The sequence below is a fragment of the Phocoena sinus genome, chromosome 6, assembly GCF_008692025.1.
Source record: "Phocoena sinus isolate mPhoSin1 chromosome 6, mPhoSin1.pri, whole genome shotgun sequence".
Taxonomy (NCBI): domain Eukaryota; kingdom Metazoa; phylum Chordata; class Mammalia; order Artiodactyla; family Phocoenidae; genus Phocoena; species Phocoena sinus.
The window spans coordinates 110,034,073-110,178,251 of record NC_045768.1 but is presented as its reverse complement, the minus strand read 5'-3'; the positions used below and the strand labels follow the sequence as shown (position 1 = coordinate 110,178,251).

Sequence of the window (144,179 nt, the reverse complement as noted above, 5' to 3'; positions counted from 1 at the left end):
TAGAAATACTTATCTGTTGGCAGCATAAACCAAATCTAATGTTTTGTTCAACTTATTTATTACCTACCCCCTTAGTTTTGATGTAATTTACAAAGATACTAAAGTACAAAAAGAAAACAGTAATTGAGAAAATTCAGGATATAAGAAAAATATGAATGAGAAAATTAAGGCTATGACAGGCATCAAAACCAAGAATCACACACACAAAAAAAGTGATCTTGGAGCCAGATCTCTGACTCTGTATTACTACGATTTGCACCAGAATTGCCAAAATAATGAAGCTTATTAAGTCACATTATTCTCCCTAAAAATTCTTCTTCATAATATAATACTTAAGAGAAAGAGAGAGAGAAGTTCACAATGTAGTCAAATTTTCTAATCTTTTCCTTCGCGATTTGCGATTTTTGTATTTTAATGAAGAAATTCTTCCAAGGTCATAAGGATAATCTCCATCTGCTTCCAAAATGCTTAAGGTTCTGCCTTTCACACATAAGCCCTTGATTCACTCGGGTTTCTGTTTTTGTTTTTAATATTGTGAAACAGAGATTCACTTTCATTCTTTTTCTACATGGAAAAATCAATTATCCCTAGTCATTCTAATTGAGGGAAAATGAGTGGGAAAGTAAAAAGACCACTGTGACCAGATTGAGACAATTCAGTACCAATACCTGGATTCCAACCTCAGTGAAGCATGGAGAACGCTGGTGCTGTAACCCTGGCAGAGACACCTGGCAGAGACAACCCTGGCAGAGACACCTGGCAGAGACAACCCTGGCTGCTCAGAATGATCGCCTTGACTCAGAACTTGGGGTTTTAGCCTTTCCAGCACCCTCACACATAATAAAGCTTCTTTATTTGGAGCTTCACTAATTCAGAACTGTTAGCATTCAGTTACTCTGTTGAAGTAACTCTACCAAGAATAATGACAGAGATTGCAAACAATCTTAGGAGTATAAAGGGGGATGTTCACAAGAAAGAAAACTATCTTCAAGGACTTCAAAAGAACTTGTTTGTTTAGAATGTTATGCTTAAATATATGTTTAAGTCAGTCCACCTCACAGGAACTTCTACTAAGCAATCATCATGTTTTTACACATTGATAGAAAGAAATAATAGTTTTTAGGCTAATTTGAAGTAGCTTTTTTCCCAGAGTCATATCATGTTTTTAAAGAGAAGCAAATACACTGCAATACTGTTTAATAAGTTTAATAAAATGGAAAATAATCCTTTAGTTACACTGGTAATCACATGTTTTACTCAAAGGAATTAATTTTGAGGAAGACAAGATGAAACAGAAGTGTCAAAACTTGTCAAATCGTGTACTTTACTAATCATTGACCCATATTAGTTTTATTGATTTTATTTTATGTGCTATGTGGTTGAATTATCTAATGTGTAACAAATTACCCCAAAACTTGTCAGAGTAGCACAAAGCAACAAACATTCGTTGTCTCGCACGGTTCCTGAGATTTAGGACTCTGGATGGCACGCTTGGGTACTGGCTCAACTGCCACTTGAACTGCCTTCCAAGCTCACTTACCTGTTCATTGTTAGGCCTGGGTTCTTGCTGGCTGTGGGTCTCAGTTCCTTGTCACAGGGGCCCCTCCAGAGCTGCCTGAGTGTCCTCTCGCGAGACGACCTACTTCCCCATAACGAGGGAGCCAAAAGAGGAGTGTGAGCTAAATCCCGAGGACCTGCCATCCCTCCTGCTGTTCTAGGGCCACACAGACCAACCCTGCTACAAAGTAAGAGGGGATTACATGGTGCGGGGTGAACTAGGAGGCGGGAAAGATTGGAAGCCATTCTGGTGGCTTTGCTGTTACACTGTGTTGTTTTAAAAAGGAATATAGAGGGCTTCCCTGGTGGCGCAGTGGTTGAGAGTCCGCCTGCCGATGCAGGGGACACGGGTTCGTGCCCCGGTCTGGGAAGATCCCACGTGCCGCGGAGCGGCTGGGCCCGTGAGCCATGGCCGCTGAGCCTGTGCATCCAGAGCCTGTGCTCCGCAACGGGAGAGGCCACAACAGTGAGAGGCCCGCGTACGGCAAAAAAAAAAAAAAAAGTACACACAAGAGTGGCATTTATAGGGACTTCCCTGGGCTAGTGGTTAGGATTCCGGGCTTTCACTGCAGTGGCCCAGGTTCAACCCCTAGTCGGGAAAGATGCTGCAAGGCGCGTGGTACGGCCCAAAAAAATCTCCGAGGAAAAGAGCGGCATTTATATATACTTCTGGGTATTCTATTATGCTTCTTACATGCTTTGGGGTCTTCTATTTCAATCCATTGGTCTATTGTGGCATCATCATTATTCTGGTTTTGATTACCAGACCATTATCACATATTGCAATATCTGGTAGGGAAAAAAAAACACAAAAGAAAATATTAAACAAGAACAAAATTACAATTTTTTAAAAACTGGCTTTTATTTTTATGCTGAAATAATTGAGCTTATCTTCCTCCCCTTACAGATTCATTAATATCAAAGAAGTGGCTATCAACAATTTATGAAAAACAGAAAATAATTTTAACAACTTGGGAAAGGAATGCAGGATAATGAAGCTACATAATCATAGGGGCAATGTGGAGGGGACATGTGAACAATTGGTTCCCAAGGGGAAGGCAGCAGCTACATGTCTGGGGAAAGGTGACACAGATATGTAGACCTTAGAAGAAAAAAACGGATGATCACCAAGGTATTCAACTGTAGCTGAACCTTAATATATTGGCTTAGTAACTTTTTGTTTATGTTGTGTGGGTTTTTTTTTTTTTTTAATATTTATATATTTGGCTGTGCTGGGTCTTAGTTGTGGCACGCGGGATCTAGTTCCCTGACCGGGGATCCAACCTGGACCCCTGAGCAGTGAAAGCGTGGAGTCCTAACCACAGGACCACCAGGGAAGTCCCCTGTCTGTGGTTCTGATTTTGCTATTTTCATGTCCACACAGAGTAATGTGGCATGAGCGGCCAACTGTAAATCAAGGATACTTGCTTTCTTATTCTCCTGGCCACCATCTCGCTTTACACCTGTGTTATTCATCGTGTAATAACTTCTATGACAACCCCAAGCTTCGGGGGTGTAATGCAGTGAAGGCTAAGTTCTTGCTTGGTCACAGTCCAGTACGAGTGCAGTAGGAAGAAGCGGGGGACTCTTCCACACATGCCCTCAGAGGGACTCTACCAGCCCGTTGACCTTGTCTTCCCCTGAATTCCGTTCATCTGATGACGGGCAGAGGAAAAGACAGAGCTTGGAGGACTGTGTACGCTGATGATCAGGGGCCAGGCCTGCAAGTGGTGTACGTAATTTCCATTGGCCAGAACGCAGTCACGTGACCCCTGTACGAGGGTCTGGGAAACGCACTAACGCTGTGCTTCCGGAAGAACCGGGAGGTGTTTGGGGAACACACAGTGGGCCCTGCGTAGCATACCTACTGCCCTCCCGGGGGATGAGGCTGTGCGCTCTGCTGAAAGCCCGCCTGCAAAACTCTAGCATTCAGTCCTTCAGTCTTTCATTTTCTTGTACTTTATGCTTTGAAACAGCTATTCTTCGAATTTGTAGAAATAAGAAGGAACTTTACTACCCGATGAGTTTTTTGGTTTTTTTTTAATTTAATTAATTTATTTTGCTGTGTTGGGTCTTGGTTTCTGTGCGAGGGCTTTCTCTACTTGTGGCAAGAGGGGGCCACTCTTCATCTTGGTGCGCAGACCTCTCACTATCGCGGCCTCTCCTGTTGCGGAGCACAGGCTCCAAACGCGCAGGCTCAGTAGTTGTGGCTCACGGGCCTAGTTGCTCTGCGACGTGTGGGATCCTCCCAGACCAGGGCTCGAACCCGTGTCCCCTGCATTAGCAGGCAGACTCCCAACCGCTGCGCCACCAGGGAAGCCCCCCAATGAGTTTTTTAAAATTCGTATTGGAGTATAGTTGCTATACAATGTTGTGTTAGTTTCTGCTGTACAGTAAAGTAAATCAGCTAAACGTATACATCTATCCCCTCTTTTTTGGATTTCCTTCCCATTTAGGTAGAGCTCCCTGTGCTATACAGCAGGTTCTCATTAGTTATCTATTTTATACATAGTAGTGTATATATGTCAATCCCAATCTCCCAATTCCTCCCACCCCCTCTTCCCCCCTTGGTTTGAGCTGGGTGGTAGACGGTAGGTCTAAATGAAGACGGGGGACTAGTCTGGAACTGCTGTGCGTGGTTGGGTGAGGTTGTGCTGCTCTGAAACCACAGGGCTCATACTGCAGGGGATCAGTAAATGCAGGTTGATGGAAACTCCGGTAAAGTTCCTCTTTTAACTCACTGATGCTAAAGCATGAGAATGCAGATTTTAAATGATGGACAGTTGTTTTAAATGCCTGCTGTATGCAGGTGTGAATTCTTATTCCCAGCACCTTCTCTCTGTGCAATCAACATTTTAAAAAACCTTTGAAGTAAAACAATCTGCATTTTAAAATTTCCATATATAATACAATGAATTCAATAAACGGTCACTTAAGAAAAGAGAAAGGTAATGAAAAATTCTGATTTCTAATGCTGAGATTTCAAAATTAAAGAAGCAAAATAAAATTTAAAACCTCAGATGCAACAGATTTGAACTATTGATATTTTCCCCCTTGACTGATTTGCTTTTGTTATTAAGCATTAAATGACTCATGAAATCAGACATCATCATATACTCCTTTGCAATCATTTATTTAACTGACCTATTTCTAGGCAAGAGACACAGTTCAAGTCGCTTGGTAGACTTCACAAGAGGAACTGGTGATTGAAATTTTATTTAATGTTGAATTAAAGAACTGTAATAATTTATTTCCTCTTGCTAACACATCTGATTTAAGATTTTCTCAATCCTTAGCTTAAGCAATTGAGGATTTTCCTTAGATTGCATTCATGGATTATTAACCTCCTGTTTTCTCAAGTTTGGTTAAAAATAATTCTAGGGCTTCCCTGGTGGCGCAGTGGTTGAGAGTCTGCCTGCCGATGCAGGGGACATGGGTTCGTGCCCCGGTCCGGGAAGATCCCACGTGCCGCAGAGCGGCTGGGCCCGTGAGCCATGGCCGCTGAGCCTGCGTGTCCGGAGCCTGTGCTCCGCAAAGGGAGAGGCCACAGCAGTGAGAGGCCCGCATACCGCAAAATAAAATAAAATAAAATAAATAATAATAATTCTAATATGTTGCACAATTCTAGTTCTAGTTTACTTTTTCTCTTTTCTGTGCTCCCAGATTTCTGCTCCCCAAATTTTTTGTTTCAATTTTTTTCTTTTCTTATCATACATTATCCGTAAAGAGCTTCACGGGTAGCAATGCTCATTAGCATCCCCTTCCTTCTTCCTTCCTTCCTTCCTCCCTCCCTCCCTCCTTCCCTCTCTCTCTCTTTCCTTTCCTTTCCTTTCCTTTCTTTCCTTTTGAACATAAGGCATCAACTAGAGTGAATCATGGCAGTGAAACTCTTGATAAGTTCATGATGTCAGCCATTATGGCATAACACTGAATGACAGGTACCCAGAAAAAGACTGTTTTCACACAATTCTAATAGTAAAAAGGGATATTTGGAAATCGTTATAAAATAGAGTGTTACATTTTTAATTAGAGGTACTAGTGAGAAGAACGGCCAAGCAAAAGAAACACTTTCTAAAACCATTAATCATTCCATTTGGATTTCCCAGGCTGTGAGCTCCATAAGAGCAGGACATTGTGTCCTCAGTCTGGCACAGTCACTCAACATGTGTTGCATGAATGTATCAGTGAAATCATATGTGAACGGTGAGGCTTATTACATACCCTCGAACCTTTCAAATGCAACCAGGATCCTTTCCGTGTTGAGATATGAAAATTTGTGCATAGTGTGTTAGAAGAAAGTTATACAAATGCTTTTAATACTGTGAATTGTTTGTCTTTTTTTAAAAAAGAAAGCAAACTGGACAGTCATAAATATTTTTAGGGCCTAGTCCACTGGTTGATGTTCTTTGATCCGTGCTGATGGAAAACTGTCAAATCACACTGAAAATGTCTCCTTGTGATGAAAACAGTTTCATTTCTGGAGTCAACTTACTACCTGCTCCTTTTGTGTGTGTGTGTGTGTGTGGTATGCGGGCCTCTCACTGCTGTGGCCTCTCCCGTTGCGGAGCGCAGGCTCAGCGGCCATGGCTCACGGGCCCAGCCGCTCCGCGGCATGTGGGATCTTCCCGGACCAGGGCACGAACCCGTGTCCCCCCCCTGCATCGGCAGGCAGACTCTCAATCACTGCGCCACCAGGGAAGCCCCTACCTGCTCCTTTTTTTTTTTTTTTTTTTTTCCTTTTTTGATTTAGAAAATTTTAAAAGAAAACAAAAATATGTTGGATTTCAACCATCTTATTAAAAATTGTGTCAACAAAAGAACAATGAAGGAACAGCATTGCTCTCGTTCACCTTCCACAGGTTCACGAAGTCATCCCTGTTACTGTAGTTCCTTTCCTAGAGCACAACCCACCGTGATGTCTTGTCCCAATATCTGTAGCTCCCGCCCATTTGTAAGCTCCCCAGAGGCCAGGAGCAAGGTCCTCAACTCGAGTTCCTGGTGTAATACCTGGCACATGGTATGCACTCATATATATATATATATATATATTTTGGTGGTAAACGGGCCTCTCACTGTTGCGGCCTCTCCCGTTGCGGAGCACAGGCTCCGGACGCGCAGGCTCAGCGGCCATGGCTCACGGGCCTAGCCGCTCCGCGGCATGTGGGATCTTCCCGGACCGGGGCCCGAACCCATGTCCCCTGCATCGGCAGGTGGACTCTCAACCACTGTGCCACCAGGGAAGCCCTGCACTCATATTTTTAAGCAAAAAGTAATTTGGTGGCATAAAATTGAAATTTGTTCTTAATATTTTTAAAAAAATAAAACTCCCAAATTCTCTTACTCTCGGAGGTAATCCTGAGATCAACTTGGTTATTTGTTAAAATGTTAAGCAGTCTGCCTAATAGCTGTTTGCAGACGGGCCCAGCTGTTGCATTTTGTTTTGTCCTGTCTTCCCATCAGATTGCTGTCAGTGAGGTGCTCGTAAGCACTGCTCTGAATGTAATGGGTAAGCAGACACCAGGACATAGTTACTTGCTCCTTGAGTCTGAATGGCGCCTAGTACAGGTATTACATGCCCTAGAATGCAGCAGCTATTTAGCAGACAGAAATTGTCTGAACTGAGGAAGAGCGCTGGTTTCTCTTCCTTCAGTCTTTTAGGAAAATAAATATTTGTGCATTCTTAACATTATCTGGTAATGGGAGGCGAGGGACTCTAAGCTGAACCATGTGGACTCCAGGCTCTCTGTTGCTCTCAATCCACACCCACTGTGGTCTGGTTTCCTCCCTTTCCTGTTGTCCTTAAGATTATTTCTAAAATCCTTGGTTTAGCCATCGCGCTCCGTGGATCACTCACACCAGCCGTAGGACCGCTTTCTGTTCTTTTATCTCCCTCAGCCACCTTCTTGGCTGGGTAACACCTACTCCTGCATCAGTCTGCTCTTCACGGAGCCCCTCTGTGATCCACCGGATTCAGGTGGCATGAGGCGCCCCCGTTGCATCGTGTACTGAATCTGAAGTGGGTCTCATCATAACACACCTTACATAACTTACTGTCCACCTTCCTGCTGGGCCTCTAAGCTCTGTGAGAGCAGGGGATTTTCCCGGCTCATCCAGCGCTGTGTCTCCAGTGCCCATGCTCAGTTTACGAACACTTAATTAAATTGAACAAATGATTCGTGTCTTCAACTTGATAGAGGAGTTTCCACCGAGTAAAGGAAACCTTAGACTGGGAGTTTATAGAAATGGGTTCAAATCTTATTCGCAGCACGGTGTGTTCTAAGGCCAGTTTCTTTGACCTTGGTCCCCCTCTTCCAACAAAGCAAGTAAAACAGCTTAGGGGCTTCCCTGGTGGCGCAGTGGTTGAGAGTCCGCCTGCCAATGCAGGGGACGCGGGTTCGTGCCCCGGTCCGGGAAGATCCCACATGCCGCGGAGCGGCTGGGCCCGTGAGCCATGGCCGCTGAGCCTGCGCGTCCGGAGCCTGTGCTCCGCAACGGGAGAGGCCACAACAGTGAGAGGCCCGCGTACCACAAAAAAAAGAGCTTACTTTAGGTTGCCCCATCACAGTTTGTGAAGCTGAGACACTCTTGCACTATGATAAACTCAGCAGAGGTACTTTGGTCCCCTGAAGATGACGGTTACGCATGAAACGTGGCTGTAAAGACCAGCAATTAAACAACAGTCCTCCCATCGGGGCAGGGCAAGGGCTGTCCTCGAGGCACAGCAGGGACTGTCCTGTAGCTCTGCCTCTGGGGCCACACAGCCCGGACTCCTCCAGCTACTGACCAGAGGGGATATCTGTCTGCTGTTTCCCCAGAGTCCACGCAAGACAGAATCATTTCTATTATTTTATTTGTGAACTCTACCCATTAGTGCTCGGTGCCAGGACAACCGCAATGTACCTTTGTGGGTCTCTGTGATTCCCATTTAAAGCCTAATGAGGTCAGTCAAAAGTGAGGCCAAATTCACCACTTATTATTTATCATTTGTATCCAACGTCCAAAAAAGAGGAGAACAGGCTGTTTAAATCATACCCTAAGAACAGGAAAGATCAGGGTAACTGGAGTGGTGGACAGTAGGGGTTAGGGCTCAAGCAGGTGACACATGGGGTAAATGGGACATTGACTACAGGCCCTTGATCGGGAGTGTTTCATCCCTCTGTTTTCTTGCTCTTTCTCTTGGAGATGTAAGAATATTTCTTTTTAGACGTCAAAAGAAAAAACAAAAGACCTCCTAGTTCCTGACCTGTATAGGTCAATGCAGAAGAACTGGTGTTTCTTCTTAGGTTTCCTCCTTTCCAATTACTCACGTCTTGGTTCAATAATTAAAATACACCCGCTGGATGAATCACGTGGTGGGACAATATATGTAATGGAATCTCAGCCACACCCCATTGGTAAGCATAACAAACGGCTCAGCCAACGTGTCTATGGTCCTCGGTACTCAGGAAAAGGCTTGTTCTCAAAGTCCGGGCCCCACAATGAGCGTGAATGTTCATCAGTCAGCTCCTGTCCTCCGAGACCCTCCGGTCTCTGTAGATGGGATCTGTGCTGAAGATTTTTGTTTTCTTTTTAAAACGCAGGAAAAGAAAATCTTGTAGGTTTTTTTACCATAACCTACCTAATGTGACCTATTAAGTCATCCCCTTGGCTGTGGATCTCCGTTTTATTTCGCTGACTTCACCCTGTTTTCCTGGTTCCCACCTCTTTCTTAACACTTGGTTTTTAAAAAGTGAAAAACTTAATAACCACAAAGCCAGGAACAACCAAGAAACCACAGCCTTATTTTTAGACAACACATAAATCATCCCAGAAAAGGTCTCTATCCTAAGGATTTCCCCAGATGTACATTCTACAATTCCCTCTGTATTTTTAGTTCAAGAGTCACAAAACCGAAAGTTTGTATTCTTTGTCATTCAAAAAAGAAATCTGCACCCAAAGCGTGAAATTAATGGCCAGCTTTTGCTGTTGTTGTCATTTATCATCTCTGGGAGCAGGATTATGATCTTGAGAAACAGTAGCTACCTCTCTATTTTATTCACGTGAGCTACGTGCAAACCAAATTCTGGTCTTTAAAAAATGTTCCAGGGCTTCCCTGGTGGCGCAGTGGTTGAGAGTCCGCCTGCCGATGCAGGGGACACGGGTTCGTGCCCTGGTCTGGGAAGATCCCACATGCCGTGGAGCGGCTGGGCCCGTGAGCCACAACTACTGAGCCTGCGCCTCTGGAGCCTGTGCTCCACAACGGGAGAGGCCACAACAGTGAGGGGCCCGCGTACCGCAAAAAAAAAAAAAAAAAAAAGTTCCATATATTAACTGACTTATTTTGTTTTGCCTTAGAAACATTCTGTATCGTATCAGTGGGATTCCATTAATGGGATGGGTGTGGGGAAGATGGAGTATTCATCGTTTAAAAACAAATTGTTAAAAAAGTAAGTTAACTTATTTATAGTACCTATTAAACATTCACTTTATGTTCACCTATACATGAACATAAATCACAAAATTAGAGTATAATTCATAAAACTAGATATTCTGTCAGGTGGGCAAAACCTGTATTGTTCATGGAAGCTTGAACCTAAACATTATAGAAGCCTGAACCTAAAACATTAAGCAGATAAATGTGAAATATAATAGGTCAGTTATTTCTAAAGTGTAGTAAAGTTGGGGTTAAAAGGGATGATTAAGTAGAATGTGAATTTTTAAAATTTTGATAATTATGCATTAATTTTAATAAGTGTTGAAAAATTAATACCACAGTCCTGTGATTTTACTAGTATCATTGTTTAGTACAAAGCTAAACTTAACTTTATAAAAGTATATAATTTTAATGGAAAATATTAAGCAATAATATGTATACTACTCTAGGTATGACTAAAAATGGCATAAACAGTACCAAGATGAATAAAGTTCAGGAAACACTAACACAGGTAACTCGCTAGTATTGGTACCACATCTACCATATGACTTAAGTGTTACAAAACTGAAATCAGATTATCATAGAAAGTGTGGTGATTTGGCTCACCTGTTACCACATTTACATAGCATCATTAGGGAAATAACTATTCCTTAACATTTAGTTCTTAGGCTTTTTCCATTTAATTACTCTATTCAGTCAATGAATATGGTGAATCTTTGAAAACGTATTAAGCATCTACTATGTACAAGGCCTCTGATGGGTAATTTCCAGGAATATAGAAATCTTTTAAAGACACACCACTTTTTTCTTTAAAATTTTTTTGATAAGGTTTATTTTGAAAAGTAACACTTTCATAATCAATAATTTAGATAAGAAAGAATAATATTGAGAAGATTCCCAACAATCCCACTATTTAGACACAGATCAAAATGTTAGTGGGTTATTTCCTTATAGGCTTTTTAAAATGAAAATATTTATTTTATTAACGAGTTAGAACCAGAATGCACTTACTTTTTTTTTTTTTTTTTTTTGTGGTACGCGGGCCTCTCACTGTTGCGGCCTCTCCCATTGAGGAGCACAGGCTCCAGACGCGCAGGCTCAGCGGCCATGGCTCACGGGCCCAGCCGCTCCACGGCATGTGGGATCTTCCCGGACCGGGGCACGAACCTGTGTCCCCTGCATCGGCAGGCGGACTCTCAACCACTGTGCCACCAGGGAAGCCCTGCACTTACTTTTGTATCATATTTTCCCCCACTTACTGTTTCCATTTTCCCATCCTACTAAATATTTTCTAAAACATGATTTGAAGGACCAAATACACCATTTAACTATTCACCTACCAGTACATGTGGCTGAGTTCTAGCCAATAAAAGTTATCAGAAGGAATGTTCACTGCTCCAGGCCTGGCTCTTAAAACACGTCATAGGGGATCCTGCACCTGCTCTTTTTTTCCCTAAATTGCCAGCTAGATGCAAAGAATCCAGTGGAGGGCTTGGGTTCCTCAGGGGATGGGAGATCCACTGAACGGGAAAAGCCTGGATCCCTAACGGGCTGGGCGGGGCGGAGTCCCTTCCCTCCCCGCAACCTGCAAAGAGGATGGGACTGTGATGTGATACATTTTCATTGTATGAAGCCCCTGAAGTTGTGGGGTTGCTTGTCATAGCAATCAGTCTACCCTCATTCATTGATGTTCTTCCTCAAAGTCTTAAAATCTTCCAAACTCCTGTTCCCTGGTTTGGAAGCACCTTTTCTATGGGCCTTAGTTTGACTTTTTCAGTTTGCTTAATCTCAGCTGAAGTCATTTATCTGGTCGTCAACTGGATGCGCAAATGTACTTTATTTCACTTACTGCCACTTCTCAAACCTAAGCAGAACGGGTTGCTGCACATGATTTTGCCCTAGAAGACAAATGTTCTACCGAGAACTTATTTAAGAAGGTCCTGCAGATCTTCTCCTTCTCAACCATCCATCTCGTTTTCTAACACTCTGTACCAAAAAGTTCACGGAACCTACAATCTTTAGGATGTACTTAGCCTAAGTATGCTTCAGTATCTCATTTGAGGCCATTATACTTCCAGGACACAATGTAAGGTGAACCACTAGAGGTTTTTGCTCCAGGGGTGATATCGTTGAACTTATATTTTAGAAAAATAATAGTAGTGGTAGGTCGAATGGTTTTAAGAAATAGGAGATTAAACAATGCAAAGAAAGATTAAACTGCAAAGAAATGTGAATCATAGCAGTGGGAAGAGATGCAAAAGGAAACATCAGTGATGGGGTGGTCCTGACTTGTTAATGATGAAATCTGGAAGGAAAAGTGGAAGAAACTATGAAAGATGTCTTAGAAATTTCTTTTTTAAGTGTCAATGGCTAAATCAGGAGCCTAGGAAGAATAGATGATTTGGAGGGAAAACAAATGAATTCCACTTAACGGAACTGAAACCTTGTGAATGGGTCAATCCACACACAGATTCAAAACTGAGGAAAAGAAAAAGAACTAGAACTGAATTCTAAACAATGCTGTCTTTTTAGATAGCGGAATTTGTGATGAGACTGACAGTGAGTGGCCCAAGAGACAGGAAAACAACCAAGCGCCCAGAAGCCAAGGGATGAGAACATTTCAGTAACAGTTCTACTGCACTGTTTAACCCGTCCATTAACTTAGTATTTTTTTATTTCTGGAAATTAGGTCTTTTCTCAATTTTACTCATATTTTCAGAGCTCTCTTTTCACTTCTTGAAGTGTATTAAATGTGATTATATTCTGTGTCTGGTCATTCTAACTGCTAAGTTTTCCAGGCAGCCTATCTTGTAGAATATTATTTCCTACCCAGGGCTTTGGGAGTTTAGTGATTTTCAACTGTGAGTGACTCATCTTTTAAGGGACACAGGAACAGGACATTTTTCAAAGCCTGAGGCGAAGAGAGTTCTTTCAAAAAGGATTCACATTTGCAGTTCAGATGCCTTGTGACACCATTAGTCTGGGATCACTTTAAGTTCTTGGTCTGAGGTTTTTCTAGGCATCCAGGTTATATGAATTCTGACTGCAAACCAGGGTCAGGGCTACATTATGATGACTAGTTTCCTAGTTGGATGGTGTGGGCTATGTGTGGAGGGATGTTTCTCTTCAGGGTGAGGGGAATGGGTTCACTCAGTTCTCTCACCTTGGGGATGGAACCCTTCAGGGATCCTAGTTTTTGAGGTCCTATTAGGCTTTCCACTTTGGGATGGACCCTGAATTTGTTTTCTGTTCCTAAATCCTTGAACTCAGGATGTAAAAGATACTCAGGCACCCTAGGTTTGGCCAAAGCCCTAAGGCAAAAGCCAGCTTCCATACTCAGCTTACCTGTCTGTTCAGTCTTTTACCTTAGTATTTATTTTCTTGTTACCCATGCATGGACGCATTTAGAAAGATTGCAGCGGTATTTCACCTGACACTTCCAGTTGTTTTCATCAATTCAGTTGGCCCCGCACCTTAACTGCCACTGTTACTTGGGAGATTCTATCTCCAAGTACAGGTAGTTTCACTTGAGAATATACTGTACACATGAAAATCTAAACCAAATTGCCGAGTAATCACTTACACAGTTTCTTTAAATAACGTGTGCTGCCAGAGCCTTTAAAGAGTTTGTTTTACAGGTTATTAATTTAACTACTTACAAAGAGCCTGGAAGCAGCACAACTTCAGTGATTTGGAACCATAATAGTTGAAGAGTAATCAAAATATGCCCATATTCTGACCTATTCTAACCACCTCCACGGTCAGAATCCTCGTCCAGGCTACCACGAACCCCTGTCTGGATTATGAAAATAGCCTCCTAACTGGCCCTTGCTTTTATCGTTGTTCCTTTCCTTAACAAACCCAGAAGCCAGAGGCTGTGGTCCTACTTGGATGTGAGTTACATCGGGCCACCCCACCCACACTTTCTCAGCCAAAGCTCTCCTCCCGTCCTTGCTTTTCCTCAAACAAGCAGGAATGTTCTTGCCTCAGGGCCTTTGTATCTGCTGCCCTTTCGGCCTGAAGCCACCTCCGCTCAGGTAGCCATTCGTCCTGTTCCCTCAGCCCTTCAGGTCTTGTCCAGATGTTATCCCCTCAATGCGGCTGTCTCAGACTCTTTAAAATTGAAACCTTCCCTCACTCCCATCCGCATTCCAAGTCCCACTTCCCTCCTTGATTTCTTTCCACAGTATTTGTCTTCTACTACACCACCTAAGTAAATGAGTTATTCTTGTAAGCTCTTAGGATAATTCTTGGCACATAAGTGATATACCAGCATCGATAACAATACATAATCATTTACATACCTTGTTTATTGTCTGACTCCATGACCACAAGGATTTCTGCTCCTCTAGTTTCCTGTTGTTTCCCATCATTTAAAACGATGGCTAGCACATGATACGTGCTCCAAACACTGCTGAATAAATAGAAATATCTATAAATATACAATAAAAGGTCATAACAAGGGATTGTTAAAAATCTTTTTACATAGTTTGAGAAATAGAAGCCATCCCATAAGACCAAGACCTCAAAGACCATTCTCCAAAAAAATAAAAGGGAATTCAAATTCAAATTTCAAAACTCTTTGCCATATGCCAAAAGGTACATTTATCTAAACGACAGTATTTTTTTATGCAAAAAGATCTATTTCGCATTGCCTTGACCAGTAGCTCTAAGAATACCATACTTCACTAAGTCTCGATTTGCATACAGGTACCACAATAACACCCATGCATATCATATGCCCTCACAAGTGAAAAGTCACAAACCAAAGTTTTAAATGACAAGTGTTTTGAGCTCCCGTGAAGATCACCACTCTAGGCCCACATCTCCCAGGTGTGGCCCTCCAAGTCGTCGTTAACATAGAGCCACGTGTTCAAATAAAGAGAAAATGTACTGTTCATCGTTCAGTCTAAAAAGATGAAATTTCTGGGCATCAGCCAGGTGGGGAATGACGTCGTTGGAAAACGTAAGGCTTAGAATTACCAGATATCTGCTCCCAGGCCAGCCTCTAATTCCTGGATCATTTAGGATAATCTCCCTGCGTAGACCCAGCATACACCTCAGTTTCATTCGTATGCAACTTTGCTTATCTCCTTTGAAGCGTCAGAAAAGGCTTCTAGGCATAGTCAATTACTAAAAATAACCCAATCTTATTATAACTAGTCAAAACGATTCAGAAGATGGTGCAAAGCTCTTCTTTGTCGTTCCCATCATGTGCCTTTTGGGCTGCAGGCTGCCTCGGACAAGCAGGACAATGTTCCTTCGTCCTTGGCCCCTTTCTTCTGCTCCACACCACTTCACCTCCCTGCAGAGAGCCTGCTCATCCAGCTACACCTATTGTGGTCCGGCCAGAGAGATTTGGCAAAATGCATCACCTAGAATCTCACATTCTTTAACATGGGAACCTGACACCTTCAAGAGAAACCAGCCTCTGTTTTGCTAATACAGTTGGCAGTCTGCTGACAGTGGGTTCTACGTCCTGAAACTATTTGGAAAAAAGAAAATTCCAGAAAGTTTCAAAAAGCGAAACTTGAGGGGTTTCCCTGGTGGCGCAGTGGTTGAGGGTCCGCCTGCCGATGCAGGGGACACGGGTTCGTGCCCCGGTCCGGGAAGATCCCACATGCCGTGGAGCGGCTGGGCCCGTGAGCCATAGCCGCTGAGCCTGCGCGTCCGGAGCCTATGCTCCGCAACGGGAGAGGCCACGGCAGGGAGGGGCCCGCGTACTGCAAAAAAAAAAAAAACACACACACACACACAAAAAGCAAAACTTGAATTTGTCACACTAATGGGAACTATTTAAATAGCATTTACATTGTACTTAACAACTATTTACATAGTATTTACATTGTATTAGGTATTATAAGCAACCTAGACATGATTTAAAGTATAAAGAAAGATACGCATAAGTTATATGTGAATATATATCATTTTACACAAGGGACTTGAGCATCTTCGGATTTTGGTCCGAGGGGTCCTGGAACCAATCCCCCTCAGATAACGGGGGACAACTGTACTGATCATCTCTCAGAGCATAACTTTGATGCAACAGAGGTGGAACAGAAAGAAGCTCTTTCAGTAAGAGGCACCAAGAACCCACCTATCTTACATAAAATGAGAGTTGGCTAGACTCTCATTTCTAATTTCCCTTCAAGTATTAAAGTTTCATGAAATTAGAGTATGAAATTCACTGAAGAAAGACTCAAGTTCTCAGCAGAGTGTGGTTAAATGACATGAAAAAAGTCTTCAAAACTGAAATTTGTCAAGGTATTACTGTAAGTCCTAGGACGGTTTGTGCACATAAACTTCCACATCAGTGGGCAGATAGGTAGTTTCAGTTTATTATCTAGGAATTACAGCACTCATTTTGGTCAGATAAAAATGTAGAACGGTGCACCCTCCTTCCCCAGCCCCTAAATGAGGGCAAAGCCACCTACTTCTAAAATACTTTTGCAAAACATTTAGATATTATCGCCTTTTAAGACCTTTTAATCATTCAAAATGATTAAAGCATGGGGAAGAAAAGTACCTCAACCTCTATACCCATTATCAAGTCGTACAAAGACACTGAAACTCTTAAAGATTAGGGAAAACTGAGATAAAGAATTTTATAGCTGAGGTGAAGTGGGGAGAGTGACTAGCTTCGGTTTCTAAGATTTTTATTTTTTAGTGACAGAAGTACCTGATATAATTTTTATTAGCTATAAAAATGATTGGGTTATTTTTAGTAATGGACTATGCCTAGAAACCTTTTCAGACAACTCAAAAGAGAAACAACAGAATTGCATACAAAGCAACTGAGGTATAGACTGCAGAGATCTTATGCAGAGAGATTACCCTAAATGATCTGAGAATCAGAGGCTGAACAGGAAGCAGATATCTGGTAATTCCAAATCTTTTATTTTCCAACTATGCCATACTGCATCTTGCTAATGCCTGGAAAGTTCACCATTTTTTTAATTTGCTTTTTTAAAATTAATTTTTATCGGAGAGTAATTGCTTTACAATGTTGTTAGTTTCTGCTGTACAACAAAGTGAATCAGCCATATGTATACATCTATCCCCTCTTTTTTGGATTTCCTTCCCATTTAGGTCACCACAGAGCACTGAGTAGAGTTCCCTGTGCTATATAGTAGGTTCTCATTGGTTATCTATTTTATACATGGTAGTGTGATTATGTCAGTCCCAATCTCCCAATTCATGCCCCACCCCCCGGCATTGTCTGTTGTCTTTGTCTGTGTCTCTATTTCTGCTTTGCAAATAAGTTCCTCTGTATCATTTTTCTAGATTCCACACCGGAAGGTTCATCTTTTCTTCAGTTATCTTCTAACAACTGAGCAAAGAACAAGAACATTTTCTCTTCCTGTACATATATGCAGTATATCTTCTATCACACAGTTTCCAAACCTGCTTAAAACATAGAGTGAGCATGTGAAACACAGCACATGTCAACTATGCCTTCACTCCTTCTCCCCCAACACAGCAGGTCCTGTGTGCTAGGCACTGTGAACGTCTGGGAAGATGACACCAAATGAGGACATGGCCTGATGGGGGTGACAGACCACTGAGTAAGCAATGACAAAGCTGAGCCCTACATGCCATGACCAAGCGTGAACAGGGGGCTCGGACAGCATAGGGCAGGGCTGGGGTCTGAAGAGAACGGAGGAATCTGGAGGAACTGATGTATAAACTGATTCTGAAGGATGATGGGAGTTTGGTGGGAAGCAGTTGGTGCTGAAACTAAGAGAGTGTTCTGGGTAAGGGAATAACCTGTGTGAAGGCCTAGAAGGGAGAGAGAACTTGGCCCATTCCAGAAATGGAGAGAAGGTCAACGTAGCTGCAGTTTAGGTTGGAAAAGAGGACTCGTGGCCCAGCTGAGCCTGTGGAGGTAGCAGAGGCTGGCTCGCAAAGGTCTTTGGAATAAATTGAGAGGTTTGGGCTTAATTCTGAGAGCAATGGGAAGTTGCTGAAGGGGTTCCAAACAAGACTGTTAGGAGACAGAATGTGGTTCAGTTGCCGCTTAAATAAATGGTCAAGTCAGAAGAGCACTTCTGAAATATGGGAGTCTGAAAACAGTACAGACTCCTGGAGAGGTAGTGTTCTACAGCGTTCAATCTAAAAGAGCTTTGTTTTAAAAAAATAAATTTATGTATTTATTTTTGGCTGCGTTGGGTCTTCGTTGCTGCTTGCCGGCTTTCTCTAGTTGCGGTGCACGGGGGCTACTCTTCATTGTGGTGCGTGGGCTTCTCACTGTGGTGACTTCTCTTGTTGCGGAGCACAGGCTCTAGGTGTGTGGGCTTCAGTAGTTGTGGCGCGAGGGCTTCAGTAGTTGTGGCACGCGGGCTTCAGTAGTTGTGGTGCACGGGCTCAGTAGTTGTGGCTCGTGGGCTCTAGAGCACAGACTCAGTAGCTGTTAAAAGGGTTTTAAAATAAGCATTTCTTCCTTCACAACAGTGAAGGAGACCATTAACCTCATCAAATGGAAGCCCTAGTGACAACAGTCTTTATTCCAGATGAGCACAACTCAGGAATTATCCATCTCTTTAAGTTTATTACAGAAATAGTAATACATGCCAGAAAAAAAAAAAGGATAGAGGCAGAATTTGACTTGGTTGTATTCTACACAAGAGTGTAAATTGAAAAGTCTCAACCATCTATTAACATCACAGGACAATCAGAATTTCAGAATGGAAAGGGGTGTTCAAGATTCTTTGGCCCAACACCTTCGTTTTAGAGTTGAAGACAGTATACAGAGTATTTCTTTGCAAGATAATCAGAAATGAGCAATTATTTAAGATCTGAATTCTCTTTGAAAGACTTCAGCATATCATAATGGTAAGTGAAATACTACAAATAATAAATGGAATAACGAGTATTCTGATTTCCAGTGTTGTTCTTAAGCCTCCAAAGACCCTGACCTCCTAGGATTCAAAGCCTTGTGTGGTCCCCTTCCACACGGCACCAGACCACAGCTTCTGGACCCCTGTCTCTCTCTCTTTCTCTCTCTCCCTCCCACCCTCTCCCAGATCTTTCCCTGCAGGAAGCCAGCTGCCTTGTCCTGAGCAGCTCTGTGACAAGGAACTGAAGTGTCCCTCAGTAGCCCGTGAGGCCTGCCTGTTGGCCTTGGGAGCGAACTTGGAAGCAGGTTCCTCCAGGCCCACCTGACAGCCCGGCAACAACCTCAGGAGAGACCCTGGGCCAGAGCCACCTAGCTGGGCCACTCCTGGATTCCCGACCCTCAGAACTGCATGAAACAGTAAAAGTTTGTTGCTTTAAAATGCTACATTTGGGGGTAATTTGTTATGCAGTAAGAGATAACTAATAAACACTGTCCAAAATTAATATATTCTTAACAAACTTAAGAATATATTCTTAAGTAAAAAAAAATATTTTTTAAAGTATATTTTTTATACTTAAAAAAATTTAAATAACAATTATTTTCTAAACAATATAATACTTTTTTTTTTTTTTTTGGCCGCGTGGCTTTCGGAATCTTAGTTCCCTGACCAGGGATCGAACCTGGGCCCCAGGCAGTGAAAGCACCGAGTCCTAACCACTGGACCACCAGGGAATTCCCTATAATACATTCTTAACTTAAAAATACTATCACAGATGTTCTTCTTTGAAAAGAGGTGATCAAACGGTTTACAGAATAGGCACTAGGATATTTAACCAGTAGTTTATAGGTCACTGAGACTAATTTAACCTGAGCTCTTAACAATGACATATAGTTAAAATTGAACTTTGGTTGCTAATAGTACTTGCCTACGGCTATGTGTTCCCATTTCAATACAATTTAATTCTTTCCTTCCTTTCTTTCTTCCTTTTTTGGAAACCTCAGTAGACACAATGATCTGAATTTAAATTAAAATCATCACTTCCTTCTTAGTCCTGAGTAACCCTAGTAGGATTCAAAGTGAGGGGAAATAACAGTCTACCAGCTGATGGTGATAACCACGATAACTAAAATAATCACTTTTCTAATTAAATAAAACCCACAAAGTTTTATCCTTGGAAGGAGAAGCTCCAGGTACGGAGGACCAGCAGTTGATATAGTCCTGGCGTTTCTTCTAAGTTTCATCTTCTGTTTATATTCTCAATCCAATTATTCATTATTTCACCAAAAAATATTTATTGAACCCTTTCTACAAACGGGATACAAGGATGAACTGGACAGACAGGGCTCCGTCCTCACATACCTTATGTAATTATCAGAGAGGGAGAGGTAGAGCACCCAGCAGGGTACCGGTCCCAGTGTGTTGGTGGGGAGGGCCCTGGGGGATGGGAGGGATTCGGGAGGAAGCATGGGAAAGCTTTTGTGTCACTTCAAGCAAAAAGAATCCCCCCCCCCCACCCCACCGCCCAGAAGCAAAGGGAGTTCAAGACACACTTAGCAACTCAGATGTTCAGCTTGGCTGCACGATAAAGAAGGAAGGAAGGAGTGGTTAGACCCCCGGAGCGGGCATCTCACCTCTAAACAGCAGCCCCGGCAAGGGCGCAGCTCCTCATGGTGGGTTCCCCTCGGACAGAGCAGGCAGGGGAAGAATTTAAAAGCAACAAATCTTGAGGCCCTGACCTTTTGCATCCTAAGAACACATTTATATTCTGGGCCCAGAAGGCTAGCTCAGCTTGGCAAAGGAGTATGGACGCAGCCACACGAATTCTGAGACTAGAAATCTAATCTCTAAAAATCTGATTTCTCTAGAAATCTAGTCTGCTTTGAATCCCAGCTTGAGAACAATGGTGACGCCAGCCCCACTCAAGTGGCGTAAAGACTGAATGCAGTAACACGTGTGAAGCATCCTGCAAACACCAGGCCTTCAAAAGAATTATCTTTCCCCCATTACTGTGGAGCCCCCAGCTGAAGACACCACGTCACCACCTGCCACACGAGCCACCATAACCTGACAGAGGACAAGGCTCTCTTGGCCGTCCCGTGTCCCACCAATTAAGTTCTGGTCTCAACCCTCTTTCCCAGCGAACGCCGGGTTAGACAAACCATAAGTATTCCCCTACAACAATCCCTGTCATATGGTAACTGTAGTATACATTAAGAAAAAACGAATTACACCCAGACACACTGAGACTTGCCCCATTATTCTATCTGTACTTTATATTTGCATATGTACATGACCTCCATTATTCCTTTTGATGATATTGTGAGGTGAGTATTGCAATCACTGTCCGGCAGACAAGAGCCCAAGGTTCAGAGAGGTTAAGTGACTTACCATGAACTAAGCTTTGGATGCGTGTAGCTCCTCATTTTCTAAAGAGTTGGGTCAACTCTGCTGAGGCTGCCTCCTTGCAAATGCTGCAACAGGCTTATATTTTATACTTTGAGTTTCTTTTAAACATTGCTAGGGGCTTCCCTGGTGGTTGAGAGTCCGCCTGCAGATGCAGGGGACACGGGTTCGTACCCCGGTCCGGGAAGATCCCACATGCCGCGGAGCGGCTGGGCCCATGAGCCATGGCCGCTGAGCCTGCGCGTCCGGAGCCTGTGCTCCGCAACGGGAGAGGCCACAGCAGTGAGAGGCCTGCGTACCGCCAAAAAAAAAAAAAAAAAAAAAAACACATTGCTAGGACTCAGAGGAGCCTGGACTTTTACAACCATATACCCACTGGTCAATTTCTTATTTGTGTCCTTTCACATGTATTTTAAGTTCTCTGTGCAAAACTTAAAGGGGGTGGCAGGGTCATCTCTGAATACCATTTCTGCCCAAGAATCCTTCCGATTGCTTTAGGGAGTGATAAGGACCACTTTCAATTTGCACACCTGCCCGACTATGCTCATAAGAGTAAAAATAAAGCTTCCTATTTTCTTAATAATCAAAAGCTGTCTCCTCTGACTGCGCAAATCAGAGCACGAACAGAAGGTTTCATTACTCCTGGAGGACTTCAGCTGCTGACTTCAAATGGAATTATCCCCTCATGTGATAGGAGTAAGATCCCTTGAAGGTCACCTCCTCCAAGCCCAGTCTCTAAGGACGTCTGCTTTGCAAAGGAGCCCTCCCCACTGTGAACAGCCCAAGTTGGGTCCACAGATGATCTTGTTCCTGCTTTCCCCAGTTATCTAAATAAACCTTTCCCCAAGCACCCCTTCCTTTCACTGTTTCTCTGAAGGTGGTGCACAGATGAGCTGGGTCAGAATCACCTGGGTACAGGTGATGCCTGGGTCCCCACATAGACCTGAATTGACCCAGGAGTGGGGCAGTAGCTTTCTACATTACCCAGCCGGTTCATACTTTATCAATCAAATTAAAGTCCAGGTCTTTTTCATCAAAAAAAAAAAAAAGGTCTTCAGCAGTCTCCCTCCTCCTATATGAAAAGCAACTGGTTTTGATTCAAGTAGTTGATAAAAATGCTGAGTCAGACAGTGACTTGTATTCAACCCATGACAGCCCTCCAGGTGCTGTATGTATTGGGCTTACATGCATTACTCTGCACAATTATCCAGCCAAGAACAGACCTGACCATATCGTCAGCCATTCTACATTTCCCCCTATTGTTCACTGCAAATATTTCGTGGGAATTCTGAAATGATTGGCATCTACAGAAATCCCCAATATCCTAGGTAGTGTAACCCAAACCATTAAGCACACGGAGTTGGTCTGGTACAATTCTTTATCTATCCTGAATGAAATTCTCTATTAGATTCTAGAAATTTAAATAACCGGGTTTCACTTGTTTTAAAGTACCTGCAGATAGGAGACAATATTAAGGAAGAAGGATCAACTTTTACCATCCTAAAACTTAGGAGAAGATATTAAACATTCTGTTCAACTTGAATTAGATACGAGGTCACACTGATAACATAATCACGTGCATCTGGCAATAGAGGCGACTGATATCTTTGTTGGGAGATACAGGCACAAAAATTATTTCCTCCGGCCGGGGCATCTGGCTAAACATTTGTCAATACCCTTTCCTGTGTAATGTAAGTCTCAGGCTTCTGAAAGGCTTTTGAAAAACAGAAATCAAGGAACCTCCATCAAGCGGCAAAAATCGGGTCTGAAGGAGACGACGAGGGTGGAGTATTTTTTTTTTTTTTAGTATTGTTTTACAAACCCCGAAATCCTCGGTCCTAGGAATAGAAACTTAGCCCTTGAACAAGATTGGTATTGCTTATTCCCACTAGGTTGGCTTTCTTCTAATTAGCTCAAGAGACAGCGACGTACTACCCGCTTTCCAAGTAGAGCTCCTGGGGTCCGGTGATATTTGCACATCACACCTGGGCCTTTCTGATACAAATCCGGCTCCTTAAGGAGCCGTGTGAAGAAGCGAGCACAATCAATAAGGAAAAATCCTCCCAGCTATAAATCAGCCACGTGGAGCTGCGGCAACGGCCGCCGCGACTTCCTGGTTTCCTTCCCGCCCGCCCCGCGGCGGGGGCCGGGGGGCCGGCGTTAAGGCCGGAGTTACAGCCCGAAAGGACAATAAAAGTTGGGGACCCGGGCAGCTTTTAGGGCTGAGCGGTGGGGCCGAGGCTGAGGACAGACCTGGGGAGAGTGTAAGTTAGTCGCATGGTAGCAGGACCTGGGGGGGTCGGGTGGACAGCAGCGGTGAAGGGGCTGCGGACCGGCCGGGGGCCGCCCAGCGAGGGCGTGGGGGCGGGAGCGGCCGGGGGAGGGAGGGGAGAGCGGGGGTGGGGCGGCCCGCCAGGCGAGGGGAGTTCCGGATCGGAGGCGGGGAGGCGGCCGCCGGGCGGCGGGGGCGGGGGCGGGAGGAGGAGGCGGCGAGCGCGGAGGGGGAAGGAGGGAGGGGAGCGCGGTGGCGGCGGCTGCGCCCGGCTGTGCGCCTCTCGCCGCCGGAGGAAGATGAGGCTGAAGATCGGGCTCCTCTTACGCAGTTTGCTGGTGGTGGGCAGCTTCCTGGTGCTGGTGGTCCTCTGGTCCTCCCTATCCCCGCGGCCGGACGAGCCGAGCCCGCTGAGCAGGATGAGGGTGAGTGACCCGCCCGCCCCCTCCGGCGGCGGCGACCTGCAACTTGTTTTGTTCGCGCGCCTGGCGGGAGTGGGGTCGGCGGGTCGAGCGCGGGCTCCGCAGGTGGCGCGACGGGCGGGTGGGGGCCCCGAACCCCGCGTCCGGTCCCAGCCCCCACCGCATCTCCCCGCGCCACCCCGCCCCGCGCTGCGGGGGGGGGCTCGGCGGCCGCCCTCCGCACCTGGAACGCGGGCTGGAGGAGAGAAGGGCCGGGCCAGGACCGCCGCGGCAGCGGCCGGGGACGCGGGGCTGGTCCGGGCTGCGGCCTGTGGCGCGCGCATGCCTGACGGAGGCGAGGGGCCGCGGCCGCCGCCACCGCCAGTGCGGACCAGGCCCCTGGGTCCGGCCGCCCCCGCGCGTCCGGGGCGTCCCCCTCCCGGTCTCCGGCGCCCCCGGCTGCCAGCCCGGGTGGGAACGCGCGGCCCCGCCTCCGGCTCCGCGGAGAGCGCCGCCCCCTCGGCTTCGGCGCCGAGACTGGCGATGCGCGGCCGAGGCCTCGCCCAGGACCGGCCTCCCTCCGCCTCCCGCTCCCCCGCTCCCCCCCTCCCCTCCCGGCGGCCGCTCTCGCCCGCCTGCGGACCCCCGCCCCGGAGCCCCCTCCACCGGCCGCCCCGTCGGGCCGAAGCCCGCCTCTCCTCCCCTCTCCCCTCCCCCGGTTGCGGCCGGGCCGCGGGGCCGCCAAACTAACTTGTGCGGTTGCCGCCCGCGCCGAGGGCTCCTCCGGACGCGCTGTCCGCCGCCCGACTCTCCCGGTCTGTGGGGCTCCGTCGGCGCCCCGGGACGTGGGTGACCGGACCCCGGGCTGCGGCCCCGCTGACCCGGCCGCGCCCCCGGCCCGACCTGCCCGCCTTTACGGCCGCGCCCCTCCTTCCCCTGGGACGCGGGAGGCGGGAGCCGGGGGCTCGGGGGCTGGGCAGCTGTGCTGCTTCCAGCGCCTTGTGCAGACAGCGTCTGCATTGCGTCCGAGGGGTCGCCTTTATTAACTTTGCTTTTGGAAAGTTAGCGTCTGGAAGTAGAGGGAGAAGGCGTCCTTTCAACACTAAGAATCGTAGGAAGAGATTTCCTTATCTGCTCCTGCCCCTGTGATAAGGGAAGGTTTACTCTTGAGATTTACTCTTAAGTTTTAGTGTGTATTTGAAGACACAACGGCACTGGAATCGCTTTATAACGTCTGGGGTGGATTCCCTTCTAAGTCATCTAAGTTAATGGTAATAAAAAGTACCCAGTTTTCCTTTTGAATGTGTTTGTGGTTTTAAGTCCCTCAGCTCTCACGGAGTGATGGTGACCTCTTTATGATTTTGCTTCAAAGTGACTTATTGAGAAAGGACGACTGAATATTGCAGTTGTTTGAAAGCATTTGTGATCAAATGGCCTTTTACCGAGAGCTAATAAAGACGTAAAGATGCCATTTCCTGGGGGAAGAAATTGAGGAAAGAGTGACAGAACTAGCCATATTCAGAATGTTCTGCAGTTCAGATAACAAGTCTTCTAAAGGGGTGATGGAGCGTCAGCCCCAATGCCTATTTCCTCTGAAATATTATATTAGTGCTGGTACAGGTACTAAGCCACGAGCTCATTTACTAGCTGTAGGAGGTGGTTATAACTTGATTTTTGGTCCAATTTATTGGATAAAGTTTGTCGGTGGGTCCAGGGTAATTTCTGTCATTTGCCAAAGACTGAAGCTAGCTTTTTAAGACCTTCAGACAATTAACATTAAGAAGAATGCTTTATGTATGTGAAGAGCCAAACGCTTTTATTAAGTTTGCGGGTAAATATTAACTAAGCAAGTTAAGGTACAGCTTATAAATCATAAAAGCATAAATAAGGGATTATTGCCTCCCTTTAATAAAAGCTAACCTAAATGTTTCTGAAATACAACAGTAGAAGGACATCTTTCGGGAAAATTCTGACTCTGATTATGATTACACATACTCCACTCACTGTGAAACACCTGCCTCTCCTTAACACTAATCCATGTATAGGGCTTTTTTGGATTCTGGTAAATGGCCTGAGATAGTCTAGGACAATCCCATTTACCAAATACAGGTTATGCTTCTATTCGAGCAAGCTGGTCCTGGTGGGTCCACCCTGTGCAGGTTTTTGCCTCATACTTTCAGTGTTCCAGGCACAAAAGTCTGCTGTAGCCTGGTGCTTTTTTTTCCCCTGGACTACTTCCTCCTTTAGATCTGCCCAGCAAAATGCGTCACCTGTGGTCAAGACAAGAGGAACACATTTATTTTCGCTTTCCCAGCTCCGGGCCTCTTGCTGTTTCTCTGATGTGAATGATGTGAAAAGTGATCTTACCGTTCAAATTGTACTCTGTTGTATACGATTTGATTTATTCAACAAACATTTTTGAGTACCTCCCATGTCCTGGTGCTAGTTGTTAAGAAAGTACTCCTTGCTCCTAAACTCATGGATCTTGAAGGCTAGTGGGTCAAAAATCACATTAATCAAGATTTCACAAATCTGTAAATAAAAATTGTGCCACCACATGCTATGAAAAAAAAAAAAAAACCCACAGGCGGTAAGAAAATGGAGGAACTTGGTCATATAAAACCTTACCTGAAGAAATGGCTTTTGAGTTGAAATCTGCAGATTTGAAGAAGAGTCATTGTTGATCTGGGTATGGGAGGGGGACACCCCTGAGAGGGAGAAGTATGTGCAAAGGTCCTGAGGTAGGAGGTAGCATGGTGAGCTGAGGAAATGGAAGAAGGCCAGCGTAATTACAAGATGGAGGGCGAGGGTTCAGAGAGACCATGCCAGGAATCAGGTCTTTAGAGCAGCCATTAACTCCAAGGATGGAGCTCGTCGAAGGATTTTTAAATAGGGGAGAGGTGGGCTGAGATTTGTGCTTTGAAAAGACCACTCTAGCTGAATTGGTTTAGAGCAGATAGGAATCCTGTTGGAGGTTATGATAGCCCAGGTGAAACGTGATGTTGATGGCATTGGCAGGGTGACGGTGGAAGGAGAGAAAAGTCAGTTGATTCAAGAGCTATTAAACGAAGCTGCAGAGGCACCAGGACTAGGTGTCTGCATGTGGGAGTGAAGGAGAAGGAAGGTGTCCAGAGGCACCCGATAGGCGGTAGAAGGATGACAGATTGTTTATTACATGGGCGGTTCTGAAGACAAAATCCATACGTTCTGATGTTTTGTTTTATGGTTATAATGGGAAGGCTTATCATCTTAGGCTTTGTCCTCTGAATATTTTAAGGTCAGCGTTTATTAAAGCCATCTGTTTAGCACTTGCAAAGCGTAGACAGTACCTTTAATTAATAAATTATAGTATCTCCCAGACCATTTCTCCCGGGTTTCGGCGCTGAGTGTTTAACGTTGAGTCATTAGTCTCTGAAAATAAAGGTCTGGAATGGAGATGTTGAAAGACCTTCAGTGGCTCTTTAACAGCAAATTCAGTACTTGTGAGAAGCTGCATGTAAACCGGCAGCTCTCTGTATGTGCAAATGTTACTTGACTCAAACTATTAATGCCACGTAGGCACAGAGCATCCATAGTGGGACTAATTCAAGAACCATTGCTAGATGGAGAGGTTTTATGTGATAAGCTAAGACCAGTGGGAAGGAACATTGCTTAATGAGGCTGTGACTGAATTGATCACCCAGTCAGGTTGTACCTTAACAAAGCCTTTTATCTCAGCGATGATGATCCGTTGCAACCAGAAAAGCTCTGCCCTTGACCATGAGATTTCTGTTTCAAATGGAAGCTTGCTTATTAGGGATAGAGCTATCACTTAGAAGAAATGTAGCGTCTTAAGAGGTCACTGTTGTTTCACTTCCCCAAGTGAAATGCCCTGGGATTAGTTTTCATTTCATTTTGCTGTCCTCCCCCACCCTTGCAGTTAAAAACTCCCTGATTACCAAGTCTAAGAAATTTAGGCTCCATAGGCCTCCTGAAATTAATGCTGAGTTTTGCATACACGTGCGTTCTTCTGGGCGGCTGAGAATCAGAAGCTTTCAGGTTTCTTAAAGGTACCTGCAAAGCACTGAGTCCTTGGGAGGCGGAATGCCTGTTTCCTGCCCATGGAATTTCTCCCTCATCTTCCACCGTGCTGAAGCACTCATTACACCCTGGAAATGCAAACATTCCTGAGAATTGCTGTATCTGCCGATTCTGTGGAAGTGTTTCCCGTCCAGTGCTGGAAGGTCAGGCATCAATCCTGTTACTACCACCCCCCTTCCCCCACTGAGAATACCAAGACAGTCTCAAGGAAAAGCCCCTGTTCTAAAGGGATCACATCCTAGTTGAAAAAAAGGATGCAGCACCCACATGGCCTGGGCTCCTTCTCCATCCTTACTCTGGTAGCTGGGTAAGGAAACCTCGCTATGGGAACTGTCACAGGACGTTTCCTTAGCGGGTGGTGAAGGCTTAGAATAGCCATTCGGGGAGTGCACGGTTATTAGTAAAAAAAAAAAAAAGAATGGAAACTGTTGAGCTGCTGAATTTGGGTAACTATTTTGTGATGGGGCCGGCTGCATGGAATGGGAGATAAGGTGTGGGCTTCGATTTGTTAATAGTGAATTAGAGGCGGGGAGAAAGAAAGGAATGCGTCATGAACGAACATCACAATTCTGAGCTTGGGCCATTTGTAAACAGAATATTTGTAACTTCTAACTTGATTTGTTAAAAAGAGGTTGGTCAGGAAGACTTGAACAGCTGGTGAATATTGGAACATGGTTGTGATTATTCAGCTCCAACCTCGACTGTTGCCTTTGTTCATATTTTATTTATTTTTATTTATTTATTTTTTTTCATATTTTAGATTCTAATTTTCATCCCTGAAGAATGAATGTACAATCTGACAGAAGAAGAAAAGCAGTGAAATCAAGAATTTAAAATTTCTAGAGTAGAACGGACACAGCCTGAGGCTATGAAAGGAATGATTTTATGGTTGGAGTTTGTGTGGTGGAAGAGGGAAGGGTGAGAACGTAGAATATGTGTTAACAATGTGGACAGAATTCTTTGAGAATTGGGAGATGTGTTTGCACTGTAAACATGGCCGTCATTCGCTCAACAGACATTTCGAATATCCGTTGAGTGTTTACTAAGCACCATCCATGGCTCTAGGCCTCGGAGAGGCTATGCAATAGAGGAAGTAGAAAGCTTTGGCGTAAGGAAGATGCTACTCAGGTCATGACCTACTAACCACACAGAAGGTGTGGGTCCATAAGAACAGTCATTCTCTTTCCATTCAGGAATCAGGCCTTGTTACCACACCTCCCAGCCTCCAGCCTTCCACCTGCTCTAAACAGTGAATTGAGGAAACTGGAGGTACCGGGCTGGCGCCAGGGATGCAGGGGTGTTGAGGACACAGGCTCCGTCTCCTCTCACACGCGAGGGTGTCACCGCCACCCAGAGGTTCCTCCCCAGCTGCAGGAGGTGGATGCTCGGAGGCCAGAGCCCGACATTCAGCTCCACCTGGAGCGTCGGTAGGGTTCCGACAGGGTTCCAGACGGTAGGAATATGGTGAGACCAGAGGGAAGGCCGACAAGTGGTGGAACTGGAGGTTGGAAAGGTAAGTTGAGGCCCTGTTTTGAAGGTATTGAATGGCAGGCTGAGGAACTGGGTTGGGGTTTTACTGATTCAGCAGTAAGAGCAGCTTTTGGGAAGCTTTTGAAATGGAGTTGGGGAGTGGCGACGTTCAGCTGCTGATTCCCTGAGTCAAGGATTCAAACACCTGTTGTCTATGCAGTACCATCTACTGCTCTAGACATTGGAGGTACTATAAAGTAGTAAAAAAACGCTGTCATAACAGATCACATCTGTGAGTCCTTTGTGCCAGGTCAGCATTCTGCATGTGTGGTGTTAATTGTAGCAATAACCCTCCCATGCAGTCTGACGTAATCCTCACTGAGTTACAGAGCCTTGAACCCTGCCCAAGGTCATTTACACAGTCAATCTCAGCACAGTCCTGACTTCTGCTGTGCCCTCTGACCTCCCGCAGATTTTAACAACACAGATGAGCTCCTGTGGACACCATTGAAGGGGCCCGCAGAGATGCTGTCGAGGTCATCTCCCATGGAGAGAAGCATGTGAGGCGCTCCGGGATGAGCGGAGGGGAAGGGCCCAGGACCCCGCGGGGTAGGCGGGGAAGGAGATGGCTGAGCTGAGTCCCGGATGTAGCTCTCCGGAAAGAGCCTCTCCAGCCGAGGGGACAGGCGGGGCTGCCCTGAGGGTGGAGGAGGCCGGAATGCAGGAGAAGTAGAAAGAAGGCCAGCGCAGCGGTGGGTGGTGGGAGCTGGGTGCTGGTGGGAGCTGGGTGCGTCGATGTTCTGGGCTGGGTGATGAATTACGTGGTCATCGCACCAGGCATTGTCCTAGATAAACAACACGAGTAATTACCTTTCTGCCACAGGTCTGTGGGCCAGACGCACGAGTAACATTTGCAGGGGGTGAGAGGAGGGCTGTACTAGCTACTGGGTCCCCGGGTCACAGGGAAAGCAGCATCCGGCCACGGGGTGGGGTGCAGTCAGAGCGGTCCCCGGGAGGGCAGGTCGGACGGTGAGCGCGGGGACAGGGCCTGGGCACGCAGAAGCAGGAAAGATCGCGGCAGACCCTGGGGAATGGTGGCTAGAAGAGTGGGTCGGGGCCCGGAGGGATGGAAGAGAGCTTGGCGAGAGAAACGGAGTCTGAGCCCTGAAACACTGAGTACTGTGAATGGTTCCGGCTGGCTCCGAGGAGTGATCTGGGAGCAGTGCCTAGGCCAGATTTCCGTGAGGAGAGAAATGTCCCTGTAGCTCATGCTGAGCCTAAACCGGGAGGGGGACCAAGGAAATGAATATGTGGGGAGAGAGATGATGATGACGGTAGAGTTAGCGGTGTGGCTGGTGGGAGGAGGGGCTGTGCTGGCGGAACGGGCAGGGAGGATGCTGATGCCTCAGAAGGAACAGAACCGACTGAAGCGGCAGTTCTCAACCTTGAGCAGGAATCAGAGTCGCCCAGAGAGTGTCTTAAAACCCGGGTCATCAGAAAACTACTAGAGCTAATCAATGAATTTGGTAAAGTAGCAGGATACAAAATTAATGCACAGAAATCTCTGGCATTCCTATATACTAATGATGAAAAATCTGAAAGTGAAATCAAGAAAACACTCCCATTTACCATTGCAACAAAAAGAATAAAATATCTAGGAATAAACCTACCTAAGGATACGAAAGACCTGTATGCAGAAAATTATAAGACACTGATGAAAGAAATTAAAGATGATACAAATAGATGGAGAGATATACCATGTTCTTGGATGGGAAGAATCAACATTGTGAAAATGACTCTACTACCCAAAGCAATCTACAGATTCAATGCAATCCCTATCAAACTACCACTGGCATTTTTCACAGAACTAGAACAAAAAATTTCGCAATTTGTATGGAAACACAAAAGACCCCGAATAGCCAAAGCAATCTTTAGAACGAAAAAAGGAGCTGGAGGAATCAGGCTCCCTGACTTCAGACTATATTACAAAGCAACAGTAATCAAGACAGTATGGTACTGGCACAAAAACAGAAAGATAGATCAGTGGAACAGGATAGAAAGCCCAGAGATAAACCCACGCACATATGGACACCTTATCTTTGATAAAGGAGGCAGGAATGTACAGTGGAGAAAGGACAGCCTCTTCAATAAATGGTGCTGGGAAAACTGGACAGGTACATGTAAAAGTATGAGATTAGATCACTCCCTAACACCATACACAAAAATAAGCTCAAAATGGATTAAAGACCTAAATGTAAGGCCAGAAACTATCAAACTCTTAGAAGAAAACATAGGAAGAACACTCTATGACATAAATCACAGCAAGATCCTTTCTGACCCACCTCCTAGAGTAATGGAAATAAAAACAAAAATAAACAAATGGGACCTAATGAAACTTCAAAGCTTTTGCACAGCAAAGGAAACCATAACCAAGACCAAAAGACAACCCTCAGAATGGGAGAAAACATTTGCAAATGAAGCAACTGACAAAGGATTAATCTCCAAAATTTACAAGCAGCTCATGCAGCTCAATAACAAAAAAACAAACAACCCCATCCAAAAATGGGCAGAAGACCTAAATAGACATTTCTCCAAAGAAGATATACAGACTGCCAACAAACACATGAAAGAATGCTCAACATCATTAATCATTAGAGAAATGCAAATCAAAACTACAATGAGATATCATCTCACACCAGTCAGAATGGCCATCATCAAAAAATCTAGAAACAATAAATGCTGGAGAGGGTGTGGAGAAAAGGGGACACTCTTGCACTGCTGGTGGGAATGTGAATTGGTTCAGCCACTGTGGAGAACAGTATGGAGGTTCCTTAAAAAACTACAAATAGAATTACCATATGACCCAGCAATCCCACTACTTGGAATATACCCTGAGAAAACCAAAATTCAAAGAGAGTCATGTACCAAAATGTTCATTGCAGCTCTATTTACAATAGCCAGGACATGGAAACAACCTAAGCGCCCATCATCGGATGAATGGATAAAGAAGATGTGGCACATATACACAATGGAATATTACTCAGCCTTAAAAAGAAATGAAATTGAGGTATTTGTAATGAGATGGATAGACCTAGAATCTGTCATACAGAGTGAAGTAAGTCAGAAAGAAAAAGACAAATACCGTATGCTAACACATATATATGGAATTTAAGGGAAAAAAATGTCACGAAGAACCTAGGGGTAAGATAGGAATAGAGACGCAGACCTACTGGAGAACGGACTTAAGGATATGGGGAGGGGGAAGGGTGAGTTTTGACAGGGCGAGAGAGAGTCATGGACATATACACACTAACAAACGTAGTAAGGTAGATAGCTGGGGGGAAGCAGCCGCAAGGCACAGGGATATTAGCTCGGTGCTTTGTGACAGCCTGGAAGGGTGGGATGGGGAGAGTGGGAGGGAGGGAGACGCAAGAGTGAAGACATATGGGAACATATGTATATGTATAGCTGATTCACTTTGTTGTAAAGCAGAAACTAACACACCATTGTAAAGCAATTATACCCCAATAAAGATGTTTAAAAAAAAAAAAAAAAAAAAAAAAAAAAAACCCGGGTCATCTGGCGTCCTGCCCGCGCTTTCTGATTCAGGAGGTCTGGGGCGGGGCAGAGAATTTGCGCTGCTAACTGTTCCCAGGTGATGCTGCTGCTGGCCCAGGGACCAGACTTGGCGAAGTGCTGGTCTAGAGCACAAGTAGAGTTGGGGGTCCGTAAGACAGAACATTTGTGCGGTTTGGGCATAAAGTGCTTACAGGCCACAGGTCAGTGGTGTGGAAGTGTCTGCTGGGTAGATGGAGCCCAGAACGGGCATCAGAGCTGGATGCAAAGTGTGAGCTCCTGGGTAGGAGCCCAGCTCCAGTCTGGGGCCTGGGTACTGGAGTGGTAGCTTAGGGCGTGGACGGAGGAGAAAAACGTGGGCATGAAAGAGGAACGGGGGAAATGCCGGGAGCAGGAAAGATGCAAGAGGGCTCAGGCAGAAGTCAGATGACTTGGAGAGTCTTGCCCGACCACCAGCAATTCCAAGTGCCGCAGCATTTGACCAAGAACTGACGAGAACGAAGGATGTAGTGAGCGGCAGTGGAAGCAGGAACACCTGCCACTGCGCCCCCCCCCTCCCCCCGGCACCTGGGGTAGAGGAGGGCCTGCAGCACATCTCGGTAAATGCGATGCCCAGGAACATTGGCTCAGGTAAAAAAAGAAGTTCAAGTGGTGAACACTCATCTTCCCTAGGGGAAAACTACAAATCGAGAAAGGGTTTTACTACAGAGCCGTGGGTACCGAAGAGGACTTCCCCCACATTTGGGGTTATCTCTGTTCTGCCTTAATTAGGCCTCTCACCCCCACCTCGTGTGTGTATAGAGACACAGGTGTCCATATGTTTTAAGCTGAACCACAGTCACGTAATTTTGATAACGTAGACTATATATACACATTGTATTAAAATATAATACATAATAGGCATTTGGGGCATTCTTTTAGTCTGAAATCCAGGTAACTTGGAAAGCTGTGATTAGAACAACATTTTAATATTTGAAGTTGGGAAAGGAATTTTATCCTGAGAATATTAGGCAATTTTTAGTTTGTAATAATACATTAATTTGGCTGATGTGTAACTAAAGGAAGAAACAATAGCAAAACTGGAGGCTCAGCATTTCAGTGATGTTAGTTTTTTGAAATGAGGTCTACGGTTTAATTCTGGTTCAGTGCTATGATCCCAAAAGCAACCCTGAGACAAGTTGAACTGCACTTACCCAGGGCCTCGGTCTTTTTTGGAGAGGGGAGAAGTAACTTGCAGTTGCTTCATTTGGTAAAAATCCTGAATATTTTCAAAATGAGAAATGTTCTCATTTTTGCTCCATTATAAATTCCCTTCTGGGCTCCCCGGCCTTTGTAGTGTTTTAAAGTGTGGCTCCCGAGAAGCATTTAAACATGCCAGTAGGGATGCCTGATCCAGCTCACTGAGTGTAAGAACGGCTCCAGTGAAACTTGAGGAAAACCTTAACTTTGCATTATCTAATTAGGTTTGTAGAATTGCTGTAGAACAGCCTGGTTTCCGAAGTTTAGAAGGTACAGTTAGCTGCAGTATTATATCAATACCAACGAGCCTGCCAAGAGGCTTCCATGCCAAGCAATTGGAATATGTTATTACCAAGGATGTTTTAAACTGGATGAATTAAATTTAAATCACATACTATTGGGAGCAGTTCTGTATGAGACTAGAATAGCTGCGATGACCTCATCTCTTTTTTCTTCCCAAACCCAGGACTTTTATTGAGTCCCTGGGTTTAAGAATACATTTGGGCCTCAGGAGAATGCTGGTCTCCTCAGTAGTAAACTACATGTTCAGTGATTATCCGGCTTAATTTTAGCATCTGTAGTTCTTATCTTTATAAACTATTTCATAAGGTGCTTTAAGATTGAGGTATTCACTGGTCATGTGTACACCTTATAAAAAGAGTTGGTATTTAAAGAGTAAGTATGTCTTAAAGAAACATTAAGTGAGACATTGCCAAAACTTTTTTGTCACTCTTATGAGAGGGTGGGTGTGCCAGCACTTTTATTTCTGAGATTGTCTGTAATTATCCTTTGACTCTTGATTTTCCCTTTTGATAAAAATACCAGAAGGAGGAGAAAACCCTGTGAAAAGATGCTTTGATGAGTGTGAGCAAGGCTTGCAGGTAGCTTCACAAGCGTGTGAATGTCTGACTCTTCCAGCTGGAACCCTTCATTGCGAACCAGCCCAGCTACTGAGTCCAGCTACTGAAGTGAAACAGTAGACTCAGGTTCTTAGTGCAGGATAAGATACGCTTCTGAACAGTTTTACAGAATTTTAAGAATTACACTTGTTGAGAAGTGATATCGTAACATGAACGCAATATCTTTATGCTTCTGTGAGAACTTTTTTGATAAATTCTTTAGAAAGGCTAAACAGAAAAAAAAATAGAATAAGTTACAATAGTATGTTAACAGAGTCCCTGGTCATGCTATTTGAATGTGCTCTAGAGGTTCTTTACTTGTCAGCATTTACTATAGTACTTCAAATAATTTTATTCTGCTGAATTTAAAGTAAATATTTCATATACATACTATTAACGTCTCTTATTGGAAAAATAGTCCCCTTATAACCCCAGCAGAAACCAAAGTGATCCATATACTTCAGTGAGTCATGTGAGCCTCATTTTGCCAGAATATATCAAAGATACCTGGATAAAGATGTCCAGATACAGAAAATCAGAAGGGAGATTCTGCTGCTACTTAGATTTATAAATGGTTCATTAGGCACTTGTATAAACGTTTCAAAAATGACTTAGGAAAGTGGGGTTAAGTCAATTAAGATATTTTTGTTTGCTTGATTGTTTAATGCTGCTAAGAAAAATATGTTTGTGATGGGAAATATTTGCCTAGAAAAATTTACCCTGCAATATATTATACTGGACTGGAGTTGTTGGTCAGTAATGGCCCGTGTACCTGAGAAATCAAAGGTTGACTTTATACAGCCGTTTGAAAACTTGTCTTAGACATTTTCTACAATTCTTAGGTATAGGTTTTAATTCTGCTTACTTGGGGTGATTTAAATCCAACCCCTTTCTCCCAGCATTTCATCATGCAATTTAATATTTTACCATGCAATTCTTATTAGACAATTTGATCATCACACTTCTTAATATTTAATCTGACAGAATTAGCCTTTTAGTCTCTAGTACAGCAAGGTGTCCCATATAAGTCTTAGTATTTGTTACCTTGACAATGTGTAGGATTTTACATCCTTTCTTTTAAAAGAAAGTGTTTTAAACCCCCTATTCAAAAGTCTGCTAACTCTTGCCAGGGTGTTTAAAATGAATTAAAAAATCCATTAGAGTTTTTGGCAAATAAGCTCTCAATTATATAGAACAAATGAGTACAAAGTGCTTTTCAGAGTAATGGAATGGAAATGACTGAAATCTCATTAAGTTACACATGCAGATTTTTCTACTCTGGTAGAGGGTTTAGTTTTTTAAGCTAAAAGATCACTGTCAAGATTGGAAGTTTTGATCACTTAAAATATATAATTACATTTTAGCATTTAAGCAAAGGATTGATAGAATGGGGAAATATAGGCATGCAGTTTCATTAACTTGCTCTGCGTGATGGACTCGGGGAAATTCGAAGTCCAGTATTTATAAAAGAATCCTGTGGGGGACTTCCCTGGTGGCGCAGTGGTTAAGAATCTGCCTGCTAATGCAGGGGACACAGGTTCGAGCCCTGGTCCGGGAAGATCCCACATGCTGCGGAGCAACTAAGCCCGTGTGCCACAACTACTGAGCCTGCGCTCTAGAGCCTGTGAGCCACAACAACTACTGAAACCCGCGTGCCGCAACTATTGAGCCCGCATGCTGCAACTACTGAAGCCTACACACCTAGAGCCCGCAATGAGAGAAGCCACCGCAATGAAAAGCCCACGCACCGCAACGAAGAGTAGCCCCCGCTCGCCGCAACTAGAGAAAGCCTGCACACAGCAACGAAGACCCAGTGCATCCAAACAAAATAAAAGTTAAATTAAAAAAAAAAAAAAGTTTGCGGGAGAGCGTTTCCATTGTGGTGGCCAATTAAAATAAATTTGCTTACAGTCCAGGGAGATCTTAGTGGGTAGTCAAGAGAAAAATACTTTTAGCAAATAGTTTTCTAAAATTCTCTATTCTAAAAATGTGCTAAAAGAGGATGATTTCCAAGTACCTTGGTATTTTAAAGGAATACATTTTCTGTGTGAAATTGAGATAACTCTCACTCTTCTTTTTGTAATTAGCATTTAGACTCCAAACCATGGCACATATAACTTCTATTTTAAAATAAATGTAGAGCACACGTAAGCACAGTTGTTAACCTCGAAAACTTTGAAGAGCGACATCAAACCTGCAAAGATGATAGAGCCCCAAATGCCAGGCTTTCCCCAGGTTCTGCTTGCTTCCCAGCTTGAGTAAAGAGGCACTGGCGTGGCCTGAAGTATGTGTCAGAGGACGTGTGTTCTACATGGGTATTCTCAGATTCTCTCTCCAGTGTCCCCTTTGAAATCTGAGGAAGGCTTTAATGAACGTGGTTTCATTTTCCTTTCCATGAGTTACTGCCGCAGGAAGAGTGCCAGCCTGTACCTGTGACTGAATGGAAGAAAATTGCAGCCAGAGTCTAATAAATAGTTTCACAGTGTACAGTCCTGTTTCCTAAGAGGCAGTTGTCATCCTTGATCTCTGCTCAGTTAACTGGTAACACTAAGAGAAAAATAGACGCTAAAATCTTTGTTGTGTGTTGGCAAAAATCACTTCCTGAAGATAAAGTGAGTGGCTTGTAACCTGTGTTCTGATTTGCATCTCCTTTAACTTAAATAACAGGTACTTGTGTTTGAAAGCAAACATCTCTGTGTAGTGATTTATGGCTTAGAAGGATAGATACAATGCAGAAAGAGTAGCCCAAAGGAAATTGTCGTGACAGTTAAGGAAGAGATGAGTTTTAATATTACAGAAAAGCAAACTTAAGGTAACAGCAAAGGTAATATATTTGTATTTGTTCAGCATTTTTGTTTCCTAGTGAAGTGCCATATCTTTTCTACAGTTTTTTCAGTTCTTCATGAAAACTGAAATCTGTTCAACTACTTTTTCCTCCCTTGGGACAGGGGATTTCCTTCTCTGGCTGTAAGACATTTACGGAGTGGTTGGTCCGTGTCTTTGGGTCCCAGTGGGTGCCAAATGTGAGAAGAATTCCTTCAGGGTTAAAAATGTCAGTCATGGGCTTCCCTGGTGGCGCTGTGGTTGAGAGTCCGCCTGCCGATGCAGGGGACGCGGGTTCATGCCCCGGTCTGGGAGGATCCCACGTGCCGTGGAGCGGCTGGGCCCGTGAGCCATGGCCGCTGGGCCTGCGTGTCCGGAGCCGGTGCTCCGCAACGGGAGAGGCCACAGCTGTGAGAGGCCCGCATACCGCAAAAAAAAAAAAAAAAAAAAAAAAAAAAAAAAAAATGTCAGTCATATATTTTATTGACCACCGAGTAGCTAGAAAAATCCAGCCTGCCATTTGGGCACCCAGCATGTTGCCTCTGAATGGTGAGGCCAGCAGCTTACTCAGAATTTTTTTTTAACACACAGAGGTTGCATTTTCTGAAAATACCCAATTCTTTTAAATTAAAGATAACTGAACCTTCACGGTCATCTGTTCTACCCACAACTCTTGTGATGAGTCAGTGCTAATGATAAAATAAAATTTCATTTTTAAAATTACAGACAATGAAATGAACCTTTTCTCTCTTTTTTTTTAACCTTTTTGCTCTTTCTGTTATGGCTGTGCATCCTCTCCCCACAACTCTTACATGCCTCACTTTTTTTAACAAGATGCTCTAAGAAGCTGTTTCATCTTGTGAACTATTGACTTGGAATGGAAGTAACATTAGAGATTTGCTTTTCTTGTAGGAGATTCCTTTCTGCCAAAGGACTGCAGATTTTCCTTGGTTGGCATGGGCTTAAAATTTTAAATTGCCTCATATATGCAGTGATGAAATTCGAATCAAATTTAAATTACTAAGTGGAGCATGCAACGTTACTTGATGACATTTTTGAAAAATTTTTAAACCATGCTATTGGTACTTTGACATGTTAATACCCTGCAAGTGGAAGTTTCAATCGACTTCTCTCCATTTCCACCATCTCTCATCAGGTGACAAAGTATCCACTTGTCAGAGTCTTTAGGTGGTAAAAAAAAAAAAAAAAAAAAAAATCATAAAATGTGCAGTGCCATATTAAGTCGGGTCCCTGATTTATTTCTCGTGCCTTCCATTTAGATGTATATTTGATTCACTTGCTTCCTAAATCCATGGGCCAGTGCTGCTACTCATAGCTGTTTTTATTTAGGATATCACAGGTGTACGTTTAAAAACATATTTGTAGGGCTTCCCTGGTGGCGCAGTGGTTGAGAGTCCGCCTGCCGATGCAGGGGACGCGGGTTCGTGCCCTGGTCCGGGAGGATCCCACGTGCCGCGAAGCGGCTGGGCCCGTGAGCCATGGCCGCTGAGCCTGCGTTGACTGGTTTGTGGTGAAGCAGAAAGCCAGAGAAATCTGCATTCCGATCTGCTCACCACCACTCGGAATCCCTTTTGCCCGCCCAGAGAATGTCCAGTGTGTTCAGGGAGTGGATGGCGGGTCCATTGGGGGCCGCTGGGGTATTGAAAGGACCCATCTCCTAGATGCCAGACCTACTGCTGCAGTGAAGGTTAGTGAGTCTCAGAAAGAAAGGTGGAAAAACTCAGTTTGGGGAGGGAAAGCTAGCGTCATTTGGGATTTATACGACTACAGTTACTTCTCTGAGAGACTTAACTGAGGTTCTAAGGATACTGGGCCTACATCTGTATGATTTATAAGGCTGCGTAAATGCTTCCTGTCCCGGGTGTTGTAAGGAATTAAAATGTATTGGATATTTGGCCCAAGCGGAAGAGACCTGAAGCCCAGGAATACTCGGCTTAGAATTTCGCCCTGTAGGCCAGTCACCAGGAGGTGGTGGAGGTCACGTCTGTGCTGCGGGGAAGTTTATTTCCTGGTGCAGCCTCAGAGCCTACCCGACTCCTGATCGTAACGTTTCTGTCGTGTAAACTGTGTGCCAGGCAAGTAAGAACAAGCCCTGTTTAGGGTCCAGACATTCGGCAGCCTCGTGGTTTTGAAATAATCTGATACTTCACTGGTGGTTTCTTCTGACTCTCTCACTGAGATTATGAAAAACCCAAATCAGTGCAGAATTAATGAGAAAAGATTCCTAGGGAAGGCGTACTGAAGTGGATTACAGCATTCCTTCCAGGGCTTGGGGCAGGGCAGAGAGTGTGAACCAGGAGAGGTGGGAAGACGCGCCACGGAAAGGGCTCGTTCTGTTGTGGCTCAGGGTCCTGGGGGGAGGGGAAGGATGGGGCCCTCACCCTACGTCCGTGTTGATAACTATGGCTGTTAATCTCCGCGAATACTGAGTATCCTGGGGGAATTCTGCTGATGATTAATTTACCTCCTGGCTCGTAGAGCAGGAAGCTCCGCCAGACAAGCAGGAGATTAAAAGCGAAAGCTGACATCAGGCCGTCAATCACATGGTAAAAGTGGCACGTGGACCCTGGGTTGAAGGTGGTCTTGGCCTGGGGACGGCTTCTCCCAGCCTCCTTACCCTCGTCCGGGAAGTAGACCCAGGATCTGCCCCAGCGCTGCCCTTGGGCTTCCGTCAGGCCTCCCGTGTCGGAGCCCCCGGGGCCGGGTTAACCTGCAGTGTCGCACATTTCGTTTTCTCTTTCTACCGTCCCTTCCTCCTCCTCGGAAGAGCATAATAATTCCTGTGTCGTTGCGAGAGTGCTTAAAAGAATGATAACACTTACATTATGCATATTTGTTATGAATTCCTTATTTTGAATTATCAGTGAAAAGGGGATGAGTATCCTAGACTTTAGACTTCGCCTTAAAAGTTATGCCCTTTGGTGAACTCATATTCTAAAATGGGGAGAGAGGAAAACGCTCTCATTTATTTACTTCTGAGTCACACTTTTCTCCTGAAGTAAATGTATGTTCACATGCCCACATTTTCACCGTAAGCAGCTTCGCTGTAGGCTTCTTTGCCACGTAACAAGTGGCCGTCAGGCAGTTTTACCGTGAATGATAAAATAACTGGTTGGCAGTTTTTGGTTTGACGGTTTGGTTTCAACTGGTCGAAATGTGGTAGCAGTTCTTCCCGTTAGGACCACGTTGGTGGCCTTAAGCCGACGATTTGCCCTGAGAGATGGTTTCTTAGTTTGATGCACACCACGGTTGACATGAGATACAACCAGTTATTTGAGCAGTATTGCCATGGTCTACACACATTTTTAATATACTCAAATATTTTGTATTTCACAATAAAGTCTTTTTAATTTAGTTATTCATTTGTCACGTTTCACTGTCTTTTTTCATGCCCCTCTTGGTTTTTTTTTGCTATTTTTGTTTTTTGTTATTTTATGTTCTACTGCAAAATGGCCAATTAGTTATGAGACAAAAATGTTTGCGGCAAAAGTACCTAGAACCATGCGTTCACTGTAGAAAATATAAAAATGTGAAAGAAAATAGGAAACTAAAAATCCCCTGTAATCCATCTTACTCAAAGCTAATTATTATGATCTGTCTGGTGTATTCCTTGCTCAAATTTAAGCATTTATAGACAAAGACCTTATATGTACTACTTTGTGGATTGCCTTTTTTATTTTACTGTAGAAATATTTTAATTTGTGTATTGTTTTTAGGATATATACTGTTTTGTAAGGTAATCTTTTAGCACTTGGTCATTTTAGTGTGGAGGTGATTTAAGGAAAGAGGACATGAGGGAAATATGCTGGAAACTGCAGACCCTACACTGTCGTGTGCATCACATTTGCAAAGTTGTTTTTCCACCTGCCCCTTCCAAAAAAAAAAAAAAGGCATCGATATGATTCTGAGTTGTGTTGGGTGGTTTATAAAAGTTGCTGTTTAAACTCATTTTGGGTGCGTCTTGGCTAAGCCAGCGGTTAAATGGAGCTGGACGAGCAGCTGGTCTGTGCAGGACGCTTATCCCAGTGTCTCTCATACTCTTCCCCAGCACCATCCACACTAGTTTTGAGTTATGGCTGCTAAACACTCTGAGCTTTCAAACCTCTACTTAGTGAATGAGTAGTAAGAAATCTAAGTCACTGCCCTGGGGTTAATTATGAGGCTTAGTAAAGACGTTGTTAGCTTTACTAACCCTGATCCTATTGTCTCTGAGCTGTGAAGACTAATTTTTCTTTTTACTGATTCAGCTCTGCCACTTCTGGATTTTTCTCAGATACTCTTCTCTATATTAGGAACATTTAAAAATGAGAATTATGCTCTTTTAATCCTTGCATAGTTGGACTACGCCTTTCACTGTGCAGTGATAAGGCTTTTCTTTCCTATGACCTTGAATCTTATTTTAAGCACACACATAAATTTTGTTTATTTATTTGTGTGTGTGTGTGTGTGTGTGTGTGTGTGTACATATATATAAAATAATAGGTCAGCACTGTCTCTCCTCACCCAGAATTCTAGTCTGAAAATGGATTGGTGAGCATCAAATACTAATCAGGAACTTTTATTGAATTCTTACTATGCCCCCCTCTAGGCTTGTCCACATTCTCAATTTAATCTTCTGACATTTTACAGATGAGGAAAGTTGTGGCTTAGAGAAATTAAACGCCTTGCCCGAGGTCACTGGCCTCGTAAGTAGTGGAACCAGAGTTGAAACCCAGCCCACCCTCTCCGGTGGGATCCAGTACCACCCAGTGGCACTTCCTGAACTGTGTACTGTGAACCAAGATGTACTAGCAGGAGTTACTTCCAAGATTTCTTGGGCCAATAAGGCTGAGAACTGTTTCATGTTATATCAGCCCCTTAGAGGCTCACAGTGTACATTGGATTGTTAAAAGCTCTGAAGAGTCCCATAGGAAGTAAACTTAGAGATTTCATCTCGTCTTTCACAAAGGGACCTGGTCACTGACTCAGTCTCTAGAGAATGCTGGCATCCGGAGAGTACAGGCTGCTGGAGCTGGATCAAAGTGACAGAGCTCCCGGGGGACCAGAGGGCCAGTGCCCTTCCTCCAGGGAGGACCCTTCCTCCAGGGAGGACCCCTCCTCCAGGGGGCACTCGGCACCCGGGCTTGCCCCTGTGTTGCTTTCCAGCGGGACGCAACTCCCTGGTCTTGCTGCATTATTCATCCAACATGACTTCAGTTCTGTTGTAAATTCTCATACACAGCACGTATTTCACAATTACAGAAAAATCCTACCGATCAGTTCAAAGAGGTTTCTTAGAACAGCCATGCTTGGCCGTCACCGACGTCTTGCCCCATTGCCTGAGCAGCCCAATGAGTCTAAGTATTTATATTTAAGAATTTCTTTTATCCTGGGAATCCCAGCATAAGTGGTTCTTTGACTTGGGTTGTGAGACAAATGGTTTTAAGTATAACCCATATTAGATTGCTATTCATGTGGAATTAGATGTCCAGTGTATAAATTATGTTTCAGCTACTGGAAACTCATTTCATATCATGAAAATATCAAACCACGTCCCCTAAACCAAATAAACTGCTTTTACAGACATTTTACAGGCACAGAAAATCAAAGATGCATCATATTTGTTTTGTGGATAAATTTTTCTGCACAGGCAAGGTTGAGTGAAGCTTCTGATTTTAAAATATGAGTCTAATAAGGTTCACACTGAAAGTACTACCTTTTCTTTTGGAAACTGCCTGCAGTAATCATGGGTAGTCTTCCTTTGCTCCAGGGAACTTCTGTGTACAAAATTACCATCATCTGTCTTGAGCGTTTTCACTGCGTATTCAGTGTGCGTAATGCCTCTGGATGTCTTTGAGACAGAGGATTCCTGCCACCATCTCAGCCTTCCCTGGGGAAATGGGGGAGGCAGATCAGAGGTTCAGGTGTCAGTGGGCCCCCCTGGTTCCACGTGAATGTGAAGGCATGGCGATTAGATATTTGGGGTCTGTATCAAAATACAGATTTGACTACTGTAACAGAAATCTAAAAATTTAGGGGTTCTCCTCCTACATAAATACCCAGACTGACCGGCCATCCTCCGCGGTCCTGTGTGACATCATCGGGATCTATGCCCCTTCTGCCTCGTCGCTCTGTCATTCCCTCGTGTCTAGAATGCATCCCTGCGGTGGGAAGGATGGAAGCAGAAAGGGGTTGCTGCTCCATCTGTAGTATCACCTTCAGCTACATTCCACTGGCCTAATATCCTCACTCTGAGGGATGTTGGAAATGTATCTTTATTCTGGGTGGCCACATGCATGGATAGAGCTCCGAGGTTAGGAGGTGGTTAATTCTGAGAGGGAAGAGGAGAAAGGAAATTGGAAATAGTGGTCTTTGCCACAGAGTAATAGCATGTAAGTTTTTTAAGGATAAAGTTGTAAATCGGGGGTCAAAAGCCCCTTGTCACTCAACCTTTGGCTTCTACCTAACTTCCCCTTCCCTGGAAAGATCACCTTGGTTTTGGTATCTGGTGTATGTTTGATCTTCTTACCCAAACTTAAAATCTGTGACTTTTTGTATCACTTGATTAACGGTTGGTTCTGAGACCCTCAGGCTTGTCTGCTAAGCTCACAGCAATAGGAGAAAGTTTTAAGTTCCTCTTATACACCTGTAACCACCAAGCAGCACTTTTAGCATAGTGTTATCACATTGAATTACTGTGGTAATTAATTTTATCACATTAAAATCCTGTTCTTTTGTTTGTTAGATTGTTAATACATTAAATGGTTTCTTGGTCTTTTTTTTCTGCTAACTGGATCAGTCCCTCCTCCCTGCATCGGGAGGGACACTTTATCCACTGTCAGAAACGTGGGGAGGATGAAAGGGAGAGGTGGGAGTATCAGAATTTAGCAGCTCACAGGAGGGGAGGGCCCAGCTAGTTGGGGTTCAGATCTCAGGGGTGGCCTGGTGAGGACCCTGGCCTGTTGTATCTCTAGAACGTCATGAGGCTGTTTTGGGGGTCAGGGCTGGGTGGGATAAATGCTGGAATCTGGAACCACAGCAGCTGCTGTGGTGAAGGGCTTTTACTTGGAGAGCAAGCAAAGTAGGGATCTCTTGTGCCAGCCTTCCTGCCGCCCTCGAGCGCTTCCTGTTGCCAAGGCCTAAAGGGAGAAGAGTTTGTAGAGGTCCTGATGCCAGGGTGGAATAGAGAAGGGAGGGTTGGGGCCGAGAAGACAGTGGTTTAATGACCAGCACGGTACTTCCTGAATATAAAGTCTTCCTTTGGGACCTTCCTCCTGGAAGGGTTTGGGCCAAACAGCACCGAGAGAGAAATCAGGGAGTAGGTCTGGACTGGCCCCGAGGTGGATCTGACTTCCCAGTGAGACAAGAATAGGCTTTCTTTTCCAGGTGCCCTACCTGCATGCACAGGTCTCGCGCTGTCTCACACCTGGACCCCGGTGTGTTCACGCAAGAGAGCTCACCTCCATCCTCACAGCCTCCGAGTTAAGGACGCAGCTTGGATTTTCCTTTTTTTCCTTTCGAAACCTGTTATGAAGCTACTATTTATACATCTCCTTGAGTCTTTCTTGAGTTTATTTCCAGGGTCTGTGGCTCATTTAAAAACGACTTAAACTTTGTCGGTGTCTTGCATTTTGATGGGCCTTGAAACAAAGATGGTGAGGCTGCACGCTCCGTCCCCGGGGAGGTAACAGCCTAGTTTGTGGAACAAGGTGAATGTGCAGAAACGAATATTACACATTCAGTATTAAAATAGAATGAACTGTGCCTGGAAAGTGGAAACGAGAGGCTCGTGGAGGAGAGTTGACTTTGGGGCTCATCCGCAGAGGTGGGACTTGGGTGGGGGTGGGGGGGGTGGGGAGGGGGGAAGGGCAGCAGGCAGAGACTCGGACTTGGGAGGAGAAGGAAGTAGTTACGAAGGTGGTGTGTGCCCTGTACGTACTTTATGTTACGGAGAAGCGTTACTCAGTTGTCCTAAAAACATCCTCATTTCGGCTTTAAGGGGATCTTCGTGTTTCAGAATTTTGAATTTGACGGGCCTCCTTCCCTCCCACCCTGTCCGTTAAGATTTTCTGTCCTTCAGCCATATTCTTGCTGAGATGTTCACTTTTATAAGCAAAAGAGTCCTATTATTTTTTCCTTATCTTCAAGCTGAAGCTGTCTCATCCCATTTTCATATTAGTTTCCCGCCCCTCCCCCAGAACAGTTTCTAGTTTCTGTATGTGGGACCTGTCTTGAGGGGTATCAGAATCGCCAGACACTGAAAGCTGCCCCAGCTGCCATGCCTCGGGGGGAGGGGGCACTTCTGTAGGTGCAGGTGAGCTCCTGTGTTGTCGTCATTGCCTTGAAAGGCAACAGAATTAAATTGTGTGTGGGGGGGGAATCAAAGGGCATCTGCCTAAACCTTTCTCCCTCCGTGTTCCTCTTTGTGACGGTGTTGAATGTTATACTCTGCGTAACATTCTGTTTCTAAGGGACCTGAAACCACATCCTGGTCTCTGTCCCTGTCCACGGTTTGGAAGGCGTAGCCCTGTCCCACGGACACAGCTGATGGGAACAGAGGTATCTAAGCTAGATCACTTACAGTCTTGGTCCTGGGACCTTTGAGTCACGTGGCATTGTCCACAAGAGGTGGTCTGTAGACACAGCACCACGGTCAGCTCCTTAAACATCAAACATACAGGGCAGAGTTTGGGGAGGAAAACCTGGAAGTCTTTCTGAGGAAACCAGTCATCAGAGAAAGGAATGGGGTGGACTTTCTCCCCAGAAGCAGAGGTGAAAGATGTTACAGAGAAGGACAAGCACAGGAGACAATTCTACTTCTGCCTGAGAACCTTCTGATTTACCCGAGACCTACCTGTTCTTCCTGCAGATTCGGTTCTGTGACATTTGCCTGCATCCTTATAATAAATGCCGTCTTGCTTAAACTAACTTAAATGGGCTTCTGTGACTTATACACAAATTATACACAAAGAGTAACATGGCGCCCCGTACAGAAATAATCTTCTGCCTGAAGCCAAATGAATTACTGTCATGGCAATTATATATATAAAGCAGAGAAGGTTTCTGGGCAGGGCTCTCAAATCCCAGGCAGGAAGTTGCTTCTCAGCCCCCATGTCTTCTGTCGCTGCCTCTGACTTTTTCTCTCCCCAGACCTGACCTTTGGGTCTGAGGTGTGGCCATCAAGGAAGATGAAGCGTGTTTTTGTACAAGAGTATATAATCTGTTTTCCTATCATTTTTAAAAAGGCCTGTCTGGCTTTCTGTTGATCTTTTTTCACAAAGAATCATTAATGGTATATAGTTTGACTGTATATAATATGAAATTTGTAGAGATTTCTATTTACGTGAGTGATAACCCAGAAGCCAACAAAGTAGAAAAAAGGAATTACCTCCCAAATTGTTGGCAGTTAGTTAATAGTGCTAATGAGTAGTGCATTTGCTTTAACTATAATCTCAAAAATTAAATTTTTTTTTCTGGTTAAGAAAAAGTGTCATATTTACTTGGTTTCTAAAGAATATGCACTTAATGAATTGGGAATAAATCTGTCATTTACTGGGGAGGTGTCCGAGTGGCTTATAAAATCAGATGATTGTACCAAAGCTGTAGACTATTAAGTTTTAAAGACAAGGCTAAACACGTTCAGTTGTTAACAGTATTCATCATTTATTGCTGTATTTACTCTGAGTTTTTGGCTAATGTATAAGTTTTGTTCACAGGCTATGTAGTTACGGAATTTTATAGTGAAAGCAGTTAGACTTAGTTTTCAGCTTTCTTATTCGTAAATGGATTTAAGGTCTTTTTGATAGTCTAGGAACCAATTAAATATTTTTTTTAACGGTTCAACTAATTGCTTCATGACTTTATTATTTATTTTACTGTATTTGTTTAGGGTACAGAGTATTAAAAGCCTTAAGAGCTAATAGAAGGTTAAGGAAGCTAATGATGTAAGCTAATTGGAGTCCTTATTGTCAGATTTAATATTATAACTTTCTTTTTTTTTTTAGAAGACGTTGGGGGTAGGAGTTTATTAATTAATTAATTTATTTTTGCTGTGTTGGGTCTTCGTTTCTGTGCGGGGGCTTTCTCTAGTTGTGGCAAGCAGGGACACTCTTCATCGCGGTGCGCGGGCCTCTCACTATCGTGACCTGTCTTGTTGCGGAGCACAGGCTCCAGACGCGCAGACTCAGTAGTTGTGGCTCACCGGCCTAGTTGCTCCGCGGCATGTGGATCTTCCCAGACCAGGGCTCAAACCCGTGTCCCCTGCATTGGCAGGCAGATTCTTAATCACTGCGCCACCAGGGAAGCCCCTAATATAACTTTTTAATACACAGTATGTATAGAGACATGTTTTGTACGTGCCTTGAGTTTAGTTCACTTATCAAGTTGGAAAGTCTGTCTTACTACCCAGGGTTGGTAAATACCATACTGCAAGTTTTAGAAAATATTTGCAAAGTTTGGGGAACTTTTTGTTCTCAGTACTTTCATAATCACCGTAATCGTCTGTGGCTTTGAGTGTAAATTTAAGGATTCGTTATGGTTAGAAACAAGGGAGAGATGATGTTTGCTGACAATAAAATGAAACTAATACTAGGTTTTGAATCTAAGCACTTTTTTGGAGGTAGTTTCATGTGAGCCTTAGATTAGGATTTTATCTTATAAAAGATACATGTAATCTGGCTTTTAGCCATGGGTGCGTCCAGACCCAATCTTGACAATGTCCTCTCTATCTTTTGTTGCTGCTGACGAGACCAGTGAAAGGTTGTGTGAAACCGAGAACTTCCGACTTAGATTTCCTCGGCTAAATTTCAGCCCAGAATCGGTGGTTAAGGTGCAGGTGCGAATTTTCAGTGCCCATTTAATACTAAAAACTCAATTCATTCATAAGATTCGGTTTCACATACACATGAAGCATTTATAAAGCCCTTTCTTTAATTGCAAGACCAAAATACAAAGTGTGCCTCTGGGATTTGGCATTATGTGTTGGGCTTGATGAAGTGTCATTAAACAAGTCTGCCATACCTCTTATACTTTATTTTTACTTGTTCAGCCTCTTCCCTAAGTATTTGTGACCAACTTTAGTTATTTCTTAAAGGGCATTTAAAACCGTCTGTCAGACGGGCAAGCAGAGCAGTCTTCCACGGATTGAAGGGGGTCTGAGTGACCGGCTCAAGTTCTGGGCTAACCTTGCAGTGAGTTTTGTATTTGGACCAGTTCTCTGGATCTAATGCAATTCCACTCACTGCAGAGTTTAAATTTACACGCTTGAGTCGGTTCTCCTTCTTAGGATCATTCTACAGAGGAACAGAAGTAGCGTAGAGTACCCCTCACTTCCCAGGGCCTCCAGCATCTATGAGTGTAAGCCAGAAACATATTTTCTTCTCTAGGGACACTGGGTCTGAAGGTAAATGATTTCTCAGTGTAGAAGCAGAGCTGTCCTTACCCCGATTAATCTCTGGACAGTCTGATAACCATTACCAAGTTTGTTCCATTCCGTGCCTACTATGAGTGTGGTTAGTGAGGTAGGGAAGGGGACTTGGGCTTGCCGTACTCAGATGTATCTTAGACAGTAGACAGACACGAGATCTGGTGTGGAGTTCAAAGAAGCTTTCAGAAATGTCATGTGGTGTTTAAGAATGTCATATGGAAAAAATACATATCACCATGTGGCTTCTATTGACATTTTAATTTAAACCTGAAAACTAAAATGTGCCTCTTATTGATGTTATACATTCAAAAGTGTAGCTGCCTTCAAGTTATATGGAAATGAGTAATCACCCTAACTGCTCACTTTACTTGCTTTCAGATATGAATGAATACTTACAGTTATTTGATAGTTCCCTAATTAATAAGAAAAAAATTAACCTTTGCACAATGCATGACATTAAGTTATATATAATTACATTGCAGTTTCCTAGTTCATATTTTAATAATGGAGGGAGCCTGGAGTTGGAATGTATTTAACTAAGGCATTTGAAGTATTCCACAAGATCTAAAAAGAGCTTGGAGTTTGGAGCAGGCCTAGACACTATTAGTTGATAATACGAGGATTGTTGTTTGGTTGTCATGAAAACAAATTAATTTAGCAGTTAGGGTGCTGTAGTGTAATAAACCTAACCTCAGAGCTGTTTCCATATTTGGACTTTGCTTTTTGAACATTATCTTCATTTCTATTGTTTAAATATCAGATTGGTGCATATCCAAGTTGGGTTCTTTGCCCAGCATCCAGAGGTAGAGGTAAATTTGAGAGGTATGCGTATTTCAGAGAAAGTGAAATTTTTAGATTCTCTTTTATTTTTTTTTTGCAGGGAAACAGAAGGAACTATATCATTTGAGATTGTCAAGATATGGGTAGTAGGGATCTGATTCCACGACTTCCTTCTTTTTACAAGTTCTGTAAAGTAACCCCAGAGTCTCAGATTCTTATCACTGAAATCATATTCCTGTCTTAAACACAACAATTCTGCTATGCAGGATTTCTGTAACCTGAGCTTTTATAAATTTATACTGCCTCTGGAGTCTATCATAACATGCTGTCTTAGAACAGGAAAGAAATTTCATGCATATAGCAAGAGAAGGCGTTGGGATGGCTTTGATAAACCCTGGACCAGCTTCTATGAAAAAAGCAATTCATTTCCTAATCAACTTAATTCCAGAATGTGAAAAAGACCTTTCTCTTCTTTCTGAAATCTTATCCTTTCAAGGGATAGAAAATGGTACTACTTGTCAGCAGAGATATTCCTATTTTGTTTCAAGCTTAGATGCCATAGTACCTAATGTGATCTAATATTAAAAAAAAAAAAAAAAAAAAGAGTCTCGCCACCGTTCCTTTTCGTCCGGGGATTAATTGTGCCATCACAGTGTCCACACACATGGGGGTGGTGGGAGCTGGGCTGTCCTCCCCCTCTGGGGCATCCTGGCCACCACACCTCACCAGGCACCCTGCGCCCAGACCCAGGAGCGCGGGGACGTGCAGTCGGAGTGGAGGGAGGACAGGAGACAGAGGGAGGGGCAGGGCTTTGGAGCCGCAGGTTCTGCCTGGGAGCCCTCAGCCACCCTCCCGGTTGCCAGGTAATTGGGGCAAATTACATAACCTTTCAGAGCCTCACCCTCCTGATCTGTGAGATGGGGATCCTACCACCCTCAGCAGGCTGCCCAGAGGGTTAACTGTCGCTTGATGCACGGTTACCCCTTACGATTCCTGCTTGGGGGAAGGAAGCCCAGGACTCTGTATGGGAGGGAGGAAAGGGGCACAGTAAGGCGTGGTCTCCAGGAATAAACCCTAATTTCCATACCAACAGGGGCCAGGTGACAAGTCCTGTGATGGAAGTAGCATGTTGTAGTGGTTGAGGCCAGAGCCAGGCTGCCTGGGTTCACATGCCAGCTCTGCCGCTTACTTGCTTTAGAACTTCGGGCAAGTTGTTGGACCTCAGTGACTGAATATTCGGGACCCCGGTAGTGCCTCTTTCTGGGAATTGTTAGTATACGCAAGGTTCTTAGGACACTGCCTGGAACGTAGGGATCACCTGCTAAAATAGATGCTGCTGCTGACGATGGTGTGATATTCCTATCCCGTTCATCAGCACGGCCATTGTCCCCGCCATCAGAAGGTGATGGTGGCACCATGGTCATCTTCATCATAGACTCCACCTGGTGCCTTGCACAGCCCAGGTGCCCGATGCCCTTCAGCCCTGGTCGCCCACCACGTAGGCACTGTCGTACACAGGAGATTAAAACCTGCTTCATCTGTTTTCTACCCACGTTTACTTCTAACGAAAAAAAGAAGTTCTTGAGGATGTGTAAGTCTTAAGTTTGGTTGTCTTCCTTCTATTTTGGGCAAGTGGGGAGGTGGTGATAGGGTGGAGGGTAGGATGGAACAGATCAGAATCTGCAATGAGCCACTTGCTGAAAGGGGATGAGAATCATGGCTCTGTAATAATAGCGAATGATCATAAGTGACAGTAAGGCACTAAAAGAGGCATCATGTTGCTTCTGAATCAACAGAAGTTAAAATTTATCTGGAATAGTTTTGGCATTTTATCAAATTCTTGGAAGATTTAACAGTCCAGGTAGAGAATACAAAAGTCTCAGTTGCTGCAAACATTCATAACCCAAAGAACTCTTTCCCTAACAATTTAGATAAATGAGGGGTTTTTATGAAGCTAAGGAAATTATTCAAATTCTATTTGTACATGGAGGAAGTCATTAGCTAACCAGTTATATTTCTAACTTCTGTCGCAGCCCTTTGGAATTAATCATATCACATTCCATTGAAAGGCACTCACCTTTTGCAACATGACAATTTTATGGCAAGGGAAAGAAAGTCTGGCCTTTCCCTTACAGAGAGCCACATTTCTCCTTGATTATTTAAGGCAGAAAGAAAGCCACTCAGATTAATTGTTTTCAAACCATTCTCAGTTATCTGCATGTGTCACCCGTGCTGCCCTGTTCTAAACCGCTTTGTTCTTGGATGCGCTTTCTAAAATCTATAGGTTTCTACACTTTAAGAAAGGGAAAATACGAGTATCTCACTTGACATACCATTGTTTTTTCCTGGGGAATCTTAATTACTACACTAATATCAGAGAGCTGACAACCTCCTACATGTTTTAAGATTCCAAGTGCAAGACCTAGTTATCTGAATAGCGTTTATTCTCTTCTGCTCATTAACAGCAGTTTTAGTTCTTTTTAAATTAATGCTGTCTGGTCTGTAGAGGATGCTAACGGGTGAGAGGTGCATGTGTCCTCATTAAGGATCTTGCAGCAAATTTATTTTGTAGGATATAGTTATTTCCATGTTTTTAGTACAGAGATTCTATAATTCTGAAATTCTATATTATAGAGTGTGTTGAATGTTGCTCTTTATTTCAGTGAGACAAAAGTAATGTTCTCAATGAGAGAGGGATTAGAATAGCATTTCTCAAATATCGCTTTTGAACCTCAGCTTAAAATAGAGAGATGTATCACAAAAGCTTAAGAGGAAGAGAGAATATTTATGGGAACAGCAACTGTGTGCTAGGATTACACTAGGTGTTTCCATAGAGCATTTAATTCTCACGATAAACCTTCAAGATCTGTGATATTATCCATCTCAAATAAATTTGTTCAGATTAAGTATGTTGCCTAATGGCTTTGTAAATTATTGTTTTGACTTTGTTTTAATGTCTTTAAAGTTCAGAGCCAAATTATTTTACTTACGTTTAGCAACTGTATAATACCTTTTAGAATGAAGTTTGCGCTTTACCTTTTTCCCCCTTGATTTTACTGCCTTCATTTCTCTTTTCTGCCTGATATTTTAAGACTTTTTATTTTATTTATTTTTAATTTGGCCGCACTGCACGGCACGTGGGATCTTAGTTCCCCAACCAAGGATCGAACCCAGGCCCTGGCAGTGAAAGCACCGAGTCCTAACCACTGGACTGCCAGGGGACCCCCGCTGCCTGATATTTTAAAAATTGTATTTTTCTGATATGTCTTTAGGTAGACCGCCTCATACCCTTTTCAGTAAAAAGTAGGATTATTAAATTAACTTATTCACTAATTACAAATTTGGCCAAAGTCACATAGGTAGGATATGGAAGAGCCTGGTATTAATATGATTAATTGCAAAATACTTGCTATTCTCGATGCACTTTGCTGCCTTGTGGAATCCAAAGAAAAATCCTTAAGTGCTTTGAATGCATTCACTGCTATTGTAGGACTAGGATACAATCTATTTTGAGCAAAGAGAACTGGGTTAAATTCTATCTCTGTATTGAGCCAAGCTGGGAAGTCATTTTCAGTCTATGGGATTCAGTTCAACATTGCACTAAGTTAATGGAAATGCTTGCTCCCATTCAGAGCAGACGACCAACCGATGGTATCAGAGAGGAAATCTTAGGAAGAGCACCCTTTTCCTTGGTAACTGCAGACTGTGTGCTACAGCCTTCCATGTGAATTGTCCTGCAGGGCCTAGGAATGCTCCAGCCAGGCTGTCGAGACCCCGCAAACATCTTTTCATCAACTCCCACTCTGATGCCGTTTTGCTACTTTACCTAACAGGAAGGCAGAGAACTGCCAGATCTCTCTTAGCGTTTTTTTTTTTTTTTTCTTTATTGAAGTATTTTATTTCCAAGTTGTTGTTGTTTGATGTTTTGTTTTGTTTTTAATTTTTATTGGAGCATAGCTGCTTTACAATGTTGTGTTAGTTCTACTGTACAGCAAAGTGAATCAGCTATATGTATACATATATCCGCTCTTTTTTTGAGTTTTGAGAAGAGTGACAGTCTGCCTGAGTTTATACTTCTGCAGAGAGAAAGAGAGGAGAGAGTCTAAGAGGAGACAGAGCAGATCCTATCGCGGTGAATTGTTAGGAAGTCTGATTCTCAAGTTCATAATATCCATTGATTTTTCTTCTTTCTGACGATTATCGCTGTTCCGTAGCAACCTTGGTAATTGTATGATACCAGTTGTCTTTATTTTGCCAAAGGGCAACAACTCTTCCTTGTTTCTGAGAACCTGAGAAGCAGACTCTCTTTAAGGCTTTTTCCTGGTCTGTCCCCAGTGTGAGGCGTGGGGCTGGCGCTGAGCGGGCCTTGCAGACGTTCTCCAAAAGGCAAGCACAGGTGGGTGGGTGCAGCCCTGTGCCAGACGTTACACAAGGCACACCCACCGCACCTACTTCTCCCGGAGCTTGGTGGGATGCCGAGGAAGGAGAGCCTAGTGTGGGCCTGCACTTCCCGAGGGGCTGGGCCGCCCGCTTTGTGTCCCCCTCCTTCCTGCCCTTCTGCCCCTGGGGACTGAGCCTCCTCTCCTCTGTGGTCTGCACGGACTGGCGTCCATCTCCCCCACGGCCCTTGCAGGCCTCTCGCACCGGCCCCCTGCCTTCCAGAGAGATGCCCTGCCCTCTGCCTTTCTCTTCCCGGTTACGGTTTCCTCCTGGTACCTTGTCTTTGGTTTAAGTGGGTCCTCAGGAGGTGGAAAGGCGAATGTGTCCAGCCTTGCCATCTCAAGCCAAACCTTACTGTGGCTTTGGATGGATAGGATTTCACATTTTTTTCTGTAATCAGACCTACAGATGATTCCTTTTGACTGCTGCCCCTCTGGTACCACGTTTAGAAACTTCTTCCGTTTAAGATCATGTTTTCTTTCAGTGCTTCCATGAATTCTTTCTTACATTTAAATCTTAGTTATTAATTTCCTTATTTATTAACTTATTAAAAATAAGTTATTAAGAACTTATTTTTGTGGGTGGAATAGTTTAGAGATCTACTCTTTGCCCAAATGGTTCACCAGTTGCTCCAGTATCATTTATTAAATACTCCAAAGTTTTGACATACCACCTTTATTAAGTACGAAATTCTTACATACATTTGAGTCTATGTCTGAACTTCGTTTCATTGATCTGTCTCTTGTCTACGCTGGTGCCAAACCTTTAGTTGTTGTGATTTCAGAGTTCATCTTAATATCTACGGGGCAAGCCTCTCCCCACCCAGCAGCATCATTGTTCTTCACAAACACTCTGAGCTGGGGCTGCCTTCCCTCTTCTCTGCTGTAGAATAAACGTTTGCGGCGTCGCACCTTTTGAGCGGGGTTGCCACAGGTCAGCCCATCTCTCAGCTCTTCTGGGTACCTTCCCAGGGGCAGGAGGGAGAGTGGGACTTCTGTGTCACACGCATCCCCTGTCCACCCAGGTTTTGTTCTCACTCACTCCCAGGACTAGGATTGAAAAACCCGAATCCTTTCCGATTCTGTGAACGTTTTTGCGTAGTTACTCGGAGCCAAAAGGAAAATGGTCCCTTAGGCGGACTCGGCACTGCAGGCCTTCCCACCCCCGGCCCGGCGGTCCTTCGTCGCATCCCACCGCCGTCCCATCTCTGGCAGCCTCGCCCTCCTTCACCACTGTGCCCCCCGGGAGGGTGCAGGCGGCCTGAGGCCCCTCGGGTTGGGTGCCTTTCCCACCCCAACCCAACCGCCCATCCTTGGCTTCCCTCCCGGGGCGCAGCACAGAGAGTTCCTGACCTTGTGTGCCTCTGTGCTCAGGCAGGGTCAGGCACCTAGTGATTCAAGAAGTACTTATTTAATTACACTTGTACAGAAACACCACAGCGCAAACATGCCTCATTCCAGCCAGAGGAATGAGTGCTTGCTTCCCGGCAGGAAGGATGCCAGGAAACCTCTGCTTTGGCGTCTCAGTGGGCTTAGCACCTGTGTACGAGGAGGTGGAATTTCAGCATCCAGAGATCATCACGTTCATTGACGGTTTCGTGAACACACTTAGAGCAAAGTGAAACGTGGTCACCCCTGCACAAGTCTCTGTCAGGAGGCAAGGAGAGCAGAAAATCACTTTTACTTTCTTTTTCCTCTTACGTCTGCTATCTTAGTCCCATCCTTCTTTTTGATTCTTCAAAAAGCTAAAATGTTAAAGATGAACCGGTTTCTATGGAAGATACTTGACCGAAACTCTATTCTGGTACTGTCCACCAGAAAAATACATGCGGGTCTCACATATAATGTAGAATTTCTAGCAGCCACAGGAAAAAGTTTTAACCCAGGTGAAATTAATGTTAACATAATTAACTCAGTATATCCAAAGTTATGTCTCAGCATGTAGTCAACATAAAAAAAATATTGAGCTTCTTTACTTTCTTCATTGCCTTTGAAATCTGGTGTGTAATTTATACTTAGAGCACGTCTCACTTTGGACCAGCTGCGTTTCATGTGCTCAGTTGCCACGTGTGAGGTCATCGTCTAAATTTTGAATTATCTTACTTTGTCCTTCGTTTGAAAGTAACTGTTTCTAGGAGTTCTTAACTAGGGGTGCCTCTAGAACCACCTGGAAACTTTCTCAAAATGCACCTTCCTGTCTGTACTCTCCTTAGGATCTGGTGTGATAAAAAACTGTGTGTGAGCCTGGGCATGTGTGTTTTGAAAAAAGGTACATAGGCGATTCTGACAAACACCTTTAATTAAAAACCACTGAGCTAGCCCAGTTTCTTCGTTTTACCTATGACTAAACACATCCAGCATGACCAGCTTTCCCAGGGAGAGTAAGGGTACACACCTGAGTCTTCCAGTAACAAACCTGGCATCCTTGCTGTACCATGCTTCTTGCTATTGCCAACATACATGTAAGGAAGGGTACTGATACTGTACGTAGATCTTTAGTAACAACAGAGGGACTGGCAGCAAAGGGGACCTTCAGATTATTCTTTTGGTTGCCAGGAAATTAAACGTACAATACCATAGTGGTATGTGTTCCAGTGCGCGCACACACACGCACACACACACACACACACACACTGTCTTTGTGCTCTTGTTAATGGAAGTTTCATTGTGATGGACATGACTGGGTGGATTTTATATGACCTTCCATTCTCTTGATGTCTTTTAGACATTAGCATTAGTCTAGAGCATCGTGGCTTGCTGTTTTGAAACTGCTTTTAAAAATCTGTATCAAAATCGCCGTCAGTCTATCGAAATTATTTTAATGCATTTCTAGTCAGCGTGACCTAATATAAAAGTTCTTCAGCCTCTCCGTTTTCAAAGTGTGGAAAACGCTTTCAGCTCGAGTTTTCCAGGCTAAATTTCCGTGTCTTGAAACGAGTGACAGAACCGCCAGCTACCAGCAGAGACCGTATGGCCGCTGCCTGCTCTGTGATTTCATGGAATTCTCTACCAGGTGTGAGTCACTGGCTTTCTTCTCTTTCTTTCACACACAACTGACAAGGGCAGCCCATGTACTCCACGGATAGATAATAAATCTCAGGTCATCCAAAGGTAACGCCAGGATTATTTTAGATGAGTTGAAGATGAGGGAGCAAACTGTTTGCTAAAAAGCAAAATCAGTGTTAAAATAGCACTAATTCTGTATGACGTAACTAAACTTAAAGGATTATCCGACAGTTTTATTTAAGGCAAGTGAGTTTAATAATTAACTATTTTCCTAGTTCTTTAATCGACATCCTTATTAAAAATCAGTATAAGTCTGTCTGCAGAAATTGCAAGTAATTAACAAGGCTTATGAAATAAAATAATGGTATTCTTGGTGCCCTGCAAGTTCCAGAGTGTTTAAGCAGCCTTTTAACAGTAATCAGGATGGTTCTATGGCTCCCAGCTGAAAGAGTCTTGAGTCTAGATTATCCAGACTATCTTCGTAAAAAAAGACTTTTTAAAGAGAGCTTTTGGGTTCACGGTAAAATTGAGAGGAAGGCACAGAGTTTTCTAGTAGACCCCCAGCACCCCTCACCCCACGCACAGCCGCCCCTGCTATCGGCATCCCCACCAGGCGGTACCTCTGCTGTATCCGATGAACCTACCCCGACAGGCCATCACCCCCCCGAGTCCGTAGTTCCCCTTGGGGTTCACTCTTGGTGTCGTACGTTCTGCAGGTTTGCACAAATGCATAATGAATGTCTCCATTGTTACGGTATCATGGGGTTGTTTTCACCGCCCTGAGAGTCCTCTCTGCTCCACTTGTTCAGTCCCTCAGCCTCCTGCCTGGCAACCACTGATCGTTTTACTGTCTCCATAGTTTTGCCTGTAACTTTTTTTTTTTAATTAATTTATTTTATTTTTGGCTGCGTTGGGTCTTTGTTGCTGCGCGCGGACTTTCTCTAGTTGCGGCGAGCGGGGGCTGCTCTTCGTTGCGGTGCATGGGCTTCTCATTGCAGTGGCTTCTCTTGTTGTGGAGCACAGGCTCCAGGTGCACAGGCTTCAGTAGTTGTAGCACATGGGCTCACTAGCTGTGGCTCGCGGGCTCTAGAGCACAGGCTCAGTAGTTGTGGCGCACGGGCTTAGTTGCTCCGGGGCATGTAGGATCTTCCCAGACCGGGGATCAAACCCCTGTCTCCTGCGTTGGCAGGCGGGTTCTTAATCACTGCGCCACCAGGGAAGCCCTGCCTGTAACTCTTTACAAGTGAAAAATTCAGACTGAGTCCTGAAGACATCAAGGGATTAACTCCATGTCGCCCAGGGACTCCTCGTCTGCCCCCGTCTTCTGACTCACCTCCCTTTTTCATGGGCTATGGTGGCCTTCTGTTGTTGGAATGCCGTAGTGATGAAGATGTGCTGATTCGCTCTAACGAAATGATTAAAAACATTGTGAGATCTGACTACTGGACTCAACACACAATAGAGTAAAGATGAGCAGTGTGGCTTCAGTGTTTCAGAGTGCTGTCTGTATGTCCTCCTGTCTGCCTGTCTTTCTGTCTGTCTACTACTGGGCATTAGAGAGTGATTATTTCTTCTTATGACTGAGTACAATAACCAAATTTTAAAAATACCTTTTATGTAAAATACTAAGACCTGGGACCACAACCCTGTTTTCCCTTTTAACATACTTGGTCACTTCAGGAAAAATTCCACTTTGGCAAGTGAATGTAATATAATAAATAATGCACTGGGTTATATATGGGTAGAGTATGGGTTGCTCTTAATTGGCTTCTAATATATTAAATATCTGAGAAAAATGTACATGTTTGTTAATACTTTTAAGTTGACCAAACGATAACCAGAAGACTCCTTATTTGGAATGCTCTGATGTGTTTTTAGTATTCAAGATGTTTAAGTAAGAAGAAATATGATTTCTCTTTTTACATTCTCCACCTGTCTGGCGGCATTTTTCTTTTTATGCTGGGCAGTGTTTTTATTGCACAATTAAAACTGCTACACCCGATCCTAAACTCCGTGTGCTGTTCGGGTGCCCCGAGTGAGGGACTGCTCCCCGTAAACTAGGGGTTTGTTAACCAGTGCCATTTAAGAATGTTAAGGAGAAGCGGGCTGAAAGCCAGCAAGAAAAAGCTACGGCGATGTTTGCAAAACTGATCAGATGGTGTTACAATTGAGCTGTGATGGACAAATAGGAATAATCACCATTGTCTGAGAAGTATCTCGGCTTGATATTTTTATTACACACTATACTTTGCCATCAAATAAAGGAGTCTGTTTGCACACATCCTTAAAACTATAATCTGATAGCTGTATGGCGATTATTTCTTAGTAATTTTTGAAGGTCCGCCAACCAAAAAACTTGTAATAAAACTCAGTCTTATGATATTAAAGATTAAATTAAAAAATACAACTGTCCCGATAAATATTACAGCACTGACGTGCATGCAGCACACCAAATCTAGTTGTTTTTATCAACTTTAGTTTTAAAAAGTCTTTCGTCTCCTTGAATGAATTACATGAACAGCCTTTCCTATTATTATTAAGAAGAATTCTTCATAATTCTTTATAGCAAGTTTGATTTTAGACTAAGGTTTTTAGATAAGCTTAAATGGATTCTTCCACTACACATTTCTGAGATGTTGACCCCTGTGCTTTGCTAATGTTCTGTATTTCACTTCATAAAGTTAATACAGGGGCTTTTCTACCGCTCCAGGCAGATTTGGTAAACCTCAAACAATCTCTGGTTCGCAGAAACGATCAGGATGCCTCTGAAAATAACACACAACCCAACGTTGTTTATATTTTTTTGCAAGACACAGCTAAGATGCAATCATTAGACTGTCTCCTTTAACCTTGATGTTTTAAAAGAAGTTCAAGTGTTGTTCCTTTAAACAATAAAGTTCAGTTCACAAGACAGGATAAATACAAAGCTCTTGAAAACTCCGGAAGAGTCCACATCATGATAAGTATCACAGCCTTTGGATTTTGATAAGCTGAGATGCTTTATGCTGAGAAGTCATTAACTTGTGTTTTGACCCAGATCACTGTGTAAAGGGGGCAGTGGCTTCAGTCTTCTTATCTCTAAGCATCTTGCCCCTGGGACACAGAGTGTACTCCAGGGGAGAGAGCAGGATATCAGCTTGAGGGAGAGGAGTCTGCAGGGGACTGAGGGCCCTGAGAAAACAACCAGATTGTAAGAAACCTTCAAAGGGAAAAGGAACAGGCAGACACTGACCTCCCTAAGGCAGAGGAAAACGCTGGTTACTGCACACGTTTTGTGTGCTCTCCATAGAGTGTTTCCTTGCTCCCAAACTCGCAGCTCTGTGGACTTTTTTCATTCTGTTCTTCCAGCCCCGGTAGTTGTCCAGCATTTTACAGAATGCTACTCCACACCTCTGCCATACCAGAGGCCACACCGGGCACATCCTGGCCCTCAGCCTGAGGCCGTACGTCGGCAACACTCACTGCCTCAGTCGTGGCCACGTGCCAGTGCCCGGAGCCAAGCTGTAGTTTGGACGCTGCACCTGTTCCCTCTGTAACCAAATCGTCACTGCCTGCTGGCTTCTCCTCACCCCCAGACTCAGCTCCTTGAAGGCAGATGCTGTGACCCTGGTCTCTGTTCTCTGCTGGGAACACAGTGGACCCACAAAGAAAGTTAGTTGAAGTTGCAAATCCAGCTTTCCAAGAGGTTCTGAGTTAGCCCCCTCAAATTTCTGTTTCTCTCTTTTTAATCCACTTCAGTCCTAGGGGGACTGGTTAGGTAAGGATCAGAGCTGCTAGCTGGGCAGGGGCCCATCGCTCACCCCAACACCTGAGGACCTCCTGGGCATGGGGCGTCCCTTCCAGGAGCATTCTAACAGTCCCTGGGGCACTCGACCCCCGGACTCCTAGTGAAAGTTCTAGAGTTGGTCCAAGGGCTGGGATTACAGCTCCAGCAGCAGTGATATTGGTGTTTTTCTCTAGCTGTAAAAACTAATTTTATATTTAAAACGACAAGCAAAACAAACAAACCCCCCAAAATAAAATAAAATAAAGCCCGTGTGTGAATCTGTTTCTCTGGATGATCTTACAAAGGCATAAAATTAAAACATGCCAGAGTCTTCGTTGTATGAGAAGGATAAAAGTACGTGAAAATGAAGTTGATACGAAAAATTCAGTAAGTAAGGTCCTTTAATTATAGAAAATTTAATGGTCCTTTAGGTTTAGCTATTGTTGATAGGGTCTCAAGACTTCTCCAGGCATGAGATACTGTAAAACTACCTTTTTGAATTAACTAAGGAGCTCATTTCTGGTAAATGAAATGTTAGAATTATAGAACCATATAAAAACCACAATTCTCTTTGTCAGTTATTTTTGAAACTGTTATTTCGACTGCATCTTCACAAACATTCAGATCCTTGAAACTGGCTTTAATGATTACTGAGAATGATGTCCGTATGTTGTTTCCATGTCAGATGGTTCAGTAGGTTAACTCTTCCCTCCATTAATATTTTTTCAGCCACTGATTTACGTTAGCAAACACTTTCTTCATACAAAGTGCCAGGGTAAACTTAAATCTTGTAGCTGATCAACAATTCCAAGTCAGTACAATCTAAATGCACGAAATGTTTTATACCTCCTCCTTTCGTCAAAATATATTGTCTTTATTTCATGTGGCAATAGTCCATTAATTTGCCCTACTTAGAACTAGTAAATATCTGACATCTTTAAGAATGTAAGGTTGAAGTGAAAAGCATGTTTTACTTTGTGCATTTTAAAACAGTTTTCCACAAAAGAAAAAGCAAATCAAAATTTCTCTGTGCAGCCTTCTTATTTGAATTGGATTTAATATCTGCTTCACCCAGGGCTTCCCTGGTGGCGCAGTGATTGAGAATCTGCCTGCTAATGCAGGGGACACAGGTTCGAGCCCCCTGGTCTGCGAGGATCCCACATGCCGAGGAGCAACTAGACCCGTGAGCCACAACTACTGAGCCTGCGCGTCTGGAGCCTGTGCTCCGCAACAAGAGAGGCCGCGATAGTGAGAGGCCCGCGCACCGCGATGAAGAGTGGCCCCCACTTGCCACAACTAGAGATAGCCCTCGCACAGAAACAAAGACCCAACACAGCAAAAATAACTAAATTAATTAATATCTGCTTCACCCAGAGACTTGAGTGTCAGAGTTATCTACATTTCTTCGCCCTAAGTGATAGGAGGTGGTGGTTTAGCTGTTTGTATTTTTCCTTAAACCTTCATACCCATATTTATCCATATGTTGTACTTAATGACACACAGTGAGGGTGGAATTTAATATGCCTCGTACTTCTGTGTAGATCTGGGGAGGCACGGGTATTCTGCAGCCTGACTTCACTCAGACACTCTTTAAGGACTGGGCTGATCAACTTGCCACCTTGCTTATGGAAGACAGTCCCTACTAATAGGTGCTCCATCTTAAGGGAAAAAAATACTAAGGGTGCCAACAGTTGTTTATAAAATACCATCGTAAAGCCATCAGACTCCAGAGAGCTGGCTGATAAAATTTCATAATAACCTTAATTTCTCTGACTGAGTCAATTCATTAAATTTTCTCCTGGCTTCTGGAGACATGTTAGGAAAACATTAAATTCCTATCCCTTATGCTATCCGTTGAGCTTGGCAGAGTTTCTTAAAAAGTTTCAATGCTAGTAAAGATAGATGGTTTATCCTCAAATCTTAGCATAGATGTTTTCTGTAGATTAGAAGTCATTTCATTTGTGAATGAAAAATGGCTTCTGATACTTTTTAAAGAATGAATCTTATTCAGCTGCTGCAGGCTTAGAAGAGATTGTTGGAATTCGGGGTTGGGTGAGTAGTTTTATTCCAAGTACTTTTCTAATTGAATAAATATGAGAAGTTTTTCTGAAAGCTAAAAAGCTTTATCTTAAAGTAAATTTGAGAGGATTTTTTAAATTATGGAGAACTATAATTACAGAATTATAGTATCACATTTACCTAAAATTCTCTGTGAATATTTTGTTTCCTTTGCTATAGAAACAGCACCCAGCAATAGCCGTTGTGAAGGGTGTGTGTGCGTGCGTGCGTGTGTGCGTGCGTGCGTGCGTGCACACACACGCATGCATGTTTTTTTAGTGGAGGGCTGTTTGAAGGAAATGCTGTAAGGTACTCTAAAGAGCAATTCTGGTCATTTTCTCAGCCACTTAGATGTCCTGTTTCCTTTCATTTTGAGCATTACTGTTCACATTGTGTTGGTTGTAGGATGGATAATGTACAGTGCAAATAGTAGTAAAATTTATGCTGAGAGTCAATTGTAAATATTAAAATGGTTTTAGTAGAGAGTGAAAAGCGTATGTGTTCTAAATTGTTCTAAGTTGCCCAATGCCCTGATCCCTCCATCCCTCCGTCCCTCCATCCCTCCACTCATTCATTCATTTAATTCGTGAGTTCATATTGATACTTCCAATTTAAATTTAACAAACTTTTTGAACATTTTTATGTCTTATTTTGAAAATCTTGCTTCTTACTAATATACTTGCTTCCTTCCTTCACATATACATGTTTAAAATTATAATGCCAATATTACTACTAAGAAATCAACCCCGAGGTTGAAGATTTCTTTGCAGTTCTCTCTGTACCTGAGGAGTTTTAGAAAATACAAGTTTCTATAGCCCCAGATTTTTTGAATCAGAGTCTTGGGGGGATATTAGTGTTAGCTGGTAGGTTTGTATTTTACAAGTAAATCCGTGCTCTCCTGCCCTGGTCAGTCTTGGGATTTCTGGAATGTGGGAGATCTGTTTGCTTTGGGTAATGTTTCCCCCCCTTTTTATTCCTCCTGAGCCATTTTTATAATTGGATTACTGTATAATGTAATTGCTGGATAATTGGCACAGAGAGAGAAATGTAAAGACATGGGAAAGGGATTGCCTGGGAAACATAAGAAAGGTCAGGAATTTGGTGGGAGTTGTGTAGGGAGCTCAGGAGCAACTGCCTTGAACAGTAACTTTCCATATTTTTCAGAACCTGTTCTCTACAGCCTCTTCCCTACAGTTCTTTAGAAGTCTTTAAGCAGTAATCCATCTTGAGGAACATTTTAATATCTACTTAATAACAGCCTAACGTTTATTGCATATGCGGTGTTGCCCGGCCCTCGGTGTTTCTGTGCATTACCTCACGCCCCCCTTGCAGTGACCCTGTAGTTGCTTGTTATTATTCCAACTTTATAGGGGAGGAAACTGACTTAAATGCTGTGGTCTCTGCTTACTGAATGGCTTCTTCAGGAAAATAACCAGGTTTATCTTCTTGGAGGTTGGGTTCTTCAGGAAGCAGGCTCTGAGCTGGGAATCGGTGCAGGGCTCTGTTACCAGGGCTCTGGGGGCAGCCGCTTTGGGAGGGAGGGGCTGGCCCAGCTGCACCAGGGGGTTCTAGCAGTCCTGGCCCTCACACACACGGAGCCCCGGATCACAGGTGTCCATGCCATGGACAGAGGGAGGCTGGGCCTGGGACCTCTGCCTGGACGGTCACTCTGGGCCGCCTCGTCCCGCAAGGAGCCTTGGCCTTGGGTGAGGCAGTCTTGTGGTCGCCGCGGCAGCAGGGGTCCCCAAGGAGGTCTGGCTGCCTGGACCATCCTGCGCCCAGCCACCCGCAGCTGGGGTCAGGGGTCCTGGGGGTTCTCACAGCGCCTACCACATCGCTAGTAAATTTGCTGTGGTTTCTCCAAAACAAACCATTCTGGACAAAGACTTTGTTTTTTCTGTGACTATCCGTTTCTTATTTTTCCTACTGAAGATGTATGTTAAAAGAAGTCAAAAAAGATTGCTCTTGTGTCACTCATCATAACCCTAAAGGCTTTCTTTTAACCCAATTTTATCAGCCTTGAACCCTTGCCTTGTAGGATACTGACGGGGCCAAGTGTTTACATGCAGACAGCCTGTTACTGTTGTTTGCAAACCTCAGGTGTTTAGCTTCTCTAATCCAGTCCGCAAAAGTTTGTTCCCTCTATAACCATGCTTGAAAGTTTCTCGAAGAAGTCAGTGCCAGAGACAGCCTTATGCTGACGCAAGCTAGGGACCCTGGAATTCCGGACCCCTCTCTCATCCTTCATCCTGTGTCTTCCGATGAAGAAAGTGACTCGCTTTCGCTTCACAGAGACCCCCTTCCAGCTTTTTGCTTGGGCTGAAATAGGGTGTCACTGACCCCCTGGTGTTTCTCTCCCTGGTTTGGGGGACTCAGTGCTCTCAGCAAAGGACGGGCCTGATGGTTTCCTTTGAATTAGGTCAGGCTGCAGTGTTGTAAGTTCACTTGCTTTGAGGCTCTGTCTGTCTTTGTTTTTATTGGAGGATCTTCTTTTTTGAATTTTTTTAACATCTTTATTGGAGTATAATTGCTTTACAATGGTGTGTTAGTTTCTGCTTTATAACAAAGTGAATCAGCTATACATATACATATATCCCCATATCCCTTCCCTCTTGTGTCTCCCTCCCACCCTCCCTATCCCACCCCTCTAGGTGGTCACTAAGCACAGAGCTAATCTCCCTGTGCTATGCGGCTGCTTCCCCTTAGCTATCTATTTTACGTTTAGTAGTATATATATGTCCATGCCACTCTCTCACTTCGTCCCAGCTTACCCTTCCCCCTCCCCATGTCCTCAAGTCCATTCTCTACATCTGCATCTTTATTCCTGCCCTGCCCCTAGGTTCATCAGTACCAGTTTTTTAGATTCCATATGTATGTGTTAGCATACGGTATTTGTTTTTCTCTCTCCAACTTACTTCACTTTGTATGACAGACTCTAGATCCATCCACCTCACTACAAATAACTCAGTTTCGTTCCTTTTTATGGCCGAGTAATATTCCATTGTATAAATGTGCCACATTTTCTTTATCCATTCATCTGTCGATGGACACTTAGGTTGCTTCCATGTCCTGACTATTGTAAAAAGTGCTGCAGTGAACATTATGGTACATGACTCTTTCTGAATTACGGTTTTCTCAGGGTATATGCCCAGTAGTGGGATTGCTGGGTCATATGGTAGTTCTGTTCTTACTTTTTTAAGGAACCTCCATACTGTTCTCCATAGTGGCTGTATCAATTTACATTCCCACCAACAGTGCAGGAGGGCTCCCTTTATCTATTGGAGGATCTTGAAATACATACTTAGAGTATGTTTGTTCTAGAGTTTTAAAAACTTAATCTTATTTCTCAGTACACAAAATTTTGACACCCAGCAACATAATTTCTTTGCTTTATAATATTCTCTAAACTAGAAATGAAGTGTCTTAAAATTATATGTATGTCATATACTTCAGTATGCGGTTAAAAGACAATATAATAAAAAATGACATCAAAATTAATGTAAAATCCAACTACTTTTAATTCCTTATTTCTAATTTATCATGTGTGTCTACTGCTTTGGAGAGAAAGTAAGATAAAGACTCTTAACTTCTTTAATTTTTTTAATTTAAAATTTTAAATTTAACTCCCCTTTAAAGAAGTATCTTAAGATGATGTAACTGGGAGCAGGTATAAGTAGGAGAGATCAGTAGAGAACAAAGTGTAGTGAAGTATTTATTTGTTTTTATTTTTAAAAAAAGCATCTTCACATTAAGTGCTGTGCAGGACAGGACATGGGCTGCTACCTCATGACTGTCTCATTTTAGAAGGTATGACGTAATTCTCTCCTTTACTTTTAAGTGATTGATAATTGATGACTGACCGATTAATAACTGAGTTCACCACATTCTGGTTTTTGTGCTTTTTTAAAACATTTGCTAAAGCTGGGTTTTTTGTTTTTGTTTTAATGCTGCCTAAAGTCTGGTCGTGTCCTCAGATGAAGAATATTCCTAGCTATGCCCTGTGTGTGAACTTTGAGCTTAATCCTTCTGTAGTTATAGGTATTATTTCTCTGAGCCTTCTCTCAGCTCTGCTTGTTGTGTATTCTCTCTCAGTTTTATCACTAAATCATGTATGGCAACCTCTTTGGCAATCAACAAACTTTAGAGCTTACTGTGATATACAGCCTCCTTATAGAAAAGAAGTCTCAAGTTATTATATGAACTGTTTTCTAATGAGGCAGTTTTTGTCAGTAAATAATTTTTAAAACAAGTTTGAGGGCTTCCCTGGTGGCACAGTGGTTGAGAGTCCGCCTGCCGATGCAGGGGACACGGGTTCATGCCCCAGTCTGGGAAGATCCCACGTGCCGTGGAGCGGCTGGGCCCGTGAGCCATGGGCGCTGAGTCTGTGCGTCCGGAGCCTGTGCTCCGCAACCGGAGAGGCCACAGCAGGGAGAGGCCCACGTACCGCAAAAAAAAAAAAAAAAAAAAAAAAAAAACAAGTTTGAAAGGAAGCTTAACAATTTTTAAAAACTTTATACTAACATATGTTCAATATAGGAACTAAGGAAAACCAAGACATAAGAAGTATATCATCTACAATCTCACCACCAGAGGCAACTACTACTTTTAACTTTCTTTCCTTCTAGTCATTTCTGTGCTTTTCTTTTTGTAAAAAGAGATCATATGGTGTAAGCAGTATGCATAATCAATGTATGTCTCCTACTTTTAAAAAACTAACATTATATCATAAGGATTTTCCACAAGAATTATTTTTCTTAAACATTTTTATAGTTAAGTCCTATTCAGTTGTGTAAGTCCAGCATTAATTTTCTTGACTAGTCTTCATTATAGACATTCTGTTTGTTTCTAGTATATTTGCTGGTATATGTTGCACTGAACATTTATGCATAATATCCTTTCTGTAATTAGAGTTATGCCCCTAGAATACATCCCACTTCTGAAATTTTGTAGTCAGAAGGAGGGAATGTTTTTAAGGATTTTGATACATACAGCTTAGATGATTCTACACAAAGGTCTACCAAAGTCACACTGTTTGTACTTTTTTTTTTTTTTTTTTTTTTTTTGCGGTATGTGGGCCTCTCACTGTTGTGGCCTCTCCCATCGCGGAGCACAGGCTCCGGACGCGCAGGCTCAGCGCCCATGGCTCACGGGCCCAGCCGCTCCGCGGCATGTGGGATCTTCCCGGACCGGGGCACGAACCCGCGCCCCCTGCATCGGCAGGCGGACTCCCAACCACTGCGCCACCAGGGAAGCCCCTGTTCGTACTTCTTTTTTTTTTTTCTCTCCTGAGGAGAGGGTGCGAGATCTTTGTGACCCTAAAAAGTTTAAGAACCACTGATGTATGTTTATAAAAAGAGATTTTATGTTTCTCAGGTTCATCACTGCCTTTTAGCTTTCTAGAAGGCTAGCAACACACATTGCCCAAAGTAGATGTGCAAGAAATTTGGTGAAAATAGGGTCTTGGTGAGACCTCCATGTGATCGAAACCGAGGCTCTGTTTCAGGAAAACAGGAGTAAGGTGACTCGGGCAGTGGAGATGCTGTAACTCTTTCTCAGTGTCAATTTGAAAACCTTATTGTATTGACTTCGCATTTGTCAGTGGCAGACAAATAGAAGATTTCTGAAAACCATTCTGTGTTTCTGTGAAATCAGAATAGGTCCTGTGTGCCACAGTGACCAGCTGACAATAATTTATATTTTTCTCTGTAGAAATAAAGTCACGTGAGATGAGTATATATTCCATTTGCTTACAGCCTGATAGTCACCTAGGCTAGTGGGCCCCATCACAAGTTACTACTACTTTTTGAAGTATTAATTGGATTTCTAGAAGATTACTTCTATGAAAACAGCCCTGTCTGAACTATTTATTAGTAATTCTAGTTAATAGCATTGTATTGGTTTGAAACTAAAGGAAATATTTTTTGTGTGGCCGTGCTGCGCGGCCCGCGGGATCTTAGTTCCCCGACCAGGAATGGAACTCGCACCCTTAGCAGTGAAAGCCTGGAGGCCTGACCCCTGGACTGCTGGGCAAGTCTGGACATTTTTGCTGAAATGAATTTACTGAAATTGACAGTGATTCTAAGGGCTGTATTTTACTTTTTGCATTTCAAAAATCTTGATATTTATCAATTTATATAGTTAAAAGGTATGAAAAACTTGTGGCTGCCTCCCTCCTGGGAGAGAGTAAGGTGGTCCAGAACGTGGGCTCTGGCGTCAGAGACCCTGGGTCTGTGTCCCACCCCTGCCACCCCCAGAGTGTGTGGCTTTCAGCAAGCCCCTCAGACCCTGTGCCTTGGTTTTCTCATCTGCAGAATGGGACAGTGGTGTTACCCAGCTCCGAGGGTGATGGCGAGGATGGCAGGAGACGGGCTCGTTACGTCACAGGGTCCTGCCCCCTCCTCACCCTGTGGTCATCTTTGTGGTCATCACCTTGGAAATCAGCTTTCAATAAAGCACTTGGGTGAGAAATTGGTTTACCACTGTGGGTTCTTTTTAATTCCTTTTTTCACTCTAAGCCTCTGGAGGCTCTGTGTGAACTTTGCTGCCTTGGGCTGTGCTTTGTCTGACACTTGGCTGCTGTCTTCCTCTGGTACCTGCTTTCCTTCATTCGTAGATACCAAGATAAATGTCTTGCTCACCTTCGAAGTACCAAGTAAAGGAAGGAAACTTCCTTCTTTTAACCTGAATGACTTAGGGCCATCAGAAGATTTTGGCAAATAAAACCAAAGTATCTGGGGAGACTTGACTGTCCCAAGTACCACGCAGATTAATTTGCCAGCATTCTTCCGTTCCGTTCGTCGCGAAGGGCTGTCAGACTTGGTGGCGCTCGCGTGTGACCGGCCGAGGCTGGCTGGGGTGTGGCAGAGCAGCGTCCCTGACGGACCGGCTTCTCCCCGTGGTGACGAGGTGCTTCCCCTTCCTCACCAGCAGCTGTGGCCCTGCTTCCCACAGAGCTGAGAAGTCGCTCAAATGGCTTGTGCGGTGTTCTAGAAAGATGCACTGCGTACCTACCGTCTGCACACAGATAACCATCCCCCCCCCCCCCCCCCCCCCCGCTCTTTGTGCTGGAGCCACGTGAGTCTCTGGGGGGCTCTGCAGGACTCTCCCCTCCTCTCTCGACCTCTTGTCCTGCATAAGCCCTCCTTCGCAGGGAGCCTTCCCTAACTTCCCAGGCTGGACCAGCCCTCACATGGCACCTCACCTGTGTGATGACTTGATTGCCTGTCGCCCCCTGGACGGAGGGCTCCCCAGTAGCAGGGGTGCGTTTGCACCGCTGTGTCCCCGAGGCCGGGAGAGTAGGGGCTCAGCACGTACTCGACAGCCCGTCAGCCAGACGCTTCAGAGGAATGTGTAGGGCAGAACACGAGGACCACAGGGTAGCCCTAGCACTGGGATGACGAAACAGTGGGCTCTCTGCATCTGCGTGTGGGGAGGAGATACCATGGGAGCCCCGAGGCCTCGGGACCCAGGCTCCTGGGCCTCGGCCGGTGTCACCGTGTGTCCTGAAGCCAGTGAGTGGGTCCTGCTGCAGAGCTGAGCCACCCCTCAGGCCTTGGGGTTCTCGTTAGTTTAACAACACGCCTAGTTTTGGGCCCTGTTGATGACTCCTTTCTTGAAATTCTCTCCTGCATAGCTTTTCCCAGCATTTTATTTCTAAACTGGTTTCTTACTACTCTGAAAACATCTGGGCCCCTCTCCGCGTTCATCTGCTCCATCAGAGTCCTCGCTCCAGATTTCAGCTCTGCGCCGGCCTGCTCCTCGCAAGGCGCCCGCGCTCCACAGGGTGCCGTCAGAACCTTGGCCTTTAAGAGGCACCGCCAGCATCTCTTCTCCTGCCACCTCCCCACTGGTCCTCTCCACTCCTTACACCAGGCCATTTGCATTCACTGAAGAGTCCCTGCGGGTTTTTTTGTTTGTTTGTTTGTTTTTTATTTATTTTTTTGTTGTACGCGGGCCTCTAACTGTTGTGGCCTCTCCCATTGCGGAGCACAGGCTCCAGACGCGCAGGCTCAGCGGCCATGGCTCACGGGCCCAGCCGCTCCGCGGCGTGTGGGATCTTCCCAGACCGGGGCACGAACCCGTGTGCCCTGCATCAGCAGGTGGACTCGCAACCACTGCGCCACCAGGGAAGCCCTCCCTGCGTTTTTTATGCTTTGGTGCCTTTGCCTCGGTCTAGAAAGGCTGCCAGGCCCCACTCTTCCTCCCATCTCGCAATCCTTCCCACCGCTTCTGGGATGGGGAGTGTTTGCAAACCCAGGTCATGCCGCTTCCGGCTTCCCTTCCCCTGCGAAGAAGCCTGGGCCACCTTCTAACATGTCAGAGAGCGCCTGGCGGGTAGCAGACCTATAATAAATATTTGAATAACTAGAAGGACAGTTCTTTTACCTTTCTTTTTTTTTAGTTCTTTTACCTTTTAATGACGTATATAAATATTAACCTGAATGCCAAATACCACTCATGATAAACTAGAGGATCCCTGGATAAGCATTCCCTCTTGAGACCAGGCCTGTTGTAGATGAAAAGTAAAAGGTCAGAAAGTTTATTACATGAATAACCCTGATCTACTCTGAGGGTATTTTTCTTTCTCACATAGTTACAGTTCCTTGTCACCCCTCCCAAAATGGATTTCTTGTCCACAGGGTAGTAAATGTTACATGGTAGTAAATGTTACTCCACGCTTTAAAATGATACATCTGCCCTGAAAATCTTGAGGTATTTTCTTTCCTGAGGTGATTTTATTTTCATATTTGCAAGAGAAGATTATTTTATACCAATCACAGTGTATGTGTGGGTAAAGCCCCACATTGCCGTGCTGTTTTATGAGCTGTTTTATACGCTTTTATGCTGTTTTTATGTTCGGGGCAAAGCAAGGAAGCCCTGGAGGAGAGGCTGTTTGATGCATTTCCCTCTGCAAAGTAGCAGCACTTCACGTGGGAGTGCTGTGTTCATTCTAGAACTTCTCCCCTGGAGAGGTAATAGGACATTGCTTTCTCAGCTTTCAAAAGGGTTTTACAGTAGTTCTCTCTTGACACAGATACCACGTTTGACCTCGTTCTGCTCTCCCCTAGTAAAATGTTTTCCTTAACGTCCTAAGAATTATTGATGATCCTCGTGGTGACATAATTTCCAGGAAAGTTTTCAGGAAGATTTGGAAATCATTAGTGCTTTCACTGGGATCACCAGATGCGAAGGAGAATTAAGAGTTAAACTGTTTGGCGTTGACTGGTATTAGATTATGAAGTGTATTGTTATATTGGAAACAGGAATCAAAGGATAGGATTAAATAAGCATGTGCCTGGATTTAAAAAAGAAAAAAGAAGTTTTAACAGCATGGTCCCCAGGGACGGATGTAGGGCTCGCTCTTTTAAAATACTTTAAAGGTGATCTGGAAAAGAGAGTGGAGCACGTGTCAGCTCTTCTAGGTAAGAAAGTGGAGTTGATTGGCCCAGGCTGAGAGAAGGTCCCAAAGTATGTGGGTGGGCAGGTGGGCAGAGGAGGGCCAGGTGGGGCCTCATCTTCTGCCAGTTCAGCTCTCAGTGGGTCCTCCGGTCTCCACCTGACAGAATGCTGTGATGGTTCCTGCAAAGGGTCTGTTCAGCAGGGTTAATTTCTTGCATCTTATCCTACTAAGCTGTTTGGCTTTTAAATGTGTATTACCACTCTCCATCATCACATACATAATATATATGCATACATAAATTATTCATGTGTTTAAAAATCTTCACAGATTTTAATTTACCATCTTTCTCTCTTTGCTTTACTTTCATCTTTTTCTCCTCACTCTTTCCCCAATACTTTTCTTATTTTTAGACAGGTCATTTTGTAGGAATAATGTGGTAGGATATTTATTATGAAATGTTGACAATTTAAAAAAAAATTTTAGAATGAAAATACCACTTAGGAACTTTCTTTTTAAAGTTCAGTAATTGCTTAGCTCCCAAACACAGAGAGTTACCCACTATATCCTTTTATGATTTCTAAGAGGTATTATAATCCACCTTTCATTACCTGTGGGAGATGGGGCTTTTAAGTGACATTGGTGTGCCTTGTTCTTACAGCCCTGTTTCGACATCTGTGCTGTTACCACTGAAATGATGGCAAATATAGCTTCCTCACCTTTTGAAATCTACTACAAAATGATTTATTGATTTTGGTTTTTTGTTTGTTTTGGCCGCGCCGTGCGGGATCTTAGTTCCCCAACCAGTGATCAAACCCATGCCCCCTGCATTGGGAGCACAGAGTCTTAACCACTGGACCACGTAGGAAGTCCCGATTTATTGATCAATTGTTTAGTATCTATGTTTGATTCTTAAAATTCAGTTCGAATCAGCTAGAGATTTAATACTAAATATTCACAATAATAAATATTGTTTTAAACCTGTGAAGTATATATATGACTCCGTTAATGAGCTAAGGCATGAAAAATAAAAGTTATCTGGATTTCGTCAAGGTGTTCACATTGCATGTTTCATAGACCTCTTGGTTAGTTGTCTATGATAATAACTTTGATCTGGGCCATTAAACAGTCTCAGAAATAAAAGTTTTTTTTTTTTTTTCGGTGCGTGGACCTCTCACTGTTGTGGCCTCTCCCGCTGCGGAGCACAGGCTCCAGACGCGCAGGCTCAGCGGCCATGGCTCACGGGCCCAGCGGCTCCGCGGCATGTGGGACCCTCCCAGACCGGGGCACGAACCCGTGTCCCCTACAACGGCAGGCGGACTCTCAACCGCTGCGCCACCAGGGAAGCCCGAAATAAAAGTTTTTTGTAAAAGGATAACCAGTTTGTTATTTTCCTATTTGTAGACATTAACCTATATTTTGGTCTTTTATCTGCCCATCTCTTCTTTTAATGTATTCCCTCTTGAGTACTATCTGGTCGTTTTCTGACCTGATTTAGAATCTCTAGCTTATTTCAGTTTTAAAAACAAGGACCAAATTTAGCAGGAGACCATTGGCAAGATAAATTGGACTAGAGGCTCAGACTAACACCAGCAGGTTTACTTTCTTGTGTTTAAATGAAGTACTCATTTTCCATGAAATAACAAATTTCACTTGCAGACATGATTTATTCAGATCTGAAGAAGAGAAACTAAAAAAAGGATTATTCAAATTTTAGATTTGTAGGGAAAGTAATGTTTTCAGTTATCTCATTTGGATTCTCAAAATGCTAACTTAAACCAGGTCCGGCAGTGGCATAAGGCAGTGGATTCAAAGCCAGTTTATATTCCAGCAGATAAATAGGTGATGTGACCCCCCCCCCAGCTACATGTTCCCCATTTGCTCAGTCCATGAAGAAGCACGCATTGAGTACCTACTGTCTACACACAGATAACCGTCCTCCGAGAGCCCTCGTTTGACTGGGGAGAAACATGTGAACAGATCCTAAGGCAATTTGGGAAGAACAGTGTTAGAAATATTCGGGACCTGGGAGAATGGGGGTCCGGGGGGCATTCAAACCTGCTGGCTTGAACAGCTGGTGCTTAATGATAATTTCACATTTACAAAATAGAACATTAGAGATTATAGTGTTAATGCAGAGAAGGATCTTGTGTGAAATCTCCCTTTTTCCAGTTGTAATTTGAATTTATATGTTGAAAATGGAAAGTTTTTATTACTAAGGAATTTGCAGTTTACCCTGATACCTTTTTAAAAATGCTGTGCATTGACGTGGTTATTAAAAAGTAAATTTTATCATAATTTTAACCAATTTGATCACTTATTTTAGTTTGGTTAAACTAAGTTTTGTTTTAAAGTGTACCATATGCTTCTGAGGAAACGTGATGGATTTTATTACCCACGCTTACTAATATCACTGTCAACCGCTTTTAAACTATACCTAATCACTGGAGTTAATCTAGAGTTGAAAGAGATCAAACTTAAAAATTAGAATTTTTTTAATATTTCAGAAGTCTTTCTTTTTAGTATTGCTTCTCATCTGTGAAACAGTTTAAATAAATATATGTCCTATAATGAAATTCTTACTTGTCCATTAAGTTTGGGTTCTGGTGAGATAAAGGTAATATTTCTTGCCACTTAAAGAGTGATGTTCCTAAACCCTGAATGAAGAGGTACGCCCACAAACACAAGAAGAAAAGTGTACCCACATACAGTGTCCAATGGTATGAGTGATGTTAAATATTGGAAACGTACTGAAGTATTTACTCGAACCAGAGAAAACGATGGAAATTGGACACTGGCTAATTTATAACTTGGGATACCCTCAGTGCATAATTATTATCCAAAGGTGGAACATAATGAAACTGACGTGGCCATGTTTTTATACATAGTGGTGGGGAGAAAGCTGCTTAACTCTTGTTTTGTTTCTTGGATAATGTTAAAGGCTGGAAGGGGTCAGTGTTTCCCACTCTCAGCATCCAGATTTCATCATTGACCTGGAGGAAAAGCCTTGAGTGGATTAGAAACAGCTGGGATGAAGTGCTTGCCTTTGCCTTCTGCTTAAAAAGGGAACTTGCAGCCTCCAGAGGGAGTGGACTAAAGGATGCTAGACAGCATCAACTGACAGCCGGCTCCAGGCATCAGAAAATGTAGCTAATTTTAGATAACCTTCAGGAGGCTGTCTTCAATAACTCACATAGTTGGTTGCCCCAAAATAGTTGATACTTTTCTACTGACTATGTAGTATTTTACATATAACCTGAAAGTTTCTCATTATGTAAGTCAGGCAGATCGCAAATTTATCTTCAGAAAATCATGGTGCCGGTGCAGATGGACACTTCTTTTAAGAATACCATGTGATATGCACAAAAATACAAATCTACAAATCTCAACTAGCCGCACAACTATGAAATTTATCAGGAGGCTCTTTTACAATGGAAATCTCCCTTTATTAACATGAGTAAATGTTCAAAAATGTGATATAGCCACTTTTTAGGAGGACACCTATATTTTTAAGTATTTATTTGTTTATTATTATTTTTGGCTGCATGGGGTCTTAGTTATGACAGGCGGGGGGGCTGTCTTCGTTGCAGCATGCAGGATCTTTAATTGCAGCATGCGGGCTCTTCATTGAGGTGCGTGGGCTTCTTTCCAGTTGCGGCCTGCGGGTTCTCTCTCTGTAGTTGTGTCACGCGGGCTCCAGGGCACGTGAGCTCTTCGCTGCGGCACCACGCAGGCTCTCTAGTTTTGGTGCGCAGGCTCGGTATTTGTGGTGCGCGGGCTTAGTTGCCCTGTGGCATGTGGGATCTTAGTTCCCCGACCAGGGATCCAACCCACGTCCCCCTGCATTGGAAGGTGAATTCTTCACCGCTGGACCACCAGGAAGTCCAGAGGACACCTATTAACTTCAGTCTTACAAACTACAGGACAGATCTGTATTATATACTGCATATCATATACCGCTCATTTGACTAAGGGGGAGGGGCATTTAATTGACTCTGAACCTGGTAGGTGGTTAAAGTGCGGCACTGCCTTTCCCGTTGGTGACTGGCTGCCAATGTCAGCAGCTCTGATGTAACAGGAGCTCCAGACAGTCCAGGGATGCATTGTCCCTAGGGTAAGTCTCGGTCCCCCTGGCTTACTGTGTAGTGGCCTGTGACTGGTGGTTACTTGCCCAGGTCTAGCCTGTGCTGTTAGGGCTGCTGACCTGAGTTCCTCTTGGTGGAGCAGTTACTGTGATGTCAGCTGTGCTGCCTTCTCCATGCTGTTCCCTTTTGGTTTATATCCTGGCCTGGTGCTTGGCATCCCTGCTGAGTCAGTCCGTTTCTTAGGGCAGATAGTCATTCTGTCGGAATGTAATGCTTTTTCTCACTGATAAGCCAGACCCTCCTCCATTTCCAGTTCTGCCGTAACTGCTAACAGAGGCTTTGCCATTGGTCTTCAAATGTACTTGAATAGGGTCCTTTTCCATAAGGGAGGACACCCTACGTATTCAAGGGTTGGTGACTCCTCTGTTTCATCTTGAGTGTATCCATTTCAAGCCCTGATGAAGCAGACAGATTACTTGACACTGCCCTCCCCCCACCCATCATGCCCCAGAAGGGCCACCGACACCCAGGGCAGTGCCGTCAACTCTCAGGCCTCTGAAAGGAGCCAGAGTGGGTGGTCTTCCTGAGCACAGGATGTCAGCAGGGGCTGGGCCAGCTCAGAATCCAGCTGTAGTAACCAGAGAGAAACCGGGTGCTGAGGCTGGAGCACCCCACCCATACCTACATCCTGCCACACGCTGGGGAGAGTCTGGGGACACCCCGCCCACAGGCTCGCTCCGTTTCTTCTGAACTTCGTTGACTATTCTCATCCCTCCCTCCATGCTGTCTTCTGCTCCTCCTAGGTGAGTGAGTGATTGAGTGCAGCTGGAGAAGGGATGCAGATCGGATTTTTCTAATTTATCAAGAGGGCTTTAAACTGTAGAATTAAATTTGACCTGTTATGTTGTAAACTGTGTGGCTCAGGCAGAATGACGGCCAAATCGTGAGCAGTTGTTAGTGGCGGCCACGTCCCAAAGCAAAGCTGATTTCTCAAGAGATCTGGTGGCTGCAGAAGCTCTTCATTATGAGCTTAGCTTTCTAGGCTCACCTCGAATTTCAGATCCAAGTCTGTGTTACTTTCCTTTGCTCTAAATTCCCTTGTATTCATCATTTCTACCGAGGCATGACCATCTTGGAAAGATACCGTGCGTAAGGGTGATTCGGGGTCAAGGGGGAGCTTGGTGAATTGTAAGATGGAAAGTGAGTAGTCAGACCTGATTCCTGTTAACCCCGTATTTCCATCTGGTGATTAGTGATTCTGTTTTTCAGTACATTTCCACCTTTACAAACATACTGATCTTAGAAGATTATCTCCCGATTCTGTTTTCCATTTCCAATCGTCAATAGTGATCCATTGATTTTGACTGTTAAGGAAATCAGCTCGTGCTTATGAAGGTATCTTAACACCAGCAAGTCACAAAGGCAACTGCTGACTCTCATTCCCTCCCAGGAAGAAGGAGCCTGTAGTTCTCCCTCTCCGGGGAGTTGAGTGTTGTACTACTTTACAGTCATCCTTTGAATCATATAACATGACGATTTGACGTGATTATTCTTAATTGACTTGGGGTTAGGCAGACAATTCTCGTATTTGGTTTTGCCTTCAGATTTAATGACATGGAGGCTTTGAGAAGTGAGCAAATTCAATTTTTCTGGTGTCTGTTATACAGCGTTATTAAGAATACAGCACTGTGCACAGAATATAAAGTTAGGTCCTCCTCTCTTCAGAGAATATAAAGTATCGCTAGGAAGCTTCTGTCTGATCAAGCCCCTCTTTCCCTGTCCGTGTTCTCCCTTTCCCTCTCAGACTCTCTCTCATAAGTCAGGCAGATATTGTAGGATTCATGCATTTATTCAGTAAATACTTAGGATTGCGTGCATGGGGGTGCAGTGGTGCATCCCATGGACGTGGTCCCTCCCCTTCCACGGAACTTCCAGTCTAGTGCAGGGATTGGGGGCAAATCCATCCCCATTAGCCTGTCTTTGTAAACAAGGTTTTGTGGGAACACAGCTGTACCCATTCGGTTACGTACTGTCTGGCTGCTCTGGGCACTATAATGGCATCTTGAGTAACTGCGGCAGAGACCCTGAGGTCTAAAAAGCCTGGAGTGTTTCCTGCTCCTGCCCCAGGGGGTGAGGTGGAGAGATGAGTGCAGGCTGGAGCCGGAAAAGCTCTGGGAAGAGTGCCTGCTCTCCTGAGGGAAGAGGGCCGGCGTGGAGCCTGGAAGCAGGGGAAGGGACGTGTTCATACTTGAATTTCAGGGAAGTCACACCGGCTGCTGTGCAGAACGGTAATGACGAGAGACAGCGAGTGCACGCGTTGGAAGGAGAAGCACTAATGCCCGGGGTTCGGGCGCACGGGCTCTGCCCGGAGGCACGTTCCAGCCTTGCCTTGTACTGATCCCGGCATTAGGTCACTTCTCTGTTGGCTCTTCTGTCTGTGCAATGGGGGTGGTAATCACAGAACCTAACTCTTGGCGTTGAATAGGTTAATATGCGTGAAGCACTTAGAACACAGTGTTTGCAGTCGTCACTGTTCTTCCTGTTCTAGTCATCCTGTTAAGAGGGCAGAGTGGCCTTGGCAGTGTTGGCAAAAAATTAAGCTAAGAAAGAAACAGAAAAAAATTTTTGAGCCAAATTTGAGGATTATAACCCAGGAAGAGCATCTCAGAAAGCTCTGAGAACTGTTCTGCCTGTTAGGAGTCCAGGTACAGGTATTTAAGTTTTTTGAGACAGAGGGCGCTACATCCAATGCCGTATCATTGACAGTTTACATGATCCAGATCTAAGTGGCATCGTGGTGGGTCATGTGAGCCCTTCCAAGCTCAAGACGGAATGTTGTCTTTTAAGCAGTTGTCTTGTTGATGCCGGGAGAATGTTGCTCTTGGTGGCCGAGCAGGTATTTCTGCCGATGGGGGGTTGGGTTGATGTATAATGCAGACACACAGTGCACGGTGGGGGAGAGAGGAGGCCAAGGGGCAGAGAAGAACTTCTGTGTTGAAATTTTTCTTGTCTTGCCGTTAGAATACGAATCTTATTTCACGGCAGCGAGGGTATGGAGAAAGTGACCGGGCTCAGGAGCTACACAAGGCAGTAGGGTTGACAGGGGTCAGGGACTGATAGGCTGTCAGAGCAAGTGGCTGGGGAGGCAACGTAGGACTGGTGTTTGATCGGTTGATTGGGCAGTGGCTCCCGTCCCCGAGGTGGGGAGGACAGTAAGGGAAACGGGTGTGTGACATAAATGGGAAGTTCATTCTGGGGTCTTTTCAGTTTAGGTGCCAGGTTGATTCAGGCAGAAATGTTGAGGAAGCAGTTGACTGTGGGCCCAGAGATGAGAAGTGAGATGTGGGCTGAGGAAACGGGGGTAGGAGAGATCAACTGAACCTGCCCCTCGCTCGGGAGAGGAGGACGCCAGAGTGAGTAGGAGTGACAGGCACGCCCCTAACAGATCTACAGAGAACACCAAGAAGCAAAGGTTAGGGGACTTCCAGGTGGTCCAGTGGTTAGGACTCTGAGCTCTCACTGCTTGAGGGCCTGGGTTCGGTCCCTGGTCTGGAAACAAGATCGCACGAGCCTGGCGGCCCAAAAAAGAGTCAAAGGTTAGACAAAGGGAAGATCAGAACAATTTTTGGAGGAAGATGAGCACGAAGTTCGAATCCATTAAACGTTCTCTTGTTGAGGTGGGGGAGTTTGAGAAACGTTTAGGTTTGCGAGTCTCACATCAGACCCCACGCAACTAAACCACAGCACGTCTCTCACAATTCGGGTCCCTGATTTCACGTGCTCTCGTGTTGCGCGTTCTTCCAGTAAAAGCCGTTTTCCCCCAGTGGAATATTAGGCCCTACAGAGCATGCTCTGTTGACCTTCGGTGACCTGTTCCGTGTACTCTTCTGTCCCTTTTCCCCTCCCCTCATTCTTTACCTACCCCGTTACTGGATCACTGAGCCTTGATGTGGAAAGTTGAAGTGGGGGGACCACGTCTTCCTCCTTTCTTGTGGGGTACTTTGTTCAACATCAACAACTTGAGTCCAGTATCTGAGAGTTTTATAATGACCTCTCTATTTTAATTTGTTTATTACAACCCTGCGGTTGTGTAGTATAATTTTGGAAAGAGCCAGGAGATAAGTGGAGAAAAGGACACTTTCCCATCACCGGAATCACCCCCCAGCTTCCGCGCCTACCTCTTGGTGACAGAGGCGTGCTTGGCTTCCTCTCCTCAGGACGGGTTAATTCCCACCAGAGCCCTCAGTGCTTCGGGACACGGATCTCAGGCAAGGCTGCTTCCTGCCTCCAGACTAGCCCTACTCTGACCCTTAGAGCTCACAGGTTAGGCTTCAGCTACGTCCCTACTACTCGACTCAGGTGTGCGGTGGTCAGAAACCTGATCCAGAAGGCTTATCCACCTGTACCTGGACAGGCATCCCATTAGATGGTTAGGTGAAGTGCTGCATCTTATGTTGTTTCGTGCTACAGGAGGAAAATTGTGGAGAAACTTTGAAATGGACCAAAAAGATTATGGGGTGCATTACCTAACTCGGCTTTCTGTGTTATCTCACCCTTTCATTATCTCTGAGCTGTTTACCATCCTGTAAATGATAGAAAACTGCTAGTAATGGACAGGCATCTCGTCCGTTGAAATGGCAGTCACGTACTGTGGAATGCAGCCTGGATGTTGACCAGTTTTACCAGTTTTGCCGCTATTTGTAAATTCTTTGCAGTATTCTTGGTATTTACATATTTGTCTGTTCTTTGGATTCACCTTTGAACTGGTTGTAACGTCTTAGGGTTCCTTTTAAAATTAATCGGTCAATTAAAATCTGTGTCCCACGTTCAGAAAAAAATTCTTGTCATACATACACATGTATGTTCATATCTGCATGTCATATCTCTAGGAAGATTCACAAGGAAGTGCTGGCTGTGAGCACCTCTGCGGAAGGGAAGGTAGGAAAACTTGCCTTTCACTGTATGCCCTTTGCGATCCTTTGAATTTTGTATCACATGCTTATAGTGTTACCTAAACAAAGAGATAAACTTGTTAAATTCCTTTTTGAACTCTCTCAAGTCAGTCCTTAGCTAGCCGTTACCAAAACTTCATCATCGACTAAATTCACATTTGAGTTAGCTGGCTTTCCAAAGAGACCTTTGTCTCTAGATAAACTACTGGTAGACGGCAGCCTGCATATCAGCATCACAGCTGGAGCCTTCTGTACTCTTTGAAGTTTTTAACTTCATTTTTGAAGACAGCTCTAACACTGTAGAAACATGTCAGTGGGAGGGGGATACTAATTCTTTCATGAATCTCTTAAGGAACCAGGGGATCTTGGCGTGAGGGGGGGGTGGCAGACCAGCCGGCCGTCTGCGGTTCTGGTTCTGACCTCTTCACCTCGCTCCAGCCCAGCTGCACACATTCTCTATCGACCTCTGCTGGTTATAGCTGGAGGTGCTCCCTTTAAAGCCAGAGGAGCTCAAGCCTGATGCATATTGAAATCACCTGGGGAGCTTTTAAAATTCTGATGCCCCAACCAATTAAATCACAGTGTCTGAGGGGTGGGACGCAGACATCAGTATACTTAAAGCCACGGAGGTGATGCTGACGTTGAGACACAAGGCTCTGTGCATGGATTCAGGAAAAACTTCACATGTGACACCCCAGAAGCAAAAGCACTCAGGATTTCTTTTTTTTTTTTAATGTTTGTTTGTTTATTTATTTATTTATTTTTGGCTGCGTTGGGTCTTCGTTGCTGTGCGTGGGCTTTCTCTAGTTTCAGCGAGCGGGGGGCCGCTCTTTGTTGCCCTGCACAGGCTTCTCATTGCGGTGGCTTCTGTTGTTGCGGAGCACGGGCTCTAGGCGCGCGGGCTTCAGTAGTTGTGGCTCGCAGGCTCTGGAGTGCAGGCTCAGTAGTTGTGGCCCGCGGGCTCAGTAGTTGCGGCACACGGGCTTCAGTAGTTGTGGCTCGCAGGCTCTGGAGCGCAGGCTCAGTAGTCATGGCATGCGGGCTCAGTAGTTGTGGCGCACAGGCTTCGTTGCTCCCCGGCATGTGGGATCTTCCCGGGCCAGGGCTGGGACCCGTGTCCCCTGCATTGGCAGGCGGACTCTCAACCACTGCGCCACCAGGGACACCCTGCACTCAGGACTTCTGACGGGAAGATATGTGCAGGGGGTGAGGAAAGGGAGACACCCCTCCCAGAATACCTGTACACACAGCGTCTGTGTTTCCTTGGGTTGCTTCTGGAACATGGCCAACTTAGGTACTGGGTGTGGTTTAAAAGCCCCAGCTGACTCTGTTACAGTCACTAGAGCTTTTTTTTTTTTTTTTTTTTTTTAATAGTTTGGAACTCAGCTAAACTTTCACTGAGCAGGGAATACCTAATGGGGGCTGTTGAGTGCAAATCCCAGCCCTGTTCCTCTGGCATTTGGAGCACGAAGCCAGCCTCGGGGTGGGTGATGCCTAACAGTACTGCCACCACGTGGCTGTGTGACCCACAAAATATCATATTCCTCGTACACCAGATAACTGGGAAAACCACACTGTACAACGGGACCTGTTAAGTGCCTCCTTTAGTCACAGGTCCTAGAACCTCATTGCTCTGACCTGTGACAGTGTGCTTTGGGACTTCCCTGGCGGTCCAGTGGTTAAGACTCCATGGTTCCAACTGCAAGGGCCACGGGTTCGATCTCTGCTGGGGGAACTAAGATCCAACATGTTGTACAGCGCAGCCAAAAAAATAGGGGAAAAGAAAGAAAACAGCAATATGCTTTATTAAGGGGTCTTTGATAGAGTCGTGTTTATAAGGGGAGAAGTAAAAAAATGTATCCACCCCTTTGTTTTGGAACTGTTAGGCAAGGAAATAGTCTCTTCTTGGTTCCCCCTGGGAAAGGTACCTTCTATTGGGGGCCCTGATTCATGGCCTACTTCTGTTTCATATTTCAGACCATTTGTTGCCTCAGCTATTTTGAAAACATGAAAATTGGTGTCATAAACTCTGTTGTGGTTGCCTTCATGTACTCACTGTATATCCCCCTCCCTTTTGTGTAGGAAGACAGAGCTGTTAATAACCCCATGCCTGACCGAGGGGGCAATGGACTAGCTCCTGGGGATGACAGATTCAAACCCGTGGTGCCCTGGCCTCATGTTGAAGGAGTAGAAGTGGACTTAGAGTCTATTAGAAGAAAAAACAAGGCCAAACATGAACAAGAGCGCCATGCTGGAGGAGATAACCAGAAAGACATAATGCAGAGGCAGTATCTCACATTTAAGCCTCAGACTTTCACGTACCGTGATCCTGTGCTCCGCCCAGGGGTCCTCGGTAACTTTGAACCCAAAGAGCCCGAGCCTCACGGAGTGTTTGGTGGCCCTGGAGAGAAAGCCAAGCCGTTGGTTTTGGGACCAGAATTCAAACATGCAGTTCAAGCCAGCATTAAAGAGTTTGGATTTAACATGGTGGCGAGTGACATGATCTCCCTGGACCGCAGCGTCAGTGACTTACGACAAGAAGAGTAAGCACAACCCCTCCCCTTTCTGACCTGGGCGCGCGTTTCCATAGATACCTAGACTTACTTAGATGGTTAGAGTGCAAAACATATTTTGTGCCTTCACTGAAAGGGAATAAGAGGGTCTTTGGTCCACGAAGTGGCCAGAAGGGGGAGATCTCCCCATTTGTGTTATTTTACTGAGGGTGTGGCGTATAAAATTCTGGGGTCTCCTCTACCACTGCTGCTCAAAGTGTTGTCCCCGGATGGGCACCGGTCTGAACGTTCTGTTCCCAGTCCACAGAGAGAAAACGAGCTTGTACCAGGCTGTGAAGTAACTCTTGATAGGAGGTGCTTTAAGTTCACCTGACAACGTGTGAATAACAGAGCTGTCTCTCTTGGTGCGTTGTTTCTCCTTCTGGACAAAGCTCCTTGTCTTGCTGTGGGACGGTAAACAGGAATGGTGCTCGGGTTGCCTCTGGAACTAACTGGTTGTTTGCCTTCTTCCCTTCTTACCCTCAGCACTGAAACTGGGAACGGAAGCTCCCGAGTATGTACTGTATAAAAGGCGCCTTCAGACAGATGAAACCGTAGCCCTCACGTTCAAGTGCTTTTCATGTAGTGTGACTTAAAACAAAGGGTTTCCAACTCTTGACTTTTGATAATGGTGATTATTGAATGAACTCAAAGCTTTTTCTCCTTCAGTTTATTCACTAACTGATTCTACTCAGAGGGTCTAAGCAGCTTCCATTAGCTTCCACAGTGTGGATGCAAGTTTAATTCACTGCTACTACAAAACTTTCCAGATGTATTCCCTGTGATGCGTGATTAACACAGTCCTCGTTTTAAGAAGTGAACACAGCAGGCGCACGCACACACACACGGTCCCCACAGCAGCATCCTTTATGACCCTGCAGTCAAATTCTGGACCTACCAGAGGGCTACTCCAGAGACTTTGGACCTTCCTATATTGATATGATAGGAGTGAGAGGGGGGTGCATGAAATATGCAGAGAAGAAAGAAAGAGAAGCAGTAGAGAACCAGGGTGGTGAGGGACATAACCTCTAGTACAGAGAAGAATTGGAGCATCTCGGGGGACTGTGAAGGGAGAGTGTGGGAGCAGTTATTCCTGACCAATGCAGAGATTTGCCTGGTCGCAGATTTGCCATATTTAGAAAGAAAAAAAAAAAAATAGCAGATGCTCAGTCAAATTTACTTTCAGTTAAACAATGGAAAATGTTTAGTATAAGTATGTCCCAAATAGTGTTTGGAATATACTTATACATTAAAAATACTTGTGGTTTATCTGAACTCCAAATTTAACTGTGCATCCTGTATTTTATCTGGCAGCCCCCCTAGGCAGGGGCTGAGGTTGTTGTTACAGAGCGAGAATTGCCGTGCGTGGACACTTCAGGCCCCCAAACAGGATCTGCGGTCCTCCCTGGAGTGCATCCCAGTTACCCGAGACAGTCTCAGACCGTGCGTCTGTCACGGGGGGGGGGTTCTCGGAGGACCTCTTGATGGCCTTCTCCTCACCATGATGGGGAAGGAAAGGAAGGGGAGAGTCTAACACTGACTTCCTGCTACAGGCCAGGACTTCCTGCAAGTGATCTTATTTGATTCTCACAAGCAAACTGTGAGAGAGTTGCCACGTGTGAATGTGAAGTCTGAGGCTTAGCGCAGTGACTTCTCTGTATCTGCCCAGAGAAATGGCAGAGCTGTGGTCCTACCCCAGATGGCCCGGTTAGAAAGGCCTTCTCCCTGCTCTGCCCCATCCCTTCCTGGACAGTGTGGACCAGGGCAGGGTGGCCATCCCAGGGTGAGCTCAGTGTGGAAACGGAGATTTTAGCACATGAATTACTTATAAAAGGTACACATGTAAAACACCAGTTTGAAAATCAGTTTAAAATAATCTAGCTCACTCTTCGGTGTAAGAAATGTGCTAAGATGTAGAATATCAATAGAAAACCAACAAGGACCTACTGTAGAGCACAGGGAACTATACTCAGTATCTTGAAATAACCTATAATGGAAGAGAATCTGAAAAAGAATAGGTATATTCATATGTATATATATATGTACATATGTGAGTGAATCACTTTGCTGTACACCTGAAACATTGTAAATCAACTATAATTTTAAAAAAGGAAGAAAGAAACATGCCAAGAAGATCAAAGGCATACATGCATACACGTCAGGGCAGCGCCCAGGACTAGTGTGGTCCTCGGTGGCTCCCCCTCCTGCGCCCCTCACATCCCTTCTGTCCCCCAGGCCTCTTCTTCCTGCCACCACGCTCCGTCTCCAGTCCACCCTTCCACCTCCCCTGTCACCAGCCACGGCCACGCCACTGTCATCTCTCCTAGAATCCCGCCAGCGCCTCCTGCCTGTTGACACCTAGCCCGGGTAACATCATTCTTTGCCTTCCCAGAGCACCTAGAATAAAACGTTCCGGGCCTGCCCACCTCGCTCTGGCCGGACATCTTCTCCCGCGGGGGGGGCGTTTGCACGTCCCCCCCCCCCCCCCACCAGCTCCCTCACCTCTGTGGGCTTTTTCCTTCCTCTGTGGCCCCTTCCCAACCCTCAGGCTCCGTCAGACTCTCTGGCCTGCTTTATTTTCCATTACTCCTCTCTGGCCGTTTCATTCCTAGTATCTCTCAAATTTTCTGATTAGACATTGGTTAACTTAGCTATTGACTGTCTTTCTTACTAGATGATAAGGTCCCGAGAGCAAGGAATTTGTCTCTTTTTTTCACCAGCTACTTCCAGTAAGTGACACCCAGGAGCTTGGCCGTGTCCCGTGGTGAACATCTGTTGAGAGAGTGAATGAATGAGTGAGTGAATGAAGGAGTGAATGAAGGAGTCCGCTAGGATCAGACCTTGGCTCCATTACCAGACACGAGATCTCAGACCAGCTCCTTACCCTCCCTATCAGTTACCTGATCCATCACGTGGGTCTACCAATGCCTACCCCCTGGATTGGCATTGGGATTAAAGGACATAATAGACTAAAAGTCGTACCACACGCCTGGGGGTTAGAAACTTAAGTATTAGTGGCTGTTTCTTTTTTAATTGCTGTGGCACTTTCTTCAGGTCACAGTTTGTCTAAACTTGAATGTTTCTGTAACTATGCAGCTTTGAGGTCCTCTGTTGCTTTTTGGAAAATGTGGATTCCCCCCACACCGCCGTGTCTGCATCATCTTGCATCTCCTCGCACCTCCCTTGATGGCAAAGCCTTCGTCCCCTTTGATGATTTCAGACACGCCAGGCGCCTCTGAAGCTCCCATCTCTCTGGGTCTTGCTCTCCTACAGTCGTCTTTCTTCCTGCCTTTTGCTGTCTTTCCTAACTGCGTTCCCCCCCAACCCGTCACCTTCCTTCTTTTCTTCTTTCCTCTAATCTTCCTTCCTTCCTCCTGCCGTGCCTTTCCATAGGCTGATCATTTCTTTGTTAGTTTCTCTGGCATAACTGGAGCAGCGCTTAGAAATAAGATTATTGCATGTTCCTGCAAGGATCGTGTCCCCAGTCAGATAAAAGGACCAAGGCTATCTTAGCAATTGATCCTAAACCCCTTTCTAAAATTCTGTTAGTGAGAAAACTCTTGTTTATACTCAAAATATGCAAACATACTCCCAGAAGATTTTTTAACTGAGTCCAGATTATTTTTTAAATTTGATTCTTTCTCACCTTTTTTAAAAAAATGGGATAGGCTTCTTTCCTGTTTGAACACTGTAAAATTCAGTGTAGACTCGTAAATAATTTCTAAGTTGAGTTATTCATAATTTAGAACGTGGTCAATTTTAAGAGTTTTCGCCAAAATAAAAAGGTCAACAGCAAATAAAGCACTGCTAATTTTCACGTAGTATCTGATGTGCATATTAGCACTTTTCTGCTCTACCAGCAAAGTGAAAGCATCCCACGGGCCCACCTCACACACACGCCCTCCCTCATACTTGGTCCCCCCGGAGAGCGTACTGCACAGGGCTTGAATCTCCGCAGCTGTGGGATCTAGGCCTGATTAGCCTGCTCTCTTGCCTCTGTCACGCATAATGAGCCACCTGCCACGCTTGGGAACCCAGCTTCGAGCTGTTTGTCCAGTTACAACATCTGCCCCTGGTTCACTCGCTCGTTCTTGTGGCCGTTCCCTCCGGCTTTTTGGATGAAAAGCAGGACAGAACTGCCCAGCTGCCAGTGTGACTCAGGCTCACGTCTGTTGCAGCTTTGAATCACATCCCCTGGCTGAGTCATTTACTGGCTGTTGATCGCTCATTAGGAGGGTGAGTAACAGTGTTTGGAGGGAACGGGAGGCCTCCTTCTTTTCTAAAGGCTTGAGCCAAGAATGACCTCACCTGCCTTCACGCTTGTTTTCTATAAAAAAATATACATGATTTTCTGCACAGTTCAGCGGAGATGGAGTCTCTCCAATAAACGAGGCACTGTGCTAGCCCGTCAGGGATGCAGCAATAAGAAAGTACAGTCCCTGCCTTCAAGGGGCTCGCCATCTACCCCTGGGGAGAAGGGAAAGGTTGCCGCGACGTAAAGAGCCTGAGGGAAGGAGAGGGGGGCCGCGCTGAGTTACAGGGAAGTCAGGAAAGGATTTACGGGGCGAGCACTAGGGACGGGCCCGTCGATGAGGAGGTTTCCCAGGAGGAGGTTACAGGTGTAGAGGGCAGGACGGTAAGTGTGGACCGGGAGGAAGTCCGGTGCCGTGGCTTACGTGGATGGGTCAGTGAGTGCAGAGACATAGAGACACAGCTGGTAGGACAGAGAGGGTGGCGTTTGCAGGCCCCCAGTGCCGCTCTTCATAGTCTGCACTGAATGCCGTGCAGGGAAGACCCACTGAAGGGGTACCGAGAGAACTTGAGGAGTGTCAGGCTGCTGGGGTGTCCGGAGCGGGTGGGGGCCTGACCTGGTAAAGGGTCCATAGTATCACAGTAGGAACCTGAGTGAAGGCCCCAGAACCAGACTAAGGAGACTCAGGGGGAGAACAAGAGTTAGAACAGGAGGTGCTGGCAGCTGACGGAGGAATCAGACATCGGTACAAGGCTTTGAAGCTCAGAAACGGGGAGAAGGCCACCACTGACCAAGGAGGGGGCAGGATCAGAACAAGCTGCTCTGCCCAGAGCACCTGTGCCCCAGACCTGGGCCTCGGGCGAGTGCCCCTCCCCCGTGCTGAGCCCCGCAGGGGGCCGAGCCCATTTGTGGGAAGTGCTGTTTGCGGTTACGTTAGGTTTTCTTCTAATAAAGCATAGGATTTTATTTCCTTTACTGTGAACTAACGACGGATGCAAATATGTGGAAATTATTCTTGCCCTTTCTCTGCCCAAGAAGGCAGACAAGCAGGGGTATATAATCCAAGCTATTTTGTTTCAAACAAATGAATTAATAAGTATCTTGACTTGTTGAACAAATTCATCTGCTTCTACTGTTTAACCTTTCCTCCTGCGTACACTCCTGTTGCATTTCTATTTTGTAGAAAGCTATCTCAGTTGCATTGAAAGAGCGAAATAATAGATGTTAAAGTGCTTCAAAAACTCTAAGAGCCATGCAAATGTTAATAACTTTGTTAAGCTTGTCTGTGAGAAACTGAGGTGGTTTTTTAAAGATACTATACACTGACATTCCTGCCTTATACACTAGGTAATTCTCTTCTTACCTGATACCAGAATACTGATATTTAATTTTATTTAAGGTAGTTATGGTCGTGAGCTTTTTTCATTCTCCATCTGTGCTAAGGGCTGTCTTTGATACCTTTGTGTAGAATATAGTAATATAATTTATCAGATAGTTGGTATTTTCAAAATAGGCTATAGGGTTCTTTTCTAATTTCAGTTCCTATACACTGTGACCCATGGGTTTCAATTAACACTGACTAAATGTAAGGAGCCGCTCATAAGAGGGTAAAACAAATGATTAGAATTGTCTATACATCATGGACACACATGTGTATGTGAATCACGTATGTGCACATGAACTTCAGTGCTGCGTCCTAGTTTCCTTTGGCACAATGAGCACTGGTTCTGTACGACGCCATCCAAACGGCACGGGTCCCGACCGTTGACATGCACTCCTTTCCTCTCTTGGATTACCCAAAGCACGTCTCATTTTTCAGACTGCAGTCTGGCAGCAGTAGAGCTAACCTGCAGGAAGCACATTTGAAATTGGTTTCAGGTGACCCACAGTGGACATGGCTGCTGCTTTTACATCCAAAAAGTGTTGCTTTCTAACTGGCCTGAAAGTCGTTACTCTTGGGAGCCACTTTTTGTGAGTTCAGGGGTTTTCCAAATGAACTTTAAGCATAAATTGTGTTCTGATACTTAGTTTCTTTTCTTCTTTCTCTTCTAAACATACACATCTGAAAACACACACACCACACCACACACACACACACACACACACACACACACACACACACTGCACTTTGGGATTTTCTCAATGATGGGGGCACAGCCGATTTTTGTTCAAGGTCCTGGCTGACCACAGGAGACGTATTTAGCCAAATGGGAGTTACTGGAGCTATTGGGGTAACTTAGGTCACCCCAGTTCGCACAGCAGTTTAGAGGGGTGCCTCCAGAAACTGGACATGGAGGTCATCTGCTGCTCTGGGCCACCGTTAGCAGGGTACCAGCAGCCTCAAACCCCCCTCCTCAGCAGCCTGCAGGGGTGGCTCCCGTCCCCAGGGGGGACGTTTCTGTACTGCCGAGACCCCGTGTGGTCACCGAGGTCCCTCCCACGAACATAGCTTCATCTCCCCACACACCCCACCCACCATGTTACAAAAGGACAGGGTTTGCCTGGTAAAAGTATAACCCCAGGTGCTTGACTTGTTTTCGCACAGCTTTCCACCCCCAACCGGGAGTTTACAGTAAGTCCCTGGAGGCTAGCTGTGTGCACGGAGGCACCGCGAGGTACCTCGTTACATCCCACCCCAGTGACAGTGTCAGGGAGACCTTGACTCTTTCTTTCTCTCCAGGGTGAGTTTCCCACCCATCCAAAGCTCTGACATGGAGATGAAGGGGGGGTTTTGGTACCCTTTCCTACTAGAGCATCTGAGATTTGGAGCTGATGGTCTTTTCAGAGTGTTTGGTCATTATCCTCTGCTAAAAAGTCATCAGTCGCTCAGCAGGGAGCGTCTGAACTGCCACAGTGCCCGGTGGACGTCAGGCATGGGCCCTTCCACCCGGAGGCTGGCACGACCCCTGGTGCTTCGGCCACCAGACCGTCAGATTCAGCCTGGTCCCTTGCTGTGTCCCCTGTGCGTAGGGCCCTCGGGTGTTTGGTAAACAGGGAAGTGGTCCTGGGGGTCCTCCATTTCCTCCTGCATGGTGATGTTTGGAGGTGGGCCGGCAAGGTGTCCCAAAGTTAAAGTGACCGCCAGGACAGTGGATTTATGAAGATCCGGAGAAGAAAGTCTTTCTCTCTAGCGCCAGGAACGGGGTGAGGGCCTCAGGACACCGGTGCTGCACTGTGCTGGGCGGCGTGGACCCTAGGGGTCCCCGAGAAGCCAAGCAGAACATGATGGAGGAGAAAGGCTGCCCTGGACCACCTTTTAGTTCTGGTATCGCTGCCCTGCGCTAGAAGATAATATCTCCCAGGACCTGCACGAGGAGAAGATGAGCCCCCGGGCTTCAAGGCTGCGCGGATGCCAGGGATGGGCTGTGATGAAACTGCATGTTGGTAGCGACTTTAACTGATTGACTTTGGTTTCTTTAGGGCCTGGGTTTCCAGTGGCTTGGTCCTAGCCCTGTTGTTCCTTTAAGTCCTCTTTCTTCCTTCCTTCCTCCATTACCTTCCTTCCTCCCTTCCTTTCTTGTTTTCTTCTTTTTTCTTTCTCTTTCTTTCTGCATGATTTACAAAACAGAAGGCCTTCCAGGGGAAAAAATGTGTATGGCATTGGAGCAGGAGTGCCCCTATTGCAGTGAGTCAAAGCCAAACACCCAGTGAGGTGCTGCCCACACTTAAGAGGCATCATCTACCTGAAGCTGGCTGTTTTTAGGCCACGCATAAACTAACCGTTTGTTCTGGAAGCACAGTACCAGCAACCACCAGCTGGGCCCGGGGCGAGTGCGTAGGCATTTTTACTGATCAGGCTCCAGGAGAGAAGGCCAGCCATGCGAGTGGGTGTAGGTGAGGTGGGACCAGTCAGGCAGGGGCTGTCCAGAGAGCAAGAGAACAGCCGTCGTGGGGGCCTGCCGTGCAGGGGGTCAGTTCTGACAGCTCCCCCTCCGGGCGGGGAAGATTCCTGGGGAGAGCTGTGAGGCGGGTCAGCAGTGCTGTTTCCTCTCAAGCAGGGCCTGGGGGAGGAGCAACAGGAATAACTTGTATGACTCCCTGGGTACACTTGTCAGTAAGTCCATCACCTTTGCTCACTTGAAGCCAAATATGTTAAAAATGTACTTAGTATCACAAATAGAATTGCTCTTTTGTCATCCTTGCAACATATAAGAGGAACAAGTTATTACATGACTTAAAATGATATAAAAACACAGTTCACATTCAGTAATATCTTTTAGTTCATCACTGGGAAATGGCCACGGTTTTGCGTTCCTCTTCATGGAATCCCAGGGGAAAGTCCACTGTCCCAAACGTAGCCAATGTGGAGGAGACTTATTTTTTAATAACCCAGTAACTCGCTGTAGAATGAGCACTGCCGTTTCAATCAGAAGCAAAACACCCGCACTTACTGCAGAAAGGCAAGTCCCAGCGAGCAAACCAGAGCCGGGAAAAAGGGCTCCAGAGACAGATCTGAGCACCTGAGCTCCAGGTTCCTAAGACCCTGGGGATGCGCCACGGTCCCCGCAGACGCAGGAGGGGGCGGGGGTGTCTCCCGCGAAAGACGGGACCGCCCTGCGCTTGCGTCGCGTCTTGCGGGGCAGGCGCTCCCCCCAGCGGCGGACGCGCTTGGTGCAGGCCTGCTGGGGCTTCTCCTGGGAGAGCGGGGAGCAGCAGGACGGGGCTCCGGGAAGCCTGCAAACTCCTTCCTGCCGATTGGGGAAGTAGCATCGGGTGCTCTTATTCAAGGCACACCGCGAAGGGTCTGTCCTGAGCAGAGGATGAAGCCACCTCGGTTGGGGTCTGGCTGCCTGTGGCACCGTGGCGCAGCCTCTGGCTGGGGCCGAGCGCGGGCTGGGACGGTGCCGTGACCGCAGGACTCCAGGCTCCAGCCCCGAGGCGCTCATTTACACTTGTTCAAGCGGTGGGGATGTTTCTCGGTCGCCTTACCTGAGGTCCAAGCCTGTCTTTTACTCCCAGATGACGAGCTGTCGCCGCGATGCCGCTTCTTCGTTCCGTACTTTTCCGTTGCAGCGGCTGGTGGAGAAAGGGGTGCTCAGTTAGTGCCTGTGGGGGTCAACAGCACCCTTGTGCACTTGTGGAGCGCCTGCTGTATGTCTGGCAGTGAGCTCCGTTCTCTGACACACTGTCTCCCATCCTCATAACTGTGCGGAAACAGCGTTATTATTATTATTTTTTCTCTGTATTTGTAGAGGATGGAACTGAGCCTCAGAAGCAGATAACTTGAAGGTCACATTAACTAGAAGATTGGGGTGGCGGGATCCCAGTTCGAGCTTCCACACCACCTTGCCTTGTTAGTGACGCTAAACCAGTGGCTCGGGGCGGCAGGGTCGGGGGTGGAGGTGGGTATTACAGTATATACATCACATTAACTGTTTGAAAGAGGAGAACAGAAAGTTAGAAAAAGGTAAAAGGCAGAGGCCTTATATGTCATTACTGCAGGATCCTTTCCTGCTTCTAAGCCGGGTTTTCTCCGTCTCGGCAGTACTGACGGTCTCTGTCAGGCGGACTGTCCTGTGCCTTGTAGGATGTTCAGCCTGATCTCTGGACTGTGCCCACCCAACCGATGCCTGTGGCACACACCACCCCTCCCTGTCTTTAACTGTGACAGCCCAGAGTGTCTCCAGACTGTGCCACATGGCCCTGTAGGGCAGAATCCCCCCTGGTTAATAATCCCCACTGCTCTAAGGGGCCAGTCAAGGTAACGTTGGCCAGAGGTGCCAAGCAAGGGTGGAGGGTGTGTAACACAGTGGAAAGAACAGAGATGGGACTTAGAGCATTGTGGGGACAGCAGGCACAGATCGGTTGAACCGCCAGATAAATGAAGGTAAAACGAAGTTAGGTATTAGCAGTGAGGGTTTTGTGATGGGTCTCAGGCTACATCATGGCAGAACATCTGAACATTATTAAGGGTGTTTCAGTAATCATTCCTGGATACATGGGTCTCTCTCTCTCTCTCTCTCTCTCTTAATATGACAAACACTGGGGGTGGAATGGAGATAGCCGCCCGTCATCCCACTGTAAAAAGGCCCTATCCTGCCCTTTACCTCGTCCACCTTTCAGTCAGTGGGGGCCACTGATGACACTTTCAGAATTTGGTGCGTATTTCTCTGAGCTTTATTGTAAGTTATTCAACCCATTCCCTTGAATTATCCCTTATTTCCATTCCCTTTCCTTCTAATCGGGAGAATTACTAATACTTGCGAGTGAAATTATTCTAAGTAACAAGAAAAATATTGGTAATGCTTATATTCTTGACCTCTGAAGATAATTTTGTACCGTACTTATCTGGGTCGTTGTAGGAATTGATATTCTAGTTATATATCAGCAAGTATCGCAACGAATTATGTGAAAGTAGAACATGTAACAGTCCACCTGTTTTAACAGCTTGGCTTGTTCCTAGCCTATAGACCAACAATTCTTCACCTTCTTGGTCAGGCCCCCTTTACCTGCTTAAAAATTATCGATAGCCCCAAATTATTAAGGTTTTTTTATATGGGCTATCTCTATCACCATTTACCATCCTGAAATTAAAACAGAAGTTTTAAATTCAAATAATAATAAGAAGAAAAAGCTATTACATGTTAACATATTTTATGAAAAATAACTAAATTTTCCCCAAAAAAAGTCTGATAATAGTAGAATTGCCCTGGATTTTTTCCAGTGCCTTGAATGTCTGGTTTGTAGAAGACTGCTGAATTCTGCGTTCAGTCTGTGCCCATACGCTGTCTTGGATGAAGAAAATCTGGCCTTGCACAGACTTGTAATTGGAAAAAGGAGTGCTTTCAATCTAATTTCCTTTTCAGATAGCTGTAGATGTTCTTCGTTGATACTACACCAAAACACAAGTGGTAGTTTTTTTAAAGTAATTGCCACGTAAAATCTGAATCCCTCCGAAGACCCTTCCCTACCCTGTTGTTAGTCGGTCTCGCCCTTAGACGGGCCTTCTGCTCTTACGTGACGCTGTAGCATCATGTGTTGGCCATCTGGAAAGTACTGGTTTCCCGAGCAATGCAGATCTTCCAAATACTGACAGTTTCATTGTACTGTAAGCACAATAAAGCCCCACGTGTTAATGTCATCGTCGATCTCATCAGAAAAGTCTTCAACTCCTGGGACGCTGTCATAATTCCAAGAGTCTAAGTTTTGCTTGAGTGTTCAAGTTTTATCATCGGCAACGAATGACGTCAGTTGTTTTCCTTGAAGTGACAGGCTCCCTTCATCTGTGTTTGAGGAAATACCAGATCCCCAAGCCTGACTGGCCTCGGTTTGTCTGCAGGTCCCTTCAAGTGCAGTGGCGTTCTGTGAGGGACTCGGTGGGTTCGGGAGCTCGGGCGCATGGTGTTCATCCTCGAGATGACCGCCGTCCTCGGTGGGAACAGAAACCCTTTCTGCACGCCTCCCACCTGTCTGACAGGATGCTGAAGCATGTGCTCAGGGCTGAGATTGACTAAAAATTATAAACCCTCCCCAAGGAAGACTCACTCCTCCATCCGGGACACGCAGTGTAAGCAGCATTGGCTTTACGCTGGCTGTGGCAGGGTGAGGGGCGTCACCATCACAGGAACCTGCTGGTGCCATTACCTTGCTTTGCCCTAAGGCACCAGCGATTTTACCCACCTTTGCGTTTGTGCCATCAGATTAAAGATCAACATAGTAAAAAGGTACTACGGTCTTAATATTATCATGAAAATATCTTGACCTAACCGAAAAGTGTCTTGGGGGCCCCAGGGATCTGTGGACCGTACTTTGTGAACCACTGTTACAGATTTTTAGAATCAACTAGATGAATAATAAAAATAATGAGACTTCAAAAAAAATTGTCGGGCTTCCCTGGTGGCGCAGTGGTTGAGAGTCCTCCTGCCGACGCAGGAGACACGGGTTCGTGCCCCGGTCCGGGAGGATCCCACATGCCGCGGAGCGGCTGGGCCCGTGAGCCATGGCTGCTGAGCCTGCGCGTCCGGAGCCTGTGCTCCGCAACGGGAGAGGCCACAACAGTGAGAGGCCCGCGTACCGCAAAAAAAAAAAAAAAAATTGTCGTCTTCCGTCTTCTAGTTTTATCATTGACAAATACAGTGACATTTTATAAAGTTCAAGGAGATCTTTTCTACCTGATTCGTTGGTAATTTCACCAGATTCTAGGGTTACCAATGATTTAGATAATTAAATCCTTAATCCAAAATTTAATTGAACTCTATTTTAATTAACTGATAAATAAGAACTTGATTTTATGTTACAAAAGTGCTAGAACATCTACAAAAGGGTAGGTGGCCTGATAGTATGAATGAGATCCTATCTCTAATTACATAGGACTAAGGGATAAAGTAATAGCCAAAAAAAAAAAAAGAAATAAAAAAGACCAGCTTTACTATTCTTGGGACAGCAGTGTTTTCAAATGGTATGATGCGATCAGCCCCCAAATTTGGAGTAGTTTACCGTCATCGTAATAATTTAAATGATTCAGAAAAGGAACTCATGGGAGAAAACAGGGATTCAGACCCCAAGGTTCAAAGTTCAACAGTTTATCAGTTGGATACTTTATTAAATCAATATTTTGTATTGATCACAATTTCAGGAATTCATAGCACAGTGCACACGAGTTGTCTATATTTTCTAAATTCTACAGATAATATATAAATTATCATATAAATGTATCATAAAATGAGGTCAGTAGTATTAACATGATGAAAACGTTTGGTCAGACATGATTCAGGTGACCTAAGTTAGCTTCCAAACTGCTCACTCGTCGGTTGGGGACATCTATAAAGCTAGTCCATGCAACACCTTCCCCCTCAGCAAATTACCAGACAAAAAATGGTGCTTTATCATCTGCAGTTTTTATATAGACCAAAAAAATTAAGTTTTGGAGTTAAAATTAGTCTTGGGACCAAGTTTTTAACGAGGGAACTATAGCAACCTGAGGACTTGCCATGCATTGATTATTTTCACCCCCTCTTCCATTAAAAAAAAGTCTTCTATATAATACCTGAGTAGTCAGAAAGCACTTATTATTTCTATTCTAATGATTGCAAAACTTTGAGCAGGTATACAATGGAATCACAAGAATGCACTCAAAGCCATAGTAACTAAGACTAAGACGTGAGTGGTTATGATATAGGACAAAATGTCATCGATAAGGCAAAGCCGACCCTGCGGGATGACCAAGTTGTCTTCTTTGTCCCATCAGCATCCACTATAAAGTGTAACACGCGGATGACACAGCTCTGTCCTGACAGGGCAGGAGTTCTCTGAGGACACACTGCCCCACAGTCCTCTCTGAGTCTCGTTTCCTCATCTGTAAAGAGAGGGAGTGGTCAGTGTTTTTAGTTCATCTCCTGCACAGAATCGGCAGAATCCTCTCTGCCGACGGCTTCCTAGGGAGCACCTGTGTGTTCTGGTTCTCACATCTCCTTGAAAACACCCCCCGGCTCCTCCGTCTGGTTTGGAAACCACTGAACTAGGCGTCCACCAAGGTCTTTTCCGTTTTCAAAGTACTTTTTTCTATGTTTCTACATCCTCCCCTGGGTCTTCCTCACGTTCCTCTAGACGCAGAGCCAAGTAGAACCAGCCAGCAAGCAGCTGGTGTGCAGCTGTTACCACTCCAGCTGAGCCGAGTGTGGGTCCCGCCTCTTTCTGCCCCTGGGGGCCCTGAGGCCCTACCAGGTGTGACAGCTCTTCTTGGAAAGTCACAATAGATGCAGAATCCTGGCAGAGGCATGTGCTGCATCGATTCCAGCCCTGCAGCAACATGACACTGTCCTGCCCTGGCGGGGAGACCTCAGGCCGTCCGGCAGGTGAGGTCCTCAGGTGAGCCAGGACCCCAGGCTCACCCTTCTTTGGTTTCCACGGAAGGAGGAAGGGGACCAGGACGGATGAACTAGGAGACAGTCAGCCACTCTGTGTCACCAAGACCAACCCTGCCAGCATCTCCAGGACAGGATCCTGTTGGGAGAGCTGCCCCTGTTACCCGCCCTGCGTGCCAGCCCCGGGGGTGGAGGAAGCCCATTTTGCCGCATCGACCAAGAAAGGGGTCCTGACCTCTTTCCCCTTCCAGAGGCAGCTACTGTTTGGTGAATATTTGTCACGTTCTTTCCTCACACAAAGTGCATACATATATTCATGGTTTTTAGAGCATGAAAGACTTGCTTTATGTTCTGAAAGCTCATCACTCCCTGCCCTTCCTCGTGTGGCTTATGCTTGAGCCTCACCAGCCTCTTCCCCGTGATGTGACACGGTTAGCAGACCACCAGTCACAGTGGATGGGAACCAGGGCCCGAGATCCCACTTCCGCGATCACCTGGCAGCTTTCACAGGGAATGGCGTGGGCACCTCAGGAACCGTGCTCGTCGTCTGTTGAATATTCCATTGACTCAGAATTCTAGCGCCAAAAGGGGCCGGAGAGGTCACTGTTCCTTCATTTCGTGGACAGGGAACCGGAAATCCAGAGCAGGCACGCCTCCAGGATGACCCAGCCACAGGAGGCGTGCTGTCTCCCCGGGCCTCTCTCCACACGTGTAGAAGGCCAGGGAGGTCTGCTCATCAGAGTCGTGTAAGCATGTTATCTGTGCTCTGTATGAAGCGTCTTGGCAGTAATAAAGTGTTCTACTTAGGAACAAAAGGGGAGTATCTTTTTATTTATTTATTTCACATCCTTACTGGAGTATAATTGCTTTACGATGGTGTGTTAGTTTCTGCTGTACAACGGAGTGAATCAACTATACACGTACATACATCCCCATATCCCCTCCCTCTTGCGTCTCCCTCCCTTCCACCCTCCCTATCCCACCCCTCTAGGTGGACACAAAGCACCGAGCTGATCTCCCTGTGCTATGCGGCTGCTTCCCACTAGCTATCCATCTTACGTTTGGTAGTGTATATATATCCATGCCACTCTCTCACTTCGTCCCAGCTTCCCCTTCCCCGCCCCGTGTCAAGTCCATTCTCTACGTCAGCGTAAAAGGGGAGTATCTTATCAATTGCAAAGTGACTCTCTTTAACTGTAGGCACTGAAAATCCTGACTCATTGTAGCAAGGGCCTCTGCTTGTATCTAAGTTGGAAGAAGCCGTTCTAGGGAGAGCAGAGGGCCAGGTGGGTGTGGTCCTCGAGTAGAGGGTCAGTGTTAAGGGATCCGGCAGACCCACCAATGTCGTGCAACCCTGTCACCTGAGTGCTGAGGAGATGCTGCAAAGGAGCTTTTCCCTAAATTGTCTGTAGACCTCCTGGATGGCACATCTCCACGGCCGAGGGGTGTCGGAGCTTGCAGCCCCCCACCCAGTGGGTTCTGCAGTGGCCCTGCCCTGGAGTGGCTGGGGCAGCGGGCTGGGCCTGAGCCCAAGGAGAAGGGGCCGCGGGTGCCTGGGAGCCCCAGGCCCACGGATGCGGAGAGGCAGGGACCTCACACAGAGCTGAGAGGGGTCAGAAGAGCCTCTTCTGGCAAATGTGGGTGATAGCACTTGGCTCATAAAATTATTTTGAGCATTAAATGTGATAAAGAACGTCAAAGGCATGTGACACAGTCGGTAACGTGAGCCCCACTTGTCGGAGGTCACCCCCGCCTGGTGTGGCAGAGACCCTACAAAAGCTCTTGCTCTGCGAGGGTCTCGCATCGCACGAGGTGTGTGTTCAGCCTTATCCTTAGGGCGCGTCACCCTCACCGTCACATGAGAGGTATATCTGTTTTCCAAGTTAACCCTGTATTTCTTCTGGCTCTAAGCTTCTTTGGAGCCTATACTGTCATCTAAGCAAGAGACCACGTTGTCCTTTAAAAGGGTAGGTTTGCCAGTGAAACAGGCTCATTTCTTTGTTCCTACCGCTGCTAAGTGCTGAAAATCTCTTTCTCTCTCTCTCTCTCTCTCTCTCTCTCTCTCTCTCTCTTCTTGATCTCTCAATCTCTTTTTCTCTTCTTTTGGCAGCTTCCTGCAGTTTTCAGGGCACATTTTTATACAAAGCATACCTGAATATCTTACAGAATGTTCCCACCTTACCATGACTTTTTATGACCCTACTGGTTAAAGTTTTCTTCTCTGGTCTAATAAATGTTTTCGAAGCATACATTTAATTTTAATGTAGAGAATGTAATTCAGCCTGTACCTCTAACACCCTGCAGGTTGTTTTGAGAGCCAGAAGCGTTTGCCCGTAAATAGAAATCCACCCCTCCCCCCACGCTTCCCCTTTGTAGTGGGCAGTCCAGACTGACAGGCTTAATAGCTGGCCGCTGACATGTAGCTTCTGTGCGTGTGCATTTTGATGGGCAGTCAGTTCTCATCATTCATGGTGGTGATGCTCATAAAGCCCCTGTGGACACAGGGTCAGGGATACAGAAGCATCACGGCCGGAGGAGACACAGGGATAGGTGCTCACACGCCTCTAGCACCTTTGCATCCCTGATCTGTGCATCACCTTGTTTTATGTGTGTTTCTATTTAAAGGCACCTTATTTAGTGTGCTGTTGCATCGTAACATTGGATCCAAGGCCAGCAGCCCTAGGACTCATGCCTGCAGGAAGCCTATCTGACACACATGCTTTCTCTATCAGGCTCAGCACAACCTCACACACATAGGAGCCCCACACAGCACTGCAGCCCAACCTCGGGGGCCACGTTAAACAGCGAAATCAGCAACCAAAAGCACAAAATAAGAAATAAGTAGACTAGGGCTTCCCTGGTGGCGCAGTGGTTGAGAATCTGCCTGCCAATGCAGGGGACGCGGGATTGCGCCCTGGTCTGGGAAGATCCCACATGCCGCAGAGCAACTGGGCCCGTGAGCCACAATTACTGAGCCTGCGCCTCTGGAGCCTGTGCTCCGCAACAAGAGAGGCCGCGACAGTGAGAGGCCCGCGCACCGCGATGAAGAGTGGCCCCTGCTCGCCGCAACTAGAGAAAGCCCTCGCACAGAAACGAAGACCCAGCACAGCCAAAAATAAATTAATTTTTTAAAGAAAGAAAGAAAGAAGGAGACTAAACAGGCGCTGTAAAGGACATGTTCACAGTACCAGAGTAAGAGCGTCATCTTGTGCCCACCTGTTCGCATTTCCCTGCCCTGCACGTGTTGTCAAATGACCACAGAAATGTCCCAGGTACTGATTCTGAGTTACAAGTACATTTTAGAGAGTAAGCAAATTAACAGACAGAACCCACGAATACTAAGGAGCCACTGTGTTTTTGTATATTTGAGTATAGAGTGCAGGTTAATCACAGAAATACTTAGTATAGAGTTAATGGACAAAGCGCCCAATATCCCATTAGAGTAAATGCAAATCTTTGTAACACTGAAAAATAGTAAATCTAATAGACCAAATATTTTTACTTGTTAATTTACACCGGAAGGAAAATCTGACAGTGGCTTTTAGAAATGTCAAGACCAAAGAGCATAGACTATTAAGATTTTCCATTCAAAGAACAGAAATAAACTGGCCTGGTTGCGATTCAGTGTACCCCACCCCCCATTCATCTTTCTTTTCTGCCTCCCACCCCTCCTTTCCGCCCCTCCCCCCATACCTCCTTTACTGTCTTCTTGCTAAAGAGGCTTAGGAAGGAGCTGGAATCATGCCAGGATGGGCTCACAGAGGCTGCTGCAGTCAGCGCAGGGGCCATGAACCAGGAGGTATGCTGCACTGTTCAGAATATTTATTAGATGTAGTGCTGAAATAGTCTCTGTTGATAAGCAGACCTAACCTGAGTTTCTCAGGTACCGGTGACCGTGTAAAAGTGGTAGTATCTTACTCTCAGGCCCCAATGCATCACTCACCCACGTGGTTAGATGCTGTATTGAGTCTGTTTAATTTCCTAGTACCTAGCCTAGACTTTTTATCAGGAACATTTATTAATTTCAAGATTTTATCTCCCCTCTTCCTCGAGAGAAGTGATTGAAATTCTTTCCAGTAGCACATGAGCAAAGACCATCCCACCTGACTCTTACTTCAGCCTTCATTTCGGAGGAGCACAACACGGTCTAATGGGCCATGGCCATGAAGTCAGCTGTCATAACGCCGGAAAAGGGATGGACAGCTTTTGAGAAGGGAAAGTTGCAGGCTTGGTGCTGGGAAGGTTTCACATACCAGCAGGATCCAATAAAACCGCAGATATCGCCCCCAGCTGATTGTGGACAAGTTATTTTTTTTTCAAATAATTTTTTAAAACATTTATTTATTTATTCACTTTGGCTACGCCGGGGCTTAGTTGCGGCATGCGGGATCTAGTTCCCCAACCAGGGATCGAACCCGGGCACCCTGCATTGGGAGTGAGGACTCTTAACCCACTGGACCACCAGGGAAGTCCCGTGGGCAAATTATTTACAAAAGTCCTGTGCAGAAAAGAGCAAGATAACGTACATGTGTGCATATTTCTAGAACCGGAAAATACAAAATGTTAATGAAATGTACTTTGAAGTATAGCCACTAGTTTTTTGTTTGTTTGTTGTTGTTTTTTTGCAGTACGCGGGCCTTTCACTGTTGTGGCCTTTCCCGTTGCAGAGCACAGGCTCCAGACGCGCAGGCTCAGCGGCCATGGCTCACGGGCCCAGCCGCTCTGCGGCATGTGGGATCTTCCCGGACCGGGGCACGAACCCGTGTCCCCTGCATCGGCAGGTGGACTCTCAACCACTGAGCCACCAGGGAAGCCCTAGCCACTAGTTTTTAACAATTCTGCAGGGGTACAGGAAAGTACTGCTATTGGCACTATGTAAGGCTATGGATCCTTTCATTGAGAAATCTTTAAAATTAAAGTGGGAATACTTAGGAGGCAAATACAGTCAAACTTGTTTCCTTTCAACTGTGACGGTAACCCTTATGGTAGTCTGTGCTCGCCAGAAGAAAGACTTAACAGACTGGCATCAGCTTCAGAAAACAAGACTTTATATAGCCACAGGGTTCAATTAAATTGCTCCTCTGAGGTCTTGAGTTTAGCAGCTTAGGGGGAAAAAATGCCCTTTTTTAAAATGACAGTGTTTTGTGAATAGAAATTGCAGGGGGAAAATGGCTTCTGCATCCTACTGTCTTAGGAAATGAGGAAGCTGCAGAAACAGCTTCCTCGCTCACGAAGGCCTTAGTATATAAGAGGTCATTGTGGGGTTCGGTGCTATGAAGCTCATCTCCGGTCAGCAGACACCAGGCAAGCACGGTGGGCACATGGCCAGGCCTGTCAGAGGGGCTCAGAGTGCGGGAACTGGGGGTGGGCGTATGTGTTAATAAACCAGTGATGTCCATTTAGGTATTGAGAGGAATTTAAAAGGCAACCCTTTTTACCCCTGAGCAACATAATTGAACATATCTCAATTGCTGCAAAATGTATACAGTTTTTAAAAACTGCTTCAGAATATTTAGGATTGATTTCTGAGACTTTGGGTGGATTTTGAAGAAGTATAATTTTTCTTCCACATGGAATACTTCACGTCTAAAATGCTGATAATTAAACATACTTATTCAGGGATGCTGGAAACACTATCCTGGCACTTTGAAGGAGCTGACTTTCCTGTTCCGATTTATAAACCTCCACGAGCTGGCAGCCGGCCCCCACATAAGATGTCTTCCCCCGCGAGCTCTCACGTCTCTGTGTGTACGTCCCGTTCCCCTCCTGGGCAGGGTGTCTGCTCTCGGGACAGCTATCCTCCTGCACCCCGTTCTGTGTCGCCCCCCTGCTCTACCAGTGTAGCAGGGTGATGGGATTCGACGGCATAATTAACCAGCTGGTATCAGGAGGGAAAAATGGCAGCAGTGAAACACAGGCACCTGCAGTCTGATTTGCAATTCTGTCCAATAGCCTACTATTGAATCAAAATGCAAATGGGTATAAATAGTAGTGTTTCTATAAAATGTGCCCCCCGCTGCTTAGAAAAGATGCAGTGGGGCAAAGCCGCCCACTGGGTGAATGCCGGGGGAAACGGGGAACTCCAGGTCTGGGAAGCCTTCGTGGGATGGTTTTAGTTAGAAAAGAGGTACCAGGATGGACCTCTTGCCCAGGGGTTAGATGCTTGTGAAGCTTTCGAAGCTACTAAGTGATGTTCTGTTCACTTGTAGTTGTCTTAAGTAGCAATTTTATTCCTAAATATTCTGAAAGAGGGAAGTATATATATTGAACAGAAAACTTAGAAGAGGAGAATAAAAATCACCTGGCAGCCAGGCAGGAGTTTTTACAAAGATGCGCCATGCAGGGAGGGCCACATTCCTTCACTGGTCCCCTGCTTGCTGTGACATTGCTGTGATGACCGAGCTACTGGCTCGGTGTTTGTGCCGCACAAGGATTATTCAGCAGGACGGATCCCCGTGGACCAGCCAGAACAAAGGATTAGTAACCCTTTCCTCGTGCCTGGTGGTGCTTCCTTGATTCTTCTCACCGTGCAACACACCCCTGGTCCCCGCTGCTCTGTCAGCTGCCACCCCACACAGATGAGATTCGTGTTGCCGTTTTCCTTTTTCCTTTCTTTTTGGGTCATCGTCTCCCTTGTGTGTGGCCCATCTGTACACCTATTAGAAACCCAGGGCCTCTGAGGAGAAAAGTTAACAAATTGATGAGTCACCTCACTTGTGATCTCACAGCTGTTCAGTCCTTGAGTTCCTTTGGCAGTGTTTAATGAGCTACAGTGTTTTCCAAAGTGGTGGTTTGAGACTTCCTGGCATCTGTCTGCCTTCTTCGGGGTGAGAATGAACATTCCCTGTCACTCACTTACCTTCACAGTAGCATCCCATCTCTGAGCATAACCCTTTTGATAACTAACTTCAGCTTACTTTTGGCTATGCATTAAGTTCCGGAAAATTACAATGAAGCAAAGATGTAAGAGAGAAGATCATTCAATTAATATAGGAAAAGAAGGATACTGCTTTAATGATTTCTAGAAACAGTATTACCCACTTCCTCTTCCACAATATTTATTAAACATCACATATGTATCCATTATACGACGTGCTAAACCGGCAACATGTCTTTTTCATACCTTTATGAAGGTAAATCGCTAAACATACTGCATATATTCTTAGAGCCCCAGAAATTGCCTGTTCTGCTAACTGTTGTACATTATGTACTCTTTTCCACATCTGTATTCAGAGTTTTGTAGTTGAGTCTTCAAAACATCATCTAGTGTATTTATATCCTCATTTTGCTGTAGGAACATTAGTATCAGTGTTTAAGACCTTCCATAAATAAATGTTCTTTGGCCTATATTGATAACTCCTTTAATACCTAACCATGCTCTGGTGGGGAAATTATTTGCTCAGTCCAGCCTAAAGTCACCATGCTGCCCTGTAAGTTTACATCTTTTTTTCCGTCATTACCAGGGTCAGAATCTGCCTTTGGAAATACGGGTCCCGCACGTGGTCAAGGTGACTTCCTTGTTGAAATCAGAGCACATGGAGAAGGCATGTAATCACTCACTGAGGGATGAAACACGGAATAGGAGATGATTCAGTAAACATTTTTTTCCACATCTTTATTGGAGTATAATTGCTTTACAATAGTGTGTTAGTTTCTGCTTTATAACAAAGTGAATCAGCTATACGTATACATATATCCCCATATCCCCTCCCTCTTGAGCCTCCCTTCCACCCTCCCTATCCCACCCCTCTAGGTGGTCACAAAGCCCTGAGCTGATCTCCCTGGGCTATGCGGCTGCTTCCCACTAGCCATCTATTTTACGTTTGGTAGTGTATATATGTCAGTGCCACTCTCTCACTTCGTCCCAGCTTCCCCTTCCCCCTCCCCGTGTCCTCAAGTCCATTCTCTATGTCTACGTCTTAATTCCTGTCCTGCCCCTTGGTTCATCAGTACTGCTTTTTTAGATTCCATGTATATGTGTTAGCATATGGTATTTGTTTTTATCTTTCTGACTTACTTCATTCTGCATGACAGATTCTAGGTCCATCCACCTCACTACAAGTACTCAGTAAACATTTTAAGGAATGTTTGCAAAGTGTGATCTTCAAATCAGTGTTGAACTTAAATTCCCAACTTGGTCTCCACGCAACTGTTACACTGACTTGTGTTTTGGTGCAGTGCCGTTGGTCTCCACTGACAGCCTCTAGGAAGACAGCCCAGGGAGGCTCATCACTGCGTTTACCATAACGAGGCCCCCTGGAAAAAACATCCCAGCTGGTCTTTGCGCCAAGAATATCGCACTCTTTCCGAACAACTGGTTTGTTTAACACAGTCCTGACCAGGTTTCCCTGCTAGAAAATTCATGCCAAATTGTGGCCCATCCATTCGAAGTATGGGGCGGGGGTGGGGTGCAAGGCCACCTTGCTGCCCAGCTCAGGGGGTGCCGCCTGAGTGTCTTCTCTGTGAAGGGTGTCCCAGGACTGTACACGCAGGACCCCTTGGCCCTCACATATGCACTTTTAAAATCTTGTTTTTGCTTCCTCTTTTTTCTTCTTGTTCTTTCTTTATCCATCTTTTCCCCCTCCTGTTTTAAAGTTTTGTAATATTGTTGTATTCTGTGTGTCTTTGTAAACTGCTTGAAGTCCTTTGTGGAATAAGGTGTAGCATAAATTAACGTCAGAAAGAGAAAAACAAATACCATATGCCAACACATATATAAGGAATCTAAAAAAAACAATGGTACTGACGAACCTAGTTGCAGGGCAGGAATAAAGAGGTAGACATAGAGAATGGACTTGAGGACATGGGGTGGAAGGGTGCAGCTGGGGAGAAGTAAGAGTAGCATCGATATATATACACTACCGAATGTAAAATAGATGGCTAGTGGGAAGCAGCTGCATAGCACAGGGAGACCAGCTTGGGGCTTTCTGACCACCTAGAGGGGTGGGATAGGGAGGGTGGGAGGGGGGCTCAAGAGGGAGGGGATCTGGGGACATGTGTATATATATGGCTGATTCACTTTGTTGTGCAACGGAAACTACCAGGGTATTGTGAAGCAATTACACTCCAATAGGAAGTTCTATTAAAAAATAAAATAAAATAAAAATAAGTTACAGATGCAAACCTGTATGGGTTCATGCCCCTAGCATCGTTTACATCCATGCCATAGCACCCAGACCCTTATTCCTGGTAGTGGTGGTTGTCTCAGCTTAGATACATTGGTGTTTAAGCTGGTGTTTCTGTAAAATCAGAATATGGCATGAAAGCGCGTGTGTGAAATGAGAGTCCAATATAGCTAGAAGCATTCAGCTTCCACTGTGAAATATTCTTTTTCTTTTCCCAGGGAGTTTTGGAGAAATGTACAAGAACATATGTCCAGTACTAGGATTCTCTGCCAGATTTTTTCCCTAAATTGTGGCTTGACATTTCAGATCATTAAGTGGACACATCTGTCCGAATTTGTTTTCCTTTTCAAAAGAAAAAAGATCATTTGAAGACAGCTACCCAGCAACAGAGTCAGCATTCTTAGTTTGCCCTGATGCAGTTGGCATTCTCAGCCCTGGAATCGGGCACAAATCACTCCACAGAGCTGAGTGCAGCCGTCTGTTCATGGCTGTATATCCCCTGGGTGTTGAGCAAAAATAAGGAATTCATTTTCCTGTTTGTTTGGGTTTTTTTTTTTTTCGGTACGCGGGCCTCTCACTGCTGTGGCCTCTCCCGTTACGGAGCACAGGCTCCGGACGCGCAGGCTCAGTGGCCGTGGCTCGCGGGCCCAGCCGCTCCGCGGCATGTGGGATCTTCCCGGACCAGGGCACGAACCCGTGTCCCCTGCATCGGCAGGTGGACTCTCAACCATTGCGCCACCAGGGAAACCCTCCTGTTTGTTTTTAAGTATATATTGGTGAGTAATTCTTGGTAAATCTGTGGTTTAGGGGAAAGAATCTTAAAGGCTTTGTTTCTAAATCTTGCTTCTGTCACCAGCTGTGACTTTGAGCAAATCATGTGGTCTAGCGGGGCCCCCGCAGGACTATTCAGGTATGATCGTGTATGTACCATACAAGCCAGTAGAACTGCATTTCTTCAGCCCGGGATGAAATGGGATCACAGTAACTAATACGAAAAATACCACTTATTTGGCTCAAACATTATCCGCTGTGCTAGAATTTTAGGTCCCTCAAATTCTTCCCAGCCAGCTCTGGAGTCAGCTGTTGAACACCCTGGGAACGAATCTTCCCTGACTCCTTCACGCAGGGGGGCTTCCTGTTGCTGCCTACCAGCCAGTGCTCCCCAAACCCTTGGCCCGAGGTCCCTGGTGCCACTCTCATCCCCACCACAGGGACAGAGTCTCCCCGTGGAGCCACTCTGGCACCTGCCATCTGTGAAGTACCCATCTTCGTGGAGAGCATGCCCTTCACACTTGCTTGGCTTGTCAGGACACTAAATAAGCCAGAGCATCGGTGGGGCGGCAGAGATGGAGCTATTCTCGAAGCCATCGTCCAAGGCTCCCGCCCCAGGGTTTTTGTACACGATCCACGGTTGCTGCAGAGGCCAACAACCGTGTAACCTTAGGAAGCCGCTGGCTGTTTGGAGCTGTGAATTCCAACTGCGCTGTGACTGTCTGATGGTCACTGACAGCTGAGCTGTCATGGGTAAGGACGGGACGGCTGTCCCCCACTACTTGTGGGGATGCCAGGAAACTGCCTACCAGAGGAGGCTAGAGGAAATGGAAATAGGACAGATACAAGCTTTTCAGAGAGCCCGGGGCCACAGGAGGCCACCAGCGATCTGGGCAGATAACGGTCCTGCTGCTTGTTCTGTGAATTACGCAAAGCAGTGGTTTTTGTAGCTTCCTGCCTTAGGAGTCAGCCTTGATGAGCTAGAGGATTTCTGGTCTAAGTCATTCTGCTCTGCTAAGAATTTCTCCTTTTTCTCCAACACATTGGTCACTTGGACATGAAATAAACCTGAGCCCCTCACCTCTCTGCCCCAGAAGATGAAGTTGAGATGCAGCTACCCGGTTGGAACCAGGGCACTTGCTTAAAAGCTTGCACACGTGGCCAGCATGTGGTTCTTAGTTTAGATTGAGCTGATTGGGAGTGTGGACCTGATGGAGATTACAGGCGTGATGAGCTAAAGCCACCCATCGTCCCTGCCTTCATACCGTTCGGGTTTCTTGCCTCCCAACTGTGGCACCATATGGAACATGCCAGAGGAAGCATGGCAGACACCGTGCTTCCTCAGTTACTGAGTTTCATCCTGAAAAGCTTTTGCATTAATCCTGTGTTCATTGATTTTGACTTTCAACCCCAATGGAGCACAAGTTAAAGATTTATTTTTCTCCTTTTCATTAATATCTAATTCATTAATGAAGAAAATATGTGGTATTCTATGATATAGTACAACATTGTGAAGAGTATTCCTAGAAAAATTTTTGAAATCAAATCAACCAATATGTATGGAATATTAACATAATATATGAAAACACTGTTCCAGCTATGAGCAGAACTTGTGGTGATGAACTGACATTTTCATCTTGGAGGAAGACTGGGTTCTGTTAGTACAGACTTAATTTTGACCCTCAAGGGAAGACTGACTGATAAGAAGGATTGATAAGAACATTGGGGAAAAATAACTAGACCATCCTAGAGTTTCTAATAATCAAGGAAAGGGATACACGCTCTTCAAGGCATAGAGGTAGAGTTTTGAGAAAATGATTAAATACAGAATAATATTTCCTGCTTCAATTTTATGTGCCCAGTCAAAAGAAAGAATATATTATCAAGAAGGGAATAGTCTACCTGGGGGTGAGAACAGGGAACCCAAAGAAGAGACGTGGTCATTGTACCCACAGCTGTCCATGGGACAGGTGGCCTGAGTCTGAATTTAGTCTGTTCAGCAATCCCTATTGCGGAAGAGCACGCATGGAGATTTCAAAGCCAGCAAGATGGGGCTTCCCTAGTGGCGCAGTGGTTGAGAGTCTGCCTGCCGATGCAGGGGACGCGGGTTCGAGCCCTGGTCTGGGAAGATCCCACGTGCCACGGAGCAACTGGGCCCGTGAGCCACAACTGCTGAGCCTGCGCGTCTGGAGCCTGTGCTCCGCAACAGGAGAGGCCGAGACTGAGAGGCCCGTGCACCGCGATGAAGAGTGGACCCCGCTCGCCGCAACTAGAGAAAGCCCTCGCACAGAAACGACCCAACACAGTCAAAAATTAAAAAAAAAAAAAAAAAAAAAAAAACCAGCAAGATGATCAGATCTCAGGCTTGCCGAGCAACCTTCCGACTGTAACCAGTTTTTCATAGTCTGCTGAATTAGATATTATTTATTGATAAAGCTTAAATACATAAAGGCTTTATATCAAACTAAAGATGTTGAAAAAACCTAGCTGGGACAGAGAAAATGGAAGGAAATTGTTAATAGGCATGTCATTTTTGGTTATGAAATCTATTTTTGACTTTTTAAGTTATAGAAAAGTCACTATGAAAATTTGTCATTCCTGTCTTCTGATACAAGCACCTGGCACCACATAGGTACCATGAAAATATTGTGTAAAAAATACTTTTAAGAAAAACTCTGCAGGATAAACAAGGTCCCACTGTATAGCACAGGGAACCATAGTCAATATCCTGTGATAAACCGTAATGGAAAAGAATATGAAAAAGAACGTGTATATATATGTATAACTGAATCACTTTGCTGTACACCTGAAACTAACACAACATTGTGATCAGCTATAAGTATGTGCGGCCAGAGAGTTCTGCAATAACTAGCACGGAGCGCGATGCCCTTGGTGCCGAGGGTCTTTAAGCTTTCTTGGAAAATGAAGTGCCAGAAAGGAGAAACTACTCAAAAGTCTGTAACAGAACTCATCCATTTCAAGGTGGCATCGTGTTTCCGTTGGCCCTCCTTCTTCTTGGAGCTTATTACAGATTTTATGCCAGTAAAGTGAGAGAAATGCTGCAGAATGGGGGTCTGACCTCAACACAGGGTGCTTCTCTCAGGACTGAGTCTTCTGGTCCAGGCTCTAAATTGTCATCGGCACTTGCTTGCGCGCTCTCCCAGCGCAAATGCCTGCCTGCAGTGCACGTATCCCTCCGGCTGCTCCCGTGCCCAGGGGCGACAGGAGGGTGGCGCCCTCGAGGTGTTGGCAGCAGTTTGGCCGGTACCCGCCATCCCTGCCACCCACTCCTGGCTCCCAGGTGTACTGACCTTGCTCACCTGCTGCACCCCAGCCTGTGGGCCCCTCCCCACGCCTGCCCCGCTGTGGGCGCTCATCTCCCCTCCGGCTCTCATGGGCATCCTCTGAGCCCGCGGGCCAGGCTCCGGCTTAAGCCGTCCACCCCGTCGCTTCCCTGCACGTCGCCTTACTCCTTACGTGGTGGCTCCTGGCAGCCCTGGTTCTTAACTCTGTTGCTGACAGCAGGTGGAAACGTCTACGCTCTCCGGCTCCATCGAGAGCCAAGGAGACTGCACAGAAGAGGTGGGAAGGGACTGCTTAGCTCCCCCTGCCCGCATACCCACAACATCATCTCTACCCCATGCTGCAGCCTCCCCGATGGGCCCCTCCCCTAAAGTTCAGAAAGGGAGGCCGGGCTTGAGCCCCTCCTTCCATCTGCTTTTATTCTGGTCTATCGACTATCTGCTCTATTTTGGTCTTCCTCCGGATTTTCCCCCTCTCCTGCTAGAAGAGCATCTGTCTCCACCTGCCATACGGACTGACTGATTCTTGACAGTACCTCAAAATAGTTGGACCGTAGGGTGGAGAGTGGACATTACGCAGAGGAGAAAACACATCTAGAGGCATTTCAAAGATACCCTTAGAGCAATTCAATAATATTTATCGAGCAACTGCTCTGTGTTAGATGGTGGTGAGCAAAGCAGATGAGGTTCCTGTCCTTAATGCGCGTACAGTCTTGAGCCTTTTGTAGGAAGGATTCCAGGCAAGGGCGGGTGTAGAGATTTATGCATAAGGATGATCATTGTCACAGCATGGAGCCAGCGGAAATGTCCATAAGGAAAAGGTCACATGAATTATGGAACAGCCAGGAGTTCCCTGGTGGCCTAGTGGTTAGGATTCTGGGCTTTCACTGCCAAGGCCCAGGTTCAGCCCCTGGTTGGGGGACTGAGATCCCGCAAGCCACGTGGTGCAGCCAAAAACATTTTTTAATTTAAAAAAATGATGGAACAGCCATACTTTGCAATGTTGTGCAATAGTTACAAAGAATTAGATAACAGAATAAAGCTATACATACATGAAAGAAGAATCTATACATACTTATCAATATACATATCTACAGACATACATTTAATATGTCTGCATGAGCATAAAATGTCTAAACACAACAACTAGTGACAATGATTTCCTCTAGGAGGTGAGATTTGTTGGGGAGAGGGAAGGGGGCAGCTTTTACCTTTACTTTATATACTTCTATATTGTTTGGATTTTGTACAACAAAGTGTGTATTGCTTTTGTAATTTTTTTCAATTTAAAAAAATTTTTTATACAAATTTTAAAGGTAACTTCATTTGTGGTAATTACAAAATATTGGCTATATTCCCCATGTTGTACAATACATCCTTGAGCCTATTTATCTTATACCCAACAATTTGTACCTCCCTGCCCCCAATATTGCCCCTCACCCGCACTGGTACCCACTAGTTTGTTCTCTATGAGTGTTCTTCTTTTTGTTATATACACATAGTTTGTTGTATTTTGTGGATTCCACATGTAAGTCATATCATATGGTATTTGTCTTTCTCTGACTTATTTCACTTAGCATAATGCTTTCCAAGTCCATCCATGTTGCTGCAAATGGCAAAATTTCATTCTTTTTTATGGCTCAGTAGTATTCCATTGTATGTATGTATGTGTCTGGTGTGTGTGTGTGTGTGTGTGTGTGTGTGTGTATATATACACACTGCTTCTTCTTTAATCATTCACCTGTTGATGGACACTTAGGTTTCTTCCATATGTTGGCAATTGTAAGTAATGCTGCTATGAACTTAGGGGTGCACGTATCTTTTCAAATTAGTGTTTTTGGTTTTTTCAGATATATACCCAGGAGTGGAATTGCTGGGTTGTATGGTAGTTCTATTTTCAGTTTTTTGAGAAATCTCCATACAGTTTTCCGCAGTGGCTGCACCAATTTACATTCCCACCGACAGGGTACAGGGGTTTCCTTTTGTCCACATCCTCGCCAACATTTGTTATTTATGTTCTTTTTGATGATAGCCATCCTGACAGGTGTGAGGTGACATCTCATCATGGTTTTGATTTGCATTTTCCTCATGATTAGTGATGTTGAGCATCTTTTCATGTGCCTGTTGGCCATCTGCATTTCCTCTTTGGAAGAATGTCTCTATTCAGTTCTTCTGCCCATTTTTTAATTGGGTTGTTTGTTTTTCTTGATGTTGAGTTATATGAACTGTTTATATATGTTGGATATTCACCCCTTATCAGTCATATCATTTGCAAATATTTTCTCTCGTTCAGTAGGTTGTCTTTTCATTTTGTCAATGGTTTCCTTTGCTGTGCAAAAGCTTTTAAGTTTAATTAGGTCTCATTTGTTTATTTTTGCTTTTATTTCCCTTACTTTAAGAGATGGACTCGAAAAAAAATATTGCTTTTGTTTGGTAATTTTTAAGACAAAGAAAACAGGAAAAATATATACCAAGAGTTGTAGTTACTGGCACTACATTTACATATTTGGAGTAGTAGTTTACATATTTGGAGTTATTTCCAAACCGTACAGAGGTGAGGGAAGATGGAGAAATTGGGAACACACTCTCTTCCAGCTCTTGTCCCCTTGTCCTGTAGGAATGCAAGGTAGCACGTCCAGACCTTCCGATGGATGGTCTGCCCAAGCAGTCCCTGGGACAGGAAGGTGTCTGCTGTGGGCCCCCTCTCGTCTTCACTTTCCCCCTTCCTCCCCTCCTTCATTCCCTCTGTTTCCAACAGTCCTCATCTGGCTCATTTCCCCAAGCTGTCATCTTTTGCCTTAGAAATCAGCAAGTTCCAAATCTCCTTCCATGACTTAAATATCTTCACCAATTCTGGTGTCTGTTGTAAACCAAAATCTGTGTCTTTCCCATCCAGTTCTGCTTCTTTAGGCCCAGTGGTTAGACTCAGGGAAGAAAATTATTGCCTGAATCTCCATCACAGCGTTTGCTTGTTTTTGCAGTTTTGGGGAGGGAGATCATTTGTCCCTACTCTTCCAAAATTAGACATACCTGCCCAGGTTAGTTTCTCTCCAGAAACACTCATCACATCTTCTTTCAAAATCTGCATCCCTCCACTACTGTATTTTTTAACTTGGTACTCTGAAAGAACACGTGGCCCCTCCCAACCTTGAAAAGCCCTCTTTGTTGCCGAAGGCTACCATGCCCCCACCCCCTTCCCCATTCCTGGGGTATCTCCAGGCCACAAAGGGCAGGGAAGAGGGGGAGGGGAGAGAGCTCCCATCACATAATAATAAGCTCGATGTGTGCCTTGTATTGACATTATATTCAATGTCAGTATCAGTTCTTAGACCTTAGATCAATTCTTAGCCATTCATAGAGAGGTATAGCTAGTGTTTTTTCTTTTTCTTTCATTTTACTTTTAACAAGATTTCTTATAAACCCAGGATAGCCTAGGTTTATGTCCTGGCTTCATTACTCTCTAGCTGAGTGATCTTAGGCAGTCATTTATCCCTGACCTCAGTCCCCTCATCTGTAAAATGGGGACATTAATAGTACTAACCTCATTGTGATGTTGGGAGGTTAGATAAGTTAATAAAAGTAAAGCACAGAGAATAGTGCCTGACACATAATAAGTATGCTGGTATTTGTAATTATACTGCAAATGCCCTTTTGTAACTTTTCCTCTTCAGTTTTTTTCATATTTTAATTCTACCTTCCAAAGATTTAGATCTTCCGTCTATTCATTTTTTATCTGAATCACATGCACACAATTCATTGTGTGCTATTATCTTTTCCTCCTCACTTCTTTGGTGTCAGTACTTTTTAAATCATCCTTCTCGTCTCACTCTCACCTCATGGCTCCAGGACGCCTTCCTGCCCACCTGTCTTGAGGTTGAATGAGGGCCACCTGTCAAAGCACCATGGTTTCCCCACTGTCACACGCAGAGGAAGTGCAGACATTTGCTCCGTGTCTCACGGTGGGCTTCATAAGGGCAGAGACTGTGTCTGCTCCTTGATGCTGAGCTAGTGCCTAGCTCAGAACGTAGCGGGTACTTACTACTCCTTTAACAAGAAAATGCAGATGTAAGAAATAAGATTTAATGGATTCCAGACTCAGTCTGTATTTCTATAAAAGCAACCTCTAAGAACACAGACAATTGAGAACTACGTTGAAATGGAAATAAATACCCAGAGAAAACATTGTTTGCATCTCTGTTGGGCCAGGTCCTGTTTTAGATAATGGTGGTATAGGTTATCAAGCTGATAATGTTACTTGCTGCTTTAATGGTTTTAAATTTAATCTTGGGAACAAGCTTTTTACTCCTCCATGAAAAGCTTTGGGATTAAAAAAAAAAAATCTTTCCTTTCCACTTACCAAGGAGAAGGTAATAGGCACCAGATGCTAGTTCGAAAGCTAACTCCTGCAGAAAGAACACGGGTCTCAGATTGTTCTCATTCGTCTGTCGTGTTCTTACCGTCTTGTTCTTCTCCCATCACCAAACAGAAAAAAGTGGGTGTGTGTGTGTACATACACACATATATGTGTATACACATATGCTTGTATATGTATAATATACACACAACTGTACCTCGTTATCCACCAGGAGATAGGTTCCAGGACCCCTTCGGATACCAAAATCTATCCGTGGATACTCAAGTCCCTTATATAAAATGGCATGGTATTTGCATATAACCTATACACACCACCCTCCTGTATACTTTCAATCGATTATTTATAATACCTAATACAAGGTAGGCACTATGTAAATAGTCGCCATGGAAAATTCAAATTTTACTTTTTGGAACTTTCTGGAATTTTTTCCCAATATTTTTGATCCACAGTTGGTTGAATCTTAAGATGCAGAACCAGCAGATATGGAGGGCCGACCGTGTGGGGGGGGGCAGGGGGGTTCTTTCCAACTAGAAAAAGGTTTCTGGCAACTTTATCCCTGCTACAGTTATTTGAAGTAATTTTGCGTAAAACACTTAAAGACCCTTCTTTAGTCAATCTAATAACTCTAAACACTATTAGAACTTTGTTTATTCATCCAACAGTTAATTTTGGAATGTCTCTCGTATGCTGCACTTCAGCCCATTTCATGTTTATCTGAATGTTTTAGCCATATTAGAACAGGACAGCTTTCAAACACAGTTATACAGTGGTTTATTCACGGCAAGAGAAATAAATCCCTTGCACCAGAAGCTCAAGTTTTAAAGTAGAAAATAAACTGAGGTTGAAGTCATGGAAAACAAACCTTAATACCATCCCCAGCTGAGAAGCATAAATTCACAAATTAGTTCTCTTTGTCGCAATAAGTGCTGGTTGGTGAAGAAGTAGCTTGAATATGAGTAACTTCATCTCATACCAGCTTCCCTCTTCTACCTTGGGTTTCTGTTAAAATATAAGATGTATTTCATTCACTTACCTTAGTTAAGTCCATAATATTTAATCCAATCAGAAGACGTAGTCATAGTAAGTTTGGAACCAAACATTGCAGATTACCTCTGAATAAATATGATGAAATGTTCCTTTTGTAGATGCAAGTATTGGCATTATGATGAAAACCTGCTCACGGCCAGCATTGTCATCGTCTTCCATAACGAAGGGTGGTCCACCCTCATGAGAACAGTTCACAGCGTAATTAAAAGGACTCCAAGGAAATACTTAGCAGAAATCGTGTTAATTGACGATTTCAGTAACAAAGGTAATGGCTATGGAATCGGCATTTTTCTATAAAATAATTATAAGCAATTGCAAAAAGGTGATCTCAAAATAGTCTTCAGAAATTAATAATTAGCATCTATTATCAACAAGTTGGCGCTATGCTAAGCATTGTATGTGAATTATTTTGTTTAGTTCTGACAGTAAGCCTTGTGATACATTGTTCATCTTCATTTTGCACTTGAGGCTCAGAGATGTTAAGTAACTTGCCAGCAGTGACAGAGATAGTAATTAACAGCTGCATCCAAATCTATAGGCTCATAAGTCTGTGTATTTAACTACGGTCTTATACTATACCAATTCTTTGGGCATTGGGTTTTATAAAAATTTAATCGTAGAGGTAATTTATTGAATGACTGAAAAAATGCAATGGCATGTATATTGCGATGCCATCCAAAGCTCCGTCCAAATCTATATACTGAAACCTATATACCTGTTTAATAGCTTGTATTTTGCATTTCAGTGTATTTTGAATTTGACCAGAAACCATGGACTATTTTCATTTATAAAAGAAAGTACCTACTAAAGCTTATTTTGTTCTAGATTTGATTTAAGATAATTGAATAGAAGGAAAGTGTGTTTTATTTTTTTTACTCTCTTTATGGAGCAAGCTCTAACACATTTAGGGAGACATCGGTTAGTTTTGGTTCAACTTGATTAGAGAGAGATGGAGCAGTGATTTTCCAGATAAGTGGGGTTTTTTAAGTTAAAAGTTTTTTCTTCAAATAGATCCATTATTGTAAGCTGAATATATCTTCTTAATGATGTAAATATCAAAAGATAGATAATGCTATAGCTCAGACCCCAAAGCAGCATGTAATTATGCTGCTAAAACCCAAGTCTGAGCAGTTATTTATTCTTCTTTGCTTGTCATAAAACTGAGTTGAAACCTTTGAAAACTTTGAAAACCTTTGAAAACTTTGAAAACCAAAGAGCACAGACAAGTCAATGACAACAGGATATCTGCATTTTGGCAAATGAGTTTTGCAGAGAGGTTTTGTGTATAAGTAGTGATACCACTGGATATAATGTTAGAAAAGAAGTCAGAACATAGGCAGCATGAAAATACCATTCAAAATGGCTTTACAAAAGCTTCCTCCAAAACTTAATTTAGAACTCTTGCAGTCTGGATAAACCTCTGCTGTTTTTGCAAGGACACAAGCAGAATCTTGATCTTGTATACATATATTAGCATGGAGAGAAACAGAAATATAACCTACCACTTTCTTCAACTAATCATTTTTAATTACAGCAGGGAATGTATAACTTTAAATTTTCAGTCATCAAATGCCTTTAGCTTAGACATCTTGGTTGCAATTTTCTACAACGGGATCATTTTCATTAAGAATACTATCCCTGTCTCAAATAAATATTTGAAAATATGTTTTTAAGTGATATTGTTGGTGCCAACAATGTTTTAGATTTAGCAAAACTTAAGCCTACAAAAACAGCTTGGAGAAATCCCATGTCTATGATTGTACTGATTTTAAGAACCACTATGTTATTAATACAAGTTAGAAAGCTCAGAATAGTCTTTAAAAAAAAAAAAAAAAAGTGAAGATACACCAAAAGGTGTTTCCCATTCTAAAATCTTGCTTTCTTGCTTGGCCCAAGGAAAGAACAAAATTGGGGGCTTAAGTGTTTTGTCCAGTTTACTTTAATTTTTTTGTGATCAGTGCTTCTGTTGTTACAAATCTCTAACAGCCTCTTGTAACACATTTTAAAAGCAATTACATATAGGGTCTCCTTAGCTTAACAGCTTGGGGAGGGTCATTGATTGGGGCTACTCTTGGACAGAAGTACAGAAGGTCTTTAATTACTCTCCCCAATTTCAAAACACCCTTGAACATCTGTCAGTCCTATCCTCAGTAAAACTATACAGCATTTGGTAAATCTGACTTAGGTGAAAACTTGGATTGTTTTCTTTCCCCAATATATTCAGTAATTAAAACTCTGAGTTATAATTTTTCTTTTAAAGACAAAACACTTAACTAATTTTTATACAACCTCACAAAAGAGCTGGCTGCTCAGAACCCTCGGGTTTCTGGAAGTGACAATGTCCTCAAAACGTAAGGGTCTGGGGCCTTTGAACAGAGAACACTCCTCTCCACCTGTGCACTGGGCAAAGGGCTACACGGACCACGTGTCCTCCTCGCAGCACTCAGGGAAGGAAGCTGCGGGAGCACTTCCGCTCACAAGTGCACATCATTTCCGCCTGCTTCTCATTGGCCACAGCGAGTCAGGTGGCCCAGCGTGCAGTCCGGGCTGGGGCTGGGGAGGATTGATCATCACCCAGAAGGGGTCGTGCTCCTTCGGGGCACTGATCTGTCCGCTGTAGTGAGACCCAAGCGCAGCCAAAGTCACCTTAACTAGAATCTAAATTTAAAGAGCACACCAATCAACTCGTTTCTGGCCGTAACAATTTATTTTAGATATATTTAGATCACATATCCAAAAAAGTACCTAATGCAAGTCAGAAGTGGCTTTAGAAAAAAAAAAACACTTAGGACTGTACAGAACTAAAAAAAAAATAGGAAGGTAAGAGCTTTTTTAAAAAAAAACAGCAACAACAAAAACTTATACTGAAAGGAAAATTACCAGCACTTTCTGGGGAAACATTGTAATTCAGCATGAGAATTTTATTTATAATTCTCATTAAAACTGGACACCAAAGTAGAGAATGGAAAATTTTTTCTTCTCAATTTTGAATACCCATGTGTGAGTATCTTGCTAATTATAAGCTCCTTAAAAACGAATAAAGTATTAAATGTACAGCCTGATTTGCCCATTTAACCACGGGCTCATCACTAAATACAGCTGTTTTGGGGGTTGTTTTTGTATTCATGGGCCAAAATTTTGAACAACTTAAAAATAATTTTTGTGTCTTCAGGAAACATCTTTAAGGATCCAGGAATTAGTTGTGGCTGTGATGAGTCAGTTTCATTGGCTCATAGTAATACAAACAAAAACTGTTCTCTTGCAACTAGGAAGCCAAGATGGAAAGTTTGGCAAATGTATCTTGTTTTTATAACACAAAAATTTCTCTACCAAACTGCAAACATATATGTGTGTGTGTGTATGTGTGTGTGTTCATAAAATACACGCATATGTGTGGAAATGATATATGTATTTATTATATAAATATGTAAAGATTTATTTATAAATATATACATACACACACATATATATACAGACACTTGATGCTTAAACTACAGAGAAAATGGGATCTTTTATTGTTACTTGCCAGCTGGATGGGAACTATATTCGTCACCACACCAAGACTACTCCCTTCAACACTGATTGTAGTAGAAAGATGGCTCAGAAACAAACATTAACTTATACCCTGTGTGGATCCCGAAGGCCATGTCATGTTATTTATAGGCAGTACATCTTCAGAAATCCTGAACCACTGCTTCTTCCAAAAGCAAAAAAACTATTGTGCCTGAAAGCTTCTAGCTATGATATTAACATGTGATTTTTTCCAGTTTTCATGTCAGTTGGCATAGTCATCATTTATTTAACGTTTAGCGAGAGGTTTGATAATTCTCAGGCTAGCTAGTTCTCCGTAGGTATATTAAACTCAAAATTTAACTCGAGTAATACACTTCACCTTACCTCCCTATACATTTAACATTCAGTATGGTCTGTGTAAAATTACTGAGTACTCAAAGGTCCTGTTTGCCTATCCTCATTTCTTGAGAAAACTAGTAGTTTAAGTGGGGACTTCCCTGGTGGCGCAGTGGTTAAGAATCCGCCTGCCAATGCAGGGGACATGGGTTCAAGCCCTGGTCCAGGAAGATCCCACATGCCGCAGAGCAACTAAGCCCATGTGCCACAACTACTGAGCCTGTGTTCCAGAGCCCACGAACCACAACTGCTGAGCCTGTGCACCGCAACTACTGAAGCCCTCGCGCCTATAGCCCATGCTCCGCAACAAGAGAAGCCACCGCAATGAGAAGCCCGCGCACCACAATGAAGAGTAGCCCCCGCTCAACACAACTAGAGAAAGCCCGCGCACATCAATGAAGACCCAACACAGCCAAAAATAAATTAATTAGTTAATTTTAAAAAATAGCTTAAGTGGTTTATTAGCCATAACTATAATTTATAATGTTGACTGAATTTTTTATTCATAGAGCACTTAAAAGAAAAACTGGATGACTATATTAAGCTGTGGAATGGCCTAGTCAAGGTATTTCGAAATGAGAGAAGAGAAGGTTTAATTCAGGCACGAAGTATCGGTGCCCAGAAGGCTAAACTTGGACAGGTAGGACACATTTGATATCTATTATGTCAACATTTTGGATTCGGTAACTAAAAGATCATCTACATTTTTAAGTACCCATTTAATTTTTAATTTTTTAAAATTGAAAATGCTACCTTAAATACATAACTTATATATCAAAATTGACTCTAATGCCAGTTTATATTAGTATCTAATTTTAAATAGGTGATATACGTCATGCTGTATATGAGTTTTCTTTCACCCTGCCTCTTTTTTTTTTTCCAGGTTTTGATATACCTCGATGCCCACTGCGAGGTGGCGGTTAACTGGTATGCACCACTCGTAGCTCCCATATCAAAGGACAGGTAACATTGCCTTGCTTCTTTTCTTTCCTGGTTGAAAAGTAAACCTCATCCTAGGACAAATAATGTTCCCATTCTTCTGATTCCAGTTCCATTCAGTGCATCAAGTTGTACGTTGAGTTTTCTTTTTTAGCTAGTTGTTACCCTGGGTGGATCTAGGTGGCTACTTGGGGTTGATTCACATGCGGGCAGTTAGACGTTTGGGATAAGCCTGGGGCATCTCACTCAGAATCATCTTCCTCTGGGTACAAAAGCTTTGCTCTAAGAGCAATATTAATTGTTCCCACACACTGTGGTAACATTCTAAAGGCTTGAAGGAGCATGCTTTGGAATTCTGCCTATGGGTGGTTTTATGCCCTTTGAAGTGATTATTTTACACAGTAAGGGCCAGCTCTTACCTGTGGCAAGGCCTTGGGTTCCCATAGGACCTTTCACGTTTAGAAGTAGACAGCTATCCTGTGGAAATGTGGTAATCACCAATTTACAGAAGGTCTGAAACAGTAGATGGGCAGCAGCAGTTTTCGAGTTCCCAAAGCCTTCCTTGCTTTTAGTCCAGAATCCTGACTATTTCAGAATCTAGAAGAAATAAGACATGTCCCTGTGGCAATGGCCTGAGACAGAGGAAGAACTTTTGGAGGATTTTATCATCAGAGCATCTATCAGACACGATTTTCACGTGCTGTCTGATTTAATCCTCACAGCAGCCCTGCAAGATAGATATTACTACCTCCTTTGTACTAAAGAGGATGCTGAGGCTAAGAGAAATTAATTAGTTTGCCCCAGACCAGACAGCTTATAAACTACCCAACTGAGATCTCTCTGGGACACCTTCCACCACATACTTAGAAATCCGAGAATCATAAGGAGAGATAACCAGCCTTCACCTCTCCTGGTGAAAGCTGGCTGTCCTCGGGGTGGTGAGGGGAGGCCATACCACAGGGACCCTCCACTCGCCCATGGGAGTCCAGTGTCTGGAGGGAATAAAGTACCTTTCCCCTGTATCGAAATTCTAAGCCCCATTAATTTTCCCCTTCTCATTGGTTTCTAAACATCTAAAAAGCACCATAAGGTGGCTGTCAAAAACTATAATCTCCATTTTAAGATATGCATTTTAAAATTCTTTCTGATAAAATGAACGTTGGAACAAGCAGGATACCGATTATCTTTGTAGAGCTGGCTCTACACCTGATTGGTCATATAGTTCTAGCATTTTCATGAAGCCCACATAAAAGGTATAATATTTTTTTGCTCCAAATTCTCAGGCCACTATTTATGTTCTTCAGCAGGTTTTGAGGGATTTTTTTTCCTTGTTTTTTTAAAAAGCAGGAATACAATACAGTACTTTTTTTTTTTTTTTTGCAATAAAAGAAAAGTTGTCTTTTCCCAATAAAAGAAGTAGGAAAAGAAGATCAAGTAAATGTACAAAAACAGATTTTCACAGTCACTGCTTCCAAAGAAGTAGGAAGCAGCAAGGAGTTGGGAGGACTGCTGAACGTGTCACAGGTATTATCTTTCTACACACACACTCATGTTTAATGGAGGGGTAAGGAGGGAAAATAACAGGCAGGGAAATCTGGTAAATAATGGGAAGTTACCAAGAGGGTGTTGCCTGTAGGACCACAGTGAAAATGAGGAAATCCTATTTAAGTTCAAGTTCATGGCTCTTCGTCCGTGACATGTGTCTGTGAGCCCAGGGACATCTCCTCTCTCCTTCCCTTAAGAAAACAGCCTCCTTGACTTTTCAAAGCATTCATTCACTTCCCATTAGATATGAAAATCCCCTAGTCGGGGAGAAAAAAAAGCAAACCCACAGTAACAAGAGATAATCTAGTTAGGCATGCTCAACTAGTCAGTTTTGGGTTCTTAAATGCTTTTTCATTTTCTGTAAATGTTTCAGAACCACATGCACTGTGCCTCTGATAGATTACATAGATGGGAATGATTATTCCATTGAGCCACAGCAAGGTGGGGATGAAGATGGTTTTGCCAGAGGGGCCTGGGACTGGAGTTTGCTATGGAAGCGTATTCCTCTAAGCCACAAGGAAAAGGCCAAAAGAAAACATAAAACTGAACCTTATCGGTAAAGATTACTACTTCCTTTTCTTACGTGGAACGTTTACCTAAGTACTTTTCTTTTTTTCCTTCCCCATGTACTCGTGTAAACATGTGGGTCCCTACACGCCCTTGCATTTCATCTTCGCTGCCATCATCAACACAATACAGAACCACTTGCACTGTGCCGATTATAGATGTCATAAATGGCAACACTTATGAAATTGTACCCCAAGGGGGTGGTGACGAAGATGGGTATGCCCGAGGAGCATGGGATTGGAGTATGCTCTGGAAACGGGTGCCTCTGACCCCTCAAGAGAAGAGAATGAGAAAGACAAAAACTGAACCATATCGGTAATCACTAAATCACTTACCTGTTTCTCTTTTCTCCAGTTGCTGCTAACCTATTAACCTCTTGCCAGGCTAAAAAAAAAAAAAGAAACTTGTTATTAAAACTGTAGATGCTGTCTCAGATTCTGAAAGGCTTTCTTTCTTTGTGCTGTTTCAGAGGTTTAAACTCACACTTGCTTCTTTGTGGTTGCTTTTTCCTTAAAAGCAAACTCCGTTTGGGGGTGAGCACACCTTATGGCATTAGTTCCAAATACAGGTGAAAAAAAAGAAAATCTTTGCCATCATGTCCTAGTAGACTAGACATGAAATTTTGTTCTTTTGATGATTATGTCATTCTGTAAGTTTAAGATGCTCACATTGCTTACGATCCAAGTTTTATATCCACTTTGATGCTTTGCGGGTAATGTTGACAATGAAAGACGGTAACAAGAGTTTTTTTTTCTTCCCTTTGTTTTATATGCTAACTCTTAAATACTAATTTCATCCCAGTTAAATCTGATGAATAAAAATACATGACTTTGGGAAATGTTACATAGAATCCTTTATTACTTCATTTTCAGAAGAGCACTTGATTTAAAAGGAAACTTCATTCCAAAATTTTCCTTTTTCTCCCTTCTTGTGGCTCTTCAAATAGAACAACTTGTGCTACTCGCTCTTTGGTCTTTTCACTGGAACATTTTACCATCTTTCAAAAGAGTGGCCCCAAATTAAACGTTTGCATAAATGCTAATGTAGGCTTCTAAATGTGTCTGATTTTATTTTTCTGATCTTATGGTTCTGCTTTTGGTCTCTCTCTTACTGTTACGCTACTGATGATGTTCAAACTCAATTTGGGGAAGGTGTCTCCAATGTCATGCAAAAAGCTGGTGGGATTTGGGCATGTCATGATACCAGGATACTGAAATGGCAAACATAAGGAAATTATACAACTTTCAGCTTTATTTGACATTTTCCAAATTTCTCTTTGAAGTTCTTTTTCAAAAATTGTCCAGGAATCTACTGCTTACCCACTTACCCTGACTCACAAATAATTCTGGGAGAAAAAACCTAAGGGCTAATAACTACAGTTCTATTTCTACCAATCCCATGGGCTAGGAAAGAAAATTTTTTAAATGTGGTAGAGAAATTTAAGGAAGGTTTCTCTTTAAGTTACTCACTGGTTTTCATGTTAAGATACATTTTCAAATATGTACTGACATAAGTGGGAATATATTTAAAGATCAAAAAGGCATAGTTATAATAGAGTAATGTTAAATAAATTTGGCATGAAAGTATAACTGAAAACGCAATAGGGCTGTTTCTCCTTTAAGAAGAAAAGCCTTATGAAAGAATGACTTACCCCTGATGTGACTTCCCTTTAATATTGAAAATATTTCTTGCTTCATTATCTTTTTAATTAATATATTTATTTATTTATTTTTGGCTTTGCTGGGTCTCCGTTGCTGTGCGTGGGCTTTCTCTAGTTGTGGCGAGCAGGGGCTACTCCTTGTTGCGGTGCGCGGGCTTCTCATTGCAGTGGCTTCTCTTGTTGCGGAGCACGGGCTCCAGGTGCACGGGCTTCAGTAGTTGTGGCACGTGGGCTCAGTCGTTGTGGTGCACGGGCTTAGTTGCTCCACGGCATGTGGGATCTTCCTGGACCCAGGGCTCAAACCCGTGTCCCCTGCACTGGCAGGTGGATTCTCAACCACTGCGCCACCAGGGAAGCCCCTTGCTTCATTATTTATTTAATATTTAATGAATGCTTACTATGTGTCAGGCGCTATTTTCTGGGGATAAATTTTAAAGAGATGTGTTCCCTTGTGGCACTTAACGTGTAGTGGGTGAGACAGAAATTAAACAGTTAACTGCACGAATAACTGGAGCAGCAAGTGTGACGAGTGGTGAGAAGAAAAGCTCACGGAAAGTGTCTCGAAAGCGACGCTGAGGCCGAGCCCTGAGGGATGAGTCTACCCTGTGGAGGAGGAGGGAGGACCGTTCAGGAGACTGCGGCATAGCCAGGGCCGTGGGACAGGAGGGGGTCGGGCAGAGCACAGAGGCATTGCCTGCTGCCTGCTGGGGCTTGGGTGGGGCAGAAGAGAGCGGAGGACACAGTCGGGGTTCCTGTGCCTGGTCTAGGATGGCAGCAGTGACGCTGGAAAGAAGTGGCATCAAGATGTGTGTTGATGGTAGAATCAGTAGGAATTGGTGATAGACTGAATATCAGGTGTGCTGATGAAGAGGCTCTAATGGAGGGGTCTACCTAAGAATCGAATGCAGTGATAATTCATTGTTGCCAGGGGAAGGGGGAACAGGGTGAAAATTATTCCTAACGGTATGGGGTGAAAATTATTCCCAACGGTGGGAGTGGCTTGCCCTAAAAAGCTATCAAGTCTTTTTTTCTCTTGTCCCTAAAAAGAACCCAATTCAAGGTCCCACTCAAGAAGGAGCACAGATCACTCTTTGGCAGCCCTGCCTCCTGACACAGTAAATAGCTGTGCCTAATGCTCCTGTGTCATTTCTGTGCTATATTTGCAAACTCTGAATGAACCGTGGCTGTTCTACCATGATTTACACCCTTATTTGGCAAACCACTGAGCTATAAAATTAAAAAATGAGAGACTACTTCCATGGTGTATGGTTTCACTCATCCCAGAATGACTCATAAATCATTTCAGGAACATTTAGCAGACCACGGCTGTATGGCTCAGTATTTTTAGGAGTGAAAGAGAAAATTCTATTTTAACTAACTCTCAAGGCTTAATTTTTAAATAAACAAAGGAACCAAGGCGCCCTCTAATGGCGAAATGATGTAATACTCTAATTTGTAACGAACTATATAACAGGATTTCAGTTAGAAATTATAGTAAATTCATAAGGAATTATGAACAGATTGTTTCATGAAGGCTTTATAATTTCTTAATGTTTGGCCATCAGTTTTGTCTCTTCTATGCACTACTTATACTGTATTCCATAAAGGCTTATTATCTGTTGTTGAAGGGGTATTGGGGGTTTGTCTTTAAAAGTTATTTCAGCGTTTCTTTTTCTTAGGTCCCCAGCCATGGCTGGAGGATTATTCGCCATTGAACGAGACTTCTTCTTCGAGCTGGGTCTCTACGATCCAGGCCTCCAGATTTGGGGTGGTGAAAACTTTGAGATCTCATACAAGGTAACATTTTATTGAAACAAATGCAGTTTTCTAAGCAGTTATGGATTCTTGTGACTTTCAGATAAGGCTGGTTTCTTTGGGGAAAAAAAGAACAAAAACCTGTTTAATGCATTTCTCTAAATTATAAGGAAAGACTAACAAAAATATTTGCCTTTTGGGAAAAATAAGGCAAAAATGCAAGCTCCAAACTTACTACATACGTACTTGGTTCAGCTAAAAATGGAAGCCAGCGAGCTTCAGAAGTAAAAATACCTCCTCTCCTTCCCCTCCCGCCCCACCCCCAAAGGCTTTTCTGTACCTCGGAGCCTTTTGTGATAGGAGCCCTTGCGGGAATCAGCAGGTGTGGGGTTCCGTTTGACCATCCACTGCTGAAGCTCAGGACAGAGGTAGACCCCAACAGTGATCGTGTGTCCTCACACTGACCCTGGAGCTGCCTTCCTGCAGTACCCACCCACCCGTGCCCCCCGCCACTTCCCGAAAGAAAGAAGTATTTTCCAGTGTGAGCTGAACACATAGGCGTTACCGCTTGTCTTAAATGTCCGGTGCTCAGCACTTTGAGGGACAGAAGAGGAGGAGCTCGGTCCTCGCTGTCAAGGAGCTTACAGCCGATGAGAGATGAGAGTTACGCTTAAATCCGTGGTACGATCAGAAGGTAGACCGACATTCAGGTGGTGTGATTCAGAGGCAGCATCATGCTGGAGGATGTTTTCGAGGCAGAACGAGGAAGACGGGCCGAGCTAAGGTGGGGGTGGAACGGGGAAAGGCGCAGGGCGGGCATGGGGCCCACCGTCCGGCAGAAGCTGACAGTGTGAATCCGACGGGCGTCCAGGAAGATGGCGTGGGCGGGGGCGCCAGGTCCACAGTGAGGAGAGCCTTCAGTGCTGAGCTGAGAGACTGTGGCTTAATCTGACAGGCAGTGGAGACCCATGGGAGAGACTAAGCCGGAGAGAGCACGACCCAGAGCTGCCCTTCAGCAGCCTAATCTCCTGCTATAAATAAGGGAGCCCGAGTAGAGGCAAGCGGAGGCGAAGGAGCCGCCGGTTAGGCGGTTATGGTAACAGTCCCCCAGGTGGGAGGAGGCGTGTTAGCACCGGGAGAGATGAAGTGCGCGTTAGGACGCAGGAGTCTGCGTGGCTCTGCAGGGGCTCAGGACGGGCCCCTGGGTGCCCTGTGCGCCTGCGTTCCCCAGCGGCCTCTTTGTTAGTATGTGAGCTTGAGAAACAAGAAGTTATCGTAGGATCTGTTTAGCTGGTGAATTCCCCGTAGACCCTGTGTCTAATTTAGATTTTAGGTTTATGTTTACAGGACAGATTGGGCGTTTGAGATAGCTGCCACGTGTGTCTTTCCTGACAGATCTGGCAGTGCGGTGGCAAGTTACTGTTTGTCCCTTGTTCCCGTGTCGGGCACATCTACCGTCTTGAGGGCTGGCAGGGGAACCCTCCGCCTGTCTATGTCGGGTCTTCTCCTACCCTAAAGGTGAGTCTTTCGGTTAAAACTGGGAAGGCTAGGGAGCTAACACGTATGTGCCACGTGGCCACGTAATGTCAGCTCACTGGCCAGGCGACATCTTTGAAGCAGTCACGCTGTTTCTCACTTTTCACTTAGACTAGGCTTATTCATGAAACTTATTATTGTTTTCTAGGATTATTCCTTGTATCCCACTCTGATTAGAATTCCATTACTGAATGGTGTTGAATGTTCTCCGTCAAGATATCTCAGATTTTGGAACACCACTCAATATTCTGTAATGACCTATATGGGAAAAGAATCTAAAAGAAAGAGTGGAAATATATGTATAACTGATTAACTTTGCTGTACACCTGAAAGTAGCACAACATTGTAAACCAACTATGCTTCAGTAAAAATTTTTTTTTTAAAAATGATAACTCAGGGCTTCCCTGGTGGCGCAGTGGTTGAGGGTCCGCCTGCCGATGCAGGGGACACGGGTTCGTGCCCTGGTCCGGGAAGATCCCACATGCCGCGGAGTGGCTGGGCCCATGAGCCGTGGCCACTGAGCCTGCGCGTCCGGAGCCTGTGCTCCGCAACGGGAGAGGCCACAGCAGTGAGAGGCCCACGTTCCGCAAAAAAAAAAATGATAACTCAAATTTTTAAAACCTGACACCATGTAGGAAAGTCGTTGAAAGGGAAATACCAACGTCTCTTAGTCACACGTGAGTGAAACACTATTTTTGTTTGGTTTTGGAAAAGTAAAGTAATTATAATAGAAGTTTGTGTAGTAAACAAAATCACATTTTTCAACAGTGCTTGCAAAAGGTGAATGAATAACTTTTGTCCCTCAAACCAGGGACAGACCAGGAGAGCTTCACACAGAGGCCACAGCCCCAATGCTGGCAGGACGATTGCCTCTCTCTTTGATGGAACAACTTAGAAGCCCTTTGTTTGGGCGGCTTTCATAGACTCTAAGAGCGTATGACTGTGGTGTCTTTCATTTTCTGGAGCCCTTAACCAAGTCAAAAGCAGAAGGAAGTCTATTTTTGGCTACGGATGCAACTCAGGACCGTTCCCCAAAGCGAATAGATAACAGAAGCAGAGACTAGACTTTAAGAACCAACACAGCCCTCTAACCGACCAAAGTTTTTTAGAAGTGGCCAAACGGAGCCCCACTAGGACAGTGGACGAGATTTAAATCTCCACAGTAAGACAGAGATAGCAGCCAGTTAACACTGGGCCCGACGGCGTTGCAGGAAGACAGCCGCCCTTGGAACCCACCCCACAACCACGAAGAACTGATGGAAAGTCAGGTCAGTTCAGGAAGGCCGGTGCTACAAGGAAATGGAAAAGAGACGAGAGGGAAACACTCAACACTGTCAGATTAACCAGCAAACGCAGCCTTCACCAGCGGCTTCTGTCCTCTGCTTCTGCGTGTCCCCTCCACCCTCCAGGGCTGTTTCTCCAGCCGGTGGTCTTCTCTGAGCTGCAGACCTTTACGGTCAGCTGTCTTAGAGAACACCGCTCTCTCTCTCTCTCTCTCTCTCTCTCTCTCTCTCTCTCTCTCTCTCTTTTTTGGTGGCAACGCGTGGCATGCAGGATCTTAGTTCCCTGACCAGGGATCGAACCCGAGCCCTTGGCAGCGAAAGTGCGGAGTCCTAACCACTGGACCTCCAGGGAAGTCCCTAGAACCCTCCTCTTAGATGGCCCTCAGATGTTTCAGACTTGGCCTCTTCAGAGCGGAGCTTTTAACTTTCCCTCAGAGGCGGCTCTCTACCCTCTGTCCCACCCCTCGGGCCACCTCCACTCCCTGCCCCGGTTATACCCCTCAAATCTGAATCTGATGTCTGCTGCCTGCGAGGACCCTTCGGATGGCCGTCAGCTAATGGGTGACGTGCAAAGCCCTTGGAAACGATCAGTAGTATCACTAATAGCTCACACTTGGTGAGTGCTTAGTGTGTACAAATCTAAACACTTCGCAACGATTACCTTCTTAATTATCCTCATCTTAAAAGGAGGAAACCGAGGCAGCTTTTCTCTCAGTGAATCCTGCATTCCAGCTGTGGTGATAGACCTCTTTCAGGACGCCACATGCACCATGATCTGTCATATATTTGCACTGCTCTTTGCCCCAGGTCCCAGTCCCTTCTGGCTGACCGCTCCTTCAGGACTGAGCCGTCCCCGCCTCTGCATCCCAAACAATTAAATGCTCCTCCTTTTTGTTGCCGTAACCTTATGCGTGTGCACTTAATTCTTCATGTTCACGACTACCTGGAAGACACGGACTGTGTCTAACTTTGGGTGGATTTGCAAGAATTCAAAATATTTAGCAATAATGTGTTCTTTTAGGAGGCTGCCGCTTAAAACTTTCTGAGCCCACGGGCTTTTGCAGAAACATGCCCACGGCCAGGCGTGCACCCTTTTGATAGTTATCTTGTAGCCAAGAGAAAATTTAATCAGAACACTAGATGTTCCTGCTCTGCGGCCAGTGGGCCAAACCCAGCCTTTTTTTTTTTTTTTTTCTTTGAGGTACGCGGGCCTCTCGCTATCATGGCCTCTCCCGTTGCGGAGCACAGGCTCCGGACGCGCAGGCTCAGCGGCCATGGCTCACGGGCCCAGCTGCTCCGCGGCATGTGGGATCTTCCCGGTCCGGGGCACGAACCCGTGTCCCCTGCATCGGCAGGCGGACTCTCAACCACTGCGCCACCAGGGAAGCCCCAATCCCAGCCTTTTTCAGTAAATAAAGTTGTGTCGGAACCCAGCTCTGCCATTCGTTCGCATGTTCCCTGTGCTGCTTTCTCACTGTAGCAGCAGAGGTGAGTAGTTGCAACAGAAACTGGACGGCCACCCAGCTGAAAAGACTGACTCCCGGGCCCTTTATAAAGTTTGCTGCCCCGTGATGTCCAAGCGCAAGGGCCTCGCTGGGTCTGTGCCGCGTCCATCACATCGATTCACGCCTACGAGTGCTCGTTCAGTGAAACAGTAGAAGTTAGATCCTTGTGAGTTCTCACACGTCAACTTACATGATTGTTCTTTAGTTGCTTTTCAAAATGCACCCCATGGGGAAAATATCCACTTAATTCTGGGCTACCGTGCAGTGGTTCAGATACAGCTGTTACGAGATGGGCAGAGCCACTTTCAGAAATGTGTTTGTTGTTTGTCCCAGTGGTTTCTGATGGGAGACCCCTCCCCCCCGCACGTGCCAGCAGCATGGTCCTCAGAGAGGAGATTGTTCAGGGGACGGGGGGTGCCCGGTGCCAACCAGCCTCTCTCACCAACCCTCTGCGCTCAGCTCCATCAGCAGGGAAGAATGTATTATCTTAGGGCTTCCCTGGTGGCGCAGTGGTTGAGAGTCCGCCTGCCGATGCAGGGGACATGGGTTCGTGCCCCGGTCCGGGAGGATCCCACATGCCGCGGAGCGGCTGGGCCTTAGCCATGGCCACTGAGCCTGCGCGTCCAGAGCCTCTGCTCCGCAGTGGGAGAGGCCACAACAGTGAGAGGCCCGTGTACCGCAAAAAAAAAAAAAAAAAAAAAAAAAGAATGTATTATCTTAGAGTATGGGACCTTCGGCACAGTGACACCAGATTCTGTGTCCGTCACTCTGGTTGAACACGCGTGACAGTGACATGTCAGAGTCACGAGCTCGCTTGCATTTGTAATTAAGTATCGGGTCCTATTGAAACGAATTTGTCGTATGTTGGTCATATTTCATATGTCGAAGAGAGGCTGTTTATGACAGTACAAATATTTTTGGTTTTTATAATGACGTTAATTTTCTTTTTCCCAGAATTACGTCAGAGTTGTAGAGGTCTGGTGGGATGAGTATAAAGACTACTTCTATGCCAGTCGCCCTGAATCAAAGGCATTACCATATGGGGATATATCAGAGCTGAAGAAATTTCGAGAGGATCACAACTGCAAAAGTTTCAAATGGTTCATGGAAGAAATAGCTTATGATATCACCTCACATTACCCTCTGCCGCCCAAAAATGTCGACTGGGGAGAAGTGAGTATCCGCCGGGGGTCAGATCTCAAAGTGTGTGTGTATGGAGACTGAGCTTGGGAGACGAGAATGTTGGAGGAGACAGAAGAATTCTTGGGGGAAACTTTGGTGAAAAGCTGTTAACCTCCCAGCCTTTCCACCGGATAGTTCCCCTGCACTGACCTCCCGCCCCAAGTCCCTCCTGTCTGCTCCGCTCAGGACGCTGTCCGCTCCCTTCAGCTCCTGCCTTTCCCCACCCCTCGCCCAACTCCCTTCCAGGGCGAACTCCTACCCACCCTACACTGCCCATGTGGAGATTGCCCACAGTGAAAAGCCTTTCTATGCTTCCCCACTCCATCCCGAGACTCAGGCCTGCCAACCTCTCCTAACTCGGAATCACCGTCTATTAGGGCCCCGGGGCCCTGCTCACCGCCATGTCCCAGTGACCTACGCGGAGGCCCCATGTGCAATAGGCACTCAGACAGTGAGGGTAACTGAAAACAGTGAAAACCAAAGGCCTTGATCTGTGTTGCTTTGTCTTTGTTTCTTCAAACTTGCCTCTATAGCCTCCTTTCTGAATGCACCCACTCTTGTACCTTATCTGCTGCCCTGTAGGTGCATTAAACACCCCATGAACTTTCAAGCCCACGAGACCTTGCTTAGTTATGTTTTCAGCAAATAGCGGTTGAGCGCCGCTAGACAGAAAATGTGACAAGCAAGGACCTCCTCCTCAGGGAGTGTGCATGCCAGTGGGGCAGAGAGAGAAACAGAAAACAGAGTGTAGTGACAGGTGGTGGAAGAGGCTATGAAGGAAATAGACAGCTGCTGTTTGAGGGGACTCAGGGACCCGGTAAGGGAGGCTTCTCGGAGGAGGTGACGGTGGGTCTGAGATCTGAACGATGAGCAGCCAGCAAATCCGAGAGCCGGGAAAGGGTGCTCCGAGGAGGGATGCCGGTGTGCCTGCCGGCTGTGAGCCGGGAAGGCTCCGCGTGTTTGATAAGCAGAACAGAGGAGGTGAAATGAGACGCAGGGGCGGATGGGGAGGGCAGCCGTCCTCCTGAGAGTGGGAGGCCACAGGAGGGCTTTAAACAGAAAGGTGATGGGATTCCATTTATGCTGTGTTTTCAGTCACCCTACAGTGGGGCCTAAGAGTGGAAGCAAGGATGCAGGTTAGGAAGCAGTGGGTTAGTTCCAGGGAGAAGTGATGGTGGCTGGGACTGGGTGGTGACAGTGAAGGTGGCGGGACGCAGGCCCCGTCAGGGTGCTTAGTTCATCTGGAGGCAGTGCCCTGACCGGCAGGGCAGTGGAGGGTGTGGGCCAGCAGGACAGCTGGTTTGGTTTTATTTGAGTATCGGGTTGGGTGGCCACCAGGGTGGGGAGGTGAGCAGAGGGGGCAGCTGGGGAGGGGCCCAGAGGGACCAGGGGGGGCACGAAGAGCCCAGCAGGCACCCTGCTGGGCCGTCCAGATCTCAGGCCCAGAAAGGAGGCCACATGTGCATCTAAAGCCGTTTATTTGGATCCAACAGCAGGTAGATTGTTTCATGGGACAGAATGAGAAAAATACAGAGGAAAGAGGCCGGATCTGTCCCTAAGGGGCCCCAGCACTTAGCGCTCGCACTTGCGCTCTCTCTCTCCCCCTCTCTCTCTCTCTCCCCCCTCCCCCCCGCCTCGCTCTCTCTCTCCCTCTCCCTCCCCTCCCCCCACCCTCTCTCGCTTGCTCTCACTCTCTCTGCACCTCTGTCTTAACTCCCAAGTAGACCGAAGCCCCTGAGAGTCGGGACTGCGTTGTGCTTCTCCTTTGCTCTGGAGAACACCTTATTAGCACACCGCCTTCTCCGTGGAAGGGATGAATTCTCTCCGTGAGCTTGCCCAGTAGAGGCTTCAGAGTCCACCCTGCACATGCTGAGGGCTCTCAAATGCCCCCCCCACTTCAACCCAAATCTCTGTCCCAAAGCCCAGACTAGGGTGTGTGAGGCTGGACGCCCCCCCACCCCCGCCCCGTGCTGATGCCTCAGGCCCCAAACTCCGGCGCCTTCTTTGCTCTCCTCTCACACTCCACACCCAGTTCCAGAAACCGACCTTCCTCCCTCTGCTCTCAGCCACCACGTCTCCCACTGAGACGAACCCTGCCTGCCCCCGCTTTGCTGTCAACACGGCCGCCGGGCCACGTCACTCCTCCAAGCCCCGCGAGGCGGCCCCGGGCACTCCTTGGTTGGGGGCAGAGCCCTTTCTGGGGGCCCCGCTGCCCCCCGGCCTCCCCCGCTGCTACTCCCCGCCGCACTGCAGCCCGGCCAGCCTCCCCGCTCGTCCTCCTCCCGCAGTCCTGCACCCACCTGCTCTTCCCTCCCCCTGTATGCTTTCCCTGGGGAAGCAGAGGGAGCGTCTGCAGGCACGGCCAGGCCTTCTGTGCACCTCCTGCCCCCCGAGACACTCCCACCCGCCAACTTGCTCATCTGTCTCTTCTCGGCTCTCACTTGTCACTTTCTAATGTGTCTGTTACGGTTTTGCTTATATTCGGCCTTCCCTCCTAGAGCGTAAGCTCCCTGGGGCGAGGATCCGATCCGTTCCGTGCACTGGCGCATCAGAGCCCTCAGCATGCCTGACACAGCACTCACATAATAGTTGGTGAATAAATAAAAGCGTGAGCCAATGAACAGATGGAATGTTCCATCCTCCCTTTACAGTCTCACCCTGAACACACGTTCGGTTTAAACCTCCCCACGCTGGCCCCTGCACCTCACAAGGCACTTCTGCACCCTCCCTGCAGCTTCCAGGGTGAACCCCTGCCCTCCCCTGTCCTGTCCCGGGCCGCCTCCAGCTCCGCCCACATCCTCTCTACAGACAGCAGAGCCTCCGACCCCGACTTGCTTCTCCCCTGAAGCTCTTACCTTCCTGGGTGCTCAGTCAGTGTTTGCCAACTGAAGGAATGAGTAAAGCATTTTATCCAAGTACAGTAGTAATTTATAATTGAGATATAAATCTGTAATATTTCCAATAAGGAAAAAGTTGTGGGGTTTTTTGTTTTTTTACAAAGTGTGCATTTCAAACATGGAAACGCGTGTTTGCTGCCCACCTGCGACATCCGTAGTCAGAGAGGAGCCTCACTGCCCAGGCCCTGGAGGCTGCTGCCGGCGGTGGGAGCCTTACCTCCCAAGTTCACTCTGGCCTAGACACAGGGGCCAGTGTCTGTGACCGCCATGGTCCGCTCCCTTTGCTCTATTTCCTTCTCATTCACGTGAATGATCATGAACCTGAAATGGTACTAATGGTATCTTTGTATTTTTTTCTTCTGTGGTATTTTATCAAAATCTGGAGGCCAAGACCCTCAGTTGGAATGAGCTCATTCATGTTGACTTCAAGACTTAAGTGATTTCAGAGATGACTGTAGCTCTGAGCTCCTCAAGGCTTGACAGGACAGTAGGGACCCGGTTAACTCGAAGCTCTCTGAAGCCACATGAGAGCTTATCAGAGTCTAAACTGTCGCCTTCCCTGTGGTTCTTTGTTCATTTTTTTTAGATCAGAGGCTTTGAAACTGTGTACTGCATTGACAGCATGGGGAAGACAAACGGAGGCTTTGTTGAGCTGGGCCCCTGCCACAGGATGGGCGGGAACCAGGTAAACAGCCGGGCTTTGCGATTCATTCCGTCTGCACTGGAAGCAGCTGGGCTGACTGAGCCAGAGTTTAGCCTGGTTTTCCATTTGGTGATTGTGATTGTTCGGTAAAGTAGAACATTCTGTGAAAAACTGACAGTCCTAAAACGCTTACTTAAATGAGGGGATAAGAGCAGTACTGGTTTTCATGTAAGCAACCTGAATCTAGAATTTATGTCTGATGTAGGAGATTAGAATATATTCTTGCATGAGTGTGTAACTATGTAAGCCTAGCTCCCTAACAGTATCCACATCTTCCCCCCAGTAGGCTGGGATGCTATTGCCACTCATGTATATTTCACTAGCATATTCTCTTACTTCCTTATGTGAGTATTTTTCTTGTCTCTGATTTACATTGTGAAACATTATCAGGTCTGTTTCCACATTTTCATTTTCTTACATCGTTGGTACAAAATTCCTATGTTAGTGACCCATTCTGTATCTAAGAGGCTAAAGAACGTAATCCTTTAAGAGTTAGAAGGGGTCTTTACTACCATCAAAATGAATAATTCCTGTGTTTGGACTTACTGTTCTGAACACACAGAAACATGGTAGAGAAATAGCATAGTCATTGAGTTTAATTATAGGAGTTGAGTTTCTTTCTCTCTTTCTTTTTCTTTAATAGCTTTTCCGAATCAACGAAGCCAACCAACTCATGCAGTATGACCAGTGTTTGACGAAGGGTCCTGATGGATCCAAAATTATGATTACACACTGTAATCTGAATGAATTTAAGGAATGGCAGTACTTCAAGGTATTCTGTGTTTCCGTTCTGAAATACATGCAATTTCCTTTTAATAACACCTACTGTGTGGAATTTAGACGTGTAAACCTTAAAACCTGCATTCACACTGACTTGCATGTCCGTCTCACTCACTCATTTGTTTTCCTGAGCACTAGTGACTCATTGTTCCATACTGAAGCATCACTTTTATCCTCTGGTGTAGTATTGTCATGGAAGGAGGCCACCTGGAGTCCATGCAGACCCACTGCTAACTTATCAACACAGGAAAACCAGTGTTCCCTGAGGCAGTCATCACCATTGTTCTAATATCAAAGTCGATCTTTTTAATCCAAAAGAGTCATTCATTAAAATTACCTATATAATGTGTAAGTATACCTATGTATGACACATAGAAAATGTTGCATTTATTTTTGCATTTTATTTTATTAACTTTTAAAGTATTGCTGCCTGTTGTCCAGCAGGTGGGGATAGAGACGAACAAATAACATGTTGGACGCAAGGCCTTCAAAGCTTCTCATCATGGCTGCTTGCTAAATGCAACAGGATACGTGTTGCCTGTTGCTTGTTTTAAAGGTCATGTTTAGTTTTGTGTGTGTGTGTGTTTTTTGCGGTATGCGGGCCTCTCACTGCTGCGGCCTCTCCCGTTGCGGAGCACAGGCTCCGGATGCGCAGGCTCAGCGGCCATGGCTCACGGGCCCAGCCGCTCCACGGCATGTGGGATCTTCCCGGACCGGGGCACGAACCCGTGTCCTCTGCATCGGCAGGCGGACTCTCAACCACTGCGCCACCAGGGAAGCCCCGTGCTTAGTTTTTCACTTGAGTCTGTGAGAGCAGTTTTTCTGTTTCAGCTGTGAATATTCAGAGTTCTGTGCCAGGTTGAGGATTCCAACATAATAATGGTTTTCTGAATAATTTTCAAAGTCTAGACGTGGCTAAAATAAATCAATTTATTATGAAACAAAAAGTTGGGGAGGCTGCCCCAGATTGAAGAAACTGGCAGCCCTGAACTTTCTTTACGCATCTTGTATTCGTTGTCACGTCCTCCCTGTCAGCAAACGCTTGTTTGCCACATGATATGACCCAGCTGAATATTCCCCGTTATCATTGTGCATAGATAATTACTATGAAGTGGTAAGTATGTGTCAGTTGCTGATACTTTTCTTATAACAAGTTAGGAAGGAGAAGATGAACATAAACCCCAGAGAAGAGAGCATTTATTTACACAAAGAAAGATGAATAATAGCAATGAAGGCTAGGGGTGAGTAAGGACAATATTAGTAAACTAGTAAAAGAAGGTTAGCAGATGCAAAACGACACAAGAAGTGGATAAGAATGGAATGTACATATATTAGATATTTTAAAGGGCAAAGCACTGAATATCCGTTTGTGCATCAGACATTACTAAATATTCACTGGGGCCCTTCAAAAAATATCTAAAGCCCATCATACTATAATGGCAGAGAAGGAAAAAAATGCAGAAGTAAAAATAAGCAAAATGCCATAGGACAGCAAAAGAGAGATTAATAGGAGGAGTTATTTCTGATGAGTTTCATGTAGGAAGTATCACCACACCAGGTCTTGAGGTATAAAAAGGCTTTTCATGGAGAATAAATGAGAAAACGGGTGAGCAGAGGCGTGGCATCAAAGTGTAGAGAATTCTAGGAACTGCGTTTGCTCTGGCTCCCTAAGTTCTCCATGGGAAAGAGCGTGGAACTTTGTTTTGTGGACTTTAGGGAGTGACTGACGTTAGTTAAGGATCACAGTGATAGGAAACAGTGGATACTTTAAGGAAAATAATTCTGGAAATATTGTCAAGTATGGACTGGTGAACAGGAGGCCAGCTCGGTCAGTGGTTCCCACTCTGCCCCGTCTCTGGACCCCCTTTACATCCTTACAAACCACTGACAGACGCTCCCCAGACGGATTTGTTATAGAGGTTACAGCTAACGGTATTTCCTAAGTTGGGAATTAAACCTGAGAATTGTTGTATTTATGTATGTATTCACGTAAATGTAACGATCATAACCATACTACACGTTAATATAAGTAACACTTTTATGACCCCCCCAAAAGTGAGAAGAGTGGCATTGCTTTATAGTTTCACAAATGCCTTTAATGTCTGGTTTAATAGATTCTTATTCTGCTTCTGCGTTTAGTTTGATGCGATATGTTGTTTTAGTTGCGTACTTGAGGAAAATCCAGCCTCACATAGACGTGCAGTTGGAAAACGAGGGGTAATTTAATAGCCTTTTCAGATAATTGAGGCTGTTCTTCAGTGCTACACAAGTGTGTAAGTGGTAGTTTCTTAAAAGCTTTGCAATGTAGAATCTGAAATCCTATCAGTGAACATTTTGTTCTTTGTTGCGTTAAACCCACTGGTCTGTCTTACACTGGAGTGGATCTTTTGTAACATCACATATTTGCTGCTCATTTGGGAAACAGTGGCTCACTAAGTCATGTAAATCTTCCAAATGATGGCACATTTCATCATACAATGCCAAATAAATCACAAATATAACCACCGATTCCATCAGAAAAGTCTTTAAATCTTGTGCAGCTGTCAAGTTCATGGTAATGGATACAAGTTTCCTACAACTCGAATTTTTGCTTGAAAACTCAAATTTTATCAATGGCAACAGATACTGTCAGCTTTATATTTTTTCCTTGAAGTGATGGGCTCACTTTATTTTCTGGAAAATGGCTACCCAGTCCCAAGTTTGCATAATTGTAATCTGCCTGCAGGTTGTCCTTTCAAGTCAGAATGACATCCCACGAGAGAAGGAGCTCGTTCAACCCTCGGGTCCCGACAACTGCTCATGTGCTGTCCACTCTTCCCATACTATCTCATAGGGTCAAGATTTAATAAAACTAATACGTGGACACCAGGGGGCAAAGGGTGGGGGGTGAACTGGGAGATTAGGATTGACATATATACACCGCTGAGTATGGAGTAGATATCTAGTGAGAGCCTGCCGTATAGCGCAGGGAACTCTACTCAGTGCTCTGTGGTGACCTGGATGGATGGGAGGGAGGTCCAGAAGGGAGGGGATATGTGTATACATATGTCTGATTCACTTCTCTGCAGTAGGAGCTAGCACAACACTGTGAAGCGCAATTATACCCCAATTTAAAAAATAATATTTTAAAAATTAATTAATTAAAAAAATTAAAAATAGGAGATGATCTACATCCCAGGGCCATTCATTATGAGGATTAAATGAATTAATACACGTAGAGCGTCTGGTATGCGTCTACCCGGCATAGAGCAAGTGCTCAATAAATGTTAAACATTATTATCATTAAAAAAAAAAAAACTAATACGTTTTTACTGCTTTGTCAAGGGCGTTCTCAAGTGAAACTGGCTTTTTTTTCTTTTTTAATTGTGAGTGTTCGTCCATGGAGAACATGACTGTGTGATTGATGCTACGGCCCCAGCATGTTCACCCAGCATGGCTTTTGCGCCATCAGTATAAATGTCCATACGATGAAGAAGGCAGATGGGGCTCTGGGTATTATTATGAAATCGTTTCGACCTTACAGACCCAATCTTAGCTAGTCTGACGACCACACCCTGAACAGCCCTGAGCTGTACTGAAGGAACCTCCAGCAGGTGACCAGGGCTCGACCAAGGCAAGGGCGGTGGGGAGGGGAAAGGATGCAAGCCCAAGCCACTGCAGATGTCCATCCTCAGCCAGCGACTTGGAGGAAAGAAGGAGGGAAATGCAGCCTGAGCTGTGCTGTCCTGAGCACGGGAAAGCTGGTATCGTCATTAGTAGGATAGGAGCTAGAGGAGCAGGTTTGGAGGGGAAGATGATGAATTTAAGTTTGTATGTATTGAATTGGAGGTACCAGCAGTACATCATGACTGAACAATAACAGGATGTGGAAGACTGACGATCAAGAGAAACACAGACTCTGGGCTGTGCCTGGTTCATGCCTGCCCAGCTTGCTTGAATAGTCTTCTTACGAAAGCCAGGCTGTGACTTTGTCTAATGTCAGTGATATCACACAGTGCAAATGTAACACTGTGTTTCCCTGTGTCTTCCAGAACCTGCACAGACTGACTCACATTCCTTCCAGAAAGTGCTTGGATCGCTCGGAGGTCCTCCATCAAGTGTTCATCTCCGACTGCGACTCCAGCAAAATGACTCAAAAGTGGGAAATAAATAACATCCATAGTGTTTAGAAGGAATGAAAGAAACCAGTAACCTACCTACTGACACGTAAATTTATACAGGACTGAAAACCTCCTGAAACCTGCTGCAACTACAGCTCCAAACCCAGAGGCTCTTGAGGAGTCTGAGGACATTGATAAACTGTGATTTTACGATAACATTATCATCTGCAGTTACTGTTTACAAAACTGCTTTTACCTTAAACTTTGTAGATGTTTACATCTTTTTTTTGTTTTGTTTTAAGATGATGTTGGTAATCTGTGCATTTAGCTCTGTTTTATTTAGAACAGAGTAAAAAGCATTGTTGTCTTCTTTGGGATTACACTCAGGGGTCTGAAAGGCAGTTTGATTGTTTTTTGTTTTTTTTTTAACACACTTGAAAAAAGGTTGGAGTAACCAGATCGTCATATGTAACTTGGTGATTATCAACCTGTTGTATCTTTATTTAATTTTACATCTTTTTGAAGCACTGCCACAGGTTATTAGCCAAGGTGGCCTTCCTTCACAGTCATGCTGCTTTTTTGAAAGGTGAATTTCAACACATTTAGTGCCTCTTTTCATTTCTTGGTATATTTCAAGAGCTTTTGATGCAATTTGTACGATGTTAATGATGGAATTGTCACCTGTCGGAGGAATACTTTTACCACTCAGAACTGAATGAATGTGCTACCATTTGCTCTGAAATGGAACGTTGTATTGCTTGAAAAAAGAAATGACAAGATGGAACATCCAGAGCTATTCCGTAGGGTTTGAAGATTGTACGGCATTAACTCCCCTATTTGCTGGCATTCCCAGTGTCCTCTATCAGTACCAACTCCTAAGGCAGCAGGGGGTCTGCTAACTAGAGAAAAATGTCCCCTGACATTGGGGATTGACTTTTCCCCATTCCCTGTCACCATAGAAAATTATAAATCACTCTCAGTTTTGAAACCTTGAAGAGGGGGTAACAAAAACAACAAAACACCACTGTAAACACATCAAAGGTTTGTTCTGACCGAGGTGAGAACTTCCAAACCCTTGTTGGATTAAGCCTTACAAGACTACTGTGTGTTACAACGTAAGCTGTGCAGTTTATGAAGCCAAGGGTGAGTAGACGTTTCATTTATATCTTCATGAAATTCCCTGCACAGTTTTTAAATTTTAAAAAAGGCTATTTAAAAATATAGTTCATTAACAAATATGAATTCTGTTAGATTATCTGTTAGTTCCCTAGTGTTTCTTAATTTTCTTTTGAAAGCATATTTCTATTAGTATTTTTCCAGTGAAAGGAAGACTTGTTTGAATTTACACATTTATTAAGCTAGTACCTACTAGGAGAAAACCAAATACTGCAAGTGGTCAATTGATTTTAATTGCTAAATAATCTTTTATTACCTACAAGGTTAAAATGCTATGTCAAATGCAAAACAAATTTTTTTAAAAGTGATGAGGTAGGGAATGGCAAGTAAACTAAGATTTTTGATCCTGTAATCATATCAATGAAAGGAATTCACAAACTACTACGAGAGGGAAATATATTTAATTAAAGCCTAAAAAAGAAAAGGGAAAAAACCCTACATTTGTTTAAAAGAAAAGCCTACAGATTTGTTTCTTCCAAGCTTAGCTCTTAAATTCGTAGAGTCAAAGTTCAACATCCCAAACAGAGTTTTATTTATAATTTTTGAATTGCCAATTTGTATTTTGCTACCGATCTCTGATCAACCATTTGAACTTTCATTCATCTCTAGGGATGTTTAAAAAGGAATACATTTATATGATTATATAACTGCAAAATAAATCAACTATAAATAAGAAACTAAGAGAATTGGTACTTTAATTACTTGTGTGTTTGCAAAAAGGCTCCATTTTCTTTGTTGAATAGATTATAACCTTGTTAACTATGCATAGGCCTAAGAAAGGTGGCACATAAACTGTGCGTGTAAATTTTAAATGGGTATTTTGTGCAATTCGTTAAGATACTCTATAAAGAATGATTCTATATATTGAAATCAGAAACCTTACCAAACACGAAAACACATCAGAAGCTGCTGCCATAATGACTTTTCTACTGTGGGCTGCTTTGGAAATAATTCCCGTATCCTTGCTTTGTAAGTTGATAATATCACTATGCATTTCTACACATTTTATAAATTTGATTTATGCAGATTTTGATACACTGTATGTTTCTGTAGAAATTGTATAAATATTCAAAATTTTATTAGGGATAAATTTGAGAAGTTTATGTATATCTTAATTCTGGGTTGCTTGTTTTTTAGGTGAGAAAAAAATAAAATACTGTATTTTAATCCATGGGTTTTTTAGTACTTGCAATCATTTCTGTATCTAAACACCACATGTTTGAAATAATTACTTGATTTTATTGTTTACAAGATACACTAATAGTTAAAATATCATAGACCACAGTTATATGTTGAGTATGTGCTTGAGTGTTGGTTAGAATTCTGCTTAGAGCGTGTTTAGAATACTCAGAGCTTACTTATCTAAGAAGGAAACATAAAGGCTTATTTTTGCCCCTGGTTGCCTATGTATAGAAAAGCACTTACCAGGGCTTCCCTGGTGGCGCAGTGGTTGAGAGTCCGCCTGCCGAGGCAGGGCACACGGGTTCGTGCCCCGGTCCGGGAGGATCCCACATGCCGCGGAGCGGCTGGGCCCGTG

At 44.7% G+C, this 144,179-nt stretch overlaps 1 protein-coding gene across 3 annotated transcripts; it reads left to right on the top strand.

Annotated features, from left to right (window-relative positions):
• Positions 1-23,681: 23,681 nt before the first annotated feature.
• On the top strand, positions 23,682-143,813 carry GALNT7 (polypeptide N-acetylgalactosaminyltransferase 7). 3 transcript variants are annotated; one of them, XM_032634659.1, is made up of 12 exons: positions 23,682-23,907; positions 83,961-84,421; positions 117,204-117,370; positions 121,524-121,654; positions 121,898-121,977; positions 123,872-124,054; positions 127,405-127,522; positions 128,876-128,998; positions 132,759-132,977; positions 136,470-136,568; positions 137,230-137,358; positions 141,398-143,813. In XM_032634659.1, exons 1-12 carry the CDS (start codon positions 23,782-23,784, stop codon positions 141,533-141,535), a joined length of 1,974 nt encoding a protein of 657 aa, XP_032490550.1. In that variant the 5' UTR covers positions 23,682-23,781; the 3' UTR covers positions 141,536-143,813. The 3 variants fall into 3 exon arrangements, with proteins under 3 accessions (XP_032490550.1, XP_032490549.1, XP_032490551.1); XM_032634658.1 differs by lacking the exon at positions 123,872-124,054 and adding an exon at positions 124,198-124,380 and having other exon boundaries at positions 23,695-23,907; XM_032634660.1 differs by lacking the exons at positions 123,872-124,054; positions 141,398-143,813 and adding exons at positions 124,198-124,380; positions 137,552-137,958 and having other exon boundaries at positions 23,717-23,907.
• The last annotated feature ends 366 nt before the right edge of the window (positions 143,814-144,179 follow it).

Coding starts and splice junctions, on each gene's coding strand:
- GALNT7 (XM_032634659.1), top strand. CDS start 23,782: ATGAGGCTGAAGATCGGGCTCCTCTTACGCAGTTTGCTGGTGGTGGGC. Junction 127,523..128,875: donor ACTTTGAGATCTCATACAAG/GTAACATTTTAT, acceptor CTTTCCTGACAG/ATCTGGCAGTGCGGTGGCAA. Junction 132,978..136,469: donor AAAATGTCGACTGGGGAGAA/GTGAGTATCCGC, acceptor CATTTTTTTTAG/ATCAGAGGCTTTGAAACTGT.